Consider the following 144,179-nt stretch of genomic DNA (forward strand, 5'->3'; position numbering starts at 1 on the left):
TTGGAGCATCAGGCCACGCAGGTCTTTGTGTAGCTGGGCCATATCAGCCTGTATTGTGGCTGGAGGCCTGCCAGGAGTTCCTTGAGGACCGCTGTGGTGACCAGGGCCGAGTCTAATGAGGAAGGAGGCGGGCTGGGGGTCGGCAATACAGGTAACTGTTCCTCCACTGCCTCTGTGGAGAAATCCTCAGAGATGTCTGAGCCGTTGTCCATGAAGGCGGCCATCTTGGGATCCATGGCAATGTTAGCCTGTCGCCAAAGATCTCTTATGTTCATGCTCATCCTCGGTTTTTCAGGCTTTGGCTTCTTGACCTTTTGACCCATTGTGTTAGTGCCTGTCTAGGGATCCATTTTAGGTTCCCGTGGCAGTCTTTGGGGTCTCGGAATTTGTCTAAAATTAGCTGTTTAGTGCAGAGCTGTGGCGACATGCAGCCATTCAGGTTCGCTGCTTGGCTCCACCCCCGTTTTATTCATTTTTAACTTCACTGGCCACATCCCCAATAAGTACCTCTTGTATACCCCAAATATACAGCTCTCTTCTAGGCCTCTGTGAAGAGCTACGTAAAACTCAAGCAAAGCTACTGTGCACTTATTCCCAGGGTTCTCATTTATGAACAAAATGAATGAAACTGGTTACACTGTCTATTGCCACCATGCAGATTGCTCCATATTTTCCCATGTGTAGGGCTTCTTTTCACTGATTCGATAATGGTGAAAGTGCTGTTGAAATGTATGAGAAGAGTGAGATTGTGATCGCTTTGACAATATTAACAGCTAGTTGTCAATTATTAACATGTCGATAAATATTGAATTTGAGATAGTAATTCACCCAGGCAACTCCCAAATTTAAAAATAAAACTTGTTCCCTTCTGTGCGGTTACAGAACAGATTCTGTGGGGTCTCCTTGTTCGCAAATCATGTTTAGGCTTGTTTCCAAGCTTGTCCCATTCTAAATATGATAAAAATAAGGCTTGAGTATTAATCTATGGATAGGTATTAATGTCTCTTTTGGATATGATATTGGAAAACGAGGTTTCTTCATTTCAAAAGACTCCTTATCTAAGAGGGAATCAAGATACATGGCAAATGAGAGAGTTAGTTTATACTGAAACCAGACTTCCAGGCCACTTATGTGTGACATCTCACACATGTGTTTGAATCTCTTTTTATTTTTTTATCCTGAGTGCTCTAGTTTTCATAATATATAAGGAAAACGAGGGACTTTTCCTCACATACAGCAGTCAAGCTAACAAAACGTGACAATGGGCGGTGCTTAAAGCAAGGTTCTGTTTCAGTTGCCAATCAAATTTACCTACAATCCATCAGTAAAATCAATCCCACATAAGGGCACACAGCAGACATCATGGGGAGAGGAGAACAAAATGGCTGCAACCAGGTATTGAGAAACAGCACAAGGAAAAAATATAAATATAAATAAAAGCAAATGGCAAGGGTGGCAGGGGGATAATCACTAAAATACAGGGGGCATAAGGAACGGAAAACTGAAATGGTAGAGTCCACTTCCGCTTCCCCACTCCCTGACCATAGGAATGATAAGACCCAGTAAAACTTCCTTTACTTTTCTAAAGCAGGGGTTGTGCTGACATTTTTACAGTGTTTGAAAACTGACAGTTAGTCTCTATAGTTTTATCTGCTTCTGTGCAGTGAAGCAGGAAAGACCATAGAGACTGTCTGTTTTTAAACACTGTCTGACCCAAGGTGCACGTATGTGGCCTATACTAAGGGTAGGGGGAGGTTTTTTTTAAAACATTTTTTTTTTTTTATTTATGTATACTTTAATTTAACACAGAAGCTATTTCCATTCAAAACTTCATCAAATAATTATTATAAAAAATAGTTAGGAGGGGACAGTTATCCTTGAACCAAACAAACTCAATTTTATGCAGTTATTCAACATTTCACTCCCATTAACAAGCTTTCCATAATATGTCAAATTAAGGGGATTGAAATATTGACTGTATACACATACACATCTACTTTAAAAAACAAACTGCGTTTCTGTACATTTTAAAAAGCAGCTCTTGTGTTTTTTTTTTTAAGTCCTATAAACGCTTTAATTCAAGTTGGAGGAATAATTTTGCAGATATTAAGGTGAATAATAGGAATTTCAATTATGTAGCTAGCTATACGCAGTCACTATACATGCCACAAGTCATACACAGCCACAACACACATGTAGCTAGCTATACGCAGTCACTATACATGCCATAAGTCATACACAGTCACAACACACATGTAGCTAGCTATACACAGTCACTATACATGCCACAAGTCATACACAGCCACAACACACATGTAGCTAGCAATACGCAGTCACAATACATGCCACAAGTCATACACAGCTACAACACACATGTAGCTAGCTATACGCAGTCACTATACATGCCATAAGTCATACACAGCCACAACACACATGTAGCTAGCTATACGCAGTCACTATACATGCCACAAGTCATACACAGTCACAACACACATGTAGCTAGCAATACGCAGTCACAATACATGCCACAAGTCATACACAGCTACAACACACATGTAGCTAGCTATACGCAGTCACTATACATGCCACAAGTCATACAGAGCCACAACACACATGTAGCTAGCTATACGCAGTCACAATACATGCCACAAGTCATCCAGAGCCACAACACACATGTAACTAGCTATACGCAGTCACAATACATGCCACAAGTCATACACAGTCACAACACACATGCATGTAGAGCCACAGAACACATGCAGATAGCTATACAGAGCCACAGCACACATACAGCTAGATATACAGAGTCACAACACACATGCAGCTAGCTATATGCAGTCACCAATCATACACAGCCATAACACACATAGCTGAAACACTTACAGCCACCCTACAGCTAAACAAAACATGCAATACCCCTTCACTAACTCAACACAAACAGCATCACCCTCACACACAACCTTTTAACCCTTTCCCCGCGACTGTTCCACAAAGTGGGACATTTTAATTTTCTCATTCCGATCGTATGTCCCACCTGGTGGGACATATGAACAGCATACAAGTTTGACAATGGTACGGCTCACCCAGAGGGACATAACGTTATCGGATAAAGGCGACTTGAAAAAGAAACGCACCCACGAACTGATTTCTATAATAAAAATTTGGAGAATGACACTGAAATTTTATCCAAGTGGATTAAAGGAACGCTCCAAGCACCCTAACTACTAGTGTGCTGTAGTGGTTATTGTGCCAGGAGTCTCCTGGGGCACCTTCAGAGTAAGTCAAACCGTTAAAGAACATTTAAACAACTTTCCTGGTTCCCGCCAGGTATATCTTGCCTAGCTGTTTAACCCCTTAAGGACCAAACTTCTGGAATAAAAGGGAATCATGACATGTCACACATGTCGTGTGTCCTTAAGGGGTTAAAGGCCCCGCCACTAATTTAGGCCTGGCCTTGTAAGGCTGCACTGCTTGACTGACACTTAACCAATGAGCTAGTCCTGCACAATAGGACCTAACTCAGGGGAACTAACAAAAGCTCCAGGACCACGAGAGATACTTGGTGGGACCAGGTAAGTTGTAAATCCGTTCTTAAAGTAATTCTTTGACTAATTACTCTGTTAGGAGCACCACGGCACTCCTTGCACTATAGCTATTACCATATGACTGTAGTGTTTATGGTGCTTAGAGCATTCTTTTAATAAATATTCACCTTATATAAAATAAAAAAATAACAAAGGGGAAGAATTGCAGAGGTGGGTACCCTAATAAAATGTGCTATTTTTACATACAAGGCAGCAATATGTAAATAATACATGCAGATAGAGAGTGTACACTCATTAGTTGGCCAAATCTGTACTTTGAACCCTCTGCTGACAACAGGCCGAGGAGATTTAAAGGGCCATTATTAATTATTATAGGTCTATAAAACACCCTGGAATACACATTTAATGCCTTTAACAGCAAATATGAGTGCGAGTTGTGTGATTAACTGACATGAGGTGAGTTACAAAGCAGTTCTGAAGGGGAGCAGAACCTGAGGGGACTTCATACTTATGTTTTAATACTTGACCTTTGTTGATAAAGTTAATAAGTTAAATTTAGCTGGGTTCAGACAATGGATAACATATAATAATAATTGTAAGAGATCACAGCTGGCATGTCTCTCCCTCCTACCAGGATGTGAGCTGCCTCTCAGGGGAAGCAACCAGTACATGTAATGGAGTGCTAGCTGTCTCTCAATGTGCACAGCCCCTATATGTGATGGAGTGCTAGTTGCCTCTTAGGGGGAGCAATCAGTAACTGTGATGGAGTGCTAGCTGACTCTTTGAGCAGGGTACATGTGATGGAGTGCTAGCTGTCTCTCTAGGCAGGGTACATGTGATGGAATGCTAGCTGTCTCTCTAGGCAGGGTACATGTGATGGAGGGCTAGCTGTCTCTCTAGGCAGGATACATGTGATGGAGTGCTAGCTAGCTGTCTCTCTAGGCAGGATACATGGGATGGAGTGCTAGCTGTCTCTCTAGACAGGATACATGTGATGGAGTGCTAGCTGTCTATCAGTGTGCACAGTCAGTACATGTGATGGAGTGCTAGCTGTCTATCAGTGTGCACAGTCAGTACATGTGATGGAGTGCTAGCTGTCTATCAGTGTGCACAGTCAGTACATGTGATGGAGTGCTAGCTGTCTCTCTAGACAGGATACATGTGATGGAGTGCTAGCTGTCTATCAGTGTGCAGTCAGTACATGTGATGGAGTGCTAGCTGTCTATCAGTGTGCACAGTCAGTACATGTGATGGAGTGCTAGCTGTCTCTCTAGACAGGATACATGTGATGGAGTGCTAGCTGTCTCTCTAGACAGGATACATGTGATGGAGTGCTAGCTGTCTATCAGTGTGCACAGTCAGTACATGTGATGGAGTGCTAGCTGTCTATCAGTGTGCACAGTCAGTACATGTGATGGAGTGCTAGCTGTCTCTCTAGACAGGATACATGTGATGGAGTGCTAGCTGTCTATCAGTGTGCAGTCAGTACATGTGATGGAGTGCTAGCTGTCTATCAGTGTGCACAGTCAGTACATGTGATGGAGTGCTAGCTGTCTCTCTAGACAGGATACATGTGATGGAGTGCTAGCTGTCTTTCAGTGTGCAGTCAGTACATGTGATGGAGTGCTAGCTGTCTATCAGTGTGCAGTCAGTACATGTGATGGAGTGCTAGCTGTCTATCAGTGTGCACAGTCAGTACATGTGATGGAGTGCTAGCTGTCTCTCTAGACAGGATACATGTGATGGAGTGCTAGCTGTCTATCAGTGTGCACAGTCAGTACATGTGATGGAGTGCTAGCTGTCTATCAGTGTGCACAGTCAGTACATGTGATGGAGTGCTAGGAGTAGTTGCTGTGATATGCCAGCACTGCAGCTCAGCATTCCACGAACGCACTAACTCTCCTCGCCGAGCACACAGCGCCTCAAACTCTCGCTTCCAATTGGCTTAAAGCACCGATGACGCACCTGGGCGGTGTCAGAACCTCCCCGTTCCGTCAGTTCCCTCTCTTGCCGCCGTGGGGCAGTGTTGCGCTGGTGAGCGGTAACAGCGCTGTCGGTGTGCGGTTCAGTATTGCAATCACTACTGCCATAGGGAGCACGAGCAGACCCGGGACAGGGAGGGAGTGAGGCAGCCGGGTTTCTCCTCCACCGCTGCCGGACTACCCAGCTACCCGCCCTCGGAATACGTCCTGCTATGCCGTGTCCGGGACCGTGAGCCCCTGGGACTGGCTACCCTCCGACCCTCTAACAGCTTGATCCGAGCTAGTGTCGCAGGGAGCAGCAGCCCGATCACACCCCTGGGTGCTGCTAGGGCTGGGTGTGGGGGGTGAGTGTCAACTAGGGACCCCCCCCTGCTCTGTCAGACCCCCCCCCCCCCCCCCCAGGGCTGCGGGGCGATGAGGCAGCAGAGAGGATGATCAGCCCCTGGCTACACTCCTTCCACCAACACCACTACCACCAAGAGCAGCAGCCCTCCCAGGCGAGGAAACAAGGTAAAAACTGCCCTAAATATACACCTCAGCCTCCTCCAGGCCCAGCAATCTGGCTCTCTCCCCCCCTCTACCCTCTCCCTCTGCCCACAATCACTGCAACCTTAACCAGCTGCAACAGGGTGTCCCTGCCCTGCACCCACTGCTCTTTATTGATTGAGAAAGGGGTTTGCCATACTCTGTACTACCTTTCCAAGTAGTATAGGCTTAGTTTCTTTAATTTTTTTTCTTATTTTGATCCATATTCTTTCTATGGATTGACACAGCACTTCATGTATATATCTGTTAATTTAATTTTGATATGTGAGTGAAGTTTTTATTGGGGAAGTCTGGCTATTGTTTATCTTTATTGCCTTGTGTTATTATTATTACTTTTTTTCATTTTGACCCTTCTCTTAACTGGTTTTTGTCTGTGTACATATCTGTTTCATAAAACTACAATTACACAACCATAAAATTAAAGCGATCATTATATGAAGGCCAGATGCTCCACAATATATTGACTGTGACAGTGTTTGCAGTTGTTTGGATGTTTGTTTTTACCATAAAGTAGAGATTACTAGATTCAGATGCGGAGATTAAAGAAAAGCTTCAAAAAGCCAGATGTTTCTGTTTAATAATTACGAACAAACTCTGCCCAGACAAAATGCATTGGCAAAGTGTGCGTTATAAGAAATGTAAAACAAAAATGGACATGTTGTCCTTCATCACTGGTTTATTTCTGAAATTGTCTTTGGGATTGTGTCCAAGATTGGCTTCGGAGTTTGTGATTATTGTCCCTCAATGATTTTACTTTTTAGGGAACAGTAATATTAAAGGGAAATACATGCCATAGGGATTATTTACTAAACTGGGAACTGTGGCGATCCAATAAGGGAATTGCACATTTTGAGCCGACATTTGCAGAGCAGAATTAAATATTCAAATGCCTGTTTTTCCACTTTGATTATTTTGGCCTAAAATTAGCTATTTCCTGTTTACTTTCCACAGCATTTTCTGTTTAGTAAAACTAAACGTGTAGACTCTCTTCTGAAACATTTTTTTTATTTTTTGTTTTTTTTTAAATTTTTTTTATTTTATTATTTTTTTTTGCCTCCCTGCTGCACAATAAGAAATAATATACGTTTCTGCATTGATTTGTTGTAATCCATCTTTATGGTACTTCACAGTTCGGTTAAAATAATGTGATGTTTAGCCTGGTTTCATGTTAGTGCACATTTGTCATGTGTTTACATTGCTAAAAGTCCAGTCATGGATTCCCACGAGGAGTTGGTTCATTGAGGAAATTTGTAAATATATCATACCATCCCACACCAACAAAGACATTACCTGGCCTCTAATTCCCTGTATCAGCAAAGAGTTTTTTTAATTGTTTTTGTTTGATCCATCTACCACTTACTTATTTGGCACGTTTCTGTTAGCCCTGGAGCGCAGGTGGAATAAGCCATTAATGCTGTTGACTGTTGTTTTTTTTTTTTTTTTTTTTTTTTTTTTGTGTGTTTTTTTGGGTTGAGTCTGTAAACTCCTAATTAGAGTTTGCTTTGCATGACATTTTTGTTTTGGTTCCTTCATAGGCTCCAGTGTTCCTGTGAGTTGTTAACAGCTGGTGTTTCTGAATCCTGTGAAACCGGAGACAGTGAGACTTGGCAGAGGTAGCAGATTGTAGCAGAAAGCGGTGGCAGGGTAGTTGCTGAGCCTTGTGCTTGGTTAGGCATCTGATCAGTATCTGGCGTAATTCTGAATGGCTATTGAAAGTGTTCATAGGCCATAGTTTCACTCAGCTAAATAAAAAAAAAAATAAAAAAAATCTACAACCTGTCTGAGGTTGGAAAATCGTGCTAAAGTTAGGTGTGTAAATGTGTATATTTGTCATTGTCATTTAGTCCACTATGTAATGTAGAGAATTAAAATCCGTAGTTCAACATTTAGGGCGAAACAGCTATTCTATGATTTTATAATGGGAGTTGTGGAATTTTCCAGATTTACAAAAAACAAAAAAAAACAAACCCTAAATCTAAAACATTCAGTTTCAATGCACTGTAGTTTAAAGTCTAGTAAAACCCTGTAACTCTCATTTACATAAGAGTGACTGAAATGTTAAAACGTAATGTTAAGTCTCACGTTGAAGATTCATATGATTGGATTTATCCTAGTTGGTGTTTGATGTATAGTTAATAAATCATGGTTGACCAATCTGCAGGCCTGTCTAGTCTTCGGGTAGACTTAAGCTATTGAAATTTGTAATGTTGGCATTACTGGTAAAAACAAATTGTTTCTTCAGTCTAATAACGTTACAAAACTGCATTTTGGCTATTTTGTTCAACTCCCATAAAGCTTCGCCAGCCTTGGGGTGGGCAGAACTATGTGGGAGTTGTAGTTGAGGAGCAGCTGGGGAAGTACATTTTAACCAATCCTGAATTAGACTCTTCCTTTACTAGTGTATTGAGTTGTGCCAAAGTAGTAAAATATGACTGCTCGGAAACGTACATGTACAAAGGTACATCGATCTGTGACCTAAGTAAGCCTGAAGGCAAACGATATTTCATTTGTGACAGAGACAGCAGCCAACCTTTTCATGCATTGAAAAAACACAAAACAGGGTTATGCATATTACTCATCACATTCAGGATTATGGATCTGCTCAATAAAAAAAAAAAAAAACATCTTAACATATGCTCCCTTTGGGTGGCTGCAGCTGGCTATGTTTGTGTAATTGATCAGTGACAGACACCATGTGCACGCTTCTGCTGAGGCTGTCTCTTAGGCTTGTTGTTTAGAATTGTGTCCGTAAAGGCACCTGCTCTACTTGGTATCTACACCATTGTCCATGTATTCTTTTCATTTATGGATAGGTTGAAATAGAGCTGATTTGGACATTTACAGATTACAATAGAGTATGAAACTCCAGATTATCTATCTATCTAGCTATCTGCATTAGGATGATGTCCCTTAGGGATTGTTGGTTGTAATTGTGAAAGTTTTATTAAATCAGAACTTCACTTGTCTGAAAGTGATATTGCCCTCAATTCTCCTCTCTAGGAAACTACGAAAGTGCATGCTAGGCTTAGTAGTGCAGCAAACGTATAAAGCTCATCGGCATGGCTCTTCTGTTTCTGGGAACCTTGATGCTCCATGGGGCTCAGAGCGCACTTGTGCACCTGCTAACAAATGCTGCACGAGTACATAAGCCCTTGGAAATTTCCACCAAAGTCTTTATGTGCATAAATGTGGCGTTACATTAATATACAGTATGCTGCATGGACTGGCAGTGCCTGGACAGCCAGGCGTACAATGTAAATTTATTAAAAAATGTAGACCCTTTAAAAAAATAAAATAAAAATTCTATATGCACAACCCTTTGTTACCTTTTAGTTACCATAGCTAATGGATTGTTAATTTATATTTGTACTTTTCATGTTTGTTTTTTGTTTTCACTGCACTGAACTAGTATGTGTTTGCATCTATCTACCTCAATTCTTGGATTTTTCACAATATTTTAGCAACAGTACATTTTTGAGATAATATAGGCTGGATAACTCTGTTATAAGGATTACAAAGCCCCTATATAATGTGCAAAATACTTTTAGTCTCTGTTTCCTAAACTTCGAGCACTAAACTACACATCAAAATGGAAAGGGGGAATATACACATGTAGCACAGACATTTTCTAAATATAGTAAGGTTATACCTTGCCATAATGTCCAATATGAAAAGTAGAGAAAACGGAAAAAACTAAGATAATCAGTTGCAGTTATCCAACTGGGAGTCTGCTAAACTCTTATCTCACAGTCCCAATAAAGAATTCTGTTTGCAATTCGTTGTAGACTATCCATTAGAGAGCGAATTTATTCTGTCTAGTCACCCAAGCCAATTGCCGTGGCATGAGAGGAATGATGTTCCCTACATCCGAATTATCATGGGTGGTACAGAGGCAGTCTGATGGATCTGCAATAACCAGAGTTTTAAATAAAGAAGTAGTTTTGATGATCAAAGTGATCTGTTACTGGTTGCCATCTTTTAATAAAGGAACATTCCAAGCCCCATAGCCACAACAGCCTTCTGTAGTGGTTATAGTGCCAGTAATGCCCTGGTGCTCTGTCACAGAAAATTGTCAAACCGTTCTAGCATGGTTTGACAACTTGCATGTGTATGCATGGCCAATGTAAGATTGTGTTCTGATGGATCCCTTAGCAATATTTACAGGGTTATTCACTAAAGTGAGAATTCAATTTTTTCCAGTTTGGCTATTTTGACATTGACATTGAAATTCACAATGAATTCTCACTTTTAGTAAATAAGCCTTTTGGTGCCCCCCGCCCCCTTCCCAGGATTATTTGTTGCACTGATTGCTGCCATTTCTGTGAGTCTCTCTCAACACAAATCCTGCTAGAAAAGGGTTCAAGTTCTAGAAATGTCTTAATATGCACTAACGATAAGATGTCAGCTTTATTTGCATGGGTGAAAAAATTGCAATCATCTGAAGGAGCTGCTCCTGTGGCTGTTTCAGATTTATCCAGTGTGAAGATGCCATCAAATTTAGGTCCTTGACTTGCTTGTATGGCAATAAAGCCATAAACAGCCTCATGAAGAATTAGTCACTGTACTCCACAAATTTCTCACCTTCAGAGAGAGGGCGTAGGAAAGCCCCCATCATTAGATGTGGATGACTCAGAGCAAGCATGTCAGACTCAAAGTCTAGCAAGGGCCAAATAAACAAGGTTTAAGTTTATGTGGGCTGCAAAAAAACCCCTAAACTGAGATTTTCATAGAAACCGTAGGTTCATTTTGATAATTACAATATATAAAAAAAAAAATGCACCCCCCTCTAGCCAACAAGCAGACTCCACTCACATTGCAGCTGCCAGTATGCGAGTCCGGAGCGCGGCCTCTGGTATATCCCAAATGGCGCCGACAACACCCTGTGCCAAAGCGGACCCTCCCGCTACTTCTTGACTCCATGTGGAGGTGGAGCACGTCGACGTTACATTGGAACGTGATGTGGCGTTGCGTGCCTCCGTGCACAGTGTTCCTCCACTGTCCAGCCGCGGCCATTTAACACTGACAGACACTCTTGCACACACTCACATTATTGAAATTATTCCTGGGGTCCAGTGGGGATCTTCTGTCTGGAGATGTCTTTCCTGCTTCTCACTGCTCCCTCGCTCGCAGTTTAGTGATTCCGGGCGCCGGAAAATTACATCATATCCTGGTGCCCGGAATCACTACAGACTGAGCTCCCTCGCTGCATCCACCTTCCCCTCCTCCCCGGCCAGGTAATTTATAGCGAGTAGGCACCTGCAATGTGGGGAAAGCAGGTGCCTACTCTGCTTGGAACACTAGGTATGTACTCACTGCTTGTGGACTGCATGCCGTGAGTTTGACATGCTTGACTCAGAGTATTGTTCTGATCTCCTCAACATTTTAAGTATGGGCTGCTGGGTGTGCTCTAACACTTCTCCTTTAATTCGATCTAAAGCTTCGTGAGTGATTCTCTTTTTGTTTCTTAATTTTGCTTCCGATATTGTGTATTAGTTTTATCAGTAAGGGTGGACAGTGTCTTATGCAAAGATCTACCGGTCACAGCATTTGAGATGATAAAATGGCAGACTGTATACACAATACACTGTTCACAGTATGGATGGATTGGAACAATGACACCACTAACATTTGTAAAGTCCTTGATCTCTGGCAGTATAAGGCACAGGTCCTGTATCTGTATGGCCCTCTAAGATGCATACCAGCTGTTAATTTGCCTAGGGATCTGCCAGCAACTACACGGCCATGGTCAATCTGGAAACGCAGTTACACAAAGCCACGGCTTTATGTTGTACATCGCAAAAGGAGTGTCTTCCTAAAATAAAATGTTTTCAGCCAGCTTTTGAGAAATTTCTGGAAGAGGATTGTGTGTGAATATATATATATATATATATATATATATATATATATATATATATATATATATATTCACTGCACTGTGCAATATGAACCATTTGAACCATTTGATATTAAACTTGCATTTTGATTGGCTGTCTGGTCTTTTCCGTCATTTGGATTCAGCTACTGGTCAGTGACCAGAAAATTCACTCGAGGGATAAATTAATGGCATTTCATCTTCTGCTGGACATTGCATATTTCCTCGGGCAAAAGCGTGAAAATAGGCATGCTTCCACGGTTTATAGTCATATTTGTAAACTTTTTAGATCAGTGGAATTTTTAATTTAATTGTATTTTTGTTGCAGTGCATGAGAGTGGTACAGACAGGCTTGAGGTGCCCCAAGAGCAGTCCTCAGGCTATTTCTCCGCTTTACATGCGGGCATACGAATAACAAGCACAATTCTTTATGTTAGCAGGCTGTCGCTTAGATCATACTGTATGCTAATTAGTTAACGAGACTTACATTTATTGCTATGTCTTGCATTCCTAGCTATGTTATGCACATAAATGACAGATCTAGTAGTTCTTGAAGCTATATCTATGTACTTTTTTTTTTAATTATTATTTTTTTTTTTTAAAGTATACAACATTGCTCAGACCTATGCACAGTAAAAGTACAATGCATGCTTGAGTGGGTCATACATTTATCCTTCAGGTTAAGACATGCATTAATATGTTACGTGTGTGTTTTTTATAAGAGCATAGCTTAAGCCGGTCGGCGTTATATAGGGGGGGGCTGGCATTTTGTCAGTGTCCCTTTGTAGCGAGTTCACTGGGCCCCTGTCAGTCTCTTTCACCCGATACCTTCTTTGCAGAAGTAGAGTAATTCTGGGACTGTGTGGGTGTCATTGAGGGCGTCCTTCCAGCCCCAGGCTGGCATGCTGGCCTGCATCTTCTTTCCACAACCTTGGCTACCGTTGGGGCCCAGGTTACCTCCATTTGTGGGAGTGACGGAGGAGCTGGTCGTTTTCGGTCGCTTGCAGTGCTTTTTCCTCCGCCCGTGTGGGCGATGCTTCTGGACTCTCGACCCGATGGCCTGCAGCCCGGGTGGGCTAGGTGACTTCTGTGTGAGTGGCTTAGGCAGCGTTATGCCCAAGGACTTTCCCCTCTCTCCCCGCCATCTGCGGTTCCGCTCACCCATTGTGGGTCGGGCTGCTGTTTTCTGCCTCAGGAGTGTGTCCCAGAAGCGGGTCAGGATTATCATTGGGTTCTGTTGGGGTTTGTTTTGCGGTGTTGGTGTCAGCATCATACTCGCCATGCGGGTCGCGTTGCCGGCCACCATTTTAGGCATTTCCTGTAAGTGTTTGCAGCTGTGTGTTTTAGTCTTGTGTTGCTGTCTCGGCTGGCCACCGCAGGAGCCAGGCGGGGAAGAGTCGAGCGCATTAAGGGGTCTTTGCTGGGCTTTACCATCCAGGAGAGCGGCCATCTCTCACTGGCTCGGCCGCTGGCAGGCCCCAAGTGCTTTGTACGGGTTCCCGGGTATGTTAAGTCTTGGTTGTGGGTTTGTTCGATGCCCCCAGGTTTCCCCGACTCGTCATGTGCCCTCAGGCTCGGGGACGTGAGTGACTGTTTTGGGGGTTTTACCCCCAGATTAGTCGCTTTTGTGCAGGAGCTGATTCACAGCCCGTCCGATCTGCTTGGCAGTTAAGCTCCGCCCCCCCTCCTCCCACCCCCGAAAATTTTTAATTTAAAGGTTTTTTTTTTTGTTTGTTTTTAAATTTTGTTTTCCACTCTGTAATGTTTGCTGCCTCATCCCGTTTTATAGAAACACTGCTTGGAAAGTTAAGACTTGCCAATAAAGCACATTAAGGTGTGACTTTGCACACTCCATAGAAATGTTTAACTCGTTTTCCTGGCACTATGTAGTCCTTAGGTTCCCCCTCCCCCCTCCCGCTGGGCTGAAGGGGTGAAAACCCATTCAGCCACTTAACTTTCTCCAGCGCCGGGCTCCCTTCGTGCTGGGGAACTCTCCTCCTCCTGCCGACATCAGCGCCAAATTCAAACTGCCCATAGGAAAGCATTACTCAATGCTTTCCTTTGGACGTCAGCGTCTTCTCATTGTGATTTTCACAGTGAGAAACGCGGAAGCGGCCTCTAGTGGCTGTCCGTGAGACAGCCACTAGAGGCTGGATTAACCCTCAATGAAACATACAGTTTCTCTGAATCTGTTTTCAGCTGCAGGGTTAAAACTAGAGGGACCTGGCACCCAGACCACTTCATTAAACTGAAGTGGTCATTTAATGCACCTTAACGCTAGTATGTGAGTTTATTTACAAGATCAGCATGTGTAGTGAAATATGGGCTTTGCAAATTAGGCCAAAACAACTGAGCCAGGAAAAACTGTTAAGGTGGTTTTTTTTTTTCTGTATAGTGAATTCAGCTATATCTCCTTAGCAGTTGTGGTCTAAATTTTGGCTTACCTCTGATAATTCTCTAAAACAAGCATGTCAAACTTTCGGCCCACCTGCCCTGGGGCCACTTTGTGCTGTGGCTGCGACCAGCTGTAAGACAGGAAAGATATTTCCTGTCTGATTCTTGTCTTCCCTCCCTTGGCCTCAAGAGCACAGTGTGTCTGTCTGCAGAGCAGGCAAGCCACTCCCCATTCACATTTGCTCGCAGTGCCAGAGGAGCGTCTGCGCTGCTTGAAAAGAGCAGAGCTGGAACTGGAGGACGGGCATCTTAAGGTAGGGGAATAGGGATTCGTGGGCAGTGTATTAGAATGGGGGAGGGGGCAGTGTGTATTAGGTTGGGTCTGCATGGAGATGCTGGTTGGCCACACATGCACAATAGCCTCCCAATGCTTTCCTATGGGAAAGCATTACATTGGCTGAGATCATCAGTGTGAAGAACACACTCATAAGACTTCAAAATCAAGATAACGTAATGGGTTTTTTTCAGACCCATTACCAAACCTTTCTTAATATGTCAAAGTAGTTGGACTGAAACATTGGTTATATGCAAATGCATGTCTCCTTAAAATAAATTGCTTTTATTCCTTAAAATAAATTGAGTGTGAGGACATCCAGTGTCAGGCAACTTTTTTTTAATACTGTACATTCCTAAATAAACTGCCAAGTTTTTGCTTTTGTGCGCACATGAACTTAAATCTTGTTTATTTAGCCCGTCTTAGCCTTTGTTTGACATGCTTGCTCTAAAACGTTTGGTTTAGTGAATAATGCTTGGTAGGGTGAGGAAGTTACAGGGTTTTAAAAAAAAAAAAAAAATTCCCCACTATCGATGTCAGTTTTGAAAAAAAATAGAGGCCTAACACTGAGTAGTGGTTATGGTGCCTAGAATCACAGGGTGCCATTGCTATGTTGTAGAAGCAGTTTGACATCACTGAAACCTGCCTCAAGTAAGAATGTATCATTTGCATTCTCTCTGTGAACGTTCTCTATCCAATCTGGATGGCAGTGATTGGCGGAGAGTGCTTTATCCAATCTGGATGGCAGTGATTGGCGGAGAGTGCTTTATCCAATCTGGATGGCAGTGATTGGCGGAGAGTGCTTTATCCAATCTGGATGGCAGTGATTGGCGGAGAGTGCTTTATCCAATCTGGATGGCAGTGATTGGCGGAGAGTGCTTTATCCAATCTGGATGGCAGTGATTGGCGGAGAGTGCTTTATCCAATCTGGATGGCAGTGATTGGCGGGGAGTGCTTTATCCAATCTGGATGGCAGTGATTGGCGGGGAGTGCTTTATCCAATCTGGATGGCAGTGATTGGCGGGGAGTGCTTTATCCAATCTGGATGGCAGTGATTGGCGGGGAGTGCTTTATCCTATCTGGATGGCAGTGATTGGCGGGGAGTGCTTTATCCTATCTGGATGGCAGTGATTGGCGGGGAGTGCTTTATCCTATCTGGATGGCAGTGATTGGCGGGGAGTGCTTTATCCTATCTGGATGGCAGTGATTGGCGGGGAGTGCTTTATCCTATCTGGATGGCAGTGATTGGCGGGGAGTGCTTTATCCTATCTGGATGGCAGTGATTGGCGGGGAGTGCTTTATCCTATCTGGATGGCAGTGATTGGCGGGGAGTGCTTTATCCTATCTGGATGGCAGTGATTGGCGGGGAGTGCTTTATCCTATCTGGATGGCAGTGATTGGCGGGGAGTGCTTTATCCTATCTGGATGGCAGTGATTGGCGGGGAGTGCTTTATCCTATCTGGATGGCAGTGATTGGCGGGGAGTGCTTTATCCTATCTGGATGGCAGTGATTGGCGGGGAGTGCTTTATCCTATCTGGATGGCAGTGATTGGCGGGGAGTGCTTTATCCTATCTGGATGGCAGTGATTGGCGGGGAGTGCTTTATCCTATCTGGATGGCAGTGATTGGCGGGGAGTGCTTTATCCAATCTGGATGGCAGTGATTGGCGGGGAGTGCTTTATCCAATCTGGATGGCAGTGATTGGCGGGGAGTGCTTTATCCAATCTGGATGGCAGTGATTGGCGGGGAGTGCTTTATCCAATCTGGATGGCAGTGATTGGCGGGGAGTGCTTTATCCAATCTGGATGGCAGTGATTGGCGGGGAGTGCTTTATCCAATCTGGATGGCAGTGATTGGCGGGGAGTGCTTTATCCAATCTGGATGGCAGTGATTGGCGGGGAGTGCTTTATCCAATCTGGATGGCAGTGATTGGCGGGGAGTGCTTTATCCAATCTGGATGGCAGTGATTGGCGGGGAGTGCTTTATCCAATCTGGATGGCAGTGATTGGCGGGGAGTGCTTTATCCAATCTGGATGGCAGTGATTGGCGGGGAGTGCTTTATCCAATCTGGATGGCCGTGATTGGCGGGGAGTGCTTTATCCAATCTGGATGGCCGTGATTGGCGGGGAGTGCTTTATCCAATCTGGATGGCCGTGATTGGCGGGGAGTGCTTTATCCAATCTGGATGGCCGTGATTGGCGGGGAGTGCTTTATCCAATCTGGATGGCCGTGATTGGCGGGGAGTGCTTTATCCAATCTGGATGGCCGTGATTGGCGGGGAGTGCTTTATCCAATCTGGATGGCCGTGATTGGCGGGGAGTGCTTTATCCAATCTGGATGGCCGTGATTGGCGGGGAGTGCTTTATCCAATCTGGATGGCCGTGATTGGCGGGGAGTGCTTTATCCAATCTGGATGGCCGTGATTGGCGGGGAGTGCTTTATCCAATCTGGATGGCCGTGATTGGCGGGGAGTGCTTTATCCAATCTGGATGGCCGTGATTGGCGGGGAGTGCTTTATCCAATCTGGATGGCCGTGATTGGCGGGGAGTGCTTTATCCAATCTGGATGGCCGTGATTGGCGGGGAGTGCTTTATCCAATCTGGATGGCCGTGATTGGCGGGGAGTGCTTTATCCAATCTGGATGGCCGTGATTGGCGGGGAGTGCTTTATCCAATCTGGATGGCCGTGATTGGCGGGGAGTGCTTTATCCAATCTGGATGGCCGTGATTGGCGGGGAGTGCTTTATCCAATCTGGATGGCCGTGATTGGCGGGGAGTGCTTTATCCAATCTGGATGGCCGTGATTGGCGGGGAGTGCTTTATCCAATCTGGATGGCCGTGATTGGCGGGGAGTGCTTTATCCAATCTGGATGGCCGTGATTGGCGGGGAGTGCTTTATCCAATCTGGATGGCCGTGATTGGCGGGGAGTGCTTTATCCAATCTGGATGGCCGTGATTGGCGGGGAGTGCTTTATCCAATCTGGATGGCCGTGATTGGCGGGGAGTGCTTTATCCAATCTGGATGGCCGTGATTGGCGGGGAGTGCTTTATCCAATCTGGATGGCCGTGATTGGCGGGGAGTGCTTTATCCAATCTGGATGGCCGTGATTGGCGGGGAGTGCTTTATCCAATCTGGATGGCCGTGATTGGCGGGGAGTGCTTTATCCAATCTGGATGGCCGTGATTGGCGGGGAGTGCTTTATCCAATCTGGATGGCCGTGATTGGCGGGGAGTGCTTTATCCAATCTGGATGGCCGTGATCGGCGGGGAGTGCTTTATCCAATCTGGATGGCCGTGATCGGCGGGGAGTGCTTTATCCAATCTGGATGGCCGTGATTGGCGGAGTTCTGCTCTGTCCCAATCTTGGAGCGCTCAGGCAATCTTTCCATCCAGGGATTCAAGAGTACCCACACACTTGAAATTTGTAAAAAAAAATAAATAGTCATATTACCAGCGTGTCTTATTTGTGCAGTGATGTATGTTTTAATGAAAAACAAAAGCACTGGAATGTGTACGTGAAGTTGGTCACTCATTTCTGTAAAACCCAGTCCAATGGCAGTTAAGGAGAGCCTTCAAGCCCTTTTATTTATTGGGTTTGCAAAATGAAAAATTGACATACATTTTGAGGGAATATTTTTTATTTTTTTCCCCAATAATGTAGGGTTGAAGAAAAGTGTTTTGTTACTATAACAATAAATCCTTAATTGGAGTTTACCACAGTGTATTGTATTGTTCTGTGGGGGTTATCACTCCCTGCTTTCTTGTCATACCGCCAATTGTGTCTTTGTGGACTACACTAGGCCTTGCTAAGTAAGCTTGTGTACACCTTGAAAAGTACAGTGGAAAAATGCGATTTGTCATCTTTAACATGTAAATGCGAGAGGGTGGTTTAGGGGTTGCCAATAAAAATGTTCTCCCCTAGAAACATGTGCAATACTGCTCTAAGGCTAACCATAGTGAGAATGTGACTTTCTCCAGTATTCTTGTATTTGTCTTTTGGAAATGGATGCTGAAGGATAAGTTAGTTGCAACATGATTCCCCTGTAATTTTGATTTTTTTTTTTTTAATTTACACATTCGGAGATACTCAGTGTTAGGCGGACATTGGTGAATCCACCGGTATAGTGTTCTAATAGAGTAAACGCAGGCCACACTCCAATAGTAAGGATGGTATTTTAATTAAAGGGTGAACCACCCCACAGAAAGCGAGACGTTTCGGCTCGGCAGAGCCTTAAAGGACCACTCTAGGCACCCAGACCACTTCAGCTTAATGAAGTGGTCTGGGTGCCAGGTCCAGCTAGGGTTAACCCATTTTTTTCTAAACATAGCAGTTTCAGAGAAACTGCTATGTTTATTAATGGGTTAAGCCTTCCCCCTAATCCTCTAGTGGCTGTCTCATTGAAAATCACAGTGAGAGCACGCAAGCGTCCATAGGAAAGCATTGTAAATGCTTTCCTATGCGACCGGCTGAATGCACGCGCAGCTCTTGCCGCGCATGCGCATTCAGCCGATGGGGCGGAACGGAGGCGGAGAGGAGGAGGAGAGCTCCCCGCCCAGCGCTGGAAAAAGGTAAGTTTTAACCCTTTTCCCCTTTCCAGAGCCGGGTGGGGGCACCCTCAGGGCACTCTAGTGCCAGGAAAACGAGTATGCTTTCCTGGCACTAGAGTGGTCCTTTTAATCATACATATGGAAAACAAAGTGCAAATGTGCATATATAACCCCACAACCAATTAATTCATTAATATAAGTAAAAACACATATATCTCAAAGACATACATAATATCAGTAGTAAAACATGACATGGAGTCTGTCAAAGCATGAAGCTGGCTGAATATTAGAATATATGACATGGCATAAGGTAATATGACTTAATGTTAAAGACACAGTGCATCAAAATTAAAGTTCTATTCCAGTAAACCCGTTAATAAAAATGCCATCCTTACTATTGCGTTTACTCTATTGGAGCCCTAATTAATGAGTCATGGAGATCATGCAATACAAATTATAAATTTTTTATAAAATATATTGCTCAGAAGATCTGTCTTGCTACACGTGTGTAGGGTGTGAATTTTTTTTTTCTTGGCCTCGCATTATTTTCAGTAGGGGATCTAAATAGGCATTGGCTGTCAAGATTAGATTGTCATTAAAAGAAATTCTATTTGGTTATAGCAACGAAACAAATTAATCCATGCAGGATTCATTGAATAAGACTCCACAGGTATAAATCCAAGATAAATCTATTCCTTTGGGCGCAGATTAAAATTATTTTGATTAGTTTGTACCAACTGAAACAAATTTGTGCACAACTCTATTATATCTGTATAAAAAAAATCGGGGCATTATTTATTTGTAAAAAAAATTTTTTTTTTTTTTGTGTCACTCAGAAGGAGCCTTTAACCTTTGTTTTTAAATCTATGCCATTTTTATTTTTATTTTTTTATTTTTTCATTGGTTTTTCAGCATTGCAGATTTTCCAACTTTCCCTGTCACTTTTCCGGCAGAAAAAGTGTTCTGTTCAATTTCTGTTTTGCTGCCACTCTAAATTCAGGGGCAGAGGGACACTATAGTACATTATAGTGTTCCTTTAAGTGTATTTAGCTTTGACCTCATTCATGCTGTGTTTTTCTCCCTGTTCAAATCTCCAATGCACTTAAAAAGATACTCCAGGCACAATTTACGAAATAAGACAAGGCAATGCAGAGAGCTTGTGGTGTCATCAGGAACAGAAACTGTGATTGGGCAACATCACATGTACAGGGAAAAAAGGTTACTTTACAAATATCCTAATGCTGAGCGCTCATTGTGCCCAAGGGAAGCACAGGGTTGCTTGACTTTAATAAAAATATATATTAAATGGGCAGTCTAAGTACCATAGCAACTACAGTATGCTCAAACAGTAAGATAATTCCCTGGACTCCTGCACACTGATACCTTCTTCACATATACCTAAAACGGACGATTCCCCTCCACAATATACATGAATTCCATCCAGCTTTCTGTCACTTAAGGTTTTAAAATAGTTTAGTTTTTTTGCTGTGAGGCATGGTATGTTATTCATTATTATGTTGAGTCACCTTTTTTCCACATCTCCTTCTTTTCACGCCTCACATTTAAATGAAAACTGGACTGCTTACATGTAACTTTTTTTTATTTTTTTATATTTATCTAAATTTTACTGTAAATGAATAACTTAATGCTTATCAAGAATGTGACGAATATTGAGTTTAGTCAGGTGATGTAAAAATCTGAACTTTGCTCTAGATACAGAGGAATATTTTCCATTACCTAATATTTTGGGGGTGAATGTAAAATGGAATCCTAAATTGCTTTCAGTGTTCACTCAAGGGTGGTGGTTGTTTATATTTAAAGTGTGTGTTTTTTATATATATATATATATATATATATATATATATATATATATATATATATATATATATATATATATATATATATATATATATATATATATATATATATATATATATATTTTACCTGGAGAGGGGGATGAAAGACATACTTTGTGATCTTTTCTTGTGATATATCACTAAAAGGAAAAGGGTTGAATTAATGTGACTCCCACTAATCTTGGGCAAACCACAGCATATATCTTCCAGTGTTGCCTTAAATATTAATTTAATTATTTTTAATCATGTAACCTAAAACCTAATGTTAGGTAAGTAACTCAATTGTGGATTTTAGTTATTTAGTTTTATGGCTTATGTGTACAAAACCCTTCAATTGCATTATTTTGTTATCTTACACATTTATATGCAAAGATTACACAGCCATTCAGGATCTGTTATTTAAATTACTGAACTGATATAGCCGTGCAGTCTGCTGTATGCCCAATTTAAATGGGAAGGAAACCCACGTAAACTACCTATATGTAAATGTCTTAATAAAAAAGGCCTCCGGTCAGAGTATAGACTCCAAGTGGGATATTTACTATAGAATTTCAGTATAATGGCAAAATTGTGCCCAATTTTAGCAGATCTGTAAAAATGATCCAGCTGGTTTTTGTTTTTGTATTTTTTATTTTTTTAAGACTCCATTTTGCCATCAGGATTTAATTGACTAAAATTCAGCGTTTACTGACTAATCTTGTAAATGTACATAGGAATGTAAAAAAATGTATTAATTGAACTCTAGTTGCTTGAAAGCACAATCATTGTTGTACTGTAACTGGGTAATATATATATATATATATATATATATATATATATAATTTTTTTAAGGAATATCACCAGTACTGTCAGCTGGGAAGTGCAATATACCAGCTTTACAAGTACAGACAGTATTTATGGCACAGCATGCCCTCACACACCCATTATTTTGCCTAAAGGCATGATTATGACATCACAGTTGTAGTTCTTTCTCATAATGCATGTTCTTGTAACACAGGAAATTACATTCTCAAAGTCAGCTGAAAAGGGTCAGTCTCTGGCTATTTTTCTAAATACAATTTTATAAAGTTTTTTTTTTTTTTTACATTGTTTGTTTGTTTTTTGTTGCTCTTTTCACTTTTTAAAAGTGCAGCTTCACCTATGGAATATTTTAATTTTGGAAAAAGTTTTACTCAGTTTTATCACTATTGTTCACACAGTGCCCCTTTTAACTTTATTTTGTTTTTTTCTATTTTGGAGAGTGACAAAGAGATGGTAGCCTTTACTCCACCATAACTACTGTGCTTGGAGTGTTCCTTTAACCAGTCCACTGAATTCTAGTGGTTCCGTTACTTGGATATTGCATCTTTACAAATCCAAACTTCTAATGGAGGCCGTTTGATGACAGGGGTGGACTGACCACTCAAAAGGGCCTTTGGGCCGTGGGTGATCAAGGTTCCATCCCCCCCCCCCCCCCCCCCATCCTGGTACAAGATTATTTTGGCCTCCTACTACTCTTCTTCCACTCCTTCTTTCTGTTGCTTGCACACAGAATGGCTGATTCTCACACCCGCAGAGCCCCCTCAAAATGGCCAGATTTTATTTAAAGGAGTTAATTCAACCAAACAGTGTTTTAATAAACGCTGTTTTTAGATGGAGTAACCCTTGCTGGCGTGCCTCCCCAGCAATTAAGACATAAAGCAAATTTAATTACACACTTCCACTGATTTTACTGATCACTAGCAGCGTCCCCCACATGTGTTTGGAGTCTACTTCTAGGGTTGCATGTGTGGGGATGCTGCTAGTGATGTTGTGTTACATTATGTAATTTACAGGGACCGAGGTGGGCGTGGGGCTGGACAGATTACCAGGTGGGACATAGATGTTGTGGTGGGTGCTGAAAGGCATAGGGGCTTAGGTGGGTACAGGGAGAGGTAGATCCTGGGGTGGGTACAGGGAGGAATGGCAGCTGAGGTGGCTGCAGGGAGACAGGAGGCTGAGGTGGGTGCAGGGGGAGACGTGGTGAGTGCAGGTAGGGCCCTGCAACATATCACTGGAATATGGCAGAAATCATGTTTTTCTAGCTGTGGAGATGACTGTTCTGCCGGGCCCCTGATTGCCTCAGGCCCTCGGTCCATTACCGATCTGCCCGACCTGTCAGTCCGCCCCTGTTTGTTGATGATGTAGTGGTCTCTGGTGTTTCTGGTTGAGAATTTTTTTCTTTTTTTTTCTTTTTTCATTAGTTCAGCTGGGTTTTCCCAGGCTTCTCTGCGCACTCTAGAAAATCCGCTGCATGTTTCAGAGATGTTGAACTTTTTTTGTAGACCATTATTAACCTGTTGGGTACAACACATTGATATTGATGCCAAAAGTTTTTAAAGGCACCATATGATTAAAAATGAAAAACATTTATTTACTAAAGGTTGCATCACATATGCTACACCAGGGCTGTTGTTCATTTTGATTGTCAAGGCAGGTCATCTATACTTACAACCGTTCATTCATGTTTGTTTGTTTGTTTTTTAAGTAATAAAAGGAGAATATTTGTTAAATCTAGAATGAAGTGTGATTATTATTCTTTTTTAAGTCAGACTTATAAACTTTTTTGTTTGTTTTTGTTAAATTACAAATTGAATACTTGCTACAAAATGTATACATATTGAAATACTTATTTATAGACAAATTATCTTTGTCCAGATAATACATTTTTTCCAATTGACCGGAGTTCTGATCAGGACTGTAATGGGGCACGGTGAGTATAATGTACCAGCATTAGTGTTTTTTTGGCATACCCCTTCTGTACGCCTATATGTGCAATACATTTATTTAACAACAGGTTTTCACTCTGTGGCCGAGACCCACATTCTGTATCATTGAAAAGTCTTGAACAAATCTTAATCCCAACAAGCAGTAAAGCCAAGAGTAATTCAAGCGAATGTTTAGTTAATAAACATAAGTATATCTGCTTACTTTTTCCACAGCTTGAGCAGAATACATCAGTGGCAAGTGAGTGCTTCAATGAAATGCTCATGGGGTGTTTAACATTAAAAGAACAAAACAAAAAAAAACACGCTTACTTTAGTGTTTTAGTCTTCGAGCAAAAGGCTGCTACTTAATTGTTTTGTAGCTGCAGCATTTAGAGTTAAACAACTTCCCAATTTAATAACTCTATACTATCAGTTCAGCTACTCTGGCCTTAAATGTGACTTCACTTTGAATTTTCACTTTAGTGAATAACTTTTGTCCGTCTCATGATAAAAGAGCATCTACATTTAGACATACATGTTAATCCTTTGTACATAAAACATGCAGGCTGCATGCACCCTCTGTCGACAGTTACTCACTTCGGCAAGAAACTCTTTAAAGGGGACGCTAAATTGGATCCAACCTCTGAACCCTATGTAGATTTATAAACTAAAAGAGTTCTTACTACAGTCTGTTCTACGCCAGCTGCTGCAGCTAATTAGCTTGGATGCACCCTGATGCTTACAGAGCACCCACCTCCTGCTGTCAGGTGGAGGTAAATTACTTTATTCTTCAGAATTAGTCTTCAGAATAGCAGGGTTTTTTTTTTTTTAAATACTATATGTGAAAACGACAGTTTATTTTGTTGTTTTCTGTGTTTATGTTGATGTTTAGAAAACTGGATGGGGGATCCTGATTCCTTCTGCCCTGAAAAAGGTATAATATTGAGAATAGTAAGTGGAACATTTCTCCATCCCGGACCACTCACACAATTGTATGGTTGTGCTAAAGTGTAAGGCCACAGTAACCAAAGTAGGGGAAAAGTCAGCATTGCTTCTAGTTCAGCTACTTTAGCCTTAAATGAGCACTATAGGGCTAGGGACACAAACCTATATTTCTGACCCTATAGTGTTAAAACCACCATCTAGGCCTCCCCAAATATAGTAAAATCTTACTTGTATTCAAGCCTGAAGCTGCTGGCTCTGCCCCTGTCTGCCTCAGAACAGCAAGCTGCCTGCTGACATCATCAGAAGTGTAGTTCTGAGCCAATCACAGTGCTTCCCCATAGGATTGGCTGAGGCAGATCAGGGGCAGAGCCAGCACAAGTCAAACACAGTCTTGGACAATCAGCATCACCTCATAGAGATGAATTGAATCAATGAATCTCTATGAGGAAAGTTCAGTGTCTGCATGCAGAGGAAGGAGATACTGAATGTTTGGATGCATTTTAGGCAGCCATGACCCAGGAAGGATCTCTTAACATACATCTAAGGAGTGGCCAGTGAAGTTATCACTAGGCTGTAATGTAAACACTAAATTTTCTCTGAAAAGACAGTGTTTACTGCAAAAAGCCTGAAGTGAATGTTTCTACTCAACAGAACAAATGCAATAAGCTGTAGGTGTTTTGGTGACTATAGTGTCCCTTTAAATTCCCAACAATTCAGTGAATAATCCAGTAAATATCATAGGTTCAAATAGATGTTTATTATTAAGCACTCTTTGTCCATCATTTTGATTTCATGTATTGCCCTCGAAGTAAGAGTTAGTTGAGGGAAGAAGGAATTTTACAGGGAAAACATGGCAACACAAATAGCATTTATTTATTCTTCAGTAAAAACTAAAACAATTTTTGCTGAAGTCGTGTGTGTGCACGCGCGCGTGTGTCCATTATGCTTATGTTACGTGTCTAGGGCAACTAAAGAAATATAACTTGGGCCCCGACTGTTAAAATACCTTTTATATGTCCAGAATCTAAATTAGTGTTTAGTAATTAAAACTACCTCTTCCCCTTACGCTAACCTTAAGCGTACAGTAACCCTAAAGCAGCGTTAACCTTTACCTTACATTAACCCGTACTCAGAGTTTCAGTACTGACCTCAGAAGAGGGAATTACGAGCTCACACAGTACCTCTGTACTGGGAGAATGGAGCTGAGATGGAGATCTCACACATGCTGTCCTATCCAGTCACATAGTGATTGGTTCTGGGCAGGTGGCAAAGCCCAGCGCTGATCAGGGGTGGCATGCAGGGAGACACTATCAGGAGTGTGGGTAAGCGGAGAATCACTGCAGCTTAGCACGATCACTCAGCAACGATGTATTAAGGGGGTGTAGGCAGTGCTGCATACAGCTCATCTGTCAGTCTGGTAAGCTAAATGTGGCCCTGGCTGACCCCCTGGGTCTACTTGGTCCTCTCAGAGATTTAACCCATCTCACACCAAAACTGCACTACTACATGCCATCGTAACGGCATTAAGTCCACTATTTTTAGGACAGCATGGAACATCCTATCAATAAGGGGTTACATTGCGCCCCCCTTTCTTGTTATTGTGGAACCATTTAAATTACCAAGAGCCCTGGCAGTTTAAGATTTCCACAAGATCCTCTATCCTTTTAAAGGCTCCTCTCAACCATCTCCTGGATAGGGTGTGGTTGCATTGCAAAATTCCTTGGGTGTGAGCAAGTGTCATGCTTTATAGAATGAAGCAATAAGTAAAATTTAGCCAGGAGAGGGAGTCACTTGTTATTTTGCTATCCTTTAAAGAAACCCTCTGTGCAAAAGCCCAGGAGGTAATGACAAAGCGAGCTTCTAAATTATATTCTATAAACACACTTTTTGTCTACCACAGACTTTGATAACATTGTCTTGAAAAAAAGTCCCTATTGCAGACCGACCGGGTATTTAAAAAAAAAAAGAGTACATTTACACTATGCAGTAGGCCAATGCAGAGAGTGCTTCAGCACGTGCACACCCTGCAAGAGCACATGGTAGATCTACAGATAACAAGACCTCAGCAGAGTTGTATGACCGTTGAGATCTACATATTGGCCACCCCTGCTCAAAAGTTTTTATGCACCGGGGCCCTCTCACATTAGTTCTGCCATTGATCAGGGTTATATACTAAAGTCAGAATTGAAAGTGAATATCAAATTTAAAGGTAAACTATCATGACTTATCTGGCCCTCTGCTCCACTGCCCTCACATCACTCCATCCTTATAGTCCATTGCCAGCGCTATCCGCATTTGCTAGGGAGTTACCATAGCAACAACAGCACATGCACTGTGGTTGCTATTAGCGGAGAGCAGGACAACGTTCTGTGGTAGGTCAGTTCTGCTCTCACTTGCTGTCAATTCCTTTGCATTGAGTGTCTGCTGAGGAATTGAGAATCAGATGGGAGACCAATCTAATTAAAATTTTTTCTTTTTTCTTTTTTTTTCTTTTTCAAATCTATATATTTGCTACCAAACTGCTAGCACAATGTACATATGGGATTTTATGCTCTTTGGAAAGAGACAAAGTTGTTTGTGACTGGTTACCTTTAAGGTACCTTAAGTCGGCTATTTTTTTCAGTTCAGCTACTCTTAAATTTATAATTCACTTTAGTTAAAGGAACACTATAGGGTCAGGAACACAAACATGTATTCCTGACACTATAGTGCTAAACCCACCATTTAGGTGATTTGCCCCCCGCCCACCTACAAAAGGTTAAAACTCACCTTATTTCAAGCGCCGTGCAGGTCTGACGTGCTGGCTCCGCCCCCTTCATGACATCATCAAAATGGACGATTTTTTTTGCCAATCCAATGCTTTCCCATAGGCAAAGTATTGCATTGGCTAAAATCTACACAAGTGCAGGGCCAAATGCCGTTTTGGCCAATCAGGACCTCCTCATAGAGACGTATTGAATCAATGCATCTCTATGAGGAAATTCAGCATCTCCATGCAGAGCGTGGGGACGATGAACGTCACAGCTGCTTTTTCGGCACGTTAAGCTGGTGACTATAGTGTCCCTTTAATAACCCTGTATAGGATTTCTCGCTATTTATTTTTGTCACTATTTGATTGTAATATTTTAACCTAGGATATAAATAACTACATTGTACCTCACTGTAAACGCACATCCTTAAAGGTGTCACTAATGCAGTTAAGTAACTGGCTATATACAATATCACACCGTTAAAATATATGCTAGAACTTTGGGGCTAGTGTTTTATGGCTTTTCTTAGAAGCCCTGCATTTAATAAGGAGCAGAGGTGCACAGGCAGTGGGTGAAAAGCTCCATCTTGAATCCAGGTTTTGGTACGTTTAGAGCCATTGAGAATACTAGAATTGTAATTCTGCTCATTAGCCTAATTTGTATGTAAATAAACAAACTAATAGCAAAATTCAGCTTTTCATGAACCGTTATCTTTTTCTTTATTACATTTACACAAGCTTCATTTAATAGAAGTTAAAACACTCCTCCAAGCACCATAACCACCCTAGCGTGCTAATTATTTGGATACTGCATGACCTGCATTGCCTTTTAAAACTTCAGGGTCACGCCACAGTCCTCGTGGGTCTGATAAACGGGAGTCATTTTAAGTTGATGACGATATAATGTTAATTGACTTGTTGCCTGTTAAAATGATTTAATACGGATTACTATTAATTTGCTTGTTTGAGAATTCTAAAATATATATCCTGGTTTTTAATATTACGTGTGTGTGAGTTTGAATGCATAGCACAATGCATACAACCTCTGGATTATTAGGTTGTAAAAGCAGGTGTGTGTTGCCTTGTTTGACCTCGCACTTTGTTTACTTTCAACAGCTGTCATCTATTAGTGCCCACTTACAATAATGTCACATATAGTTTTCCCCGACCATTAGAGGAAACAGGAAGAAGCTGGGGGTTGTTAAATGAATACAGCAAACAATGGGCCAAGGGACAGCTATGCTACATACATTGCAGGGTTGATGTCACAAATTTACACGTAACCTTTCACCTTCAATGGGAAACGAAAAGTGAAAATAAGGATGTCTTGCTTTAACACAGTGTCGAGGACTTGCACTGTAGTTATAAGGTGGGAAACTATCAAATGAGTACTAATATGGGAGTTTGTGCGAATTTAAATTTATAAGCTCATTTAATCTTACTTGCCTGTTCCCCTTTAGCTAGACCAGTTTAAATAAACACTATAGTGAAAAAGGGATTGCTGTTAAGTCACGACGACTCCACCCCCCACCCCCCCTGGAGATTAAAGGTGATTTTACTCACCTTTTCTCCCACACCATGATGGTCTTACCCGAGGCTGGCTCAGCATCCAAGGCAGAGATGATTGAAGGACCACTATAGGGCCAGGAAAACACTCGGTATTCCTGGCATTACAGGGTCCCCACTCTCAGGGCCCCCTCCTGCTGGACTGAACGGGTTAAAACACTTTCAGCCACTTACCTTTCTCCAGCGCTGGGCTCCCTCTGTGCTGGGGATCTCTCCTCCTCCTGCCGACGTCGGCTCCAAATGCGCATGCGCGGAAAGAGCCGCACAAGCATTCAAACTGCCCATAGGAAAGCATTACTCAATGCTTTCCTATGGATGTCCAGCGTCTTCTCACTGTGATTTTCACAGTGAGAATCGCGGAATCGCCTCTAGTGGCTGTCCGTGAGACAGCCACTAGAGGCTGGATTAACCCTCAATGAAACATAGCAGTTTCTCTGAATCTATGTTTTCAGCTGCAGGCTTAAAACTAGAGGAACCTGGCACCCAGACCACTTCATTGAGCTGAAGTGGTCTTGGTGCCTATAGTGGTCCTTTAATCTTGATGACTTTAGCCAATGCAATGGAGGCTATTGCGAATATGTGGGAAAATGCAGCGCTGTGCCAATCAGCATCTCTTCATAGAGGTGCGTTGAATCAATGCATTTCCATGCAGAGCGTGGAGACGCTGAACGTCAGTCAGGAAGTTGTCGGCGTGACTACCACTAGAGGTATAACTAGCCAGCAGTGTAAACGTCTTAAGCAGGGGTTATGCTATAGAAAACAGAACAACTACATTAAGAAGTTGTGGTTCTGATGACTATAGTGTCCCTTTAAATAAAGTTTATATGTTTACCATCACTGTCGTCTCTAAATCCATTATTAGAGTTAGTGTTGTCACGGAAACTTAATTCACTTCATTTGGGACTATTTGCTTTCCTACGGCTCTGTTTTTTTCCCTTTTTTCTTTAATTGGAATCATTCTTAAACTCTGCCTGCAAGGACTTGCAATTGGGTGAAAGGTAACTCTTTGCAGTTCAGCAAGTGTATATTTTGCATATTGTAAATAAAGTCCGCAGCTTTTGCTATAACATTGTTATGTACTGTTTTGTTTTTTCATTCTTGAGGATTATTCGGCCAATTTTTGAGAAATCGAAAAACTAGATAGAAATGTGTAGGATAAAATGTGTGGTGGTTTATACATTTATTTTACATTTTTATGGTGGAAAAATGGACACTCTGTTGGGGTTTATCAACATAAGAATTTCACCAGGATTAACGTTTTGGTCTTAAGTGGCTTTTGTGAAAAATGTGGCTATGATGGTAGAAGTAGCCTGCTGCTCTTGCCTGGTATGGAGGCAAACTGTTTTGATCTCTTACCTGGGTACTTTTGTACTGAAACGCTACACATACAAAGTCCTTGCACTAGGACCACTTCAAAACACTGGTGATTGATATGTTCCTCTAAAACATATCCATGTATATTGTCCTTGTGCTATTTAGATTTTGGCCTGAATATACCCTTCCCCCCCCCCCCCCCCCTTTTTTTTTTCCTTTCTTTTTTACTGAGCCTTCATCTTTGTGATTTAAACAAATACTATAGTGTTAGGAACACAAACATGTATTCCTGACAGTATAGTGGTAAAATAACTATTTAGGTTTGATCCCCTCTTTTTACATTAAAAACTTTAGTTTCTCAAATTGTTTTAGTGCTGAGCTGGTGTTGCTACGGCTGGCCCCACCTCAAATTTGATGATTTCAGCCAATCCAATGCTTTCATTGGGAGGCTATTGCACATGCACTGCAAAATGCCATGCCGTGCCAGTCAGCATCTCCTAATAGAGAAGCATTGAATCATTGAACATTTCTTGTCTCAATGCAGAGCGTTGAACGTCTGAGGTCTAGGACGCACCTCGAGTGACCACCACTAGAGGTGTCCCTAATCTGTAATTTCCTTGAAAAGGCAGTGTTTACATTAAAAAGTCTGCAGGGACATTCTTTAACCCCTTAAGGACCAAACTTCTGGAATAAAAGGGAATCATGACATGTCACACATGTCATGTGTCCTTAAGGGGTTAAACACCAGACTATATTCACTCATTCTGGTGACTATAGTGTCCCTTTAACAAAAAAACTACTAGGAACTCCAAAACATGTTGTCCATGACCCAGACAAGCAAGGATTAAATGTTGAAGGCATGGAATAAAATAACTCTTTCAAAACAGAAGGCTTAGCATGTGAATAATAGAAAGGATGTAAACGTGCAGTAAGCTAGGTTGAATTAAATAATGATGTTAAGAAACTGGCTTTCAGACCTCAACTCCCATCACATCCAAAAAAGATATACAAGCCTGTTTAATTATGGTTAAAAAGTAATAAAATTAATGATGTTATGGTTATTAATTAAACGTTGCTGGGTTTAAAATCCAGACTGCAATATGTAGGTTAAAATAGCCGAGCTATGACCATGACTCAGTGGATACATTATTCCAAATGATTTCTGTGTAAAACCATGATCTCTAAATGGTTATAGGGGCACCTTTTAATATGTGATATGCCTCAGGGTAGGGAAAATTTTAAATGCACTGTTTCATCTGTAGAACTATGCATTATTATTTTAATATACGCTCTCAAATTCCAGACTTGCCGTTTATTACAGTTTTTAAAATGCCCTGAGGCCTCCAGTAAAGTTTGAAAAGTTCATTTTAGTTCATATTTTCCATTCATTCAGATATCTCTAGTTCTACTGATGGCATAGACTTCTTAAACACGGTGTGTACCTTTTTTTTTTTTTTTTTTTTTTTTTTTTTAAATGAATGGGAAGCTACTGATTGGCCTTGTCAACTGACCGTTGTCTAGGATCTTAGAAAGCAGACAGACCAGGGGCATTGCGATCTGGAGTACATACTCTGGGGTTAAATAGCTTGTGATGGGTTAAACCTCTAAAGGTGAGCCAGCACCATGGACCTCCTGGCACCATAATAACTTTGTTTCGGTAAAGGTCCAATGGTGCCCAAACTGGTCCTTTCAACCTAAAGTGTTCCTCTAACCCGCTTTTTAAGGGATATTATAGGCACTAGTTACTAGGTGTCCCCACTCTCTTCCCCTTTATATTTAATACAATTGTTAAAATCTAATCTAAAACTTACTGTACTTTGAAACCGGCGCAGGGCTGCATGTTTCCATGCCCCGTGTGACATCACTCCCTCTTGCTCCGTGGTCCAATCAAATGCTTTTCAGTGAGAAGCATTTCATTGGACTGTTTTTACTGGCCCATAGTGCATGCACGCGATCTGAGCAAGCGATGGAATAGAGCAAGTGAATGTAAAAAAATAAATAAAATGGAATTCAGCATTGGCGGGTGAAGCGCACAGAGAGTGGTAGAGGAAACAGGCTTCTCCTTGCATATGTGCTGCCAGAGTTCCAGGCTGACACGTGGTCTGGGCACACACGTGTAAATATCTCAGTATGTGCAATGTTTCAAGCTGAAACACTGTACATACAAAATCATACCACCATGACCAATTCTAAAAATATAAGTGGGCATGGTGGTTGAAGCAACCCTTTAAAATTAGCAGTGACAAGGTATTGTTTTTATTCATTTTCTTCTTTTTTTTAAAAAAAAAAGTTTTTTTTTTTTAACTCCCTAAACGTTTTTAAGAGTTAAGCTAATCAAGTATTCATGCAAAAGGAAAGGGTTACAGACAGAAATATTGTGGGGTTTTTTTGCGATGTATAATTTTTATTGTAAGATTTAAAATCAAACAGAAGTTGTTCATGTGCCACAAGCCTTTACGGACTATACATTAGAGGTGAAGATAAATTTCAGTGATTTGTGTAAATTGTTCAACAAAAGTACATTTGCAACCAGATAAAGATTTTATATTTAATAAATAATGTCTGATCGGTAAACACTAAATCGGAACGGATTTTAGTTTAATAGGTTTAATTAAACTAGTTATGCTCATTATGGATTTCTCATTGTATTCCCTCAGCATAGCCTAAAATTATAGAACTTTTTGCGTTACGGATGATCCACAGTGGCTTCAAAAATAAATATTTACAGCTAAAAAAATATTTTCTGACAGAAGCCTGGCCTCCTCTAAGCAAAAGGGAAAATAGAGCTTCCTAACCCTTTTTAGTATTCATGCACATTACCAAATTCAGTCACCAAATTTAGGACTTTTCATAACAAATGTTTTTATTTAGTGTTCATGTTTTTCATTCTGGATCCACGTTTTATTTATTTTTTTAATTCAGCTCTTCTCTGCATCCCATTTTAGAGAGCTTCACTTGATTGCGATATTATTTTATGTTGGAAGATTTCCATTATCTTTGTTTTACGAATAAAATTTGCATTAAATTGCTGTTCTGATTCTTTATAGAAAAACAAATATTATCTCTCTGATGTAGGGATTCTCTGGTCTGTTGGTAGATTTTTCCTTTCTTTTGCCTGGAGGTCTTGTTAGGTGAGCTGGAATAAGTCTTATTTCAGGTACGTTGTCAAGCTGTACAGTGTATGAAGGCAAACTGGGCTTGACGTATTTAGAATGTTGCCTAGGGAGCCAGTATAGAGAACAGACGACAGGTGATGTTAGCTGTGGTTTGCATATAACCTGTGTTCAGCATGCCATAGTAGTCTGTATACAGGATAGGTGTCCTGTCAAGGCTGGCATATTTATAACCATGCTTTAAGCATTGCATAGCAAGTGCAGTAACTTACCTTGTGTCAAAGTCTTGCATAATAATACAATAATTAGCAGGATAGTTGAGTAGGTGTCATGCCAAAGCATGAGTTGGCATCTGATATATGTTATGAGTGGTTTGTGTAAACGTTAGCATAACATTTATTGTAGGCTTTGATCTTACACCAGGCCTAAGCTATAAGACTACTAGATGACCATCACCAGAGCTTAGGGCATAGGGCATTGTAAAAGGTATTGGTGCTTATGCTCTGACTTTGGGGTCTTCAGAGGACAACGTAACTTAAAGGACCACTCTAGGCACCCAGACCACTTCAGCTTAATGAAGTGGTCTGGGTGCCAGGTCCAGCTAGGGTTAACCCATTTTTTTTTTTTATAAACATAGCAGTTTCAGAGAAACTGCTGTGTTTATTAATGGGTTAAGCCTTCCCCCTAATCCTCTAGTGGCTGTCTCATTGACAGCCGCTAGAGGCGCTTGCGTGATTCTCACTGTGAAAATCACAGTGAGAGCACGCAAGCGTCCATAGGAAAGCATTGTAAATGCTTTCCTATGCGACCGGCTGAATGCGCGCGCAGCTCTTGCCGCGCGTGCGCATTCAGCCGACGAGGCGGAGAGGAGGAGTAGAGCTCCCCGCCCAGCGCTGGAAAAAGGTAAGTTTTAACCCTTTTCCCCTTTCCAGAGCTGCGCGGGAGGGGGTCCCTGAGGGTGTTTTCCTGGCACTAGAGTGGTCCTTTAAGAAAATAAGTTATAGGCCAAACTCTCCTGATCCACACAGGGGTCTGCCCACATAGAAACAACCAGGGATATATTTTCTTTTTAACAACTACTTGGAGAACTAATTCTTGTGGAATCTCCCACAAGAATTAAATATATTTATGGGGTAAATATATGTAAGGATCTCTTGTGTTTTCTCCTATTTTATGGACTGTTTTACAATTTATGTGTTTCTGTATGTCATTTATTTCTTTATTTTTCCTTTTTGTCAGATTAAATGTTTACTTAATCAGCTTGTGTCTTTGTTCTCTATGAGCTCATTCTTCTGAGGAAATCTCAGGTAAACCTGTTGCTAAATGGGTTAATTTTATATATCTAATCAATAAATTAAGGTTGTGATACGGTAATTCTACTGTGTTTGTGGGGTAACCTACGACGCCCGGATATAAAGTCTTGATGATGGCAGTAAAGTGTGTACTAGAGTGTTAGTGTAGAAAGGATTGCAGGGGTCTGGTGTCATTAAAGGACCACTCTAGTGCCAGGAAAGCATACTCGTTTTCCTGGCACTAGAGTGCCCTGAGGGTGCCCCCACCCTCAGGGACCCCCTCCCGCCCGGCTCTGGAAAGGGGTAAAAACTTACCTTTTTCCAGCGCTGGGCGGAGAGATCTCCTCCTGCTCTCCTCCTCCGATCCTCCTCTTCTCCTCCCTGTCGGCTGAATGCGCACGCGCGGCAAGAGCTGCGCGCGCATTCAGCCGGTCACATAGGAAAGCATTCACAATGCTTTCCTATGGACGCTGGCGTGCTCTCACTGTGAAAATCACAGTGAGAAGCACGCAAGCGCCTCTAGCGGCTGTCAATGAGACAGCCACTAGAGGACATAGGGGGAAGGCTTAACCCATTCATAAACATAGCAGTTTCTCTGAAACTGCTATGTTTATGAAAAAATGGGTTAACCCTAGAAGGACCTGGCACCCAGACCACTTCATTAAGCTGAAGTGGTCTGGGTGCCTAGAGTGGTCCTTTAACCTTTTCATTTCCACACTCTTCCCACTGTCTCGGCTGGACCAATAGCCCACGTTCGTGACAGTAGGTAATAATTGAGATTAAAAAATATAGTCTCATCTAATGTCTTACAGTGAGAATCAAAGGTCTGGAACGAATTCAGTACCTGTAGCATGCTTAAATAAACCCATCAAGCACAATAGATATTGTTGTGCAGTGGTTATGGTGTCCCACCCGCCAGTGTAAGTAGTAAGTTTGCTAACAGTTTGACTTTTGCCATGGGTATGTCGGGCTCTGGTATCGCCATCCTTTCTAGTCAGGAGCACTCTTCGTTGAGCTAAGCCCTGCACAGTAGGGATTAGCTTTGGAGAGCTAACTAAAGCTCCATAAAGGAGCTTCCGTCTCTCCATGGAGGTCAATTAACGGTATATGGTTGGTTGTTCTAGAATTTCTAAAGTTCATTATATAGACCTTTTTTCACACCAGTAAAGGGTTACTCCAGCCCTATATTTTGAGATTTATTATGGCCCATTGGGCATTTGTTACTTAGTCCACCACCTCTGAGTTTTAGTAGATAAAAATAGTTTAAAAAAAATAAATAGATTAAAACTGTTAACTCAAATACAGCACCTGGCCAAGTTCTCTCCAACCCGTGCCATGTCCTCTTCTGTCACCATGCATCATCAAATGTGGTGTGGGAGTACTGGAGGTATTATTTTAAATGAATGGGAACGGAGGGAGGGCTCAATTTAATAATGTGAAGTGGCGGGAGGGACAGAGTGCCCCACTTTGCATGTGTGCTCACAGCACTGCCTGCAAGTTAGGATGGTGATTCCATCTGTAACCAGCAACAAACTTAACTTTTTGCAAAGAACTAACAGGCCGTCTGGAACAGAGTCACATGTACCTGGTACAAATAGACCGCGGCACAAAGTGTAGAATACTCTGTCTTGGCAGTGTTCCAAGCTGTATATACAGATTAATTGCTCCATGGCCGTTTTTTAACCGTACCAGTCATGGCGGCTGGAGGAGTGACCTTTGATATATTTGTCAAATAAAAATTGATGTTTTGAAAATGTCTGCCAGTGATCATTCTTAATGAGTCTTCTCAGTCTTTTTGTAAACTATATTACCCTTCTGTTCCTGAAGATGTCCATTTTGATTCAGTGGAACTTATTTTAGTTTGAAAAAACATTGCACATCTGTAACAGGGATGTAAAAATGTTTCTTTATTTTATTTTTTAATCTTTTGTCCAAGCGACTAAACCAGTAGCCCAATCTATTTATCCTGGCACACACAATTATTTCAATTTGGGGCCCCTCCTGTAGCATTGGACATTGACAAGGTTATCCACTAAACTCAACTTCTCTAAACAGAAAACATTCTAATTTTCAGCTTTTTGCTTTTATGTTATCATTCTGATTTGCAAAAATTTAGATTTTGGTTAATAACCCTGGGAATATAATTCTGTGTGTGTCTGGTGTGTGCTATGACTTTGGTGCTTGTTGGCTGTTTGTAAAGTGTGGGGATGTGGTGAATACCCCTCTCCCTCTTGGATTTCTGCAGGGAGGGGAGTTATGGTCCAAAGTGGTCCCAGGTGAATGCTTGGATGAGCATTTGGTCTGCACCTCTAACTGGTGCAGACCACAGTAAGTACTCCTTTGCAGTCATGACATTCAAGGAGTCTGAGCACTGCCACCGAGATTCCAAGATCATTGGCAATTATTGTGGTCTGTGCCTACTGGAGGGACAGAATACACTCTGTCCCTCTGCAGTAGCCCTTTTGTTTGCCCTGCGCCCGGAATTCCCCCCCATGGTGTAATACGAAATTAATGGAGATCTGCATTATATGTCTTGACTATTGCTTTGCAGGAACTAAATGTGACCTCCAAGTCAACTTAGACAATTAAATATTAAAGTGGAGTTGCTACTTTTAGGTTTTAACATATTTGTCTTATGACTAGGCAGTTCTTGGCAAATAAGCTAAGCTGCTCTAGTCCGTTCTTTGTATTTCCATCTGCTAGTGCTTGTGATATTAACAAACCTCTTTTTGCACAAGAGATGCCTGAAATATCTAATTGTTCATGCAAGAGAGTTGTAGAGTATCTTCTGTTTTGCACATACCCTCTCCTACCGGCATTATCTTATGATCTTGAGGCATCATTGGAAAAAAGTTCAGTTTCATATAAATTAATATAGTGAAAACCACAAGAAGTAACATTGATCTGCTGGGTTCCATAAGTAGTCTTTGAGCAGATGTCACCGATCTATCTGGTTTTAAGGAAGAAATTTGAGTCATAGCTTTGTGAAAACAAAGAAGTGTTCCAAGCTTAACTTTTTCTCCAAGCTCTCCATTTATGGATATATTTTCACATTTCACCACTTGCCAAGAACTTCAGAAAATGCTTTAAGAATTATGCATCCAAAATAAGCTATTCAGTGTCTGTTGCAGGAAAAATGTGATGACTACAAATCCCTGTTCAATGGTCAGTTTGTGATTTTTCCTTTCCTTTTTATATCTAGTCCTTTCAGTGTCAGCTTATATTAAAAATAAAAATACACACATAAAAATATTTTATGAAACCACAGTATTTCATGTGATTTCCAAATTTGACCTAACTTCAAGCTCTGTGCCACTAGCCAGGTCTAAAAATGATTCCCTGCTGTGTAGCTCCTTATTACTTATCTCAGTTTCATCTTTATTTTCCCTTCAGATTAGAGGCAGTGCTTTACGACTGGGATTTCATCACCTGGAGGGAAAAAACAGGCAGGCAATCTCCAAAACTTTTCAAGGACCTCCCCCCCAATTAACCTTTGGCCTTATAAATTGCTTCCTATCCAAGACATCCCCAGAAATTACAAAAGCCGAATAACCGTACCACTTAGACTATGAACAAATTTGGGGGGGGAAAGTAAGCACTGCCTCTAATCTTCTGGAAAAATAAATTTACGGTAAGTAAAAATTTTTGGTTTTCCCTTCAGATTAGAGGCAGTGCTTTACGACTGGGATCTCCAAAAGCAATCCCTTAGGGCGGTACTCAAGTCTCACTGCAAAAAATCTGCAACTAAAGTTGTATCTTCCAAGATCAACAGACCAAAGTGAGTGAAGAGATCACCTCGTGGCTGTTATGAAATCGAGAGAATGTATAGCAGAAGCCCTCAGGCAACCGATCTGAACATAACTGATCGAAGGAGCTTCAATGGAGATAGGTGTTAGATGAGAAAAAATAACGAATGCAGACCTTTAAGGTAACGTAGACGAGAACTAAACGCCCAGGCAGTGGAATTAGAATTCCAAGACCCTAGAACGCTGTTGGGAAAAGTTAGAAAAATGTTAGATGGAAGATTGAGAAGTATTAAAGAATCCAACTTAACTCCACTTTCTCCTGCTGAAAACAGAAACTTGAAGTCCTTTCCAAAAATATTTTGGCGACTACCCCCAAAGACCTAGACTGAAGACTCAAATCAGCAGAGTAAAAAAAAACCAAAAAAAAAACCCCAAAAAGAAGATCCCCTGCGGAAAAGATTCCCTAAAGATAGGAACTAACCACGAAAGAGCCTAGCAGATACTGGTGATTTGGAGACAAACCTCTGAAAATCAACTGATAACTGAAATTTGACCTTGAGGATCTCTGGCTTTAAACCATCCGCAAAGCCCATCCGAAGAAAAAAAGAAGAGGTTAAAACTTTGAAGCGGGTGCCTGTTTTTCTAAGAACCAATATCTTAAAAAACAACACCTTCCATACTTGGAATAAATCTTGGAACAAGATCCATTTATTGTAAAAAGAAATTGTCAATAATTTCCTGAGACAAAACATTATCCTTCAGTATCTTCTATACATAAACCAGGTCGTCGGCTTGAATTACAACAAATTTGAGAAGCGGTACCCTTGAGAATTCCAGGATGCCTATTTACAGTTAAGGTCCCCAAAGATTCCTCCGGAAAATTTTTGATGAACGGTGAAACAGCTACTCTGGTGGTGCTCTGGTGTGGATTTCATCTACCTATGGATAGTATCTGTGCCCGTGACCATCTAGGGCATTGGGGAGGGAGCCTGTTACCAGCTCCAGATTACTTGAATCCCATGGTGCTGCAAACCTACACTGGAAAGGCCCAGATGAACTTGAAGGCCACTGAGGGGGTGCTGGGCATAATGTTCCTGACTATCACTTTACCTGCAGTGTACCAGAAAGCCTACATAGCCTCATCATGTCTCCCTTTTGTGCTTGGGACCCAACTCGTAGGGTTATCACACAGGCTTTCTTTTTCCACTTAAATGTTAAAATGTTTTTATTTCATTATGGTCATGGAGTGGTCATGCTAACTATTAGCACACTCATTGACTTAATATGCTTTAGTTAGTCAGAGTTTAGTGATAACATATATTCACTTATAACATGTTTTGTATCTTGTCGATAATGGCTTTTGTTCCCACTTTAGATGGATCTGTTTGTTGATAATTCTACCTCCACACTTCTAGTTTTGTAATATCAGCAATTTACTGTATCGCTTTAATGCATGGATGACAAATTGTTCTTGCTAACAGGAACACATGCCCTAATACTGTACTATATGACCTTGTTTTTGTTTATTTAACATATCTGATTTTATTCTACATGGGCAGTTATAACATGTACCTACTGGTAACAGATGTCTTTATGACAACACATTAGCGCCCTCTATTCCTAAGAGGTCATAGCTTGGCACTAATATCTACTGCTCTCACTTTAAAGCTGTTGGTGGTTGTTGGTGTAATCTGGCATATTTGCTTTGTTAATTCTCTGACTGCTTATATTATAAAACAAGAGGCTTTGGGTTTTTTTTTTTGGGTTTTTTTTGTGATGAGGCAGAACCTATGTACCTGTTATAACTACTATTGTAGTATTGGCCTCCCTGGGCTTCTGTACTAAAGCTAGCTTAATCTATATAGAACTTTGAGAATGGTTTGACTTCTTACCAGGGATATGCCAGGCACCGGTACCTGCCGCTCTTGACAGTTGGAATATGTCTGGACTAAGCCTAGATTTTCAGGGTTTAGCTCATTGGTTGAGAATGATCAACTGACACTCTTGATGAATGAGGTAATCCTGCACAAACAAGAGCTTCTGGGTCTCCATACAGGAAGAGGAGAGTTAGGCATGCAGACCCCAGATATGAAATTATTTGCAGTTCTACTACTTACATTAGTGGGGTGTGATGGCACCCCTGGCATCATGAACACAATAGTGTGGTGTGGTGCTTGTAGTACTTGGGACTGTTCCACTTACTTTTATTTTCATAGTCATGTCAAGGGTACCTTTCTCCCTAGTTAGAAATCATTTTTTATTGAGAAATGTTTTATTTTCTGTATAGCAGTGAAAAATCATTATTGTTGTATCTAACATATCAACAATTTTTTGAAGCATTACTGTCTGTGGGCGCCTAATGATAGGCAGACGCTCACTGCCTGTCACTGCTGCTCAAACAAATACTTACACATTTGTGAGAGAGCTGGGCTTTAGTCTGGGGCACGTCATTTAAATTATTCTACAGTGTTAGGAATACAACTTTGTTTGCAGGACTAAGGGGGACATTGACACTACACCCAGACCACTTAATGAGCTGAAGTGGTCTTGGTGCCTATAGTACCCCCTTAAGTGTTTAAGTTAAAAATGGTTTTACCCTTGAAGGTACAAAGGCACCAATGGATTCCAGACACCATAAATACTTAATTTCTATAAGTGGTTTTGGTGTTTGATGTGTGTCATCTCAGTACATAGGTCATAACAAAGTTTGCAATCGTAAACATTTAGTTTCATGCAAGTTCATGAGAATGTGTGTATATCTATGTATTTCCTTTTTGAATTTTAGCATTTTTGTTTCTCTGTATTTCTGATCTGACTTTTATGTCTATTTTCTGGCACCACATTATTTCCATGAACAGAATTGTCTGAGAATCACACCCCAAAGTAAAGTAAAAGGCTTATGCTACAATATTGTAATGCTGGAGAAGAAACCACAAGGTTTGTTCGATTTGCTTATTTATTTCAGACATCATTATCAATCCCATGAGGGGACGGGGGTGGGTGGGAGGATTACCTGATGTGAAGGGAGCAGTATTGAGGATTAAGTGTTGGTAGATTTGTTTTTTAGTATATAATAATTCTTCATTTGATGTGCCCTTCTGCCATTCCAAAAGAAATACAAAATTAGCATGGAGAGAGCCCTTAAAGCGGTGGTTCTGGTTAAACCATTGCAGGATTATGGATTATCCGGCTGCTGCTAGTAATGCATACATGTAGCGGAGAGACGATCTTGCACAGCTATTCTCCACTAGAGATCCCAGTGAGGCTCAGGAACAAGGTGATGTTAAGTCCATAGGCAAGGTTTCCAGCAGGTAAAGTAATACAGCAGTATCCCCATCGCAATCCCAATAACTGGACGACACACAGTTTCAGGAGTAGACTGACAAGCTTTATTCCACAGTTCCTTATAAAGCCCTCTCCCATGCAAGGGAGGAGGTTCTATCACTTAAGACATTATCCAATCTCTAAGTAGTAACCTCCTACAGATCTCCTCCCCTCCTCTAGCATCATAATCCCCTTATTGTGTACACAGTTTTCCCCGAGTTTTGGATGTACCCTAAATACTTGGGGTACATCCACAAATCCAACATCCCCAGATAGCTCTATTCTGGGGGACCAACATACTTAAAAATTAGCCCATTCGGATGAAGCGTTCGTGAGATATGGGGTTCCAAAGATTTGACCGACCGCATGGGTAAAGTATCCGAAAACAGTTCCATGCATTTTGGCCCTGCGGTCGGTCACAAACAAGGGAATGAAAACAGGCGAATTGCCTGTGTTATAGAGCCTGGAGAGGGTTTGAATGAATTCCCTTGTTTATGGGGTTCTTTCTACCGAACGGCGGGTCATTCGGTAGTTTCCATACGAATTTCTGGAAGTATGGAGGTCTCAGCGGTGTTTGCCTAGTCAAGTGTCCGATTTTAGTTCCAGACACTCGACGGCAAAACACCGCTGTTCGGTAGTTTAAGATGGCCGCCGCCACGTGTTTGTTTCCCGAATGGCGGCCACCCAGAGGACAAAGAATACATTACACTGATTGCCAATTACCCGTTTGCAACATTGTTGCAAACTGTAATTGGAGGCACACTTATTCCTGGGTGGTCTGGTTGTTCGGTAGTTTCACTCAATATAATAAATGGAGTGATTCTACCGAACAACTAGAGGAATACAATTCTTTACATACATTTAACTGTCATTATACCCGGATACCATGCTTTCTATACATGTACATACACATTAAACCAGCCATATGACCAAATACACTTATTCTCATACATGTCGTGGGACAGCCCGGTACCAATCCGCTACACTGCTCCCCCTTGCCCACAAGCCGGCATACACAGTCTGATCCAACACGGATCGGCTTGGGGATGTCCGGGGGCTCACGGATCATTTCTCTAAGTCAGTTTGTCTTGACAACCCGTCAGCATTTCCATTCTGCTTACCCGGCCGGTACTGGATATTAAAGTCAAAAGGCTGTAGCGCCAAACTCCAGCGCAGCAGCCTGGCGTTGTCTCCAGCCACCCGGTTCAGCCAGACTAACGGGTTGTGATCCGTGAGCAAGGAAAAGGGCTGTCCATATAAATAGGGTTGTAGCTTCTTTAGGGCCCACACCACAGCCAGGCATTCCTTTTCGATGGCGGCGTAGCTTACTTCTCGAGGTAACAGTTTGCGACTGATGTAAGCCACTGGATGTTCTCCACCATCGGCCCCGACTTGACTCAGTACTGCCCCCAATCCAAACATAGAAGCGTCTGTGTGAACAAGAAAACGTTTAGTTGGATTGGGAGCTGCCAAGACAGGGGCATTTATCAGTGCATTTTTCAATTGTTGGAATGCCTGCTCACACTCCGGGGTCCAGTTTACTTGGCGGGGAAGGTTCTTACGGGTCAGGTCAGTGAGGGGTTTGGCCAGGGCGCTATAATTGGGAACAAACTTCCTGTAATACCCTGCTGTCCCTAGAAACGCTAAAACCTGGGTCTTAGTCCTAGGGGTGGGCCACTGGGCTACAGCCTCTACTTTGGCGGGTTCGGGTTTCTGTTTACCGCACCCTACTCTATGTCCCAGGTATTGTACCTCAGCCATGCCGATACTACACTTGGCCGGCTTCAAGGTCAGACCTGCTTCCCTTATCCTATCTAGTACAGCTCCGATGTGAGCTAAGTGTTCCTGCCACGTATTGCTAAAAATAGCAATATCGTCCAGGTAGGCACATGTATAGTCCTGGAATCCATCTAGGAGTCGATCCACCATCCTTTGGAAGGTGGCTGGGGCGTTTTTCATCCCAAATGGCATGACCTTAAACTGGTACAAGCCAAATGGGGTGACAAAGGCCGACTTCGGGATGGCGTCTGGGGCCAGGGGGATTTGCCAATACCCTTTACACAAGTCAATAGTGGTGAGGTATTGGCCCCTGGCCATTCTGTCCAGTAACTCGTCTATCCGGGGCATCGGATAGGCGTCAGATACAGTCTTCTCGTTCAATCTCCTATAGTCCACGCAGAAGCGGGTCGTACCGTCTCGCTTTGGTACGAGGACTACAGGAGATGCCCAAGGACTGTCTGAGGGTTCAATCACCCCCAGTTGGAGCATTTCGTCGATCTCCTTACGCATGTTTGCCCGCACCGCTTCTGGGATGCGGTAGGGAGTCTGGCGCATGGGTAGTTGCCCTGGGGTCTCGACCCGGTGAGTTGCCAGAGGCGTGTATCCAGGTACATTAGAGAACGTGTCGCGTTTCTCTTCCAATAGTTGCTGTACCTCGATCCGCTCCTGTGGGCTCAGCCGATCTCCCAGCGCAACCTCCCCTAAATCTCCGGACAGCTGCCCATCCCCCAGCAAATCGGGGAGGGGTAAGCTGTCAAACTCTTCCGTGTTAGGGGCACAGATGGCGGTTACCTCCTCAGTACGCTCGTGGTAGGGCTTCAGCATGTTCACATGGAGCATGCGTCGCCCCCCAGTCCCTGTGCAGGGGCCGATAATATAAGTGGTATCGCATCTTTGCTCCACCACCTTATATGGGCCCTGCCAGGCGGCCTGTAACTTATCATGTCGGACAGGTTTTAAAATTAGTACCTTCTGCCCGACCTGAAAGCTACGGTCCCTGGCTCCCCGATCATACCATGTACGCTGGCGTGTCTGGGCCTCCTGAAGGTTTTCCCTTACCGTCTTGGTCAACGCTTCTAGGCGGTCCCGAAAGGCCAACACATATGGTAGGATGGGAGTGCCATCTGTGCTCCGGTCTCCCTCCCAATGCTCTCTAATAAGATCCAATGGGCCTCGGACCCTCCTTCCAAACAATAATTCAAACGGGGAGAACCCTGTGGATTCCTGCGGCACCTCCCGATATGCGAATAGGAGGTGCGGCAGGAATCGTTCCCAGTCCTTGTGGGTTTCTGCGAAGGTTCGGAGCATCTGCTTCAAGGTACCATTGAATCGTTCGCAGAGCCCGTTCGTCTGGGGGTGGTAAGGGGCACTGATAATAGGCTTAATGCCACAGATCCTCCAGAGGTGTTGGGTGAATTCTGCGGTAAACTGGGTACCCTGATCCGAGATAATCTCCCTGGGTAACCCCATCCGGGAGAATATCCGCATGAGGGCATCCGCGACCGTCTCAGCGTGGATGTTGGTCAGAGCCACTGCTTCTGGATACCTGGTGGCATAATCTACGACCGTTAAAATATACCGTTTTCCTGACGGGCTAACTTTATTGAGGGGGCCTATCAGATCCACCGCTATTCGGCTAAAAGGTTCCTCTATTATGGGTAAGGGGTGAAGTTTAGCCTTCCTGCGATCCCCCCTTTTTCCCACTCTCTGGCAGGTATCGCAAGTCGTGCAATATCTGCGTACTTCCTGGCTAATCCCTGGCCAGAAGAAACTCTGGGTTAGTCTGTATCTGGTGCGACTAACCCCTAGATGTCCGGATAGCGGAATATCATGCGCTATCCGGAGTAATTCAGCCCGGTACCGCTGTGGTACCACTAATTGTCTCCTCGCTATCGGGTCTAACCCCGTAATCTGTTTGGTTGTTTCCCTGTACAAAAGTTGTTTATCCCAGATAAACTTCTCTCCCTCCGCCCCGGGGGAACCCGTGCCAACCTTGTCCCTATACACCTGAAGCGTGGGGTCTGTTGCGACTTCAGCTACAAATTCGTTAGGTGGAGCCCAGGGGACACATTCTAGAGGGGGGGTAGGGTTGCTTACCTGGACCTCCGGCAGTGTGTTGTGGTCCTGGGTGCGGGCCTGTTGTCGGGTGACTACAGGGTTGACCTCTCCTGTGGTGGGCGACTGGGGCTCAAAAGCAGAAGTGAGCCTCCCCAGATCATTCCCCAATAAAACCTCCGCCGGTAAATGTGGCATCAACCCCACCTCCACTTCCCCTGCCCCCGCTCCCCAATGTAAATGTACCCTTGCTGTAGGTAGCCGGTACACTGCTCCCCCAGCTACCCGGACGGCAACAGTTTTGTTCAGTTTTGCCTGATCTGAAATCAGGTGGCTCTGTACCAAAGTGATGGTGGCTCCCGAATCTCGTAATCCCCGGACTGCTGTACCATTCAGATATACCGTCTGTCGATGGTGCCGTAGATTATCCACATTGGCCTGGACCGGATCTGCCTCGTGCAGTACCTCCCATTGTTCCACAGTAGTAATGGGGACTGCGGAACCATACGGGGTGGTGACTAGGTCCTGGTAGTGGTGGGCTGCGGCCGCCCTGGGTGGAGGTGGGCCTGGACGAATCCAGGTGGAACGGTCCCGTAGCTGTGGGCATTCCCTTTTATAATGTCCCCACTTCTGGCAGTGATGACAGGGGCCAGCGGTGGGTTGTCGGAACCGGGGCTGTGCAGCGGGTGGTGGTGGTGGTGGTAGCGGTCTCGGTGGAGCTGGGGTGTAGGTGTTTCCCCCGAATGTTTTGAAGGTTGCTTTTGGAGCTGCAGGTTTTTGTGACCTGCGTGCATCCAGGTAGTCATCCGCTTTCCTAGCAGCCTCGGTAAGGGAAGTAGGGTTTCTGTCCCTTACCCATTCCTGGACCTCATTGGTTACTCCCGCATAGAACTGCTCCATCAGCAACATCTGTATTACATCCTCCATAGAACGTGCCTTGCTAGCTTGCACCCACCCGAGCGCTGCCCCCTGTAATCGGCATGCCCACTCTGCGTGCGAGTCCTTCTCTGTTTTCTTTAGATCCCGGAACCTCCGCCGGTATGCCTCGGGTGTTATAGCATACCTGGCGGGTATAATTTCTTTCACTTTATTGTAATTCCTTATTTCGTCATTAGGTACAGTCCGATATGCCTCTGCTGCCCTCCCGGTTAACCTTCCGGCCAAAATAGGTACCCAGTCCTCTGCGTTAATTTTATGCAGTGCACACAGTCTTTCAAAGTCCTGCAGGAAAGCGTCTATATCTTCCTCTGCCTCCACATATGTTTTAAAAGCCTGGTATGGTATTTTAGGCTTACCTTCCTGTGGCACATTAATTGCAGAGCTTTGTTCTGGTGCCTGTGTCCTTAGGATGAATTCTTGTACCTCGGCCATTGTCCTGGTAACAATTTCTGTTGGGGGGTTTTCCCCATAAAAGGATAGCCTGAACTGAACCTGCCTCTGGAATTCCGATCCTTGTGGTGTTCCTCCCGGCTCCCTCTGTGCCGGAACTGAATCGCCCTCCATTCTGTACTCTGCCATGAGTTCTGTAACAAGTACTGCTTTCTTCTTATTGCTGGCTTGTATACCCCTTGCCTCTAGGAGGTCCTTTAGCGTGGAGCGTTTTAGCGCAGAAAAATCAATCTCCATCCGTACTCCATTTACGCTTGTTCCTCTGTGAGTTTGGATCCCAGCGCTGCCAACCAATGTAGCGGAGAGACGATCTTGCACAGCTATTCTCCACTAGAGATCCCAGTGAGGCTCAGGAACAAGGTGATGTTAAGTCCATAGGCAAGGTTTCCAGCAGGTAAAGTAATACAGCAGTATCCCCATCGCAATCCCAATAACTGGACGACACACAGTTTCAGGAGTAGACTGACAAGCTTTATTCCACAGTTCCTTATAAAGCCCTCTCCCATGCAAGGGAGGAGGTTCTATCACTTAAGACATTATCCAATCTCTAAGTAGTAACCTCCTACAGATCTCCTCCCCTCCTCTAGCATCATAATCCCCTTATTGTGTACACAGTTTTCCCCGAGTTTTGGATGTACCCTAAATACTTGGGGTACATCCACAAATCCAACATCCCCAGATAGCTCTATTCTGGGGGACCAACATACTTAAAAATTAGCCCATTCGGATGAAGCGTTCGTGAGATATGGGGTTCCAAAGATTTGACCGACCGCATGGGTAAAGTATCCGAAAACAGTTCCATGCATTTTGGCCCTGCGGTCGGTCACAAACAAGGGAATGAAAACAGGCGAATTGCCTGTGTTATAGAGCCTGGAGAGGGTTTGAATGAATTCCCTTGTTTATGGGGTTCTTTCTACCGAACGGCGGGTCATTCGGTAGTTTCCATACGAATTTCTGGAAGTATGGAGGTCTCAGCGGTGTTTGCCTAGTCAAGTGTCCGATTTTAGTTCCAGACACTCGACGGCAAAACACCGCTGTTCGGTAGTTTAAGATGGCCGCCGCCACGTGTTTGTTTCCCGAATGGCGGCCACCCAGAGGACAAAGAATACATTACACTGATTGCCAATTACCCGTTTGCAACATTGTTGCAAACTGTAATTGGAGGCACACTTATTCCTGGGTGGTCTGGTTGTTCGGTAGTTTCACTCAATATAATAAATGGAGTGATTCTACCGAACAACTAGAGGAATACAATTCTTTACATACATTTAACTGTCATTATACCCGGATACCATGCTTTCTATACATGTACATACACATTAAACCAGCCATATGACCAAATACACTTATTCTCATACATGTCGTGGGACAGCCCGGTACCAATCCGCTACAATACACTTTTCGAAAGTTTGTGTAATTTCTACAGATAAGCTAAACATTTAATTCTCTAGAGTTATGAGAAGTCTACTTGATTTTTAATTGGCATGTGTTCACCTCATCTTGCCTACACTAAAGGGACACTATAGGCACTCAGGCCACTTCAGCTCATTGAAGTGGTCTGGGTACCGTCCCTATTGCACTTTTGATCCTTTGGTCTGGTAACTGACGCTGGACGTCCTCACGCTCTGCATGAGAACATCCAACTTCAGCTATTTCCCCATAGGAAAGCATTAATCGAATGATTTCTTTTATGTGGATGCCTCTAGCGCCCGCTTGTCTGAGGTTGCAGAGCCATGACCCAGCGCCAAGAGACATCGGCGTTGTGATCAGATGAGAAAATAAAGTGTTTAACCCTTTATTTACCGTGATGGGAGGTCGGTGCACAAGGGAGGGAGAAGGCCAGGAATACAGCTTTGTATTCCTGGCACTAAAGTATCCCTTAAGGGCAGGTGGCAGAGTGGCTTATTCTTAGGTTGTGGTGTTTGTGGGGGGGGGGGGGGGGGGTGTGTAGGTGTGACATGTTAGAAGTAAATGCATCATTTGAATTGTGGGCATAGTGATAATTTTCTATAGTGTTAGATGGAATTGTATGATTGCTGTAGTGATTCTAGTGCCTAGAGCCCTCCCAGGTTAAGAAGTCAAATTGTTTGGTTGAGAATGGTTTGACAACTTTCATGGACTCTGCTAGTTTCCTGTACCCTCTTCCTGTGCTCTTGGAAGCATCTGCATTGTGCTAGGCCCGAGAGTGAAGGTGTTGCTTATTGGCTAAGAGCATTTATGACCGTGTTTAGCTCAGTGGAACTAGCGGAAGCCCCTTGAAGAAACTTTAAACTCCACAGGACATAATTACCGGTGCAGGACCTCAGTTATGTAATTAGACCGTTTGCAAACTATTGGACTACTTACTTTTGTTGAGCTTTAGGGTTTATGTAAGGCGGCTCCTCGTTGAGTTATTGACGGGTTTAAGAAATTAGTTCAGTCCTCTGATCGGTGTTGAGCAAGATTTCTCCTTGCCTGGAATTTATTTTTTCTAAGGCATAGACCCTTTTTTTTTTTTCTTCTTCAATGAGTGTGAATTATTTGTGTAGGCTGGGTAATGTGAATTCTGTGCAAATTTTGCTTTGGATGGTAGCATGCACAGCATGGTTCCAGACAGCGAATGGTGGCACCACCCTGCCTGTGTAATCCCTTCAGCCATCCATCCCCATTCATCTCTGGCAAGGGGGAGTTGTTATCTTTTCTATTTGAATTTTTATATTAACTTAACATCGTGGGCAGTATAAGGAAGAGTTCCTCCGACCAAAACATTTTTTTTGGTTAGAGTAACCCTTTAAGAAGTTATCGCCAGACAAAAAAAGTAAATAAGAGGGCATGTCCAAAAACATTGATATGTCTGCTTGGGGGAGATTTTATTTGAAACATGAGGCCATTTCTCTAGGCTAGGTAAATAGTAAAGTATTTAGAGCCATTTTGTAGTGGGCTGATATCGGTGTTGTGGTAACAATTTACAAGTATTGATAATTATGGAGGGGAAATATTTTAACAACTGGGTCACTCGCTTGTGGAGTAGAGGGTGAAAATGGAATGTCTGAAACTCCTCTGGGAATGTATTATGATATCTAAAAGGTTCTACCAAACAGTACCTGATAAATATGTAATTACTGTACAAGCATAATGTCAACATTTTAAATGTGCAAACAATGGAAGTGATAATTAGGATAGTTTTCTTTAATGTCTGATGGATGGAAAAGTAAGTTGGTCCTTGGATTTATAAAATTACATAACTTAACCTGGATTTGTGTTTATTTTATTTTTGGAGGGTCTGCAAAATATTAACTCTTTTTTTACATACTGCACAAAAAATAACTTGCCCATTCGGAATACATTTTGTTTTCCACTTGGTGCATTGTACTACACAGCAGGGCTTTTTAAATAAGTGATTTATGAAACTAAGAATCCTGGCCAGCTTGGATTTAAAATGCAATTTAAGATCTCTAGAGAAGCAGTTGCTAAAATAGACCGGAAAAAGACTTCTTCCATATAAATGTTTTGTGACGTGAAGGAAATGTTTTTGATGAAATTATTTAATCACCTCTACTCATTAGCTTGTTGTTGGGTTTACCATTTGTAGACAACGAATGCAGAACTGTGTTTTTCTTTCTGTTTCTGGTTGGCTTTATATATCTTCATGAACAGAACAGAACAGAAGGGTTTACTCTAAATGGCATTTAGCAATTAAGTCTGGTACAATGCTGCATTATAAACACACCTTTTTATCTTGTACCTGGGTGCTCCACCTTCACTTTGTGTCAGTCATTGTTATAAGCTCTGTCATTTGCATCCTAGCAGTCAAGGAAAACAAACGGAGAAACTGATTAAATTAAACCAGGCTGGACCTGGACTGAAGTGGGCTGTGATATCATTTTCCGAGTATCATTTTCAAAAGAAAAATTGAGCGTCACATAAAAGAAAGTTTGAATAATTAAGTAAGTAATTTTTCAAAGTTTCAATTCAGTGGAGTAGACAGTTATACCTTAGGCCTTCCCAATGCTTTCCTATTGGGATTAGAAGATGCTGGACTTCTTCAAGCAAAGCATGAGGATGTCCAGCGTCATTTCACAGAGTCAGGAAGCGCCTCTCATAGCTCTCTAGGAAAACAACCACTACTCTACTTTTACAAATGATATGCCATGAATGGGGATAATTCTCATTCCTGGGCTGCCATATGGTCTCATGGGAAACTTGGGTCTAAAAGCTAGCTGAGCATCATGGGAAATGTAGTCCAGGAACAATTTATGGTGTTGGGGTTAGCCATCACTGCACTAGACAAAGAAGCATAGAAACCTTCCTTATATGTACCGTAGCTGCTGTGATGAAGACATTGAAAACTACCTGCTGGATGTTTCTGGTCTCTCCTATCAGGTCTCGGTTTTGTTGCGATATTGTCAGTGTAGTCTTGCGTGCTGAGAATTGATTGGCAAGCAAGGGGAGGTGCCATATGTTTAAACAATGTTTTTCATAGTCTTATTTATACCAGTGATAGGCAACTATCTACCTCTACTCTCCGCTACACTACTTTTCCCAGTAAGCACATTATCCCTATTAGCAGAAAGTTTACTACTGAACTTCCAAAGTTTACACCAGGCCTACAATTTGCTTCATTCATAAAAAAAAAACACCAATAGTAATTTGCTTAGGGTAATAAAACCTATACTTTTTTAAATGAAAGAATCCTTCATTTAGTACTACAGAAAGGTTGACCACGTGTTGTATTGGTAATTGGGGATTCCCTTTAAGCCCTGTAAGCTGTTGTTTGTTTTGTTTTCTGTGCATGGTTTCATGGATACTTGATCATTTATTTGAAAGAGTTCCCTAACAAAAAAAAGTCATCTTTCCAGTCAGGCAGTTGTCACCACAGTTAGTTTTCACTCACACATTGAGCCTCCTCATAAGAACAAGCTACCAGGGACATTTTGGGAAGAGCACACAGGTGAATGTAATATTTATTTACTTGCTTTATATAAATGACTGTCTAATGGTTCTGAGCGTACAGCTCTGCACTATGCTTTTAGCACAAATTAGTATATTACTACTTTTCTTTGGATCAATTGAGAACATTTAATTAAATGAGCTGTGTGAGGTAAACACATGAGCGTGATTTCGGATTCCGCATTAAGATTTCCACCAACACCCACTTCTGCTTCAACCCACCCACCACTCATGGAGGTTTCCACATGTGTTTTAGGGGATGAATAGTTATTTATTTATTTTCACTTGCAAAATCATAGGAACACGTCAATAATTTTATTTTTATTTTGTTCAAAATGGAACATTCCCCCCCACCTCCAGCTCTGCTATTTACAGACTGCATGTTTTGCCTCATTTTTCAGTTTGCCTTCAGTTTATTGTAATCAGTGTTTAGTGAATAATCACTACTGTATCTGTCTCTATCAAAGTGAGTCATTGTGAAGTTCAGTTTACCTTATCCCAGGGATAGGCAACCTTCGGCACTCCAGATGTTGTGGACTACATCTGCCATAATGCTCTTACACCCATAATGCTGGCAAAGCATCATGGGAAGTGTAGTCCAAAACATCTGGAGTGCCGAAGGTTTCTTATGCCTGCCCTTTACCTTATGTTAAAACCGGGCTGTCACATTAAGCGTGTCAGGAGTTCTGCTGCCGTCTGGTGTTCTGTCAGAATCCCCTACCCCGTTACTACGATGCTGAATCCTGTGGATCCTGTAAGACCAGTGCATTCATGGAGTAGTTTTTTCTCTCGGGTTGCAGTCCTTTAAAGTGACTTCACTAAAATCTGGCTTTACGGTGCGCGATAGTTTTGGTATCTGCCTCCAATAACTATAACTATGTTTGGTTTTGTCGGCTTTTTCAATTTTTTTTTATTTTATTATAGTTTCCTCTTTTGAAGCAATATATTACTCCAGCTAAGTTTGCTTACCTTGTATTTTAATATGTGTTACTCGTGCAGTGCAGAAGTCGGGAGTTTTCAATTAACTTGTGCTTGGCATTTCAGTTCAAGATAACCTAGAAACTATTTAGATTTTCTTTCTGTACTTTCCATAGCCCAACACTCTTTAGTAAATTCTTTCAGTGTATAAATAATATATATATATATATATATATATATCTGTATTTTTAGTACATTCTATCTATCAATCTCTGATTAATGCCTCTAACAAGTATACAAATACATTTTACCCATTACCTTAGCAGGGGGGCTGCACGTTAAAGACACTCCGGAGTCATTCAGTACTCCTCACTTAACGACCCTTTAGTTCCTACGACTAGGTTGTTAAGTCAATTGGTTGATAAGTGAGGGTCCCTTTACAAGGGCACGAAATCAGACCGACTGTGTGAATATTGAGAACAGTTAGAAAAAGTAAAAACTTATCTTTCTAAAATTGTATATTTTCTGTGCCAGATATTTTCATTTTGTTGCGAAAAATTATTTTGCAGTATTTCATTGCAATAATTATCTGAAGTTGCTGCCCCAAATGCCCCTGTATGCTTTACAATGCTAAGAAGACCAGTGCTGGGAATCCCTCGAATCTGTGTCCGAGGGAATTCCAGGGTGCAGATTCAATTGATTCCCCGCGGTAGAGAGCTGGCCGTATGTCCGAGTAGTCGTGTAGCAGGTAGGTCGTACCTGTAATCTGACTAGCTTAGAAAATGATAACCAACGTAATGAGTTGGTTCTGTGGAAATCCTAATCTGCTGTGAAAATACTTTACTGTTTAAGAGAACATTATCGGATAAGCTGTCTGGATTTGTGTAACAATGGATGATGTCAACAGATTTTATACATGTACTTTTTGTGTTTTATTTCTCACCTTTGGACACAAGCAATTTGTTGCTAATTTATTGGTTCTTTCTCTCACTGTAATTTTTTTTTTTTTTTTTTTTAAAGTTGAATAAACAGATCCCCCCCCCCCCCCAATTATAATATACAATATAACCTATGCCAGTTTGTTCTCTAAAAATAAACATATAAACATATGTTTTAAAGGGTTACTCCAGGCACCATGACCCCCCCCCCCCCCCCCTGCACTGCCCATTTATCGCCCTCCAGCAATTGTCCCCTACCTACTCCTTAAGGCACACCAACAGTTACATATCAATTCAATCATTATAGGCTTTGGGAACCACTGGCCATGTATTGTACTTTGAGCACTCGGAGACCAGAGTAATTTAAGTGGGGGTTGTGGACTTACCATATTTATTGGCGTATAACACGCACTTTTTCTCCCTGAAAATAGGGGGCAAATGATGTGTGCGTGTTATACGCCGATATACATATTTTTCGCTCCATAAGACGCTCTTTTTTTCCCTTCAAAGGTGAGGGGAAATGTCTGTGCGTCTTATGGAGCAAATGTGAAGGTTTACTTACCTGTCTTGAAGCGTGGGCCGGTGTTCAGCACGCACCGCGGTACTGGAACTTCAATTTCAGGTTCCGGTTTCCGGCGCGACTGAAAGGAAGTGCGCACTCAGTGTGCACACTTCCTTTCAGTCCCGCCGGAAACCGGAACCTAAAATTTAAGTTCCTGTACCGCGGTGCGTGCTGTGAAGCCGGCCTACGCTTCAAGACAGGTAAGTAATTATGGGACATGGGGAGGGAAAGTGCACTATGGGACAAAGGGAGGGGGTGAGAACACTATGGGATGAGAGGGGGAACACTATGGGAGGGGGGAAATTTCCTTCTTAAAATGAGGTGCGTGTTATGGGAGGGGGTGGAAAATACTATGGGGGGGGAGAAAACTATGGGATGAGGGGGGGGAACACTATGGGAGGGGGGGAGAATACTATGGGAGGGGGGAAATTTCCTTCTTAAAATGAGGTGCGTGTTATACGCCGATAAATACGGTATTTTCATGTTTGTTTTGCAATGAAAACTGACAGTTTGCCCATGTGTACCTGTTGGGAGGGAACAGGTTAAGTATCTGAGCAGAGATCATTATACAGTAAAGGGAGAAGGGGCTGTTATATTTATTTATAAAATGCCAATATATACAGATGCACTGACAAAACAAACATACTTAATGACAATCAGGTCTATTTGTACAGGAACCAAAGACTTTCAGACTTTAGTGTATGTATGCCTAATATTGTGATACAAACATTCTACCTCGGTGTAATCAGATTGCACAATCTAGAACGAACAGTGTTTTAGGAACCAGACATCTGGTTACCAATATTGCTTTGTTGGTTCCTTATTCTACATCATTCTTGTGGGTAGCAGACCAGATGCAACTCTCCCTGGCTGAGAAAACAAAGCCAGTGCATCTGAAATAGTTTGTCATGTTCAAACGGCAAATATATACGTTGACATCCTTTCAATATTTTCATTCAAGCTGTTTGACAAGTTATTATTTTCCAACCTCCTTTTCTAAAATGTGAAAGGGTGGCAATTGATGTTCATTAGTATTGAGTTAATTATTATTATTTTTTTTTGCAGGTATGAGAAATGAGTGTTGGAAGGAGAAGATTAAAACTAGTGGGACTACTTATGATGATAAATTTCTTTATCTATGTCATCGTTGAAGTATCAAAAAGTGACAGTCAAGATAAAGATTCAAAAGGGCAACTTCTTCTTCCCCATGGCAGGTTCTGGTCAAAGCGCTCACCAAGCAACGCTTATTGGAATCGAGAACAGCAAAAGCTGGATAGACTGTACAATCCAATCTTAAACTTGCTGAACAACACCACAGTTGAAGAAGTTGTAGCCTCCAATACCAGCCTTTTGAATTCCTGTGATAGGGATGCAAGTGTAGAATCTGAAATAAAAGACTTCCAGAACTTGCCTGAACGGTTCAAAGATTTCCTTTATTATTTAAGGTGTAAAAATTACTCTTTGATTTTGGATCAACCTCAAAAATGCAAAGACAAGCCATTCTTGTTGTTGGCCATCAAGTCACTGACCCCACAGTTTGATCGAAGACAAGCCATACGGGAGTCTTGGGGAAAGGAACTTAACATAAATAACATGACTGTTGTTAGAGTGTTTTTACTGGGGGACACACCAGCAGAGGACCACAACCCTGATCTTTCAGGCATGGTGAAGTATGAAAGCGAGTTACATAATGACATTCTCCTTTGGAATTATAAGGATACATTCTTTAATTTGACTCTAAAAGAAGTTCTTTTCCTAAAATGGGTTAGCCATTCGTGTGCCGATGTCCAGTTTATTTTTAAAGGAGATGATGACGTTTTTGTGAACACTCATCAGATCCTGGATTACTTGAAGACTTTATCTACGGACAAAGCCAAAGATTTATTTATAGGGGATGTTATCAAGGATGCTGGTCCACATCGAGACAAGAAGCTTAAATACTACATTCCTGAAACTGTATATGTAGGTTCTTATCCTCCTTATGCGGGGGGTGGAGGTTTTCTGTACTCCGGCCACTTAGCGCTGAGACTTTACAATGTAACTTCTAGGGTTCTATTATATCCCATTGATGATGTATATACTGGAATGTGCCTTGAGAAACTTGGGCTTGCTCCAGAGAAACACAAAGGGTTTAAGACCTTTGATATCGATGAGAAACACAAGAAAAACATTTGTTCCTACTCAACCTTAATGCTGGTACATCCAAGGAAGCCTCAAGAAATGATTAAGATTTGGGCCCAGTTGCAAGACTCTCATTTAAATTGTTAAAAAAAAAAATGTGTAGAGATGTTCTGTGCCTCTTGAAAGATTAATAATATTGCACTGCAGATGTAGCGAGACCTTGTGCAAATAGCACGTTTTCGTTACTCTGACAGGGTTTTCTACTATAGTGTGCATTTTTAGGAATCCAAAGTGAATTTCTAATTTCAGCCAAAATTGATGAACTGAAAACAGATGGCTTAGAGAAAGTTTCCAATGTCCTTATTTTGGCTTAAATTCACTTCGAATTCGTGGCACACTACCGTAAAAAAACCCTGTGAATGTTTCCAAAGATGTCGGGTCTTAGTTTATCTTGAAGCAAACCTGTATTTTATTTTTCTCTTTGTTCCCTTTGTTCTTCCTGAATCCCCTTTCTAGCATTGTTTTTATTAATGTTTATCAAAGCTGTTGGTCCTAAATGATATTCCGAGGAGCAGTTGCATGAACAACTTTGTAAAGCTTTCATCACAGCAGAGGTAGACTTATAAACATATCGCAAAAGGAGAAGTGGGGAAGATTCTAAAATTAGAACCCAATGTAATCATCAGGATTGTAACTTTGGTTTCCATGGTGATTGTGACACTGTTAGAGCTTGTCCTAACTTTTCTATTCGTGACCCTTTTCTAAACCTCTACCGGTATGTCACCGTATCTGCAAAACACATTGCTTGAAAATCTATTTTTATTAACCGATTTTCACATGGTTAAGAGTTCCATTTGTTTAGTGTATTATGCACACATTTGGGTTCAAGCTGCAGTAATCTATAGACCGCATCCTTCCTTATGGGTATCTTTTTCTCTCTCTTCATATTTCCATCAGTCCTTAACTTCACACAATGAAAGAACTGGTCCCTGCATCGTAATGATAGCTTGTAAAGAATTTGTTCATGTCATTTCATCGTCGGATGCTGCTTTCAATTTTTTTTCTTTAAATACAGTTGGTCTGCTGTGTGTTTTACATGTTTGGTGGCATTGTGTGTATTTATTTTAACTCCTCACGTGATGATTCAGTGCTATCGCAAACATTCCTTCACATTTGTGGTGATTGTGATAGTAACTGAACTTACAATACGCATGCTATCCACACAAGTCTTCTAACTGTGGTTTAATATAATAGTAGCATGGTACGTGATCCAGCTCTTTATTCACTAGGGGCCTCTCTTTATTGTAATCATTCAAATATTTAATGGGAGACATAATCCATCATCCCAGTAAATGGCTAGACTGTGCACTTTTATTCACTCTGTACTCTAGTAGTCAATAGACGTGTGACAAATCTTTCAGCTGAGCCAAACGAATCCTATACCTTTCAATCTATGAACGAAGGAATCGATTCATCATGCAAATCTGAACAAGTTGATTTGTTCTTGCATAGATTGGCAGGCTTTTGCTTCTTTCAGTGCAGCTGAAAAGGGTTTGTCCAAAAGTCTAGTTGTCCGTGCAGGACACTGTATAGACAAGCCATTTGGCTGTTGGTTTAAGAGTTTTTATGAATTATCATTTTTGGGTTTTCTAACTGTAATTGTATTATGACACGTTAAATAGAAAATCCTTGTTTTTTCAGTGTTATCACAGCAAAAACATATCACATTCGAGGGAAATGTATGCCCATATTATGAAGTATTTTTAGCATAAATAACAACATATAACAATAAAATAGGCACACTTTAGCAGAAGGTAGTTTACTAGTAGGCGGCTTCATACAACATTGGAATTCTAGATGATAAAGTATGTCATCAGGGGAGTGGGAGGGGGAACACATTTTATAGTATTTGCAACCCCCTCCCTCCCCCCCCCCTTTTTTTTTTTTTTTTTACATTATTTACCTAAATAATGAAGCAACTTTTAGCTGATATATTTAGGACCAGCCTGATATTTTTTTTATTTTTTATTACCAAGTAGGAAACATTTTAGAAGTATGTAATCCAACAGTTAAACTTGAGGATAACAGTAACCTATAGTAGCACTAGATCCTGGACTCTCCTGGTTGTAAAGCCCTAATATATAGCACACATAAGGAGCAAGTATCCCTGTAAAGACCAGAGACTGCCAATGTCCTCATAACATCGCCTGTTCTATAAATTTCTTATTACAAAATGGAATGACCCACTCGAGAAACAAATACAGGTTTATGTGCAGATGCCAAAGCTAAATAAGCAGGTCATTCCATGCTGACATAAGGTATCTTGGAACAAAATAGTAAGATGGCCACACATATCCACCAAAACCTAAATCTACACTGTTTATCATCTAGGCTTTTATCACTTCTTCACAGTGCAAGTAAGTTGAAGGGACACTACAGGCACCCAGACCACTTCATCTCAATGTAGTGGTCTGGGTGCCACGTGGCCCATTTTAACATTGCAGTTCTGCTAGAAAGGCAATAATTTCTTTGCAGGGTTAGCCTGCCTCCAGAGGCTTTCATACTGACAGCCGCTAGAGGTGTTTCCTTGAAACCACAGATTTAAACATGTCAATTGCAGATGATATCATGGAAGCCATTTAAATGGTGCAGCACAATATTTTAGCCTCCCAATACTTCCATATATCTGGATGACCTCAGATGAAGAGACGAAAGGAATTAATTCTCCCCCCCCCCCCCCCCCCACTTTTTTTTTTTTTATTAAATAAAAAACCTTGGCTGGACTGCCCTTTTCACCTATATGGTGACTGGGGCACAATAGTCCTCGGAATACATTTTTATAGTCCTAATGCTACAGTAACCCCTTTATTTATTTTTTTATGGTAGGGGTTACATTCTGTGGACCATATATTTATTCTATTGGGCTCATTGTCAAGTGGAAAAAAAATATATTGTACTACACAAAAATAAAAAATTAATGCCAAATGAACGGGGAACATAAGTCATGCTTTAAATAGTCTGGCCCAAGTCTCTAAAATAAATTTCCTTTTAGCATTTGTACTTCCTGTGAATGTGTCTTGAAATGGATGCCTTAAAGGCACTGAAAGACTGTTTTCATTGATCTGTTGCATGTGTAATTCTGAAGGCAGCCTAAAACTGTTACACGTCAATATATGTAATGGCATACCGAGTGTGTTACGTTGTTACATTGTTACACATTCTTTTTTTTCTTCTAATTTAATTTTGAAAGGAAGATCTCTATTTTTCTATCCAGTGTAAAACATTTAACTTAAAACGTCTTGGCCCCCCTCCATCTCTCTATTTTTCACAGGAAAGTTTTATAAGCTATGAAAGACTGTTATTTTGCTTTCTTTTATTCTTCTTCTTCTTCTTTTTTTTTCTAAAAGAGAATTGTGTTTGTATCTTCCATCTGTGTCGTTTCATTGTTTTTATTAAATTATATGTACAAAAATCTATATAATAACTACTGAAATATAGCTGAGGTGTTTTATTGATCTGATACTTGCACACTGTTTTGACCTAGGCTGTTACCAGTACATATTCAAGCAATTAGACACTATTGCTTTAAAGTATATACGTTATGCCTTCTCACATATTGTTTTGTTTTTTTGCATATTGCTGAATGTTGATGAAGAATATAGTTTTGAAAGCAGTTTATGAAACTTGAACGATTTAGTTTTTTTGTCCTGCTGTCCCGTTCTCCCTTTAAGTAAAATAAATGAATTGAGAAGTTCTCACTTGTCTCTACATAGAAGTGCCTGTATTTTATTTATTGAGATTTAAAACCAAAACCTTTTCCTAACTTTATTGTATATGTAACCTTTTATTTGTTCACACTGTTATTGGTTGCATATATATATTTTTTTAATAAAGCATGCATTCTTAATTGGCTGTAATTTTGAGTTAAATATTGAATAAAGCAGTTTTTTTAAATTTAAACGTGTGTATATATAACTCTGGTTTTCATATGTTACCTTTTTAATTGTGTACCTCTCAGAATATAAACTCACATTTGTATTCCTTTAATATTAGATATTAATTATTTAATATTATTTATATTTTAATTCTGTGTTTGTTTTTTAACAGAAGAACAGAATGCTTGCTTTTATTTGTCTTTTAATTGATATGTAGTATGTTTGGAATGTATTTATTACCTTGTAAAACTTAGATAATGTTGAAAAGAATATGTTGTAGATTTTACTCTTCTGGCATTAGGGCAGATAGCCACTGATTGGCATTGATTTGTATATTTTTTTTTAATTTTTTTTTTAATGAAACATATAAAAGATTTTCATTCCAACCTAGATCTTTAAATCTAATAATGAATTAATAAAACTGGGAAGGTTGCCAGCACCAACAACCCTTCTAGGATACGAAACACTGCCATTGTTTCTTTCACCATTTTTTTTTTTTTTTGATTGCTGCTTTCTTCATATTCAGTCAAACCTAGGTAGATACACTTTTTCCTGGAAGCCCTTCACAATCAGGTATGGAGATTTTTACCTGTGCCTTGGCAATTTAGGATGAAGAAAGCTTGTGAGTTACACAAGACAATTGTTTTGTAATGGCATAAAAGTGTGCTTGGTAAATATTGAACATGGAAACAAACCTTGCAATGGTATGATAGTAAATATATCAAAGTGATTTTCTCTTTCTTAATCTCAACCTTTTGTTGTCATTTGAAAAGTGCAATAAGTCTATTTGGTAAAGCCAGAGCCTTAAATGAAAATGAACAAAATCACATTCCTTTAGCTGGTAGGCTGAATTTTATTTTTAATCTAGCAGATTTTTCTTTTGTGTATTCTTTTATTGCTGTATATACCAGATATCACATGTGCTATCTATCAATTCTCAGCTTTGTGGACCAGTTTAGATACGGAGATCTGCTGAGCCATCCAGGATGCATTTGAGTGCACATGGGTCATTAATGCGGAAAAAGCAAAGGTTGTGTATACCCTGATTTTGGGATAACCGTCTAGCTGGTAGATAAATAACTGCAGCAGGTTTTTCTCTTTGCAAACAAAAATTATATAAATTGAGAAAAAGAGTAGAAAAAAACCAAAGGGAAATGAAAGTGTGAATGTACAAGACTATGATTAAACAATACAATCACTGACTGGCAGATCATAAAGTTAGTAAAGAAGAAGGATGGAATAAATCTCATGGTGGTTTCGACAAGTATGTTTCAGAATAATCTGCGTAAAGGATTTTCATCACTACATGAAAGGGTTAATCAAAGCACCAATAATATGTCAGTGTTTTTGAAGTGGTCATGGTGCAAGTAGCTTTTAGGTGCAGCGTGTCTGTGTGAAATGAGATATTTTGTCTACCTGCTGATGGTGTAACTCCACCTGCAGCAGCATCATTGGCCCACATAGAATGAGAGTTCCAGGGTGGCTAATGTTAGTTCTGTGCGTATTATCTTTGCACAGATCTTCATTCTTTGGCTGAGAGGGCTCAGCTGACATTCTCACCCAAAGACTGAGCAGCAGGATTGGCATCTGGCATTTGCAGCTATGTAGTAGGTCATTGAGCCATCATGGAGTATATGATCATACACTGCATAAGCCTGCCACAACACCATTGTACCCCATCCTAGCAATCCGTGGCGTACACACGACCCATGGGGCCCCGGTGCAAAAATTGATCCCCCCCCCCCCCCCCCGGCCGGGCCCGCAACACATGGCGGCGGGCACCTGGTCGCAGGGCTGCGACCGCAGTATGTACGCCAGTGCATACCGATGCACACATACTTAAAGGACCACTACAGACACCCAGATCACATCAGCTCAATGAAGTGGTCTGGGTGCCAGGTCTCTCTAGTTTTAATCCTGCAGCTGAAAACATAGCAGTTTCAGAGAAATTGCTATGTTTCACAGAGGGTTAATCCAGCCTCTAGTGGCTGTCTCACTGACAGCCGCTAGAAGCGCTTCCGCAATTCTCACTGTGAAAATCACAGTGAGAAGACACTGGACGTCCATAGGAAAGCATTAAGTAATGCTTTCCTATGGGCGGTTTGAATGCCCGCACTGATACCGGAGCCGGAATATGACGTCATATTCCGTCATCAGTACGCGGCGCGCGAGGGTGCTGGGCAGAGAGCACTCATGGGAGAGCGTGCCCACCAGCCAGCCCGATGACACCATGGTCAGCCTTGGGGCGGCCCTGAGGTGGCCAGCTCCTGGGCCCCCCAGAATAAGTGGCTGGACACACTGGCCTGCATACCGGGTCGCAGGGCGGCCGGGCCCCCTTGTGGGCCAGACCCGGTCCACAGCCACGACCCCTGCTACCCCAGTATGTACGCCACTACTAGCAATCTAATGCCTGCTCTTATAAGATTAACCCACCCATTTACTTGGTTCTGGCTCTGCCTCTGGCATCTCCCTCACTACGTATTTAGTAACTCTCCGTAAGATGTGCAGTAGGTGAGCTGTAGTACAAAACATTGTACTTATTGTGAAGCAGCTACTGCTCTAGTAAATGGCAAGAGTCCTATTTGTAAGTATATTATACAGAGTATGGGTGCGTAAAACGAACTTCAATAAATATGCAATTAATCACACAAATGGGGATCTGTTCTAATTCCAGACACTGTCTGTTCTGTACCTGAATAAAATGTAACCAAATAACAGTGTTTGAGATGCAGTGCTCGGACTGATTGAAGATTTGTGTGTTACTCAAAGTCATTGTTGCCACAACAGGGAATTTTGTTTACTGTAATTTTAGAGAGCACACAGTCTATTATATACCTTTTTTTTTTTATAACCTTTTTTATATTTAGACAGCATATATATTCTTTTGAAATATGAGTAAGGTGCTCAGGTATATCCTAGAATTTATTGGGCATGGTGATCTAGAATATATGATCCTGAAAAACAGGTTATCTGCCCTTTGTTATTGTGTGCTTAGACTTGGCCCTCAATATTGAGATTAGAAATCAGGGGATAGGGGGGCAGCCCTAGCTGCCATACTGGGCAGATGCATGGCTGGTGTGCTTCTCATGTAACATGCTTTTAAGCTGTGATTATCCATAAATAACGATACATAATATTTTTTTTTTTTTTTTTGTGGGCAGTGTTCCTGTTATGTCACTAGGTCACCAAACACCTGCTGGCGTGTCTGCTCACATTGATGGAACTCTGGCATTTTGGGATTGCAGCGTAGCGGTGATCCGGCTGGCAGAGACAGCTGACCTCATTGTTTGTACCCCTACGACCGGTGGTGATCATCCTTGTCCACCACAGCATTGCATCTTGATTGACTCCACGATAAAGGGCACCTGTGTTTGGGCATAGGGAGACGTGCAGCTTTACATTGTATTTACGTAAAATGGCAGCAGTCTGCACCGAGAAGGTTCCTGACTGCCTCTCTGACATTCACAACCTCTGAGTGTAGCTTGCTGGGACCAGCTACATTTGATGGAGAAACAAGCAGTCAAAGCTGGAACAAAAAACTTGCGGAAGCTGCCACACTCTCCTCAAAATTGCGACTCGGCAAGAGTTCCTGAAATGGGCCTGCTTGGTCTGTTTTGGAAAATGGGCAGAGCTGGGAGACATCACTCATACCTGTGGTGGCAATGACCCAGGGAGTACCTCCACAAGGCATGGTTGCCAGGACGTGGGCAAAGGAAGCAGCGACGAGTGGGTGCCCCTGGATGTCACTACCTGCCTCGCATCTCCTCTTGGAAACTGAGAGACGGCAGTCGGTACTTAGTGGCTGCCCCACAACACACCATTGTTCAGCTGGGGCTACCTTGTGGCCTCTCCTCTCTCCTCCTGGCTTAAGCAACAAACCTTCTGAGTGGGCATTGGCTGATCGTCACGTACTGCTCCGGGGACTTTAAATATACAATTCAGGATATTTGGCGCCACAATAAAACAACCTGTGTTATGTCACTAGAAAACACTCATACACATAATGTAAATTCTGAATAAAAATAAGGTGATCGCACACAAATGGTAAAAAAAAACGAACAAACAAAAAAAAAAAACGCAGTAAAATGGACAAAGTGGTACCTATTCCTAAAAACATAAAAGCAATATAGCATGGACTGTAAGGAGTGATATATATATTTAGGGTATAGAGAACACTAACAAATTGAAGGGGACTTGCCTTGCTCATCTGCATACTAAAGCAGAGTCCGACCGCATAGCCCACAGTTGGTTCTGCTTTCCTTTTTCAGTCCCCAGAGGACAACTGGCGAGAAGTTCAGTTTAGCTGTGTTTGCCTTTAACATTTTTATTTGTGCTCATCTCTCACAAGCACACAATGTACAGAATGAAACTAACTAATAGAGAAAAAAAAGTCTGTTATTCCCCATAACAAAGAACTACTGTGTTTGACCTGAAAATAAGACTGGCTCTTATATTCTTCCCCCCCCCCAAAAAAAGAAAACCCACTAGGGCTTATTTTCAAAGGTGGTCTTATTTTGGGGGGGGAAGTGTGCTAGAATGCAGGTCTATGTACGGGGGAATTCCCCTGAACATAGACTAATTTAATAGGGCACAGAATCCTGCAAATCTATGGTCAGGGAAACTTTTACGAACATAGATAAGCTTACTCGCAAATGGAATGCCGCGAATCTATGTTTGGGGAAAATTCCCTGACATAGATTAGCGAACAGCTAGGTCTTATTTTCGGGGAATGTCTTATTTTCAGGGAAACATGGTAGCTGTTATTTGTTATACTAATATAGCAATTGAATGCCATACTTGTATACCAAACATAACCACCTTTGGGTAAATGTCTTTCGATCAGTGGACTAGTATTTCATTCTGTATTCACAACCTGCTATAACACACACTAAAAGCTGGGTTAGTGATTTTAAATTTTTCATATTCTCTTAGATATCCAGTTTCCTTAACAGCCATGTTCGAGTTTTTGCACTCCTCAATAACCTTTTATTATATTGGATTAGTTGTTAAGGCATTTTGATAATGCATTCAAAATGGGAATTTTCAAATCCAAGTGCTCCTTTAAGGCATAGCAGAATTGATTTCACCTGATGGATAATTCCACATTTGCAGAGCTCTGTAGGTGAAAATTTTATATAAAGAATAACATGCTTAACGGTACATTATAGTGTTTGGAATACAAATGTGTATTCCTGACACTATAGTGTTAAAAAAAAAAAAAAATAATAATAAAAAAAAAAAAACCCTGTTAGATGTCAGGTCCTCTTTCCCCCCATTAAAAAGGTAATAAATGCCGCTGATGGCTCAACCCCCGCTCCTCCTACTTGGCTGAGATCATAAAAATTTGATTAACACGGTCAGTGCAATGCTTTCCCATAGGAAAGCATTGGGAGGCTATTGTGCATGTGTGGCAAAAACCTGTGCCAATAAACATCTCATAGAGAAGGCAGTCCCCCCCCCCCCCCCCCCCCCCCAATGGTAACTGCATGGCTTGGTGCGCCATGGCCCGGGGTGCAGTGGAGCTGAACTATAATGAACCTTATGTTGTCCCCCACACGCACTGCAATCTTCAGTTCCTAATGTTTCATCTACCAGGAGCCCACCTCAGTCCTGTACTTGGAGTTCTTTTTTTTCCAATTTAATTTATCATAAGATAAAGTAGACCCTACTTAGTATTGTTATAAATTCAAACACAGTCTTTTTCTTTATGAAATGTTCAAATTTTTATTGGGGGGAGGGGAGGGAGATGACCGAGCCACTTTAACCCCTTAAGGACGCATGACATGTGTGACATGTCATGATTCCCTTTTATTCCAGAAGTTTGGTCCTTAAGGGGTTAAAGTGGAATAATCCATGTGCTATAATGCAAAACACATGTTAATGGGGTTTATACGCTCAACAGAGAACCATGGAGAGTTGGTCTTTGCAACTCCTATGCCAAAATAGCCAGTATTGGAAATCATCTAACGCAACCTAATTGTGCCTTGAAATTTACATTTCCTGGTCAATATGACACAATTTCTAGTTTACAGAATAATCATCCTCCTGCTGCCTTGGGTTACAGGCTCATGACTTGTCAAACAATCTGCTTGCTCTCTGCTCACACATTGTATTTCTGTGTAGTATTGCTCCATCAAGCATCTCTAAATACCATGACCTTTCCATAGCATCACAATAATGCTTAACTACAAATATAAAAAAGGACAATACAAAATGAAAGCATTTGCATGAAAAGATATGGCCCAACAAACAAAGAAAAGCATCTGAGTTCAAATCAGATAAAGTAAAAAAAAAAAAAGCATAACATGTAACCCACTGTTAAATTGATTTGTGTACCTTTATTTACCTTCTTATTGTATGTTAAAGGTATACTACAACCTTATTGAGAGGTGGGACATTTCTATGCCCTACTGGATAGTATGGGGACGCTCCCCCTCAATGTGTAGTTAAACCTGAAATCGGTTTTTACTGACCTTAAATCCAGCGCTGGACGAAGCTCTGTGCCCCTCCTGACTTCACAGGGGCCATGTGTGGTCTGATTACAGGCTTCTCATAGACATACCTGTGATTAGTCCTATAGACTGTAAGCTCATTTGAGCAGGGTCCTCTTCAGCCTAATGTTCTTGTAAGTTTTCTTGTAATTGTCCTATTTATTGTTACATCCCCCCTCTCAAAATATTGTAAAGCGCTACGGAATCTGTTGGCGCTATATAAATGATAATAATAATTAGACCAACTGCTGGTTTGGAGAGCATCCGTGCATTAAAAGGTGTGGAGGAGGTTTATTTTTTTAATAACCAATACTGCCCGGTGGGAGGGGAGAGCTAGGTTCCCTTTGCAGGTGCTTTTCACATCTGTTGTCAGCACTATTTATGCACAGAATAGACATTATACCGCTTGGATCAGAGTTCTGGGCTGCCAATGTCACATGTGCTAGCGGTGCAACTTGCCCCAAGCACGTAATTAACATCACTATTAGCTGGAGTCAGCAGTATTAAACATGTAGGAGTAGCTTCCATGGATTTTTTGTGCACACACACATGTACTAGTATTCATGTATTGTTAACACTGCTGCTTAGTAAATAGTCAAAACAAAAAAAAAAAACCAATTCAATCAATCCCCCGCAATGCAATGTTAAGAGTTAGCGCTGTTGATTACGAAGCTGTTAATGACTCAGGTGTGGCACATATATATTCCTGCCTAGTAATTGTGAATCCTCCGCGGTAAGGCTGCCAACTTAAAATTTGACCTTGAATGACTTCACTCCTTATCTCTTCTTTGACCTACGCACAACTTCTTCGTTCTCTCATGACTTTCATTTATTTCCTGTTTAATTTCTGTTGTTACTTTCGTCATTATTGCTGTTGACTTTGTTTTCTCATTGTTATCCCTCCAAACTATTTATATTTTTACGATTTGGCATTGTTCATTCTGCTGCTTTTCTGTATTATTGTCCTGCTTTCTCACATTTATACTATTGACTCCCTTTGCTGCTATGCCTTGTTTAGTTGCCCAATCCCAGCAGAACACGGCTAGAGTGATAGCCATAATACACACTGACAGCTGACCTATGGCCGGCATTCTCCTATTATGGTTGGAAACCTTTAACACACTTCTTACTGCTGATATAGTAAAACTAGTTAACTGCATATACTACCTTAACTATGTTACCGGTTATTCTACATTGCAAGAAATATATATATGTGTATGTATGTGTGTGTGTGTGTATATATATATATATACACACTCTTAGTCCCCTTGCTATGACTACTGCATCCCAGTCCCCACATTTTCTAACTCTTTACACTATAGGTTTTTAAAACGGTACATTGAACCATCACTACTTCACATAGAGGTCTTTCAAATTTAAAGTTATCTGCACAATAGAGATCTTTTTCTTTTTTTAAAATTATTTGCTGTTCCCAACTAGGCATTTTATTGTATATACACATCATTAGATGTGCTCCACTCTATAGATTGGCGGTAGTTTGTCCTTCCAACACTCTTGTTTTTGTATGCATGTATCATAAGCTACAAATACATATTGGCAATATAAAAATATGTCATAAATATGATAGATATAACCTGAGGAGCGTGGAAAATAGTTTCCTTAGTCGTAACTAAACATTTTTAAAAGCCTGTCTCTTCCCAGGATTGTAAATATATTTTTAAATATCACCAGATTTGACTTGTCAACCTCCATCCTCCCCTGACCTCAATCCTATTGAGAACCTTTGGAGCATCCTCAAGCAAAAGATCTATGAGGGTGGGAGGCCGTTTACATCCAAACAGCAGCTCTGGGAGGCTATTCTGACATCTTGCAAACAAATCCAAGCAGAAACTGTCCAAAAACTCACAAGTTCAATGGATGCAAGACTTGTGAAGCTGCTATCAAATGAGGAGTCCTATGTTAAAATGTAACGTGACCTGTTAAAATGTTTAAAAAGATAAAATGTTGTTATAAGTTTGATTGAAATAGCTTTTGATTTCAGTAAGTATGCTGCAAACACAACAAAAGACCATTTTCAGTTCTTTACAACCTATAAAGTGTTTTGAAACTTACTGTGCGTAATAATTTGGAACAGTGCGTTGCAATTTTTTTATGTTTAAAAAAATACTGTTATCATTAGGAGGTTTGTTCAATAAAATTTGAATTGTACTCTTAATAGTTGATAATATGAGAATTATGCTGACTGTTATTTACATCAATTATTTAGGTAAATTAGAAAAATATAATTTGCATAATAATTTGGAACAGGGTGTATATTTAACAAATATGTATTAGGGAGGTGTGAAAAAGAAAATTAAATCTAGAAATCTGTACCTCTTTATCGGTTAGGCTTTTTGTGCAGTCATACTGTATTTTGTTGAAATGAACTAGCCACCAATCCATGATCTCTCAGATATCCTAAAAATGTAGCCAAGAAATTCTAGCGTGACCAGGTAAACTTGTTCTACATAATGTTGCATATACAACAATGCTTCGCTGGATCCACTAATTAGTGACTGGTTACGTCTATAGAAACCGTCTATGACCCAGGAAGCACCTCTAGAGGCTGTCTGAGTGACTGTCAATAGAGGTGTTACTAGACACCAATGTAAACACTACCTATTATCTGAAAATACGGTGTTTACATTGAAAACCGTGCAGGGAGTAGGGACAGGCTATAGGACTTCAAAAAAACTACATAAGCTGTATTGGTTCTGGTAACTATAGTGTCCCTTTAAGAATTGTATTTTTGACATTGAAAACCCTGGCTACTAACTTTTTTTTCAGCACGCAGAATAGTATAACAACTAGGACTAAGGATAACGTTTAAACGTACCTTAGAATGACCGGACTTAACGTATGGGAGAGTAGTCAAAATACTTGCCGAGGTCAGGGACACATAATGTGACACTGATGAGGAAAGTCAGAAGTCAAGAATACCTGAAATCAGGAAGTCAAAACAAAGCCAAAGTCAAATACCAGAAAAAACACAAGCAGGAACACACTCTCGGATAACCAGCTAGTGGAAACCATGACAGGGCACTCACCAAAAGGTAATTTAGGTTTAAATAACCCTCTTGAGGCTGTAATTGGTTATCTCTGGCCTCTCACCCGAAAACGTGCGTGAGCGCGCGTGTCTATGATGTGACGTCGCACGCACATTGGCGCCATCTTTGATGTTGGCGAAGGCGAGTTTACTATTAAAACCGGAACTGCAGCGGCTGGCGTCTCTAGGAACGTCATACTCGCTGGGGACCGGAACGGAAGGATGTCGGGCAGCGGTTTGCTGCGACCAGGGTACGTTTTCAATATCTCTGTCGCTTAGTTCCTGTGCTGCCATGCTGTCAGAAGAACGGGGAGCCCTGACACCCCTGCACACAGACACTGCCCCCCTTACCCACACACTGCATATCTCTCACCCACACACAACACCCTACAAACACACACACACACACCACCTCACAGACACACATAGCAAATAAAAAAGGACATCCTTAAAAAAAAAAACCCTCCTTTCTTAAAAAAACTAAAACAAAATCACACTTGCCCTTTAAAATTGGGCACTGTGGTACTGGTGGGCAGTAAGGAAATTTTACCATCAACAAAGATACAAAAGTGGGCGGTAGGTATTAAAAGGTTGACTACCCCTGATTGAAAACCATTAATAGTGCCACCCTTCAATCTATATTGATATGCATTTTCACTTTAGAATTAAACAAAATGTTCTTTTGTATTCAGCACTGAAGCAATGTGATTTATTAAACCTACTCTGACTTACCCAAGGGCATGTCCTGATCCCATTTTGCATGCATTATTTTGACTTTGTAACCCTATGCGGTTAGGGGAGGCAAGATAATTGCAACAAAAATATTAAAGAAAGCTGGCTTTGTAAAATGAATATGAATCAACTGAATGTAAGGGGACAGAACCGATTCATTATCGCACGGATGCACATTACACAGCAGTTTCTGTGAAATGTAACCATAACAAAAGGTATGACATTGAAAGCTCAAGGAATATGCCCTTGTAGGGAATGTGTTGATGTGAGGCCTGTCATTTGTTCTGTGTACCTAGGAAGAAAACATAAAAGGTTGTTTAATGGAATCTTTTGAAACAATTTGTTGCTTAAAGGGTTTCTCCAACTCTTTTGATATACACATAAAAGTACCGTGCTACCTATGGAAAAACAGGTTCCCTGAAATAAAACACCTGGTTTACAATTCCCACAAGTTCATACACTCTTATACACGCAAAGAGAAAATGGGGAGGGGGAAAAAAACAAGGAAAAAACTCATAGGGTTTGTAACGGATCGCCTGGCACCCCGACTGGGTACCTCCGTTGAAGGATGCTCCTAGTGTTTCCTGAGGACTCCAAGCACTCTGGCAGACACCACAATCACCGAATCTGAGAAGCAGATAAATCCTCTCAAGCCTCTGAATGCTGTAGACAGTTGAATAGGAACCATACGAATAGGTTTGCACTCCTAGCAGTCAAACTGAAACGACATGCAATAAATCCTCCCCCAAGAATGAGACGACACTTCACTTTGAGGGTTAAAACAGGAACTCACACTGCCGCTGGGGAGGAAGGACGGCACCTTCGGCTCCCTGGAACTCACACTGCCGCTGGAGAAGAAGGACGACACCCTCTGCTCTCTGGGACTCACACTGCCGCTGGGGAGGAAGGACGACACCTTCAGCTCCCTGGAACTCACACTGCCGCTGGAGAGGAAGGACGACACCTTCTGCTCTCTGGGACTCACACTGCCGCTGGGGAGGAAGGACGGCACCTTCGGCTCCCTGGAACTCACGCTGCCACTGGGGAGGAAGGACGGCACCTTCGGCTCCCTGGAACTCACACTGCCGCTGGAGAAGAAGGACGACACCCTCTGCTCTCTGGGACTCACACTGCCGCTGGGGAGGAAGGATGGCACCTTCGGCTCCCTGAAACTCACACTGCCGCTGGAGAGGAAGGACGACACCTTCTGCTCTCTTGCACTCACACTGCCACTGGAGAGGAAGGACGACACCTTCAGCTCCCTGGAATTCACACTGCCGCTGGAGAGGAAGGACGACACCTTCTGCTCTCTGGGACTCACACTGCCGCTGGGGAGGAAGGATGGCACCTTCTGCTCTCTGGGGTACACACTGCCGCTAGGGATGAAGGACGGCACCTTCGGCTCCCTGGGATGCTGGTTGCTGCAGGGACGAGGGACCGACAATCTCCTCTCCCTGGGACGCTGGTTGCTGCAGGGACGAGGGATCGATAATCTCCTCTCCCTGGGATGCTGGTTGCTGCAGGGACGAGGGATCGATAATCTCCTCTCCCTGGGATGCTGGTTGCTGCAGCAATTCCCATGCCGCTCGATTCTCCTCATCCAACTTGCGCACGGTGGCCAGGAGCGTCTCTACCGAAATATTTGGGCCGTACCTGGTTAACCGCCTCTCTACCTCCTTCCTGTAAGCGTCGCCCTCAAAGCGATAAGTCATGTTTGCTGTGACGGATGCTCCTAGTGCTTTCCGAGGTCTCCAAGCACTCTGCCTGACACCATAACCACTGCAGACCCCACGAACTGCCGCAGCTTGGTTGGGGTCTCGCCGACTCCACCCACTCTGGACCCAAGACCAGGGTCCAGCTTCCAGTAGGTGGACCTCTCCGAATTCCAGAGAGCAGGAACAGGAACAAGCTCTTAGCAGAGCTCAGTGATTATAGCAATCCCCAGAGTGTAGTTCTCCAATCCCCCAAACATGAGCCGAAACTTCATGAAGGTACAAGATGATTTGAGGTGCTGGCACACCCAGTCTGGTTTTTATTACAATCTTTGCCAATACAGGACCGCTTACAGGGAGGTATAAAACAACCAATAACATCTCAGTTACAACCCACAGATTCCCTCCCCTTATCCTGGGAGGTAACCCAATTACATATACAGTTAAAACATACTTTTTACCCAACTTTCATAACTCTAAAACCATACATCCAATCTCCATAAAAATACATATTCACAATCAATCAATTCAGGGGAACAACATATTAAAAAATGCACGAATCAGACCAGTGGTTCAAAAGTTAAGGGAAAGTCCTTTGTGACCAAATGAAGCATGGCTTTTCTGCCCAAAACAAGTTCCACAGAGTCTCTATCCTGGAGATAATTGGGAAGTAATCCAATTATCTCCAAGGACAGAGGCAAAACTCCATTAACCACATGGCAGACAAAGGACAATAAAAGACATAAAAATACATACTGTTACATTTATCACATAGAACCTACACATTTACAATTTACCGAACACATAATAGCATACATAATATTGAAGACAGCCTGAATGCAATCTGCTACACAATCTTAAAGGGACATTGTTCCTAAAAGTCATAATATGTCCATGGATGTTTTTTAAAGGGCCAGCAGCAGCACCATACAAAACCAATATGCCAAAATGTTGCACCTGAAGGGCCAAATCTCCCAGAGACCATAGTCAACAGGTAAGAGGCTGGCAATCAGGCTCCTCCAGCAGCCAGGGGTAAAGGACATCTTGTCACCAATAAACCCAGTGACAAAAGGCATTTCGTCACAGGGTCATAGTGATAAAACAAGTTAATTTATTAAAGGGACACTATAGTCACCAAAACAACTACAGCTTAATGTAGTTCTTCTGGTGAGTATAATTATTGCCTTCAGACATTTTCATGCAAACACTGCCTTTTTAGAGAAAAGGCAGTGTTTACATTGTCCCCTAGGGACACCTCCAAGTGGTCACTCCTCAGATGGCCACTGGAGGTGCTTCCTGGGGCAGCACTGCTGTTCAGCGTCTCCATGCTCAGCAGTAAGACGCTGAATTCTCCTCATAGAGATGCATTGATGATGATGTACGTTTTGATGATGTCTGCACAGTGGCAGATCGGGGGTAGGGCCAGTTTTATTACCTTTTAAGGAGGACGAGGGGAAGGGAGGCAAGATACCTAAATGGTGGTTTTAACGCTGTAGTGTCGGGAATACATGTTTGTTTTTCTGGCCATATAGCGTTCCTTTAAATCAAACAATGAGAAGTAAGGGTGAATGATTATATTCGCTTACATATTTACCAGCATATCATTTCTATAAGGTAGTAACTAATGCAGTCCCTTCTGTCCGGCGTCCCGGAGGATCCTGGGTTGTATTGGTATAAAGGGCTTTCTTTTAAAGTTCCTCCAAATTCCAGTCTCTCAGATCATGTTTTGTAAGATTCTCCACTCCTAGCAACTTTGTCCACTGCTATTGGCATTATTATTTCAGCCCCCCTTCCCCGAAAAAAAGGAGCAATTCAAAATAGGGTTTTACTTGTTTTTATACAGTACTGGGCAAAGCTCCAGTACTGCTTTGCACGTCGACATCTGATATCACTGAAGCCAGGCCGAGGTCCAATCAAAGGCTTTTCAAAGAGAAGGATCTGAACCCACAAGGGGAAGGGCACATAGAGGGAGAGAAAAGAGGATAAGGGAGGGTGGGTTGGGAAAAAAAAGTATCAGTAGAGGATATGGGTGGGAGGTTGGAAGGCTATGGATATTAGGTAGCCCAGAAAAGAAATTGCCAATATCAAGCTGAAACCCTGCACATCCAGGCTTCTATCACTATGACCTCTTCTAAAAGCTGAAGTGGTCATTGTGGCTGGAGTAACCATTTAAAACCGATCTGGAATGTCTACCAATACCGGTTATCTTTTCACTATCCCATGTGAAAGCTGAAGGGTAAACTGAATTAAATATTTGAAGCCCAAAGTACACTTACCTCTGGAGCACTTTGGGCTTCAAATATTTTGTCACTTTCTTCCATACTTCCATGATTTCCACGTGGGATTCCAGGAAATTGACCTTCTATTCCATCTTTACATAATCATTTGGATTTGCTCCCAAACACATTAGTTATTTTGTTATTTTGTCAAAGAAGCCTCAGAACTACAACACTGAAAATGGGAGGTGGGGGAATAATGTGATACCAACCCCCTTCCCCCTTCATTACTACTCATCATAATTAAGGAATCTCCAGGCACTCCATCAGAATGAAGTTGTTTTGGTGCCGGGGGTCCCTGGCACCAGCGTTTCTTTCCGGGTTAAACCGTTCACGTAATACAATTTTATGGTGCCTTGTAGTGTTCCTTTAAAGCTTATTTATTCTATTATCAACGGCTTGCCGCTAATTGTGGAGAAACAAACACTGACAAATTCGGCAATAAATTAAACACGCTAAATTATGCTTTGCCAAAATTGGATAACTAAAACTTCCCATTGCTATTACGTTTGAGATGAACTTAGCCTCTTTCTATTCAACACACATTACAATGTTTGTTGAGGAGACAGTTAATCGTAAATGTATGACCTTTACAAACGATAATCGGCACGGCACTAAAGAGTTCTATGTAATCTGTATTTTAAAGTCTCATAAAAAACTTAACAATAGGTAAACACACCATGACAATGTATCAATATATGGAAAGAAATATAGTAAGAAAACAGGTCACAGATAACTAAATAGAATTTCTACATTTAACAGTGGTTATAAATCCTTAGCAGCAGATGGATAATGCACTTTAGTTATGTAGAGCAGATGTTGCACAGAGGTCGGTAAGCGGAACTTAGAAGAAAGAAAAAAAAATGAACGTTGATGAGAAAAGGTTACGAGGGAGGTCAGGGCAGGATAGCACAATACAAAGTCAGTGTACCCCCAAAGAGCAAGACTCAATATGTAATGCCAACACAAAGTTCTTAGGTCATATTACTGCTCAGTTTAACTTTGTATTTTGTGACTCAGTTTTGAAACTCAAAGATATATAAAAAAAAAAAAGAATCGTTCTTGGTCAGGCTGCAGGCAATTTTAATGGTGAAATGCTTGAATTGATAGTACAAACAGGTTATATGAGAGGGTACCTGTCATTTGTCTTTACACCATAAAATCATCTTTAATGCGTCAACTGTTTATTTTTATTTTTTGTAAAGTGATGGTTATATGAAACATTTTGCAAATGGCATCACAATCCAGTCCAGGCAAGGTAAACCAAGGGCAAACATTGCACATGCAGAAAAAATAAAATAAAAGAAAATTTGTCTTATCTGTGTTCTAATGCCAGAGCTTATAATAATGAGTTTATGGGGCACCAACCCATAGCAATGCCCTCTGCAAACCTTATTGTTGCTGTCACAACATGGAGATCAGTAAGCCTTTTGCTTTGGCATGGATACATAGGACAATTCTAAAGAAAAAGCCACCATTAAGCAACTGCATCATGTGTTATGAAAACTGGTGAATAAACTCTAGGACACACAAAAGTCCCTATAGACTGTTAGCTTGTTTGAGCAGGGTCCTCTTCAACCTATCGTTCCTGTAAGTTTTCTTGTGATTGTCCTATTTATAGTTAAATCCCCCCTGTCATAATATTGTAAAGCGCTACGGAACCTGTTAGCGCTATATAAATGGCAATAATAATAATAAATAGAGGTTTGTCTTTAGTGTATCACCAGTAGAACAAAAAAAAAAGTACATACAGAAAGTAAATTATTAAACATATATATTGTGTGACAGAAGCTCCTGGACCTATACCATGGTCTTTTGGAGAGGCTTAAAAGGTCAGCCTCATGCCCACAGACTATGGCCCTGGTCCCAAGAGCCCCTAAAAGAGGCTTGTGATGGTAGCAATTGATATACAAACCATTCAATGTGGCTTGATTTCTCTGCATCACTGTCATGTTTCTGAGCAGGTCAGAGAGGAGACTTATGCCGGGGTTGACTTCCGGTAGTTTATTGGAGTTAGTAGACATGGTTTAGACAAAGGTAACAAAAAGAATAACAGAAGAACACAACATGAAAAGATAATTAACTGCTACAATTTGGCCGCTTGTCAGCTAGATTTATCACATCTGCAGGATTTGGCCAAGACTACGCTTATATGTGCAGAGCCGTCGCAAGGCTCCTCAACGCAGATGGATGTTTCTGCTTCTTTTTTTTTTACTTGGCAGTTGACTGTGGCCCCGTCATCTTTAGCAGACCCAACAATCTCACTCTGTTTCTTTATCTGCTGCTAACCATCAGACACCCTTTGAGGCTGACGTGTGGTACTTCTTTGTGAGATTGTCGGGGCAAGAGTTCTGCCAAGATGAGTGCACATATGAAAATTGAATATTTAAAAAAAGAATAACCTAAAGTAAACCTAAAGTAATCTTTTAACATATTAGAACTACATGGGAAAAAATAAAATACTTTCCTTTTAATTATTAATAATTGCACAGAGTATTGTATTTGATGTATATATATATATCCTATGTAAGCACTTTACTTGGAGCTTTTATCGATATTATGTAAAGAGTTACTGCTGCTGTTTATTTATTTATTTTTTTGTTTTACCACAAAATAGTGATATAGAAAGCATGGATATTTGTAATAGTTAATGCTAGTTTTATACAAATATAACAACATGATTTTTAGAGCCGATACCGATAATCTGTTAAGTTTCAGGCCTATAGCTGATAACTTACTGTAACGGAGCTCCCTGTACCCCAGCTGGGTACCTCCGCCACGGACTGCTTCCTAGTTGGAACAGGGGACAAACCACAGCACTTCTGCCCACAGTCGTCGTGACTTGACTGGGGCCCTGGAACCGCTCCTTCCTGGAGCCAAATGGGGAATAGCTCTAGTCCTTACAAGGACTTTCCCAGTTGAATCCCCTGCAAGCTGGAACAGCAGACACAGGAGTAAATCTTCTTTCTCTCCAATAACAGGACGACACGCAGTTTTGGAGTGTAAGCTGGAATAGATTTATTTTTATTTTTTTATTATTTATTTATTTATTATTTTTGTATTTTTGCAGTGCATAATGACATTACAAACACGCTTGAGGTGGCCCAACAGCATTCCTCATGCTATACATCCCGAGGAACATTCGGGGTATTGAGAAAAACATGCACAATTTTGTATTATTAATTCAGGCTAACATTATACATCTAGTGTGGTGGAATCTCGGTAAAAATAAATTTAGTAGGCCGAGATTACCACGTGGCATGTGTACGTGCATATGCTGACGTATCGATCAGTTGGTTGCACGTGGCAAGATACGATCAGTAGTGTACGGAGCATGTGCGAGAATACAGGATGTAGTATTGTGATGTAATTCCAGTAAAATACAAGTTTAGCAGGCTAAGATTGCCACAAGGCATATGTATGTATATGTGTTTGTAGTATCAGTTGGTTAATTACACGTAGCTAAGATACTGTCATCACTGTACTGACCAGGTGCAGGAATGTAAGAACTGGAATTACGCGTCCCTCTCCTTTGTATCAGATGAGCCACGTGGTTAGACCGGATGGATGAGTTTAGACTCTATTTATTAAATAGGTTAAGGGTATGTGTGGGTGTAGTTAATTGTGGGAGGAGCTACAGTGCTATATAAGGAATGTACTCTATGTATTCAGTACTCAGACTTTGCTGTATTTTGGTGACGCTAGTCCCTCTGAGTCCCGATCGGTGATCCAATAAAGAATCTCTTCCTTCCTGAAGAAACCTGTGTCCATCTCTCTGTGCTTGGCTTCCGTCAGTTTCTCCGGTATCATTTGGTGCATTGGCCGGGAAGCTCATCGTTCAACGGTAGCTGAGAGGCAGAGGCGTGAGACGGTCTATCTTTGCCCACGTTCTCTACGGCTGCACCCCTGAACTTCTGCGTGGACCTCCCTTCGTCTCGGCGCCACTGGTCTGTTGTCCAGGAGATCATCGGCCTCTACGTGAGAAGTGCTGGGGTGTCCCCGTCGATGAGTGTGAACTCAGGTTCAGGAACGAGGAGGTAAGATAACTGCTGTTTTAGACGGCAGGACCCGCTAGGGGTATACCGATTGTGCGGTAGGCCCAAAGGGGTTTTTGAATCTGTATCTGCCCCCTCTGTCGGAGGGAAGGAGCGAAGGCGCACCGCTCGATCGAACGCTCTTTAGTCAGACCGTTTGATTTGGTTAGTCAGGCGGGGTCCAGGTGTAAGATAGCCCTAGCCGGACACCGGTGTCTTGTCTAGACTAGCGTTCTAGGGTGTATATTACGTTCGCTAGGTCGGAGGGACCGGGAGACTAAGCGGCGCCTGTGTAAATTCGGTTCGCTAGTTCTCATCCTATCTGGGCTAAGTGGGAAGGCGTGTAAATTTGGAACCCACTAGACTTTTGATAGTACGACTAAGAGGCGCCTGTGTAAATTCGGTTCTCTAGCTCGTTGTATAGTGCGACTAAGAGGCGCCTGTGTAAATTCGGTTCTCTAGCTCGCTATATATGTGGTGATTGGGCAGTGTGGCTAACCAAAACGGGTGTATATAGTTTTAGGTAGTCCATTCAAGGTACTGGCCAATAGTTTAGTTGGGAATTGTAAATGTGTTAAACGATTGTTTTAGTAAAGTGTATATCTTGTTAGATAGCGCGAGCTCAGCCGTCTAGCGAGAGTGTTGATAGTGTGTTGCTGTATTATAGTGCACGGTACCATAACCCTGTATATTTACTGACATTGTATAATAAGTACTAATCATTGTCGTCCATTGCATGTTTAACACCATAACCACTAATAATTGTATTGTGACCTTAACTTGTGCTTTGACCTATGCTAACCGTACTGTAACCGCTATTTGTAAAAGACGATGTTACTGGGTGTGTTATAGACGGGTAATTCGTATATAGAGAATTATAGCGTGGGTGACTGTGTAGTTACGCCAAAGGGCATAATATTGATTATATAGTGACTGGTGTAGCAGCTGTGTGTGTACGGGAATTCCCTGAGTGTTTATTGTTATTGTGTACGTTTCACTTGGTAACCGTACCACGTGGTGCTGTTGCCAGAGGAAACGGGTGTGACTGTTGAATAGTACGCGTGTATAGTAATCGTTGTCGACGACGTTCCACTGTTAAATATGGGCGCGTCGCAGTCAACGATTCCGGATCCCTTAGGATGTATGGTTAAGAATTTTAAAAAGGGATTCAAAGTTTGTGATTTTGGGGTTAAGATGTCCCCTGTACGTTTGGTCACTTTGTGCACTAGGGAGTGGCCTACTTTGGTTGCGGCATGGCCGCCACGTGGCAGTTTGGATCCAACTCTGGTACAGCGCTTACACGTGGCTGTATCAGGTAGGCCTGAACTTTACGGCCAGTTTCCTTATATTGATTGTTGGAGACAGGCCGTAAATGACTCGCCAAAATGGCTCCGGACATGCCACGAGGAGCAGTGTCGCCTCATGGTAGCTAGGACTTGCTCGTCCACTAGGACTGGTGTTAGGCCCATTTTGGACACGCCCCCTGAGTCCGAGATCCCTTTGCCGCCCCCTTACTTTCCGGTAAGAGGAAGTGACGCAAATACAGGAAGTCCTGTAACCCTTCCCTCATTACCCTCATCCACTTCCGCTTCCTCCTCCAGTACAGGATCCACCCCCCCTCGTACTAAATCTCCCCTTCCGGAACCAGAACCCACCCCCATTAGAAACGAATATCCTGATTTGGCGCCACTTCAGACTTCCGGTCAAGCTTCATCTAGCTCGGCCCGAAGTGTTCTATTCACTACCTTTTCCCAAAACCAACCTCCCACATCCCCATACCCTATATCTCCCCGACCGGAACCCATGACTGACGCTTCCCTACGTAGCCCCATCCAAACCCGACAGTTGACTGGTGCCCAACAATTAAAGCACTATCAGATGCCTCTTCGCTTAAATCCCGGGTCAGCTTATATCGATGCCGCAGGTCAAATGGCACACGCTGACCCTGTCTTCGTATATGTCCCTTTCACCACTACCGACCTTTTAAACTGGAAGACCCACAATTCCTCGTATACTGAGAAACCACAAGCCATGACTGATCTGTTCACCTCAATAGTACAGACGCATAATCCGACATGGGCTGATTGCCAGCAGTTACTAATGACTTTATTTAACAATGAGGAAAGGACAAGAATAAATCAAGCAGCCATTAAAGCATTAGAAGATAGAGCCCGTGCTTTGAATCAAGCTAATCCAGCAGCATGGGCCGCAACACATTATCCCAACACTGATCCCGATTGGAACGTAAATGGTGCTGATATGGTTCAACTCAGAGCCTATAGAGACGCTATAATTGCTGGCATGAAAGCCGGAGGAAAGAAAGCCATTAACATGTCGAAGACAGTTGAGGTGATCCAGAAAAGCGATGAAGCGCCCAGTGTCTTTTATGACCGATTATTGGAGGCGTACCGCTTGTACACCCCCTTTAATCCGGAAGACGCAGATAATTCCCGAATGGTTAACTCCGCCTTTGTCAGCCAAGCATACGGAGATATTAAGCGCAAGCTACAAAAGTTAGAAGGGTTTGCAGGTATGTCCATCACCCAACTAATGGAGGTAGCAAATAAGGTTTATATGAATAGGGAAACAGAAAGCAAGAAAGAGGAGGAGCGCAAGATGCGTAAAAAGGCTGATATGCTAGCGGTAGCGATCGCAGGCGTAGATAAACGGGGCCCAGATAGAGGCAATAATAGATGGAGTAGGGAGCCTTTGAGTAGGGATCAGTGTGCGTATTGCAAGGAAGAAGGGCATTGGAGGAACGAATGTCCGCAAAGAGAGCAGTACGAGAGAGACCAACCCAGGGCAGGCTACGGAAACTTTAGAGGCAGAGCGAGAGGTAGAGGAGGCCCCGGAGGGAGTAATGGTTATAGAGGGAGTAATGGGAACAGAGGAAGTGTTAGGGAAGACAGGTATATTCCAGCAGCGCAAAGGTCCCGCGATAGAGAAGGTAGGGACTTTGTAGGATTGGCTGACACGGTCATGGAGGACTATTGATACCGACCGGGCTCCATCCCCCTTGGTCGAGCGGAGCCTATGGTCGATGTATCAATAGGGGGAAAAAGGAGTGCGTTCATGATCGACACTGGTGCTGAACATTCAGTGGTGACTAATCTAGTTGCTCCTCCATCTGGAAGGACTATTACTGTGATAGGAGCAACTGGAAGAAGTGCTGAAAGACCGGTTCTTAAAAGTCGACTCTGTACATTGGGAGGCCACGTAGTAAAACACCAATTCCTTTATATGCCTGAATGTCCAGTCCAATTGCTGGGACGTGATATGCTATCCAAATTACAAGCGCAGATTACGTTCCTACCAGATGGAACAACATCTTTAAAGTTTAATGGACCTTCAGGTATTATGACTTTATCCGTACCAAAGGAAGAAGAGTGGCGACTTTATACAGTGTTGACTAGCCAAAACCCTAGGAGTGATGAGACATTGTTTAACATACCAGGAGTTTGGGCAGAGAACAACCCACCAGGACTGGCCCGCAATATTCCACCAATAAAAATTGAACTGAAACATGGGGTTTATCCAGTGAGCCTAAGACAATATCACATTCCGCAGAAGGCTAAGAAGAACATCCAATCCTATCTGGATAAGTTCATACGGTATGGTATCCTAAAATTCTGTACTTCCCCCTGGAACACCCCATTGCTGCCTGTTCAAAAGCCCGGCACAGATGAGTATCGACCTGTGCAGGACTTAAGAGCAGTCAATGATGCGGTTGTTAGCATACATCCAGTTGTACCCAATCCATATAACCTGCTTGCTTTAATTCCGGGCGGGGCTACTTACTTCACAGTCTTAGATCTCAAAGATGCCTTCTTTTGCCTCCGAATTGCCGCAGAAAGTCAATGTATTTTCGCTTTCCAATGGGAGAACGCTGTAACGGGCTCAAAACGCCAAATGACTTGGACAAGACTGCCCCAAGGGTTTAAAAATTCACCTACCCTATTTGGTTCAGCCCTAAGTCAAGATCTATTGGATTTCGAGTCCATCCCAGGAGAGTGTGTATTGTTACAGTATGTAGATGACTTGTTGATAGCAGCAGTTACAAAAGAAATCTGTCAGCAAGCAACGCACGATCTACTACACATTCTCTGGAAGGCAGGATACAAGGTGTCTAGAAAGAAGGCTCAGTTGTGTTTGCCAACTGTCAAGTATCTAGGATTCCATATCTCTGAAGGTCAAAGAATTATGGGGCCAGAGAGAAAAGAAGCTGTCTGCCAAATACCAATACCCAAGAATAGAAGACAAGTGCGAGAATTCTTGGGGGCAGCAGGCTTCTGTAGGATATGGATTCCCAGTTATGCGATACTAGCAAAACCTCTGTACGCAGCTATCAAAGGTACAGAGCACGACCCCTTCCTATGGACCCAAGAACAGCAAACGGCATTTGAAGATGTGAAGAAGGCTTTGATGAGTGCCCCAGCATTAGGTCTACCTGATCACACACGACCATTCTACTTATATGTACACGAGCAAAGAAGAATGGCTGTGGGAGTATTGACACAGTACTTGGGATCATGGCAAAGACCTGTTGCCTACATGTCTAAGCAACTGGATGCAGTGGCCAGCGGACTTCCACCTTGTCTAAGAGCCGTAGCTGCAGCCGCCCTGCTAGTAGCTGAAGCCGATAAACTCACTCTGGGTCAAGAACTTTATGTACGAGTCCCACATGCAGTACAGACGTTGTTGGATTACAAAGGAAATCATTGGTTTAGTAACAGCCGTATGACCAAGTATCAAGCAATGTTGTGTGAAAACCCAAGAGTGCATTTAGAGACTGTAAACACCTTAAATCCAGCTACCCTTTTGCCGCAACCTACTGAAAGTCAACATGATTGTTTGGAAGTAATGGATGAAGTATTTTCAAGTAGACCAGATCTTCGTGATTTTCCCATCCAGAACCCCGATGTTCAATATTACACCGACGGCAGTAGTTATGTGAAAGAAGGGATCCGCTATGCAGGATATGCAGTGACAACAATAGACAAGGTGATAGAAGCTCGGCCACTGGCGAAAGGAACATCAGCACAAAAGGCAGAATTAATAGCACTAACACGAGCGTTACAATTGGCTGAAGGTTTAAGAGTAAATATCTATACGGACTCTAAGTATGCGTTTTTAACCACTCATGCCCACGGAGCTTTGTATAAAGAAAGAGGACTACTGAATTCAGAAGGCAAAGAAATCAAGTACGCAGCTGAAATCCTACAACTATTGGAAGCAGTGTGGGAGCCGAAAGAAGTCGGTATCATACATTGTCGAGCGCATCTGAGAGGAGATGGTGATGTAACCAAGGGAAATCGGATGGCAGATAGTGCAGCTAAGCGTGCTGCTGAATCAGGAAGACAGGAGTATGTGGGGCATATAGCTGCTCTTATACCAACTCCACTGTCCCAATGGACTCCAGTTTATACAGCTCAAGAAGAGGAGTGGTTAAAGACTGAACCGGGAAAGTATTTGGAGAACAAGTGGTATCAGCTAGAAGATGGAAGAATAGTTATACCAGCATCACTAGCAGTAGAAATTGTCCAAAACTATCACAACGGGACACATTCTGGGAGAGACAGTACTGAAGAATCTCTTAGAAAACATTTCTACATACCAAGATTGTCCAACTTGACTCAGGCCATTGTACGCAGATGTGTAACGTGTGCTAAGAATAATGCAAGACAAGGACCAGTAAAGCCACCAGGAGTTCAGTTTATGGGGGGACTCCCCATGTCCGATCTACAAATAGACTTTACAGTGATGCCTAAGTCGGGTGGACATCGTTACCTGCTGGTAATTGTGTGCACCTATTCAGGCTGGGTAGAAGCATGTCCTACTCGTACAGAGAAAGCAGGAGAAGTTGTGAGATTCCTGCTACGAGAAATAATACCCCGATATGGACTACCCTGTTCTATAGGATCGGACAATGGTCCAGCTTTTGTTCACCAGTGCCTACAACAACTGACTCATATGCTTGGTATAAAGTGGAGGCTTCATACTGCATATAGACCCCAGAGTTCTGGTAAGGTAGAGAGAATGAATAGAACTATAAAGAACCAGTTGGCTAAAATGTGTCAGGAAACCCAACTTAAGTGGAACGTTCTCTTACCCATAGCTTTATTGCGAATCCGCAGTACCCCTACCAGAAGGATGGGCCTCTCTCCTTTTGAAATCATGTATGGGCGACCACCTCCCGTACTTGGTAACTTAAGGGGGGACTTGAGTCAGTTGGGAGAAGGAATTACCCGGCAGCAGGTTGTAGAGTTGGGTAAGACTATGGAGGAGGTACAGAAATGGGTACAAGATAGATTACCTGTGAATATTTATCCCCCTGTTCATAGTTATCATCCAGGAGATCAAGTGTGGATTAAAGAGTGGAATAATGTACCGTTAGGGCCCAAGTGGAGAGGTCCTTATGTTGTTCTTTTGTCTACCCCTACAGCGATAAAAGTAGCAGAAGTGACTCCGTGGATACATCACTCCAGGGTTAAACCAGCAGCAGTCGATTCTTGGCAAATTACAGCAGATCCAGAGAATCCCTGCAAGATCCGGTTAAAACGCACTACTCAGTCGGAGTAACGAGGAATTATTGTGGATTACAAATTTTATTGTTACAGGTGTGAGTGAGAAGGCCATAATAAAGCCTGTCCGCTTACCATCACATAGTGTATAAGCCAGGAAAGTCTCGAAGGGACACCTGTGAAGATGAGCAGAACTCCATTCCCTGCAGCCCTCACATCCTGGAAGCTGAGGTTCCATCGCACGGACGAAGACTGAGGATGACGGCGAAAGATGTGCTTTTGATAGTGTTTATTTATATGTGTTTTTATATTCAGGAAGGTAGAGGTACCGACACTCCTAGCTGTGAGGTATGCATTAAGACTACGAGAACAGGTAACCATATTTCCCAAACCCTAATCTGGCATTCACAATACGAGTGTAAAGGAGATGTATCGAGATGTAGATACTTAAATATAGAATATAGTGTGTGCCATTTAGGAGTAGGAGAACCTAAGTGCTTCAGTCCAGAGTATCAACCTCGTACAATTTGGTTGACTCTCAGGAATGGAGATCCTCAGGGGACCCTAATTAATAAGACGGTGTTAGAATCCGTACATTCTTCGGGTGTTCTGCTATTTGATGCATGTAAGGCGATATCAAGTGGTAGAAAACCGTGGAATGTATGTGGGGATCTTAAATGGGAGAGGACGTATGGGTCTAACGATAAATATATTTGTCCCAGTAGCAAAAATAAATATGTAAGTCCTAGATGCCCAAATAGAGATTATAACTTTTGTCCATATTGGTCTTGTGTGGGGTGGGCGACTTGGGGACAGACAGTAGATAAAGACATGATAGTGACTAAGTTGCCTACCAATCCATACTGTAAGTCTATGGAATGCAATCCAGTCCATATTCTTATAAATAACCCCGACAAGTTCTTAGATAAATATGGTAATTTATTTGGGTTTCAAATATACGGGACGGGTTTAGACCCTGGGACAATATTATTTATAGGGATAGAGACTGATACGGTATCCTCCCAGACTCATCAAGTATACCATTCCTTTTACGAAGAGATGAGTATAGATAGTATAGAGATGAGCTAGATCAGCATTGATCTAGCTGAAAGTATTGCCGGTAGTCTTAATGTTACCAACTGCTATGTGTGTGGAGGTACTAACATGGGAGACCAATGGCCTTGGGAAGCAAAGGAGGTAATGTCCGGTTCTGAGGCAGTTGACCAACTAATATCTACACAAGCCGATTATCATTTGAGTGTTAGAGGTAAATCTGAGTGGAGATTAAAGACCTCCATCATAGGTTATGTTTGCATAGCAAGGAAAGGAATAATGTATAATACTTCTGTAGGAGAATTAACTTGTCTAGGGCAAAAAGCTTATGATGATGATACAAAGAATACAACTTGGTGGTCGGCTTCAAATGTCTCAGAACCATCTAACCCGTTTGCTAGATATGCCAATTTAAAGGATGTGTGGTTTGATCTATCCATCACATCTACTTGGAGAGCCCCAGCAAATTTGTACTGGATCTGTGGTAAGAAAGCCTATTCGGAGCTGCCACAGGACTGGGAAGGGGCATGTGTGTTGGGTATGCTCAAACCATCCTTCTTCTTGTTACCAATTGAAACAGGTGAGACTTTAGGTGTTAAAGTGTATGATGTGAATCATAGGAAGAAAAGGGGACCCTTAGAGATAGGCACCTGGGAAGATAATGAATGGCCTCCCCAGCGTATTATAGATTACTATGGGCCAGCCACGTGGGCTGAGGATGGTACCTTTGGTTATAGAACCCCAATTTATATGCTCAACCGTATTATAAGATTACAGGCGGTGGTTGAGATTATCACAAATGAGACATCACAAGCGCTCAATCTTCTAGCGAAGCATAACACCAGGATGAGGACAGCAGTCTACCAAAATAGATTAGCCTTGGATTACCTTTTGGCAGTAGAGGGAGGTGTATGTGGGAAGTTTAACCTAAGTAATTGCTGTCTTCAAATAGATGACGAAGGGCAAGCAATAGCTGAGCTTACTAGCCATATGGTTAAACTAGCGCATGTGCCTACTCAGGTATGGAAAGGGTACAATCCAAGTAGTTGGTTTGGTAGCTGGTATGAGTGGTTTGGAGGGCTTAAGGCAGTGGTAGGTGGAGTCCTACTGATTTTACTGTTGTGTCTACTCCTACCGTGTCTTATACCCTTAGTAGTTAGGTCTGTGCAAAGCCTGATAGGAAGTATAGCAGAGAGGAAGGCTGCTGCACAGATAATGGCCATATATAAGTATAAGGCTTTAGATCAGGGAGAAACTATGCAGGAAGATGAGTGTTGAAAAGATTCACATCATAAGAAAAGTCTGGTCTGGTTCATGGTAACCTGAGGTATATGCAAACCAAGGTTAAGTGATGCCTCAAGTAATTGTGAAATATCAGAGGCATCAAAGGGGGGAATGTGATGTAATTCCAGTAAAATACAAGTTTAGCAGGCTAAGATTGCCACAAGGCATATGTATGTATATGTGTTTGTAGTATCAGTTGGTTAATTACACGTAGCTAAGATACTGTCATCACTGTACTGACCAGGTGCAGGAATGTAAGAACTGGAATTACGCGTCCCTCTCCTTTGTATCAGATGAGCCACGTGGTTAGACCGGATGGATGAGTTTAGACTCTATTTATTAAATAGGTTAAGGGTATGTGTGGGTGTAGTTAATTGTGGGAGGAGCTACAGTGCTATATAAGGAATGTACTCTATGTATTCAGTACTCAGACTTTGCTGTATTTTGGTGACGCTAGTCCCTCTGAGTCCCGATCGGTGATCCAATAAAGAATCTCTTCCTTCCTGAAGAAACCTGTGTCCATCTCTCTGTGCTTGGCTTCCGTCAGTTTCTCCGGTATCAGTATTCCCCTCCTCCATTGTGCTGGACAGGCCATGCGGTCAAGCAGGAAGTTAATTCTTATTTGTATTGATTGGTCAAGAGAATGTGCGGGTGGAGCTTAATATGGGAGGAGTTATATGCCTATATAAGGAGCCTGCATTATTGTCCGGGGCTCAGAACTTGCTGTATTTTGGTGACATTAGTCCCTCTGAGTCCCGATTGGTGAACCGAATAAAGAATCTCTTCCTTCCTGAAGAAACCTGTGTCCATCTCTCTGTGCTTGGCTTCTGTCAGTTTCTCCGGTATCACTAGGTTGGCTGATTGATATACTAAAGTTATGAAGCAGAATATAGACATGTTAATAGCAGTAAGATGCGTTGCCAAGTGTGTATGGCAAGAACCCTAGGTTGAGTGTGTATGTCTAAACATTGATTTATGGTAGCTCGTCACTAAGAGTAGTGTCTTTACATACAGTTAGGCTAGCAATTCTAGTGTAGTATCATATAGTCAGGCTTCTGGCTCTTACGTACTGTTGCTAAACAAAATCATAACTGATATAGGATTAAACATAGACATATTTAAGACAACGATTGGAACCACTGAGGTCAGCCCCCCGTACCTCCCTTATGTTACGTATGTTGTAAGATTATTGCTAAGATCATGTAAAATAAACATAAGAATAAGCATATCTCTCAAACATGTCGCTTGGGTAGTGTTGCGCCAGGTAAATGATGTCGGTCAGCATGTGATCCAGCCTGTCACATGTAGGGGTTCATTTCATCGATCATCCAATCCCTTTAGGCGGTGGGGTTGGTGTTGGATGAGGAGTTAGTACGCAGCCCATATCAGTGTGACAGTTCCGGGCTTCCCTCCAGCCCCGAGCAGTAAGGAGAGCTAGAACCCGTATTCCTCAGACCTGGAGACACTCTGGTACCAAGTCTTTCCCCTGTTTGGGGTGGCTGGAGTATTTGGTAGTAGTTGCCCGCTTCCTGCGGGAAAACTTTAGCCTGCGTGGTCGGTGCCTTGAGGCAATGCCTCGGAGTGCTCTCAACCCAGGTAGGGTAATTGCAGGGTGGGTCGTCGCTTGCGGTGTAGTTTTTCCCTGAGGGAGTCCGTTCTGCCTTCTCTCTTGCGGGTGAGATGGGTGGGCTTTGGTTCTTTCCTGCAGTTTGCGCCAAAAGGCTTGAAAGATGTCGTCCAACCGCTGCATAATGGGTGGGATGGCACTGTGCGGTGACTGCCCTTGTGGGCCATGGCCCCCTGTGGTAGTTTGGAGTCCATCCACCATTTTGGAGGGTCGCGGCAGGTTAGAGGCAACCGAAGAGCAGCAGGGGGTAGGTGGTATGCAACACACCACTAGTTTGGCTGACCCCCCCCCTTGGGGACCGGGATGACTCCCGCCGGTCCAAGGGGGGGGGCTAGGACATGTGTGCAACCCCACTGTAAGGTGCAGAGTGGGAAGATCGGCCACCTCTTCCCAGCTCCCTCCACAGCAGGCTGCGGCCAGGATTCGGGTTCCTGGTGGAGTTATGAGCCGATCGACGGTTCTATTTGCTCGTCCGGAGATCCCTGACTCAGGTGTTGCTCATGTGGCAGTTAGTGTGGCTTGTGAACTGGGTTAAGTCGTCCCGAAACAGCCAAAATCTCAGGAGCTTCTGTGCAACACGTCTGAGCTGCATGAAGGTCAGGCTCCGTCTGGAATAGATTTTAATGGTGCCACACTGGCCTTTTATGACAATCTCCAAGCAAGGTGTATGCCCACATGGACCTTGTTGGGGACAGGGACACAAACTTACAAACCAATAATAACACATTTACAATGTAAGGCAATCCCACACATGACACACAAACCCTCCCCTCTGCATGGGAGATAATTGGATCAGTAACTGTACTAATTCTAATCCAATTATCTCCAAGCACAGAAAAAAAAACATTTCTAAAAAGTCCCAAAAGTCCCCCAAAACACATGATATCCCCACAAATGTTACATCCCATGATAGCCCTGATCTGGTTGACCAACGTGTCAGAAAATCACCCAGATCAGTTCAGGGGTTCATGAATTTCCAGGAAGTTATAATTTTGATCGACATGCATGTGGTACTATGCCCAAAATAGTTCCATGAAATCAGTGCTAACGGTCGGTCAAGTTTGGTTTTACATGTTTCCCTGCAGGGCCCATAGTCTGTGGGCAGGAGGCTGGCAAGCAGGCTCCTCCAGGAGCACATGGCAAACTCACTTGGAGAGGGGAGTTTGTCACACCAATGATCAACACAATACTTTCTATTTCCCAGCAGTCATTTTTCTTCTCTCCATCAATATTCCATTTTGCTTTATCTTGGTTTGAAACAAGCAGTGTATACAGAGTAAGCATGTTCTGGCAATCAGCCGTCTCTGCGAGGACTAGTATTAAGAATAGTGCTGCAGAGGTGCTGCATTGGGGGCACAGTATATTTAGCAAAATATATCACTTCACTTTCTGTTGGTCTGTTGGGAGCTGATGGCGCTAACTGAGTCAGTGTCACTTACTGTGAAGGCTAGTGAAATATAAAGATGGTGGGGCACTGCTTCCTCTTAGATGTAAGGTGCTACCCACTTAAAACCCACTCCACTGCCAAAATAAAAAATACATTAGTTAGTAGCCCCACTGAGCTAACCAAACCAGGAAGTAACAGGACCAATTATCTGCTGCATTGGAGGGGGTTGTGGAGGGGGGGTTACAAAGTGGATTCATAAAAGTGCCAATTTGTATTGAAATCTGCACTTTTTGTAAAAAAAATAAAAGAGGACACAAGAGTCACACATAAACGAATTTTGAAAACGTGAAAAGTGATTTAGGGGTCTTGAGTGCCCCCTTAACTCCATTTACCCATCCTTTCACCTAATGAAATGCCCTGCTGTGTTCGAAATAATAAATCTATAGAAAGAAAAAGTGAGCGCTCCTTAAAAAATTATGTTTACAATTTTTTTCCCCATGTATACATTTTTATTGAAGTATGGCTATGCATATGCAGTGCAAAACACAACTGGTGAGGGTTATCCTTGTTTCCACCAGTAAAGATGTCTTATGATTACCATCCTGAGCCTGGTGGGGGTTATCCTGGGTTCCACCAGTAAAGATGTTTTATGATTACCATCCTGGGCCTGGTGGGGGTTATCCTGGTTTCCACCAGTAAAGATGTCTTATGATTACCATCCTGGGCCTGGTGGGGGTTATCCTGGTTTCCACCAGTAAAGATGTCTTATGATTACCATCCTGAGCCTGGTGGGGCTTATCCTGGGTTCCACCAGTAAAGATGTTTTATGATTACCATCCTGGGCCTGGTGGGGGTTATCCTGGTGTCCACCAGTAAAGATGTTTTATGATTACCATCCTGGGCCTGGTGGGGGTTATCCTGGTTTCCACCAGTAAAGATGTCTGTTGATTACCATCCTGGGCCTGGTGGAGGTAACCCTGGTTTCCACCAGTAAACATGTCTTATGATTACCATCCTGGGCCGCTGATCCATCTTTACCACAGATACCAGTGGAGAAGACATTGCGGAGGCAGACAAAGCCTTTCTGTCGGCATTCAATGATATTTGCACAAGATTTTGGTGAAGACATGGTGAGCGGGACTCCAACTTACCTTATCTGATGTGAAGCTGGCTCCTGGTGGCGCTTCAGCCTTTTGTTCCCTACCTAGTTTGGGAACCAAAAGAGGAACTAACCCCAAACACCATCCACAACCTGGGCAGGTTCTTTGCTATATTGAATTATCTCACGACTAAGACCTGGGCATTTGGTATGGTAAGGTCAGTTGGCATTGTGTGTTGGTTTCCGTTATATCTTAGAGCTGGAGTTGTGTGGTTGGGGAGCATTGCTGTGCTTATTATACTGGTTCTTGTTGAGTCCACCACCTCCTACAGTACTATTGTACAAACAAAGCCTAGGTATTGGCTGCCTTTTTAGAGGTCTTCTGCCTGGAATTGACCATTTTGCTGATACACCTGTATATTTTGTTGCATTTTGTCTTTACTTTTGTATTTTTCTGACCATTAAGTATATTCCTTCATGTTTTTACTTGGTGGTTTAATTACCAGTGCTTATCATACTGATGTAGATTAATTTAGAAATAAACAAATATGTTTAAATGTCTATCTGTTCCTGTCCAAATCTGAGATGATTAAATTGCGTATACGCAGAAGTAAGCTCACACTGACACATGGAGTTCAGGTTAAAAGCACTTCAGAAAATTTAATGCAATCTGACTGGAAAACAGTTATGCAGATCTTTTTAAAGGCAAAATGACATCATCATTGAATATCAGATAATAACAAATAAACATCATTAATTGGAATAAATGTTATGTGACTATATCAGTGTCCACCCATCAATATTATTAATTGGATCAAAAACTAAGTGGTTAGCTTCGTGTCCACCCACCAAGAGGTGGTATTATTTTGGACACGGGTGGGGACAAGGGGGTCTTGAGCGTCATTTTACACGGTCGGTGATGTCAGATCTCGTGGTCAGGTGCAAGGTCTCTTATGAATAGAACATTTCATTACTACAGTGTTCTCATGGCCTTCAATTTATACTATGTTGCGAGTTAGGGGAAATTCAGCAGTTCCTGGGTTAGTCATATCTTTATGGAAAAATACAGTCTTTGTCTATTGTGTTAGATGTGCTGAGCAATTCTGTCATGTAATGTAGTTTTCATATGGAGAAGTCAGGTTATGAGGACAAAATGGAGGATTGAAGAAGTCAGGTTAGGAGGACAAAATGGAGGATTTGTCACAGCATCAGGTTAAAATGGAGTTAGTGCAATAATTCAATACAAGTACAATAAAGATTTTTTAATAATTCTACATCAGTCCCCCCTATGAAATGTTAAATTCTAAGAGATAAAAACTTTATTGGTTAGTTTCAGAGGACAGGTTAGCCCAAAGGCACAAAACCCTATGAAGTAACGGTTCTTAAAGTCTTCTTAGTTCTTCAGAGGGACATCATAAATAGACGAGCTTACATTACCATATGGACCTGTGTTATCTGGAATATAGGCACAACAAGTCATGGTGACAGGTAAACGTTGTTGGTTGCAATAGATATAATAAATGCAAATCAAAATATTATTATAATTATTAGCAGTGTCGATTGGGAAAATGGACTCAAACCTTCCTTTTACTGCAAAATCATCTGGTACCCCCCTTGGCACACCTATGGCATCAATATATATATATATATATGTCAAACTCTCCCTTTAGAGGGGTGCTCCTTTTTATGTTCTGAAGCATGAATGTGGTGTGTCAAGAGTACCTTGTCATGTATTATGTGTATGGACATAATAACCTTGCCTAGGGCGCATTTGCTTATGCATTGTAGTATTAAACCTGTCCCACGCTACACCAGCGTAGGTGGACTCGGATCATTTAGTCAATATTAATATCACCACAAACTCAGGATGGGCAAATAATCCTGAGGGAGCTTGGCGTTTGGATCGCTTTAGCTTCACGAGGTCTCCTTTTGGGGTCCTCGGCTTTCCATCGATGGCAAGTGGTCAGGCATTATTATGGCCATCAAACACCTACTTGTTGGTATCTTTTTTTCTTTAGAGTCAAAAGTGTGTCAAAATCAACAAATGTTACTTCTCATGTTGCAGAGAGAGAGAGAGTCTTGAATCTGGAACAATGAATCCACTGAGTGATCTCTGCAACTTTCACAATGCACTATTGGGTATATGGTCTTGGTTGTCACATTGATGACCGGCTAGGCTTCTGGCCATCCTGACAAAATGTCTATTATAACTAGTGCATATTTGACCCAGTAGCTCTTTGTCACCTGGATTCTTGAAAGGGATATTGAGAGTTAGCTAGGTGCTTAGGAGTATTTAGAGATCAAAGAGTTCATGGGGGTCTTGGATAGGTATAAAGTTCCATGGGCTCACTGCCCAGTACATGTTTTTGGGTAAACAGAGCTTGAGAGCGTTGGAGTACAGCCCGTCTTCAAGGGTTGCCCCTTTCTGTTTTTCCAGCTTTGTATTTCTTCAGGGTCAGTAGCTGTTTGTCATTCTTTCAGAAGCTTGAGATCTGTAGGTAGGATCTACATGGTGAGTATAGAAGTTTCTTTAGCGGATACCATTCTGTCCACTTCCCTTGGTGCACTTGTGGCTTGGTTGGCAGCTTTTAGTCAGCTGAGTGGTGCTTCTTATCTTCCAGATTGATCCAAAATAATGTGCTGCACCCAGGGCATATCTTGAGTCAGTGTAGATATTGGCATGTCTTCCTTCAGGCATTTTGTATGCCACTGAGAAGGCTGTCAATTCAGCGTCTTGAGCAGATGTGAGTGAGGAAAGTGAAGGTGCTTGACGTACCTGATCTTCTGTAGCAACAGCAAATCCAGTATGGTACCTTTCCTCATTATCCGCAAACAGAGTGGAGTCAGGATCTGGTAAAGCTACTGCATGCTCTGTTGAAAGGTGTCTTGTTTCTTCTTTCATCTGTTCAAAGCAACCATGAGGAGCAGTAGAAGAGGTTTCCTCACCTATTTCTGTGTGAGATTGGGGGGTATTTGTCTTTCTATTTACAGTTCTCTCGCTGACCCCCCTCTGTAGAGAGTTGCAAATTGATTGTTAGTGTTTCATGTGTTCCTTTCATGAGATTTCTGGGGGCTTAGTGAAGAAAAAACATGAGGGACAGCCACCTCCCTTACAGGTGTCTTACTTCCATGGGAATCTGGGTCAGGACCGCACTATTTCCTTGAGAGTGCCCAAAACAGTTCTTTCATGTCTGAATAATTTTAATTTTTCGTTAGTGTGGTATTCCCCCCTGGGAAGTGGCGGAAGAGTGGCCAGAGCAACCTTTCTTCAAAATATAATGTTGTCAGGTAGAGGCAGAGTTGTCTATGAGCGGAGGAAATTGGTAAGGAATAAGAAGGGAGGAAGCATATAAAGGATATAGATATGGTGGTGGGGAGATGGAAGAATGAGTAGTGGATAGAGTGAGAGGGAAGAAGGTGGAGTAGGAGGAGGAGAAGGCGGAGTAGAGGGAGGAGTAGGAGGAGGAGAAGGAGGAATAGAGGAGAAGTAGGAGGAGAGAGGAGAAGGTGGAGTAGAAGGGAGGAGTAGGAGGAGGAGAAGGAGAAATAGAGGGAGGAGTAGGAAGAGGAGGGAGGAGTAAGAGCAGGAGGAAGGGGTAGGGGGGGGTAGAGGAGAAGGAGGAGGAAAGAGGAGAAGGTGGAGTAGAGGAAGGAGTAGGAGGAGAAAGTGGAGTAGAGGGAGGAGTAGGAAGAGGAGGGAGGAGTAAGAGCAGGAAGAAGGAGTAGGAGGAGGAGAAGGTGGAGTAGAGGGAGGGGCAGTAGGGGAAAGTGGGGGACTGTAGATGAAGGGGAGGGATCGGTGGGAGGAATAAGCGGGGGTGGGCAGGTAAGGGAGCAGACAGGTGATGTAGCAATGGAGGATACATCAGAAATCAAGACTAGGTAGAAATGCAATGGAGGCTGCAAATAGCCCATGTACAACAACTATTAACTGGCCCTATGCTTTCCCTAGAGAAAAATAATAAAAGGCTAACATGCTCATCTTGTCTCCACAAGCCTCGAACGTTTCACTCCCATGGGTGGCCCATGATGGCTTGCCCACCACTTCTCCACACGGGGTCTTGTGCCCGCGGAGACAGACGCTATCCCTGACTCTCGTTCTTAATTTAATAATTTATATCTAACATCTCAAAATGTAATTTCTACTTATATCACAAATATACATTATCACAATTTTTATGTCTCGCAAATGGGATAAAATTTATTCTACTCTTCACTGATAATGTATATTTAAAACATACAAAATAGACAAATAACATTGCCTTCTGCAAAATAGATGGAAAAGATAATGGAGATTTTGTTAAGCTTATAAATGGCTATACATTAATTCACATTTCTTGTTCTCCAGTTTCTGGCTGTTAATGTCAATGTACAATGTAATAGAGCAGCAGGGAATGCTAGCAGAATGCTTGGTTGCATAGGGAGAGGTATTAGCAGTAGGAAGAGGGAAGTGCAGAGTACTGGATACAGTACTGGAGACCATATCTTCAGAAGGATATGGATACCTTAGAGAGAGTTCAAAGAAGGGCTATTAAACTGGTTCATGGATTGCAGGGTAAAATTCACCAGGAAAGGTGAAAGGATCTTGACAGGTATAGCTTGGTGAAAAGACGAGACAGGGGAAATATGATAAAAGCATTTTAAATACATAAAGGGAAACAACACAGTAAAAGTGGAGACTATATTTAAAAGAAGGAAAACTACCATAACAAGAGGACATAGTCTCAAAAATAGAGGGACAAAGGTTTAAAAATAATATCAGGAAGCATTACATTACTGAGAGGGTAGTGGATACATGGAATAGCCTTCCAACTGTAGTGGTAGAGGTTAACTCAGTAGAAGTGTTTAAGCATGCGTGGGATAGGCATAAGGCTAAGCACTTGCTGCTAGTAACAGATCTTAGAATTAATACACTATAATGCCCAAAGTCTCAATTCCTATGCATATGCAATAATAAAATATCTGGGCTTACAACAAAAATTATGTTAGTCAGTCTTTAAACTTGGCTTATTCACTTGTTAATAGTTATGCTTATAATGTTAACTGGTCAAGAAATCTTTGTTTATTAGAAACTTTTTATAGTAAATGTTCTTTAAGATAACCCCTCTTCCAGCATGTTATCAATTTTTTATTTTTTTTTTACAAAGTTCAAACACACTTGTTCACAGACACTTTTCCTGATATAGGGAAACTAATAGTAGGATAATTTTAGTAATTGTAACTTTTTGTTCATAATATATGGGAATTAAGGAAGACAGCATGTCTTAGGATAGGATGAGCGTGGTAGAAGTAGATCTCGTCAGCCTTGGATGGCCAGAATTGACACGATATATGGGCGGATATGACTTCACTAAGGGCAGAGTGAGGGCAGGAGCCAGGACTGACGTGTCTCTTTAAGGACAACCTTCTTTTGTTCTAGGGGCCATTTTCTTTTAGGGCATTTCAGCTGACAAATGAAAGCATTATACATTTAACAGCCCGTGAAGCTTTGCGCCAAATTGATGTAGATTAATTTAGAAATAAACAAATATGTTTAAATGTCTATCTGTTCCTGTCCAAATCTGAGATGATTAAATTGCGTATACGCAGAAGTAAGCTCACACTGACACATGGAGTTCAGGTTAAAAGCACTTCAGAAAATTTAATGCAATCTTTTCAACTAGATCACACGCGCTAGCCAGTCCTTATTGGGCTTTCCTAACCTTGTTCCATTCCCCTCCTATACAGGCATCCCAGATATAGGGGAAAGAAGATTAAACAGATTATCTACAATGGTCAGCTGCCACTCAGAAAGGGTGGGTCCCTCCAAGTGCATCTTCCCAAAACGCAGACTAGTCACTAATTCCGTGTACCCGAGGTGGTAGCCACGGATTGGAGTGGGGTGAGAAGTGTGTGACCAATCACTTCTCTCACAAGAGAAATAGTAGAGGATAGTGTAATAGTATAGGAAGTGTAGAAAAGATAAAAAGGTAAGGAAAATCCTTAGAGACAGACACAGGAGTTCATGAGACTCCTCATTAAACAAACAAGACAACAATACAGTTGAAATACAGTGCATGCATTACAGTTCAAATAAAATCAACAGTAATTCCTTTCCTTTACTCGTGTGCTTACTCCAAAGTCACCTCCCTCAACCTCGTAGTGTCTCCACTACCTGCGGCCGCGGAAAACAACTGACACCGGTCCGAGTTCCGCCAGCCTCCCTCGTCACAGCAGCCCACTAATAGTGTCTGCGCTACCCTCACCCTCGTAGTGCCCCTATAAAAACCCACTTACAGGTCTCACTACCACGTGGCGATGAAGACAGCAATGCCTGCCCGAATTCATCCACCAAATATGCTAAAAATTGGAATGGCTCCAGCTCAGCGCTCAAAGTTGGAGGGTACCACCACTCTGCAAGCAGAGTTACGTGCACAGAGAAGCTAGCTAGGCTATCAAAGTGACACAAGAAGGATCCCCAGGAAACTATGAGTCTACACAATCTCCACAGATCCAACACACCTCTTTTTCCATACAGCCCCAGCCACGAGGCTCCTAAAAGAGTAAAACAGGCAAAGAAGACCCCCAGGAACACATCCACAGGTCAACCCCCCTTTTTCCCTACAACCACAGCACCGTGGTTCCTAAAAGGAGTAAAACAGGCAACAGAAGACCCAGGCAAATCCCCTCAGGTCCACCCCCCTTTATCCCAAAAGGGGTAAAATACAAACAGATAGACAGACAAACTGAAGACCCAGGCAAGTCCCCTCAGGTCCACCCCCCTTTATCCCCAAAAGGGGAAAACAAGCAAAACAGAGAACCCCAGGCAAATCCCCTGCAGGTCCACCCCCCTTTATCTCAAAATGGGGAAACAGGCAAACAATTCAAACATACCCAGGCAACAGATAGACTAAATGCAGGTAAACAAGTGAGTAACGAGACACCGGGCAAGATATTACCTGTCTTTGATGTCTTCCCGGGAAGCAGTCACAGACACGTGGACGGGTCAATCAAAGGGGCCGGAACATACCGGTGGCTCTGCAGAAGTCTCTACCGTGTACCTGGAGGTGATCAATCTCCTTTCCTTCCCCCAGGATTCCCCCGTCCAACAGCATCTTCCTTAGGACGGCTCACCGGCCAGACATAGCCCGATGCCCCACGTTGGAAAGCGCCAAATTGATGTAGATTAATTTAGAAATAAACAAATATGTTTAAATGTCTATCTGTTCCTGTCCAAATCTGAGATGATTAAATTGCGTATACGCAGAAGTAAGCTCACACTGACACATGGAGTTCAGGTTAAAAGCACTTCAGAAAATTTAATGCAATCTGACTGGAAAACAGTTATGCAGATCTTTTTAAAGGCAAAATGACATCATCATTGAATATCAGATAATAACAAATAAACATCATTAATTGGATTAAATGTTATGTGACTATATCAGTGTCCACCCATCAATATTATTAATTGGATCAAAAACTAAGTGGTTAGCTTCGTGTCCACCCACCAAGAGGTGGTATTATTTTGGACACGGGTGGGGACAAGGGGGTCTTGAGCGTCATTTTACACGGTCGGTGATGTCAGATCTCGTGGTCAGGTGCAAGGTCTCTTATGAATAGAACATTTCATTACTACAGTGTTCTCATGGCCTTCAATTTATACTATGTTGCGAGTTAGGGGAAATTCAGCAGTTCCTGGGTTAGTCATATCTTTATGGAAAAATACAGTCTTTGTCTATTGTGTTAGATGTGCTGAGCAATTCTGTCATGTAATGTAGTTTTCATATGGAGAAGTCAGGTTATGAGGACAAAATGGAGGATTGAAGAAGTCAGGTTAGGAGGACAAAATGGAGGATTTGTCACAGCATCAGGTTAAAATGGAGTTAGTGCAATAATTCAATACAAGTACAATAAAGATTTTTTAATAATTCTACATCAATACTGACCATGTATTGCATCATCTCACAACTGTCTTAAAATAATGAGTGTCCAGACTGTCTATTGTAGTCTGTACATGTATTTTAATGCAATTTGACTTGCCTTTTATATTGGTCTCATTGTATTTTGACCTACTTGTAAGTTATGATTACCACTCAATAAAAACAGCTGCCTGACTTGCTGCCACTGGAAATGGTCAGTGTATACAATGGTCAGCAAATGTCAGGTTTAAATCTCAGCCGTGGAATGGTTAGGTTAGTATGGTTATTTGCACGATTCCGGTCAAATAGAAAAAAGTGGTGGCAAATGTTATATTAAGTCTAAGGGGGTTTATTCACTAAACAGTAAAATATAGTGACTTGAAAGCCAAATTATGAAATTTAGGCTAATTTAGTCACATTTACTATAGTTGAAATTCAGAATTTTTGCAAATAAGCTCTTTTAACTATGTCGCAATTTATGTTTTCATTCCCTCTTTAGTCAATAATCCTCATTGTCTCAAAGTAGTTTTTCTACAGCTCCCACATCTACAAGATTTTTTCGTCACATTTTCTTTGACTATGACTAGATCCAAAGAGCAGTTTTTGAAATAGTCTGAGTCTTCAGTAGTCCACCCACGAAATACATAATATGATAAGACACAGCTGCCAGCATTGTCATCTTTTTTTCAATGTTTTTTCCTCGAGGCAAAATGCTTAAAAGTGCCATTTCTGGTGTCATATAATTATAGTTGGTTTCTGAATAGAGAAATAATACTGGAAAGTCCCAAAGGCAGTGAAATAAGTTAGCAGATGGGGCAATCAAGACATGGGTTGAATTTGGTGGGTCTTGGTCTCACGAGATGATGATGAGATAAGATACATAGTGCATAATGCATAAACGCTTTGTACGCTATGGTGTCGCTACAGGGGGGCAATTTGAGAACAAGAAACTGGGCAGAAAAGGCACCTGCCTATTTCCACTTCAGGCGCCTACTCTGCCAAAATATCTCTGTGTCCGATCTCGGGGAAGAGGGGGAGAGACAGTGAAAGAGACAGATAGATCCCTTATTTGGTGTCTTTAAATATGTCAACTCTACATATGAATAACAAATAAATGAGTTATCTACTAAACAATGGGACTCCAAACTCTGGCCCTCCAGATGCTGCTGAACTACAATACCCATGAATCTTTGAATGAAATAGATAGCCAGATAATTGTAAGTGTTGTAGTTAAGCAACATCTGGAGGGTTACATTTTGCAGAACCCTGTATTAAATAACTGAAATATCAAAATAAGAAAATAACGTTTTAAATTTTGTTCTTTCATCTGTTTACTAGATAATTCTCTAAATTGGTACCTTTATGTGGAATTCCATATTTAGGATATACAATTAGGGTGCTGTTTAGCAGATTGGTCCCTTATTTGGTGTCCTTAAAAATGCCAATCCAGCATGAAGATAGCAAATAGGGGAGTTATCTGCTAAACAAAGATCAAAATTAAGAGGTGCCAGTCAGCCCAGAACAAGAATTCCAAGTGGCTTGTGTGAATTCTGTGCAAATTTGTTGTCTGACACCAGTATGCACAGCATGCTGGCATCAGACAGACAATGGCAGCACATTACCTGACCCCCTAGTTCAAATTATTAGTGTCCCCTCTTGGTTTTGACTTTGGTATCTTATGTGTATACATTGTTCAAAGAGTCAGTATTATTTGTAAGTCATTTCTCACAAGAGATAACATATTGAATAGAAAATAAAACTACAGAAGTATTCGATATTTGAGCTACATCTTGTGATAAGATATTGGGTTGTTACAGAATATTGAGTAAATTATGTGATAGACTGAAATTATTGATCTAAAGGGATACCATTCCAGCTCATTGAAGTGGTCTGGGTTTTTAAACTCAGGACAAAATTTTGAATCTATTTAGCAGCTTTTTTCATTAGCTTTTATAAAAGATTTTTCACGCAAAAGTAAAAAAAACATGTTTTTTTCCAATTTTTCACAATTTTTTTTTTTTTTTAAAGTAAATTATATGACATGATACAAATAATGGTATGTAAATAAAGCCATTTTTGTCCTGAAAAAAACAATATATAACTTGTATGGGAACAGTAAATGAGAGAAAGGAAAATTACAGCTAAACACCACAAAAGTAGTAAAAGAGCCCTGGTCCTTAACGTACAACATGGCCAAAACAGGCCGGTCCTTAAGGGGTTTAAATGCCCTTTTCTTATTTTTAATCTCTTGTTTTACTTCTCTGCTAAGCCACATTGGTTTAAATTTGTTTCTTTTATATTTATCACCCAATGGTACATACTGAGAATTGTACCTTTCTAATATTTGTTGGAATAGTTTCTATTTATCCTCAGTGTTTTTTACACTAAGGAGTTTATGCCAGTCGATGTGTTGTAGAGCTGCCCTATTCTTATTGAAATTGGCTTTTTAAAAAGTATTTGTTTTAGTATCCCCACATGCTCTTGCTTTTTAGAGTTTATTTAAAAAAATTACCATATTGTGATCACTATTTCCCAAATGCTCCCCTACTTGAATGTTGGTCAAAAGATCAACATTGTTTGTTATAACGAGATCCAGCTAAGCATCCTTTCTAGTTGGTGCATATACCAGTTGTGACATGAAGATGTCATTTAATACATTCAAAAACTTGATTCCCCTTGCGGAAGTACTAGTTATAACATATCCCAACCAATAATTGATTTTCCTTCGTTTGCCCCAAGCAGACGTTTGCCCCAATCTACCCATGAACCTCGTCACACTCCACATGCCTAAGATTTGACTTTAACTCATGGTTGACATACAAACATACCCCACCATCCTTCTTGTTTTTCCTATCCTTCCTAAATAACGTGTACCCATTGAAGTTAACTTTCCAGTCATGTGTCTCACCTGCTGGTCTATCCTCTGTCTGTACTCCCACATCTGATGCTTGCCTCCAAGACTTCTCCAGGGCTGCACATTTCTGTGGAACTCCCTTCCCTTCTCCAATAGACTTTCACCCAGTCTACACTCCTTCAAAAAATATTTGAAAACATACTTCATTTAAACTGTTAGCAGATTTTCATGCTAGTCGCAATAGCTCCAGGGGAACTAACTAATAATGGGCAAAAAAAACACCAAAACCAGCCTGGAACCCCCTGGGAGTGTGAGATACCTGGGTCCTGGAGTGTCCTGGTGAAGCTGGAGAACCTAAGAACGGGTGGACCGGGTCCTGGTGAGAGGCTCCGGGGCTGGGGAGACTGAGACCTGACCGGGAGGGGAGTGGGGCGGACGGCCGCTGCCTCGCTCTCCGCCCCTGTATTGACTGAAAACAGCACCAACTACGGGGTCCCCGGCCATGTTCACCCCCCCTCTGGGCTGGTGGGGGTTATCCCGGCCTCCATCGGGCAGGCAACAACCTGGCAGAGCTTTTTGGGTGACTCAGCGCTGACAGCCACCACGCGGCCCTGAAAAAATGGCGGACGGAGATGCACCTAGGCTGCTGACCGAAGAAGAAGGCGCGCTGAGAAAGCACCAGCGGCACATGGCCCGAGCCACGACCACCCAGGATATTTATATGCACGTCGGGGCAGCAGCGGAGACCTGCCGTTCTGCCGACTACCCACACCGCAAGCAGACCCACCCAGCGCCTATCTAACCTGAGCACGCCTCACCAGAGCTCCCTATAATGCACACCGCGGACCAACACAGAGGCAGTGCCCAAACGACTACCCCATTACAGCGGGGCCCACACCTGATCACTGCGACCTGTAAAGCGTCATACTCATACCCGCGTACCAGCAGGGAAAGAAAATCCATAGAGATCCGCAGACACTCTGACCTGCAGTGGGTCCCAAGAACGCAAAGGACACAGAGGTGTTCTACGAGGACTAATTAAATGCCGGAAAAAAGGACACTGCTTACCATCATCCCTGATGCCAAAACTGACAGGTACCCCAGCTCCTTACGACAGACAGCACCTAAAGCAGAAGCTACTGGACCAGTTGCTGATAGCCGTAACAACAGGGACCCTGGCTGTGGGTACAACCAAACAGACATGTCCACCACTGGTGCTATAACCGAGGCTACAGTTAGGGATGGTCTTGATGCCCTAGTGTAGATAACAACCTAACAAGCGAAAACCTGCCTGGTGGTATAATATCTCCCTATTTGAATAATCACCTTAAGATAAGCAATTGTCCCATATAATCATAAGCCTGTATAACTGCAAATTATTCACTTGCCTAATGAAACCTAGGTCTTAAGCAAACCTAGAATGAACGTCTTGAAACATTAGCCTGAATAACCACTCACCCCCCCCCCCCCCCCCCCCCCGCGTCAAGTTTCTCTTGTATACAAGCTGATCACTAGCATTGTGCAGGGTAGCCACGTAACTACAATGTAAAAGCGAGTTTAAAAAAATTAAAAATGTGCATTTCTTTTATGTGACATGGCACTGTACAACTGCATGTATATCTTGGTTGGCTCTGCTGTCGTGGCACTGTGAACCGTATTGTATTTTCTCTGCACTAAAAAATAAAGAAGAATAATAAAAAAAAATTATGGATGTGCCCAAGCCTACTTTTTTGTTCCACTGGATTTGTCTGGGCTGCGGCCCTCCCTGTTTTGAAGCACCATAGTTAGAGTACTCCCTGAAAAAGTGTGTGTGCAAGGTCCTCAGAAAATTCTATATGTCAGGATTACAGTGTGATCCAGCACGTAGAATTGTGTAACACTGAGGACTGATAGGTAACGTATACCGGACCTTAGAATGGTCGGACTAATGTACCAAAGAATAGTCAGGAATAGCCGAGGTCAAGGGATTCACAAAGAGACACAGGGATGCCAGAAAACAGGCAAGTCAAAAACAATGCCAAAGTCAAATAACCAGAATTACCAGAATCAATAATGCGCTCTCGGACAACCACAAGGGAAACCACGACAGGACACTGAGCAGGATGAGAACTGCAGATAAGAAAAAGATTGCTCATAGTAGTCATCCGATTAAATATAGTGGTAATACACAATACCGGAGCTGCCGCCACACACATTATTCTTCTCTGTCTTTAGGTGTCCAGGTGGAACAAGTCTGGTTGTGTTCACTTTAGAGAGGGTAGAAGATGTTCCTTTTTAGAACCTTCATCTGGTGAATCACAATAATATACAAAGGCCCTAATTATGATATACTTTCAGTCATTCCGCAGCAGAGCAGAGAGAGCTTTTCCATTTTCCTCACATTAGACTACTAATATGATAGAGCTAGTGGGTGCAGTGTCTGGCCCTTTGAGTTTGGAAGTGGTTGTGTCCTTCTGAGACACCTATTGTGATTTCATTGTATGTGGCTTCTATCTGGAAGGAATGACTCTTTAATGTTGTATTGTGAGCGGCATGCTGCTACTTATTAGAATGTTGAGAGGATGACTGAGAAAAAATAGCAACTAACTGCACAATATGTGTAAAGCACCTTACATAAAACACCAGATTCTTCTTCATTTACACCAAATTACCGTGGATTCGTATGTAAACGATCGCTACAGATGTTGCCTGGCTTCCTTGTTCACTTAGTTTTAATTCAAACCAATGGCTGGTTTTCTTTAAAAAAAAAAAAAAAATCTACAATGGGAATGTATAAGGCTACACAGTGTTTGGTCTTAGACATGCAAGTACAAAACATGCAAATTCTTTCGATGAGCTAAACAAATCCAGTAGGAAAACTCTACTGATCTAAATAAACTTGTCACAAGAACATCACAGAACTCAGACACAGACAAATATAGAAACAGTACTTTGAAACACAAACTTTGGTTACAGCAGCTGAGTCTGGCCACCTATAGTGTAAATACATCTCTTCCTAGCCAGGTCCTCTACCGGTCCTTCTACCCGTGCTTCCATAAAAAAATACATTACCACCACTTCGTAATGCAAACATTGGAAAAGCAACATATTGGCTATGATCTGTGTAGAGAGAACCAGAGAGCTCTGACCCTTAATCTATAGTGAACTCTATAAAACATCATGGTCATCCAGCATTAAATGTGCATTATTGGGAGTTGTAGTTCATTGTAGAATGTGTGCCAGAGACCATTGGCATTCACCCAATCTGGATTACATTTCTCTCCATGCTCACCCAGTGAGCATGATGAGCATGATAAGATTTACAATTATATCTCCATGGTACTAAGCAGGATAGACCACAGGAAATTGACTGTAAGTATAGAACATTAAGCAGCTGATTTGGTATAAATGTATCAATAAACTGTCAGAGGTCATCAAACTGTCATCAATAAACTGTCAGAGGTCCCTGTGATGCAAAGTTAACAGGGTTTCGTACATGATATACTCTTTCCCCTACAAACCCTTTTGCAAAGGCATAATTTTTGACACACTAAAGGTTAGATGTCAGGTGTCCCCTGGTGACTTTATTAGGCCACCTACAAAGGGCAGGATTTTGGCAGGAGTCTATGAAACCCCCAAACTATTTATGATCTTTGTGTACTAGAGCAGAACTTCAGAAGGGATTGATCATATCCAAATATATAATGCTGCACAGGGCTTCCTCTGAAGGATTTGAACCTTCATACATCTATCTTTGGGGGCGAGCGTTGGAGAATGGGCAGACACCTGGGAGGCCATGTTTAAAGTGTCAATCTGCATACTGATACAATATAAAAGATACTAATGAAATGGTTTACTACCCCAGGATACCCCAGATGACTGTTGCTGTTTAAGTAACTAACATAGGTCATGTGTCCACATGTGGTGGACATGTTCAAAAGTAGTCCAATACTGGACAGAAGTCAGAGGTTTACTAGCTGAGTTGTTCCATCAACATATAGATCTAGATCCATGGACCTTAATGTTGTTGAAGCTTATTGAGGAGTTCAGCTTTCATCAGCAAAAGTTCTTCAAAATAATCAATTTGGTGGCCTATACAGTTTGGCGGCAGCTTGGTTTCAAGATTATCCTCCCTCGTGAAATTAGTTATAGCAAAGATTAAAGGCAACAAATTAATGGATGAATTGAATGCCATGGCTCAAAATACTATTTCATCATTCCATAGAATGTGGGATTCTTGGTCTGTATATACAGACACTCCTCACTTACAGGCCAGGTTCCATTCCTACGACCCGGTCGTAGAACAAATTGGTTGGTAAGTGAGGAGTTAAGGGACTCCCTGAGCTGCTGCATTCTTCTATGTTGGAGGAAATGTCCCTGAACATAGACAAACGCAACAGAGCAGGGAATCCCTCTAATCTATGTTCGGGGAAATTTGCCCGAACATAGATTTAAGGGATTCACTGCTCTGGTGCGCATGTTTGTGCTCAGGGACATTTCCCCCAACATAGATGAACGCACAAGAGCAGGGAATCCCTCTAATTTCCACGATGGCTCGCACTTACCACCCCACAAAAGAGCTGGTCGTAAGTGCGAGCCGTCGTAAAGCAGGTAGGTCTCAAAATGAGGACCACCTGTACAGTCATGGGAAAAAGAAAGTACACCCTCTTTGAATTCTATGGTTTTACATATCAGAACATTATATTAATCATCTGTTCCAAGCAGGTCTTAAAAGTAGGTAAATACAACCTCAGATGAACAACACATGACATATTACACCTTGTCATGATTTATTCTTGGTTATTTTCACGTGGGCTATTTGCCCATTTTCCTGGGTAAAATCTAAAACCACGCCCATGGCCAGAAAGTGTAGATGTTCATGTACACTCTACATTTCTCTGTGACACTCCTAATCTATAAATGCCTATTTTGTGTATTTATCTGGTCATGCTGTAATAAAGATTTAAAAAAAGAAAAAAATTAAAAAGGGGGAGTGGTGTTTCAATGGTATAATCACACAATGCTCTCCTATGTAGGACTGCAAGGTTATTAGTGTTTGCATATAGTGTGACAGTGTTCTGCGCATAGTAAGCAATTGTCCTTTCAAGCCTCGTGGTACTACTGTATCAAATTTTTTATCTAATACTTCCTTTTTTCATATACTACTGTTTCTGTCACAGGCACTTCCAGTCTAAGTTAAGAAATGTGATCACAATCTGTATTTTTTTTTTTTTACATTTTTTTTTGTTGTGTATTGCTACAATCACAAAAAATATATATAATATAATAAGTACATGCATATATATGAAGGGTAAGGAGTCCATTTGCGTTCCGACCATAAAGCATGGCTGTTATACTCCACCCCCTCCTTTTCATTTTTTTTAGATTTTGATTGATTTAAGAAATATTTGTCAAAGATCATAACTTAGTAATGTTCTATATATGTATCACTATCTTCTCCATTGCAACTGCTGGCAATTACCTCAGCACTCTTAGCTCAGGTGTGGTATATCTCAGCTAGATGGGGGCAATGTAAAATGTAAAGCATACACAATACATACAGTGTGTATCCTGGTTTTGTGCTGCCCTAGGCAGGACAAAAGTCGGGCATCCCCCTCCCCCGCCCCACCTCCCTGCGCCACCCCCACCCAACCTTTCCCCCCGCCCCGCCTTCTAAATACACACACACACATTCACTGACAGATACGCATACACTAACAGAAACACACACTCACTAACAGACACACACACACACTAACACACACACACTAACACACACACACACACACTAACAAACAGACACACACACACTAACAGACACACACACACACACACACTCACACACTGACACACACACACACTAACATACACACACACTAACAGACACACACACACTAACAGACACACACATTAACAGACACACACACACTAACAGACACACACATTAACAGACACACACACTAACAGACACACACACACTAACAGACACACACACATTCACACACTGACACACACACATTCACACACTAACAGACACACACACTAACAGACACACACACGCACTCACACACTAACAGACACACACACACACACTAACAGACACACACACTAACAGACACACACACACACTAACAGACACACACACACTCACTCACATTAACACTTCTTTACTTTAACCCCCCCAGCCTCCTTACCTTTGGGAATGCTGGGGGGGGGGTCATCTTTCTCCCTGGTGGTCCAGTGGCTGCTGGGCGGTCGGGAGGCGCTGGCGGGCGGCTGGTGAGGGAGCATTTCCTCTGAGCACTCTGCTCAGCTGCCTCACGCGCCGCTGGGAGACGGAATATGACGTCATATTCCGGCTCCCAGCCTCACTCTGCGGCGCACGAGAGAGCTGAGCAGACAGCTCAGAGGACGTGCTCCCTCGCCAGCCGCCCGCCAGCGCCGCCCGACCGCCCAGAAGCCCACCAGCATGTCTATTAGCTGCATTTGGGGGCGGCTTTTTTTGCCGCCCCCTGGAAAATGCCGCCCAAGGCAAAAAGCCTTGTTTGCTTTGCGGCTAAAACGTCCCTGAATACATACAATAGTTTTACTTAGCGACCATTGGAAATAATCCCTTCCCTGTCATTCTTCTGTGAAGTCCTTGCTTAGGTAAAACATGTCTGACATTCTGGATAACAAGCTCTGAACTTCTTCAAAGTTGTTACATCGTGTCAGCAAGCATTCATGCATAGAACAACTATGGCCTAGACTCGTAGTGATAGAGTAGCTTTGTTATGGGCAAATGCAAATATTACAAGTTTTAGAATGAAATGTTGTATTTATTAAACTGTGTACTTTGTCTTTAAGAGATATTGCAAGGGGGGGCGGCGCCTGACTTCCGGTGCGGATGGCTACTTTCTGTTAGAGCTCCGTACCGGCAGGCTTTCAAAGCATCAATAAAAGCAAGTATACCCGACAAAATCAATCCCCACTCGGCCCACAACATCCCCACAACGGCCCCGGACCGACCTGACATGGGAGGGGGTAGAAAATCCAAACATGGCGCGGAGGTGGCGCCGATATTCCGCGCCCGCAGGGGCGCACCCAGGGACCCATCACCAAAAGATCAGGCATTCCCTTTTCCCCATGCTCGCAACCCCGCACAGGGCCCCTTAGAGAATGTGACTCTCAGTGTATATAAAGCTAATCTGTATTAAGGTACATTCAAGCTGTTGATGTTATGCATGCCAAGTTTTAACTGTTTTAACTGTTATGTGTTTTATTCTATGTGACGCTCCCTCCCCTCTGGACTTAGCAAGGGCTACATGGAAGACAGGACCCACAGACACACGAAGGGCAACACGGACAGCTAACCCAATCGACGACTCTAGGATGCTGTACCAACTACACCACGACCTAACAGCACTGACCTACGACGATTATGCCTTCGCACGAGGTGAGACACCACAAACCTGACGGAACCACCAGTGACACGGACCGACCAATACACATCAAGGTATACACACCACCAGCCTCTATGCCTGCCGGCGACTCTGCTAGAGAGACCGCCAACCCCTGACGACATAACACCACCCGGGTGAGAATACCCACGGAGCAGTTAGACGCTCACCCCCATTCACTACTGGCCACACTATAAGCCCAGTAGCTCATCCCCCCTGACTTTTCGTCTACACTTTCCCGACTTCACCGTTCCTTCCCCCCTGCCTTTCCCCCCCCCCTCCCTTCTTCCCTCTCCGGGAATAGAGTGCTAGAACCCCCCCCCCCACTTCTCTCTCCCTCTCCCCCTCCCTCAGCCTTGCAGCCTTGGACCGCCCCGGCGCGGGCCCCAAGTCCACTCACTCTCCCCACCCAGCTACCGCTCAGGAGCACAACTAGAACGCAAAGGGCCTGAACTCACCCACCAAACGACACAGCATACTCAGATGGGCACACAAACAAAACATAGACATCCTACTTATTCAGGAAACCCATTTCACAACCCAACGAATCTTTCCCTTAACTAATAGATACTACACGAAAAGTTATATGGCTCCCTCCCCGGACTCCAAAATCAAAGGAGTGGCCATTCTACTAAAAGCCAATTGCCCCCTCTCTGATATAGTATGCAACAGGGACCCGCAGGGACACTACGTCACGATACAAGGTCTATGCCTTCTCCTCAGTTTACGCACCTACGACACCAGATACGTCATTTTGGCAACAATTAACAACACACTTCAACACCTACTCTAGTGCACGCCTCATCATAGGAGGAGACTGCATTGCAGTCCATACCCCGGCCATTGACAGGACGCACCCCCATACCATCGCAGAACGACGCTCTATTCTACCAATTCTTAACATCACAAAACCTGATCGACATCTGGAGAGCGCAACACCCAACGACCAGAGATTATACATTTTACTCCCACCCGCACGGAACGTATTCCCGCATAGACCACATCCTCGTGACCCCTAACCTGGTGCCCCAGGTCACCAAATCAGAAATAGGTTCCATATCATGGTCAGACCATGCAGAGATTGCTATCACCCTGACCCTACCGACCATCCACAAACACTGGATGTGGAGACTAAACCCACTCTTCTTACATGACGACCTAATCAAAGACAAAATCACAAAGGAGTTAAAAGACTACTTCGACCTCAACACACGGGCAGACACCGCACCCGCGACTATATGGTCCGCACACAAAACGGTCATCACGGGCACCCTCATCAGCTTAACGTCACATAAGAAAAAACACTCACAACAGCAAATCACCGACGCGATGACGGAGCTCCGTCACCTAGAAACTCTACACAAAAAGAACCCACACCCCACCACACTAACCAAACTGACAGCACTTCGGGATTTACTCAAAAGCCTTACACAAAAAGACACCGCTAAAGCCTTGATGTGGCTGAAACGCACATTCTACGAAAAAGGGAACAAGGCGGACACAATGTTGGCCCGCCGCCTCAAGCAACGAATCGAAGCCAAACGGATCTCAGCTATACGCACCACAGAAGGAGACACAAGCAATTGCCCTACACGCATAGGTAGTATCTTCCAAGAGTACTACACTGACCTCTACAACCACACCCGACACTCCCAGACTAACTTAGACTCCCTACATACCCGTATAGATAAATTCCTGAATAACGCATCCCTACCCACGATGACCCAGGAGGCTAAGGCAAGAAGTGACGGGGCAAGAAGTGACGGTGGAAGAGATGGCGTTAGCCCTCGGCTCCTTCAAGCCCAACAAGAGCCCAGGCCCAGATGGCTACTCGGCCTTATATTATAAGGAATTTAGCCCACTGCTACTTCGCCACCTGTGCAGGGTATTCAACGCCACACTACGGGGAGAAACCCTCCCACCGGACATGACTGGCGCGAATATCTGCCTCCTGCCCAAGCCCGGGAAGGACCACCTAGAGCCCTCTCACTACAGGCCGATATCTCTACTCAACGTAGACCTTAAACTCATGACTAAGGTCATGGCAAATAGACTGAACCCGTACCTGGGATCCCTCGTCCACCCTGACCAGGTGGGATTCATCCCCCATAGACAGGCCGCAGACAACACCCGACGAGCAGTGGACCTCATATGGCTCGCTAACCACAGACAAATCCCAACTGCATTAATATCACTTGACGCCGAAAAGGCCTTTGACCGCCTAACATGGGCTTTCTTGCACCGCACCCTAACGCACATAGGATTACCGCCGGAATTCACCTTTTTCTTGCAAGCGGTATACCACGACCCTCAAGGAGCGCTCCTACTACCCCACATACCTCCCCCGCGCTTTCCCATCACCAACGGCACGCGTCAGGGATGCCCTTTGTCCCCCCTGCTGTTTGCCCTCTCCCTGGAGCCCTTACTCCAGGCGGTGCGAGCCAGCGGGGAGGTGGAGGGGATCACGGTAAGGGGGAGACATTTAAGATCTCGGCGTACGCCGATGATATCCTCCTGACTCTAACCAACCCGGAACACTCCCTAGGGCCCTTCCTAACCATAGTACAGGAATACTCCGACATCTCGGGCTATAAGCTCAATTTAAACAAATCTGAACTCCTCCCTGTACAGCTAAACTCCGCGAGCCTAGAAAAGATACAACAAACATTCCCAATCAGGATATGCCATTTGGCTATTTCCTACCTCGGGATCCAATTACCAGCTGACGTCTCCTCCCTATATGCCAAGAACTACACCCCTATACTCCTTAAAGCACACGTAGACCTCACCAAATGGAAGCCCCTGGGGATATCGTGGATGGGGCGCGTGACTTAAAATGAATCTCCTCCCTAGGTTCCTCTACCTTTTTCAAACCCTCCCCATCCCACTACATAAACCAGACTTCAAATTCCTCCAATCGGCTATTGACACGTTCATATGGAACGGACGTAGGCCAAGGGTGCGAAGGAGCACACTATACGTGCCCAAGAAAACGGGAGGCCTGGGCCTACCGAACTTCTTGCACTACCATACGGCGGCACACCTAGCCCAGATCCAGCAATGGCATATCCCGCCTGGAAAGAAAAGATGGGTGGACCTAGAACACCTGATCTTTGGACGAGACCATCCGTCCCTGTACATGTGGACACCCAGACCTCATAGACCCCTACCACCACCGACGGCTCCCGCGATCAACCACGCACTGGACATGTGGGATAAGACGAAGGACAAATATGACCTCTCCTCTTTCCTATCCCCGATGACCCCCATCTGGAGGAACAAACTGTTTCCCCCAGTTCTCACACCCAAACACTTTGCCAACTTTGAGCAAAGAGATATCTCCAGAATAGGACACCTCTATCAGGGCACCGAAACCATCCAATTCGCAGACATTCCAGAATCCTCTTCCCTAACAACATTCGACCATTTCAGGTACATCCAACTGCGTAGCTTCGCGGCTACACCGAGTATCAAGCAAGCGGGGACGGCCCCGCCCACCAAATTCGAACGCGAATGCTCGACCCGCCCAAACAGGCCAAATATCAGACCTTTACATGACCATCGCCAACCACCCCACACAACGCTCCCTCCCATACATTTCAGCGTGGGAGAGAGACCTAGGCCCACCAACTGAATCAACGGACTGGTCCGACATCTGCGAGGCAATAGCCTCAGTGTCCATATGCGTAACACACTCAGAGCAAGCATATAAAATGCTGTTTCGGTGGTACCTCACACCACAACGCCTGGCCTCCATGCACCAGACACCATCTAACACATGCTAGAAACAATGCGGGGAGACGGGGACATTCCTACACTGCTGGTGGACGTGCCCAAAACTCAGCCCGCTGTGGCAAAGCGCCGCCCAATTAATCACCAAACTGTTACATAAACCGTGCCCGGTGGACCCTTGGGCCCTGTTGCTATCCAAACCCATAGACCCATTCACGAGATCAGAAAACAAACTAATAGCCAGAATCGCACTGGCTACCCGCAGAGCCATCGCGGAACTCTGGTCCACGCCCCGTAGCCCACCGCAAGACATGATCACAAGAAAAATAATAGACACGCCTAAACAATTCCACAAAATATGGGACCCATGGCTAGAGGGGGACACGACCACCCCCTGGTGACATGCACACACAGACAGGGTAACAATCAACATCATGATTGAAAACTGACCCACTAACACATTATCACACCACAGGCTCGCAACAACACTCATACTCAACATCGCACACCCTTGGCCCTCCCCGGGCTCGGGCGGGGGAGCACGGCGCCCCGGGTGGCCCGCAGGCTACACCCCCTTCCTATACCCCAACCCACCCAAATACAGCCACCCGCAGGGACATCGGCCAACCCGCCTAACCCCACCATCCTCACAATCCTTCACACAACCAGACGCAAAGCACACCCACGGAACAGGGAGACGCACGGATGACCGCTATACCGACACATGCACTACCGAACCCACCATGAGAGGACCATTGCTGAGGCCCTACAGATAGAACATGACAGAGACCACACGAAGCCCTCCACACAAGACGGGAGGTCAACAGACCCGACATTAGGATCTACTACTGGCCTACCCTCAATACGAGTCCCCAACACCCGCACCACTCACCGCCAACTCGGCGAACAACCGAGCATACCCAAGGACGCAACTCTGAACAAACCATCCCCAACAGATATGACAGACAAGACCCAACAACGTCCCTGACGGGACAAGGAGCTCTAACCCCGGCTGGACCCACGATCCGACCAGACCCCCACCCTCCCTGACCTAAATGGCAACCTTCCACCACGACGACACTGGTATGCACAAATTCTAGCCCACAACCGAGCAAGAGAGAAAGAATTGATTCCTGAATGCTAATCAATGTCGATATACCACTGTATACCATTGTACTACTATACTCTTATGTGTACCCTGCGATGGTACAAATCTGTACAGATGCAAATGTCATAACCCCACCCCAACCCTCCCCCTCTTTTCTTTTCTGTACCCCCTCTCCCGAATATTGATATGTTTATTTACATGAAAATCCGATAAATAAAGAATGATAAAAAAAAAAGATATATTGCAAATTGACAAGGTGTTAGAATGGAACATATTGTTTTTCATAGATGTTTCTTTAAGCAATAACCTCAGTGCAAAATATGTTTACGCCATTTTGTCCCAGACGAATTACAATAACAATAATGCATAAACAATCTTCAAGGCTATACTATGACTCTTTCAGTACACAATATACTGTGGTAACCCCAAGTTAATGGAACTTCCACAAATCCGGGAATCTCCCACGACTGTGCACTTACGTCTTAGTATAAACAACAGATAAGCTATTCAGACTTTGGGAAGCCATCTTGTCCCAAGTTGATGGAAGTTCCCCAGGTCCGGGAGTTTCCCCATGACGTGTGCACTTGCTTTTAGTTATGGCCTTGTATCTTTGCCAATTTAAGGGAGGTCCTACATTGATTTAAAGTAGACAAGTTACTTTTTTATATATGGACTATGGTGATCCTAAAATGAAGACACCTAAGAGAAACAGAGGAGAGACTTGGAGACAGACGCTGCTCCATCTTAAAATGACTGAGAGGCTGACATGATGACATGTTCAGAAGGGTATGTTAATCTATTAATGATATTTGCAAGCATTTAATTTCATCTTATAAACTCTGCTATAATGGATTTTTTTTTTTTAATTCTTTATTTTTCTTGTGCATTCAGTTACAACATGCTTGCAGCGCCACGACAGCGTGAACAAGCTTTTCAATGGTCTACAATGTCATGGCAGGATAAACAGCACATTTTAAATTTTTCAATATAACAGGCTTAGTACACATGAATATCATTTTTATAGCTAGTCTATGCTTGCTTAATTAAGTAGTTATGGTATAAACGGTGAGGTAAAGGCTTATGCAAGATATCATCAAGTGCAGATTTCTCTACACTGATTAATTAAATGTGACCACCAGGGGGCAGCGAGTTGCTGGGCTAATCGGATAGTCATGTGGGCTCAGTCATTGTTAAGCTGATTTCTGTGCGGATCCCAGTAGCTGTGCTGTATCGGCTGGCATCCTGGCTGTAGTCAAGTCCCTTATGTTCCACGATGATTTCTTAAAAGCTTAGGTACTTGTTGGCCAGGAGTGTGTTCTTATGTGACTGCTGGCATCAGCCTCAGATGTAGAAAAAAGCCTCCAGTTTAGGCAGGGTCATTGTCCCGCTGTAGTCCCGCAGATCCGCGGATAAGAGTGTAAGATGTAGCCTCAGGAGTTGCACATATGTGCCGAGCCCTTCAAATCCGTTCTCCGGCTTATAGTGGAAACGGCGGCCATCTTGGATATTGCCACTCAGTCCCTGTTGCTTGTTTCACCGCCCGGATTGCCACTGCTTCCCCAATGGGGTCCGGGATAACCCCCCCGGCCCACAGGGGGGGGAGAACGGGGCCCTCAATAGGCGCATAAGAGGTCCCACCGGACTAAGCGCGGGAGACCGGCCACTTCTCCCGCCAGAGCCTCACGGCAGGCCGCAATCTCATCCGCCCAGCCGTCAGCCTCGCCGGTAGGACGGGGCCGACAGCTCCTCTGAGAGTTGTTGCTCGGCTTCCCTCTGCCTTCTAACAGCTGTTGGGTGTTTTTTTGGGGGGGAAATAAGGTACTTTTGGGCTGGATGTTGTTGTTTCATCGTGGAGCCGAGGTGCCCCACGTCCATCCAGCTCTGCGGTCAGGCCCCGCCCCCCTCTATAATGGATTTTATATGTCTATATTTATATTTTTATATAATAAATATCTAAAAGACAAAACTATTGCTTCCAAGACAATCCTTATTTTATATTGTATTCTCAATTATTTATATATGTAAATAGAGGATCTCTTACTAACTATATAAAATTATGGCTAAGATATCTGTATGGTTAGCCCTACTAAGCTCTATGCTTTAAGACATTATAGTGGTAAATAAGGGAACCGCCAGCGGTTACAGCTTAGGAGTTAGGCCTCTGTGTTTTCATTGCAAAGAAAGACCTTTTTTCTATAGATTGTGCTAGACGAGCACTGGTGTTTGTTTACTGCCCACTACAGCTGATCACTCTAATTCTCCCCATCAGTTTAACAGTATATTGGGCAGCTAGAGATGATTATACTGCCTGGCACATTGTTTCTTGCAGGCCTCCCAACTTCCAGTCCAGTCCAGTTTTTGCGGGACAGTCAGGACTTTTCACTTCTGTTCCGCCATATTGACTTTGTTCCCTGGAGAACTGTCCCCTTCAAGTATAATGCAAGTTCTAGGCTTAGAACCCTGACAGGCAGCCTAGTCTACATTTACGCTAGGCTGACCTGTCAATTTTACAGATGGACCCGACCCCTTTCCACACTAAGACCATAATTGGTCTGTACCCTTTTACTCCTCCCACCAGGGTCTCACTTCATTAGGGAGGTATATATCAGTGAGAGGTGCCGAGTTACAGTAAGGAATCCCCAACATCTTTTCATTATTCATAATGGTAAGTGACACGCATACGTGTTCAGACATTACATATACCGGTAAAGGCTGTGTGTACGTGTTTGTATGATTAAGTATGCATGGAATGGGTTATGTTATTGCTATGTTAAATTATATTTGGATGGATAACTAAATATTGGAAAAGCAGAAAAAATAGCTAGTAAGGATTAAAGAAATTAGTGGACCAACCATTAGCACTTATCGTAATGTGGTTTAGTGACTATGGAGATGAATTAAGTTTTCCGTTCACTAAATTTCACTGTTTAGTAAATAAACCCTTAAAGGACAACTGTCGGCAAATATTACATTCACGTTTTCTAAAAGTGTGACATATAATGAAACTTAACAGGACACTATAGTCACCAAAACAACTTTAGCTTAATAAAGCAGGTTTGGTGTATATATCATGCCTCTGAAGTTTTACTGCTCAATTCAGTGCCATTTAGGAGTTAAATCACATTTGTTTCTGTTTATGCAGCGATAGCCACACCTCCCCTGGCTGTGGCTGACACGCCTGCATAAAAACCAAATGGTTTCACTTTCAATCAGATGTAATTTACTTTAAAAGGTTTTTTTTTATGTATTCTAAATTGAACTTTAATCACACACAAGAGGCTCTTCCTGTAGCCCACGGAGCAACGCAGGGGGGGAGTGGGCCTTGACAGGGCCAGAAATTTGGCAGGTGAACTGGAGTTCAGGGGGTGGGCCTAGCTAGTGTGGGGAGGAGAGGGTTAGTTTAAATAGCGGCCATTTTAGGTTGAGGCCATCTTAATCTGAGCTGCCCTTACCTGTGAATTGTTACAGGTCAGAGTAGCTCTTCTTCTTTGTCTTTTACTGCAGGTCATGGCGTCCGCCGAAGAAATCATGGCTGGAGTCCGATCGTTGGTGCAGGAGAGAGGCTTCGGATGGTTACAGGAGCAGCTGGGGGTTCCGAGCACGTCTGCTCCCCCCGTCGGTGCGGCGGAGAAGAGGCCTGTCAGGCGGGCGAGACCGCCCCAGCGGCTCAGTCCGGGTGCGGTGCCGGCGGCGCGGAGGAAGAAGAGCCCTGCGGTCAGGGAGCGTGAGGTGGCTGGTGGGTCTGGAAGCCGGGGAGGCTCGGAACGGCGGCCGGTGCTGCATGGTCGTCACGTTGCCGGTCAGGTGCGACGGAAGGCCGGGAAGGGGCCTCTAACCCAGAGCGCCCTCTGCCGTCGGGCGGAAGAAAGGACACCCCTGGATGTTGCTGGTGCCCAGGGCAAGGAGGCTGAGCAGAGGATCGGAGGAGGAGCAGTGCTGGTGTCCCAGCGTCCCGGTGAGTCGCCCCCTGGGGGCAACACTGAGGGGCAGGGGGGTGTCAGGGGATCGGGGAGGACCATGACAGCGGGCTCACATGGAGGTGGTGGGGTCCAGGCGGGCAGCTCGACAAGCAAGTCAGCCCTGTCAGGGGTTAGGTCCTCAGCAGTGGATTCCGGGGAGGAAGGGAGCCAGAGGAGTGGGAGTGTGCCCCAGCCCAGCGGCAGGTCAGAGGTGCAGAGGGACTACAGCCAGGAGCGGAGTGTTGGAAGGGGAGTAAGGGAGATGGTGACCGGGAAGGACAGCGCGAGGCGGGATAGTCGGAGCCAGAGGAGGGGCCATGCAGACGGGGACCCCCAGGGGTGTGATGCGCGGGAGGCCTTCTCAGGTCGCTCCCAGGTTCAACGGCGCAGGGCAAGACCCACGAAGAGGGCAGATAGAGCCACGCCAAGCAGCGGGAGGGATGGATATGGCAGTTCAGGACGATTTTCGGAGCCAGGCAGGTCCAAGGACAGGAGTAATTCGAGGAGTAGGGATAGAAGGAGGAGGTCCACCACTAGGGACGGATGGAGGAGGTACCGGCGCAGCGAGTCAGGGTCGAAAGACAGTGTTGTTTCCAGACGGAGTAGGACTAGGAGCGACCGTGGGTCCCAGGCCAAGCGGGGGACGGGGTCTGGTCGTGACGGGACAGGAGACAGATGTGACGGACGGGTGAGGCTCAATATGAACAGACTACCCAGGTCACCTTCTCATTACAGGTCACGAAGTGTGTCGCCTACAAGATTGGATCGCAGCAGGGCGGGCAGGAAACGGCGTCCCCTGGACGCTTCGGAGCCAGTCGAGGCGGCCGAAAGGACGGTACCCCCGCGGCCATCCGAGGTCCGGGGAGTGGGTGGTGAGTTGACATCTACACCTCATTCTGGGAGTTTGTTAGGATGCTTACAATCACTTTTGGGGTCATGGTCGGGGGAGGCTGGGTCCCCTGGGCACTTCGGGAAGGTGTGGGCAGCGGATAGCGACTTGGGTGTGGGAGGGGGTCCCGTGGCGACAACGGCGGGGGGCGCGAGAGGGGGCGCCGCGGATGCGGATACTGGGAAGGTCGACTGTGCGGGTGCTCTGGAGGACCGCGGTGATATTTCGGAGGCAGCTAGACAGAATGTACACGTGTCCTTCGCAGGACCGTTGGGCTGTCATTTGAAGGCTGAAGTTAAGGAGAGGATAGGAAAAGGGGAATTTGTCGAAATATTTTCTCTTCTTCCCTTAGAGGAGTTTTTAGATTTAAAGGAGGAAGACAAGAAGGACGCAAAAAAGGAGGAAGAGGAGAAACGGCGTAAGTATCGAAAAATACCTAAGACATTCGGTAACTGGCTGCGTGCCTTCTGTATACTGGCGAGCGTGATCGGGGAAAAGAACCCGGAACGGTGCTCACAGCTTTTTTGCTATCTGGACGGCATTGGGGATGCATACAGGACCTACGGGGGACTCGCTTGGTGGAGATATGATGAGCAGTTTAGGCAGCGCCTAGCGGCGAATCCGGCCATGCGGTGGGACCAGATGGACCTGCCTTTGTGGATGAGGTTGATGATGGCCCAAAAGAGTGCCCCCTTTCTCGGGACAGCCGGCGCGGGCCCTAGTGGTGGCGCGTCGGCGGGACAGAAGAAGGGGTTGTGCTGGCTCTTCAACGAGGGGCAGTGCAAGTGGGGAGCGTCTTGTAGATTCAAACATGAGTGCTCCGGCTGTGGCGGCAATCATGGCCTCTCCAGATGCTTCAAGAAAGGGAAAGCTGGCACTGGAGGGGGGGGCCCTGGCGCGGCAGCCCCTGTTTCTGCGGCGGGGGGCATCTCCGGTGAAGGTAGACGCGATGTTGCCGTGGCTAAGGCAATACGCTAACCGGGAAGTCGCCAGTTTTTTGTGGGAGGGGTTCACGAACGGTTTTGTGATTCCGTTCCAGGACAGGGGTCCGGGTGTGCTTTGCGGGAATCTCAAATCGGTGCTGGATCATCCGGGGGTGGTTAGGGAGAAGTTGCAGAAGGAGGTGAGTTTGGGGAGGATGGCAGGCCCGTTCGCGGCTTCGCCCATGCCGGGTTTGAGGGTGTCACCGCTAGGAGTGGTCCCTAAGAAGGATGTGGGTAAGTTCCGTTTGATACATCACTTATCGTACCCGGCTGGGGCGTCGGTGAATGATGATATCGACGCGACCTTGTGCTCTGTCTCCTATACATCATTTGACAATGCTGTTGAGTTGGTGCGGAGGGCGGGGCGCGGGGCATTGATGGCTAAGGTGGATGTGGAGGCGGCGTTTAGATTGCTTCCCATTCACCCGGATTGTCATCATTTACTTGGTTGCTACTTCGACGGGGAGTTTTTTGTGGATCTCTGTTTGCCTATGGGTTGCGCTATATCTTGCGCATACTTTGAAAAGTTCAGCACGTTCCTGGAGTGGGTGGTCCGGAAGGAGTCGGCCGGGGGTGCGGTGGTACACTACCTGGACGACTTCTTGTGTGTCGGCCCGGCAGGGACGGGGCGTTGTGGGCAGATACTGAAAGTGTTCCAGTGGGTAGCACATAAGTTTGGGGTGCCGTTGGCGGCAGATAAAACGGTGGGACCGGTAACGTGCCTCAGTTTCCTAGGGCTGGAAATTGACTCGGTGCGTGGGGAGTGCAGGTTGCCGCTTGACAAACTGCACGCCCTGCGGGAATCGGTGGATGCGGTGGCAAAGGCGAGGAAAGTGACGTTGAGGGGTTTGCAGTCGTTGATAGGGAGCCTTAACTTCGCTTGTCGGGTGATTCCCATGGGGAGAGTTTTTTGCCGGCTGCTGGCTCACGCAACGAGCGGGGTGAAGCGGCCGTCGCACTACGTGAGAGTTTCAGCTGAGATGAGGGCTGACTTAAAGGTGTGGGCGCGCTTTCTGCGGGATTTTAATGGTCGGGTGTTTTTCCGGGTTCCGGTGGGGTCCTCGGAGGATGTGAGACTGTTCACGGACGCTTCGGGTAGCGTAGGGTTTGGGGCCTTTTTTCGCGGGTCGGTGGTGCGCGGAGGAGTGGCCGGTGGCTTGGAGGTCGAGCCCGCTGATTAGGAACCTGGCATTCCTGGAGTTCTTTCCAGTGGTGGTGGCGGTGACGCTGTGGGGTGGGGACCTTGCTAACAAGAAAGTAGTATTTTATTCGGATAATATGGCAGTGGTGCAGGCCATTAATGGCTTGTCTGCGTCCTCGTTGCCGGTTGTTGATTGCTAAGACAGTTGGTGTTGTTATGCATGTCATTTAACATTGTGTTCAGGGCTAAGCATATTCCGGGTTTGGAAAACGTTGTGGCTGACGCGTTGTCTCGTTTTCAGTGGGATCGTTTTCGGGAGGCGGCACCGGAGGCGTAGGACTCGGGACACGCTTGCCCGGAGGAGATGTGGCAGCTCGCGACATCCTGCTTGGGGAGTACATAAAACATTCGCTGGCCCCGGGCACATGGTCTTCTTACGCTAAGGTTTGGCGGGTTTGGGATGAGACGGTGCTTCTGTTAGGCTCGGATGTCTCCGCATCTAGCCGGTTGGATGTATTGTTATGGATTCTGTGCCGTTTGTTTGCTGAGCATTCCTCCCCCTCCATGGTGGATAGGCACCTCGCGGCCCTGGCGTTTCTCTTTAAATTCAATGGTTGGGTGGATGTGACAAAACATTTCCTGGTAAGACAAGCGGTGCGGGGCTTTCGGAAAGGTAAGAAGGTTCGGGATGAGAGGAGGCCGGTTTCATTTCAGGTTCTACAAGGTTTGGTGGAGCGGTTACCGGACATATGTTTTTCAGGGCACGAGGTGGCTCTGTTTTCAACGGCGTTTGTATGGGCCTTTTTCGGGGCTTTTAGGATTGGGGAATTGGTCAGTGCAAGCAAGGCGGGTGATGGGGGACTGAGATTGGAGGACATAGCGGTGTGTTCGGACAGGGTGCGGATACGGTTGGCCCGTTCCAAGACGGATGTCTTTGGGAAAGGTTGTGCGGTTACACTGGGTGCGTTGCCGGGATCGGGTGTGTGCCCTGTGGCCTGCGGGGCCAGGTTCCTGGAGTTAAGGCCGGAAGTCAAGGGTTGCTTCTTAGTGCATGCGGATGGTTCAGCGCTGTCGCGCTTCCAATTTACTAAGATTTTTCGGTTGGGGTTAAAGGGGATGGGGTTAGACCCCTTACAATTCGGAACGCACTCCTTCCGCATTGGGGCGGCCACGGAAGCCGCACGGCTGGGTTTGGGGAACGAGCGGATCAAGCGTATCGGTCGTTGGGAATCGATGCGGTTTCGATCGTATGTACGCCCAGACAGGTTGGTGTGAACATAACAATGTGGGGGCGCAGCTGGGCTGCTGGGGTGATACTTACTGTTGTTTTTGTCTCTCCTAGGTTGGACGGCATGGATAATTGGTCATTCTTACGTCTATTGGGCTCAGAAGAGAGCTGCAGTTCGAAAGAATGGGATACAGCTGGGCTTTCCTTTGGAGCAAGTGGAGATATACTGGTTTGGGTATCGGGGCTTCGACTGGCGGAGCGTCAGTGGGGAACTTTTTCGCAAGGTGATGGGTCGGGCATTGCCAGACGTGGTGGTGATCCACGGCGGGGGTAATGACCTGGGTCTGGTGCCGCTGCGCGGCTTGGTAAGGCAAATGAAGCGGGATGTGGATCGGCTGCGGGACCTGGTCCCTGGCGTGACAGTGGTGTGGTCGGAGATGGTGCCTCGGTGCAGGTGGAGACACGCCAGGGACACGGCCGCGGTAGCACGATCCAGGGGTAAGATCAATAAGATCATGGCTAGTTTTGTTCGGAGAGTGGGGGGCGTAGTGGTACGGCACAGGGAACTGGAGGAGATGTTACCTGGTTACTTTAGGTCGGACGGTGTGCACCTTTCTGATGTAGGTTGCGACTTATTCAACTTAGGCTTGCAAGAGGGGATTGCGCAGGCCCTATTTATGTGTGGTGGGGGTCGCACATGAGCTTAAGGGGTCAAGTCATGTGCTGTGGCGGAAATAGGGCTCGGGTAAACTGGCTATTTGGGGGTTATGAATGTGTTATGCCAAGTTCTAGGCTGGAGTAGGACGGAAGTTAAAGTGTTTGGTAGGTTCTAGCCCGGAGGTGGCGACGAACCTAGGGGTGTAGGGGTGTCTGGGTACACCCCTGCAGGTAAACAAATGTTGGGGGCCTCTTTGGTAGGCCAGGTATTATTCGTTATGTATCAATTGTTATGTTTGTATTGTTTTGGTAGGGTCATTGTCGGGGGTATTTGGGATCGAGAGGAACGGAGTTATTACTGTTGACAATGACCCTAAATTGTTCATTTAAATAATTTTATAATTAATAAAGCTGTGGACGTTGTACTCCAACAGAATAAGCGGTGTCTGTGTTTTATTTATAATTTTGCACATGCCGAATAACGTCTGTGCACATGTCATGTAGCCCACGGAGCAACGCAGGGGGGGAGTGGGCCTTGACAGGGCCAGAAAGTTGGCAGGTGAACTGGAGTTCAGGGGGTGGGCCTAGCTAGTGTGGGGAGGAGAGGGTTAGTTTAAATAGCGGCCATTTTAGGTTGAGGCCATCTTAATCTGAGCTGCCCTTACCTGTGAATTGTCCCTCCCACCCTCCCTTTGTGTTATGTTTTGGGGTAGTTCCCGTTTGGTCACAGCGGCGGGAAATAGGGCTCGGGTAAACTGGCTATTTGGGGGTTATGAATGTGTTATGCCAAGTTCTAGGCTGGAGTAGGACGGAAGTTAAAGTGTTTGGTAGGTTCTAGCCCGGAGGTGGCGACGAACCTAGGGGTGTAGGGGTGTCTGGGTACACCCCTGCAGGTAAACAAATGTTGGGGGCCTCTTTGGTAGGCCAGGTATTATTCGTTATGTATCAATTGTTATGTTTGTATTGTTTTGGTAGGGTCATTGTCGGGGGTATTTGGGATCGAGAGGAACGGAGTTATTACTGTTGACAATGACCCTAAATTGTTAATTGAAATAATTTTATAATTAATAAAGCTGTGGACGTTGTACTCCAACAGAATAAGCGGTGTCTGTGTTTTATTTATAATTTTGCACATGCCGAATAACGTCTGTGCACATGTCAAGGGTTTGCAAGCTATTAAGAGAGCAGGAGAAAAGAAATTCTAAATTTAACAGAATTTGAAATAAAGACAGTATAAACGATAGGTGACTCTTTACAGGAAGTGTTTAGGAAGGCTGTGCAAATCATATGGAGGGAGGTGTGACTAGGGCTTTACAAACAAGGTGATTTAACTCATAAATGGCAGAGAATAGACCAGTGAGACTGCAGGAGCATGACTGCTTCATTAAGCTGAGGTTGTTTTGGTAACTAACCCTTTAATGGTTTTTTTTCCAATGTCTTTTATTTTTGCATTAAAGTTGGGAAGCAGTTGGTCAGATTACAATATAATCTGATCTAACATAGCTGCTCTCCTCCAAATTTTCAAAAAATCATACTTTTAGTAATAAAGTTTAATAAATAATTTAAAAAAAAAAAAAAGGAGTGAAAATAATAACAATTTTTAAGTGTCTGATATTAGACTGGGGGTTAAATAATAGTCTTTGGATTTATTTTTAAAACCATTGAATACTGCAACTGCATACTTGTCTTTACAATTGATATTTCATTATCAGAATTATTAGTTACTCAACACCAACAAATTAAATTCTAGAAAACATGTTATGGGACACAAGTTATGGAAACTATTTCGAAATGAAGATATTTGCTGAGAACAAACCTTGGTTTTCACCTCTGCTGGAATCCTCATAATCTCCGCTCTAATCTGCGGAATTCTACATAATGCACAGCGGCTCTTTCATTTAAATCCTTAAGAATGCTGTAGTTGCAGTGAAAAGGTATTTGTTTCCTTCCTGATTTCATCTTTTCTGTGTGTTTGGCAAACTGAAAACGTTTTAGATATTCATACAACAATGTCATATATGAAGATATAATAGAACCCAAGTAAATACAAAATCAGTTTTTAATAATATTATTTATTTAAGGAATAAAGTGTGTGAAAGTGCCCTTTTAAAGTAAACCTGTTGTTGAAATGTAACTGTAAATTTAGGTTGCCTTCCCCCTCCCTCCCCCCTCTTATCCCACTTATCACCTTTACCCTCCTTATTATGTCAGCAAGGAGTCAGATAGGGGGTGGAGTTAAATATTTTACTATTAAGGTCTGTTATATGTGCTAGTGTAGCATTTTTATAGCCACATGAAAAACCACACGGCTGAAAACGTAGCTGCTAAGATAGGATGGAGTAGTGTTTTATGCTTGGCGGGCGATTAGGGTTGTGTTGAAGTTAGGGACACTTTGAATTAGGAGAGTTTGTCCCGTGAATCTCATCCAGAAAAGGCTCCAAATTATGGGAGCCATCTACTTAAGAGCACCCTATAGCGAATAACGGACGTCCAAAATTTTCCGAAATCTTCCGATCACTTTCAGGTCATTCCGAATTGATATTTAATGAATTTGGACTAGACACATTTTGTAATTACCAAAACGAAAGAAAAACTATTTTTTTCCGCATGCACATGTCTACTGAACAGCAAGTTTTTTTAACGGAACATTTTTTACTTTTTACTTTTTTTTTTCAATCTTTATTTTTGCAGTGCGTGAGTAACATAAACAAGCTTGTATCGCCACAACAGCATGTACAAGCTAAAACAGTAATACAGTATTATGACATGCAAGAATGGCATTATTTATTTGTTAGTAAATGCAGGTTACGTATTATAATTATTATTGCCATTTATATAGCGCCAACAGATTCCGTAGCGCTTATGTATGTACTTATGCCTTAAGTTATAGCCTGTACTAGTTAGGTAAAAACGAGGTGAAAATAAGACATGAAAAGCGTGTCTTAGAGCTAGCATACTCTTAGATAAATTTTTTTCACACTAAACATACATAAAGGCTAAAGGCTGAATATTCTGCAGGTTTCGGCAAGACATATATGTAGCAGGCTTAAAAGTTGTAAACCACTAGCCTTTTTGGGCGCGTCTACATCAAGCTAGGCATGTTAAGAAATAGACCATTGGACTAAAAAAAGAGAAAAATCATACTTTTCTAGTGAAACAAAAGCAGAATATACATTTATGGAATTGCTGGTAACGTTCAGGAGGCAACATGTTTCTGACTGTTTAGAGCTGCCTGTGAGTAAGTCCCGGTGTGCACGCTGTGGTACCGTCCAGGAGTGTGTTTATGCGCTCATCCTATGCCCACGATCGGGAAGCTGCCAGCAGGTTGGTTTAGGGGCCGCATCCAATTTTGGCCACTCCGCCGGCCCCAGGCCTTCTCAAGGGCCCTTGTGCACTTACCACCGCTCCGGTCACTTTCAGCACCGCAAGCGAGGTTCCGGGCGGTTGTGTGATGGAAAAGTCCCGTCCGGGCATGTGGGGTACGCAGTAGGGTGTTTCCTTTTCGGGCACTCAGCTCAGGAAGGCAGATGTGAGCCTCGGATTTTGTGGGCCGCCTTCTCCGCTTCGCTGGTCTCAGTTTCCCGGGCGTCGTGTGCAGTCTTTTCTTCCCACCAGCCACTCCAGGTGGTTTTTCTGGCGGTGAGTAATGCGGTTGTGTAGGGTATAGCGGCTCCCTCTGGGCCTGTGCCCCTTTGTTCTGCATTCTCTGCCAGAAGTTTGCGAGGAGGTCGTCAAGGCGCTGCTCGAGTGTCTGCAGTCGGTTCAGTGTGTCTGCAGCTGGTGCAGTAGCCACCATTTTGAAACAGATTGCGCCCCTCTATGTCTTTGCTTTAAGACGATGTGCTTGTCAGGGATGAAGCTTGGCTGTGGTGATGGTGTCGGGATAACCCCCACTGGCAGGGGGGGAGCGGGGACCCGTATAACGTCAGCTTGTTCCGGTCGGAGAGGCAGTAGGGAGATCGGCCACTTCTCCCAGGCTCTCACCTCGAGGAAGGCCTTAGTGGCGTTCAGGGCCGGACTGGGAAAAAAATTCGTCCCGGGCATTTTTCAATCACAGCGGCCCCCTGAGAAAGGGGCGGGGCCAGAGAGGGTATGTTTTGTCATCACTAATGACAAGCACACCCCCTCTCAAAGTGAGCATATTAGTGCAATGCGCAGAGCCCCGCTGAGGAGCTCTAGCATTAGAAAAAGGCCCTGTATTTGTTCTGCACAGTGCAAGCAAATTTAATAACAAGCTTGCGCTGTGTTTGCTTTTAACTTGTCTCTGGTGTCTCCATAAGTGGGATACCAGAGTACAAAAGGGTCAGAAAAGCGTATGGTGCATGTGTTTGGAGCCTGCTTGTGGGATTGCGTGTGTGTTGAGTAAGTTGATTGTGGTGTGGTATTGTGTAAATAGGTAAATTTAATTCGTGTTTGTGGTGTAATATATGGGGCTAGGGGCTGTAGCGAGTGTTTATAGGGGGCATAGTGTGTATAGGGGATGTAGCGAGTGTGTGCATACGGGCTGTAGTGTGTGTAGGGGTTGTAAAGAGTGTGTGTTTAGAGAATGTAGTATGTGTTTGCTTACAAAGAATGTAGTGTGTGCATAGGGGATCCAGAGTTTGTATGTCAGGAATGAAGTGTGTGTAGGTGGTGCAGTGTGTGTAGGGGATCTTGTGTGTAAAGGACCCAGAGTGTATATAGGAGATTGTGTGTGTGTGTTTGTATAGAGGATTCAGAGTGTAAATAGGGTAAGGGATCTAGCATGCATCTGGAGCGTAATGTGTGTAGTGGTGCTGTAGTATATAATATTGTAAAGCGCTACAGAATCTGTTGGTGCTATATAAATGGCAATAATAATAATATTATGCATGCTGCACCCTTCACACATACGCACAGCACATCCAACACACTGCACCCTTCACACATACAATACGTCCAAACACATATATATATATATTTGGACGTATTGTATGTGTGAAGGGCGCAGTGTGTTGGGTGTGCTGTGTGTGTGTGTGTGAGGATTGTAGTGTGTGTGTAAGAGGGGTGCTGTGTGTGTGTGAGGGTGTTCTTATCTACTGTCACATTCTATGTTTCTATTTTTTTGTCTGTTAACTTACTGAGTGTTATTTTAGATATTATACATACGTGTGTGTGTTGTATATGTGTGAGAGTGTGCTGTGTGTGAGTGTGTTGTGTGACTAAAGGTGATGTGTGTGTCTGAGGGTGCTGTGTGAGTGAAGGTGCTGTGTGTGTCTGAGGGTGCTGTGTGTGTGTCTGAGGTTGCTGGGTGTGTCTGAGGGTGCTGTGTGTGTGTGTGTCTGAGGGTGCTGTGTGTGTGTGTGTCTCTGAGGGTGCTGTGTGTGTCTGAGGGTGCTGTGTGTGTCTGAGGGTGCTGTGTGTGTGTCTGAGGGTGCTGTGTGTGTGTGTGTGCGTGTCTGAGGGTGCTGTGTGTGTGTCTGAGGGTGCTGTGTGTGTGTGTGTGTGTGTGTCTGAGGGTGATGTGTGTGTCTGAGGGTGCTGTGTGTGTCTGAGGGTGCTGTGTGTATCTGAGGGAGCTGTGTGTGTCTGAGGGTGCTGTGTGTGTGTCTGAGGGTGCGTCTGAGGGTGCTGTGTGTATCTGAGGGTGCTGTGTGTGTCTGAGGGTGCTGTGTGTGTCTGAGGGTGCTGTGTGTGTGTGTGTCTGAGGGTGCTGTGTGTGTCTGAGGGTGCTGTGTGTATCTGAGGGTGCTGTGTGTATCTGAGGGTGCTGTTTGTGTGTGTCTGAGGGTGCTGTGTGTATCTGAGGGTGCTGTGTGTATCTGAGGGTGCTGTGTGTGTGTCTGATGGTGCTGTGTGTGCTGTCTGTGTCTGATGGTGCTGTGTGTGCTGTCTGTGTCTGATGGTGATGTTAGTATGAGTGTGCTGTGTGTGAGTGCTCTTAGTGTGTGTGTGTGTATATAGCACAATTATTGAATAAATGTGTTTTTTTTTATTATTATTATTATTATTTATAAAAACTAAAATTATGTATCCCACCCCCTCCCTTCTTACCTTTAGCCTGGGAGGGGGTGGGAAGCCGGGTTTCCATAGGGGGGTGCCTGGTGTCATGGAGGGTGCCGTTCTGCCTGATCCCTGGTGGTCCAGTGGTGATCTCGCCAGATCTAAGACCTCGTGAGAGGACCCGGCGGAGCTGCTGGCTAGAGCTCCGCTGGTCCTCTCCTCCCTTCCTCCACAGCCGGCGGGCGCCTGTAACAGTGCCTGTGGGCCGGTGAGGGAGATCTTTGATCTCCCCACCGGCCCATGGAGGCACACAGCAGGGCCGGCGCTCGGATAGCGCTGGCCCTGAAGGGGCCGGCAGGGGAGATCCTGTGATCTCCCCTGCCGGCCTCGGCCCCACGGCCATCGCGGCCCACCGGGCATTTGCCCGGTATGCCCGATGGCCAGTCCGGGCCTGGTGGCGTTGTGGGCTCAATCTGCTTGTCGGACGCCTGGAAACCCTTGTGCTGTAGCAGAGTAGCTTGCAGGTAGGTATCAGCGCAAATTTAGCAGTTTATTTGCTTTCAAAATCCTGTTTTTAGGCGATAATTGTCATCTTTTGTACAGTGCCCACACTGCATGCAACCTTTCAGTTTGGCAGCCAGGCCCCGCCCCCCTACTTTTTACTTTTATTGTTAAATATTAATCTTTATTGATTGATTTATGGGAAGACTAATTATTTAAAACCTGAGCAGCAACTAAATTAGCTTTACTGAGAAAGGTGTGTACAGATAATTGTGCAATAAATAATAATAATAATCTCTTAATAATTTCTTCTATTGTTTAAAGAAACACTACATGGTTAAAAATAAATATATTCATCTGTAACCTTCACATGTTCATTTCAATAATCTTTACTTAGTATTAGTAAATTCGGCTGAAAGACCAATTAGGTCTTTCAGCCTTTTGGCAGATAGCTCCCTAATTCCGTGGGAATTAGGACGTTTTCTACTAAGCGGCTGAAAGATGCAATCGGAGTTTCATTCATTAGAATGAAATTCCGATACAAACAAAGTCCCGAATTGCGTCCTAACATGAATGGAGATGAAATTCGGTAGTTTCGCCGGCGTTCTGTTTAAGTGACAGGACGTTCGGCAATACTGACATGAAGCATCGCAAGATCACGGATCAAAGGTGAGAACTGTGGGAAAATTGCTTTAATCACCAGAAACGGAGCACACTTTGCTCCTCTGCTGGTCAAAGCTGATCAAGCGTAGTAAACCTCCATAAGACAAAGTAGTCCCTGCTTTGTCTTATGTTTTAAAGAAAACTAGAGCAGACAGGAAGAAATAAAGAACAGATCCTGAGAGAGGGAGAGAAGAGGAATCGATTAAAGAAAGGTAAGTTCGGCATGACAGTGCCGCTTTAAGTTTTTTTTTTTTTTAAATGTGGACAGTGCTCCACATGTATATACAATTAGAGAAAAAGCATAGAGTTTGAAAGTTTTATAACTAAAGACATGTTTTATATTAACCGCTTGACGACCGATGACGGTTCAGGACCGTCATCGGAAACATCCCCTTGGGGACCGATGACGGTCCTGAACAGTCATAACGGTCTGGGGGTACTTACCTGATCGCCGTCGGTCCCTCTAGCGGCGATCAGTGCTCCTCCCTGTTCAGGCAGTCTCCCGGCAGCAGATCAGGACCCCGCGGCCACGTGATCACTCGATCACATGACCGCAATAGGTGCCTGTGTATCTGCCTGCAGGGGGACTGTCTGTGCTGACAGGCAGTCTCCCTGCAAGTGGAAAATCCTAAAATAAAGTTAAAAATAAAGCAATATGATATATATATATATATATATATATATATATATATATATACACATGTATTATATCTATATATAATATATGTATATATCATATATATATATATATAATGTCATACTAAGTGTATTTTTATATTTATATATACGTATATTCATATAAAAATATACTTATATTTAAATTACACACATATATATACAATATATATAATAACTATATATAGTGTATATATATATATATATTATTATACAATACAAATAATATGTTAATAAAAATAAATAAAAAAAGTAAAAAAAAAAAGTAAAAAAATTATATATATATATATACCGTATTTATCGGCGTATAACACACACTTTTTCTCCCTGAAAATAGAGGGGAAATGATGGGTGCGTGTTATACGCCGATAACACATATTTACTTACCTGTCTTGAAGCTTGGGCCGGTGTTCAGCGCACACCACAGTACTGGAACTTCAATTTCAGGTTCCGGTTTCCGTTGGGACTGAAAGGAAGTGTGCACACTATTGTGTGCACACTTCCTTTCAGTCCCGCCGGAAACCGGAACCTGAAATTGAAGTTCCAGTACCGCGGTGCGCGCTGTGAAGCCGGCCCACGCTTCAAGACAGGTAAGTAAATATGGGACAAGAGGGAAAGTGCACTAGGGGACACTATGGGAGGGGGGACACTATGGGAGGGGGGACACTATGGGAGTGGGGGGGGAACTATGGGAGGGGGGGGAGACACTATGGGAGGGGGGGAAGAATACTATGGAAAGGGGGGGAACAATACTATGGAAGGGGGAACACTATGGGATGAGGGGGGGAACACTATGGGACGAGGGGGGGAACACTATGGGAGGGGGTGGAAAATACTATGGGGGGGAGAATACTATGGAAAGGGGGGGAACACTATGGGAGGGGGTGGAGAATACTATGGGACGGGGTGGAGAATACTATGGAAAGGGGGGGGGACACTATGGGATGAGGGGGGGGGAATACTATGGGAAGGGGGGACATTTCCTGGAATTTCCTTCTGAAAATGAGGTGCGTGTTACACGCCGGTGCGTGTTATACGCCGATAAATACGGTACATATGTTATTTTATTCTCACAGTATTTTGATATTAATATATATATATTTATAGTAAAATACACTTAGATTGTAATGATATATATATCTATGTATAAATAAATAAATAAATTAATAAAAATAATACGAAATATACATATGTCCATATACATAATTACATAAATAATTTCATAAATATACACGTAGACGTCAAATATATAAATATGTATATATATTAAAATTCTACGTGCATATTTATGTGATATTTTTACCTAATTAAGTAATTTTAATGATTTTCATTTGCTAGCACTGTGTTTAACCCTGTAACTTTCTATGACACCCTAAAACCTGTACATGGGGATACTGTTTTACTCGGGAGACTTCGCTGAACACAAATATTAGTGTTTCAAAACAGTAAAACATATCACAGCGATGATATTGTCAGTGAAAGTGAAGTGTTTTGCATTTTTCACACACAAAAGGCACTTTCACTGAGGATATTATTGCTGTGATACATTTTACTGTTCTGATACAATAATATTTGTGTTCAGCGAAGTCTTCTGAGTTTAACAGTACCCCACATGTAGAGGTTTTATAGTGTTTCTGAAAGTTACAGGGTCAAATATAAGGCTTGATTTTACTTTTTTTTTTTTTATTGAAATTTGTCAGATTGGTTAGGTTGCCTTTGAGAGCGTATGGTAGCCCAGGAATGAGAATTACCCCCATGATGGCATACCATTTGCAAAAGAAGACAACCCAAGGTATTGCAAATGGGGTATGCTCAGCCTTTTTTAGTAGCCACTTAGTCACAAACACTGGCCAAAGTTAGCGCTTTTTGCATTTTTAACAGACAAACATATATAAATGCTAACTTTGGCCAGTGTTTGTTACTAGGTGGCTACTAAAAAAGACTGGACATACCCCATATTGAATACCCTGGGTTGTCTACTTTAAAAAAATATGTACATGTGAGGTGTGATTCGGGGATTTATGACAGATAACGGTGTTACAATGTCACTATTGATACATTTAAAATATATATATATATTGAAACAGCAATTTCCTACTTGTATTTATATGTCTATAACTTGCAAAAAAAAAAAAGCAATACAGCATGTAAACACTGGATGTTTTTAAACGTGGGACAAAACTTTTAATCTATTTAGCAGTTTTTTTCATTAGCTTTTGTAGATAAGTAAAATAATTTTCAAGTAAAAGTCCAAAAACATGTCTTTTTCAATTTTTCACCATATTTTATTATTTTTTAAAAATAAAATATATGACATGATACAAATAATGGTATGTAAAGAAAGCCCTTCTTGTCCTGAAAAAAACAATATGTAACTTGTATGGGAACAGTAAACGAGAGAGCAGAAAATTACAGCTAAACACAAACACCACAAAAGTGTCAATACTGCTCTGGTCCTTAACGTATAACATGGCAAAAACAGGCCGGTCCTTAAGGGGTTAAACATTTTATTAATTGTTAGAGTAATTTTGTATTATCTATTTATTACTATGTGGTTGTGGGATGAAGTATGCAGGGAGAACTGCTAGAGCCTTGCATGAAAGACTAGCAGAACATTTATACAAAATTAGGAAGAAAAGTTTGAAACACTGTAACACATTAAGTATAGACAATGTATAGTCACACACATTATGCATGTATGGGCAGTGACACACATAATCAGTAATACACACACAAACACACACACACACACACACACACTTTAATACACAGTTTCAGTACATAATCACATTAGCTATACTCATAGGTATCAACGTTTTCTGTTGGATAAAGGCTCGGATAAGTAGCGCGCGGTAAACAACATTAATTTATCCTTCATTTTATTCATAAGATTCTTATAATACACAAAAACCTTACATAACATTTTACCCCCAACAACCAAACCACAAGCAGATGCAAACCCTGTGGAATGAATGCCTCTATCCAAGAGTTCAATATTCTTAAAAAGTGGTCAGTGTGTGGGCTATTATTATAATATAATGGAGGAGTACCTCGCTTTATCCTAACCCCCACCAACGGGCAGTGGGTCGATGTTCAAATAAAATATGCAAGAGGGGTTGGACATGCCATTGTTGTACTCCTCACCCTGGGTGGCCAGGGGTCCTCAAAGCCCCTAGTCATCCGCCCCTTTAAAATATGCTAACTTTTACTACCCCCTCAACCTAACAATAGTGAGTGGGGCAATAAAACGAATACCTGTAAAATACAAAATGCATACTTACCAAAAAATCTTATTTTCTTCAGCCCCAAAAATGGCCAAAATAAATCCATAGTAGGCAACACAACTATTGATGTCCAAAAGTGAGCCACGTTGGGACTAGAACCCTCTGTTATATTACAGGTCCGATCCCCACGGGATAGGTCCTTTCTAGCGAATGATCAACTCTGGCAGCCCAGTTGCTATTTTTTTATCACAATGAGAAGACTCTCACTGTCTAGTAAATATACCCCACCCAGGGCATGGTAGGTAGGAGCATAAGGGAGGTTTAAAACCTCCCTTATAGTAATGTGACCTAATATTAACATTGACCCTATAAGCATTTTTACTTTAATGTGACTACCTGGCTAGTGCTTCTAGTGGGCAAATAGTACTTAAAATTATCATTCATTTGAGAAAACAGGTGAACTATAATTTGTGAGTGTGCATATTTATAAAACGATGCTTTATGAATATTCCGAATCCTATATTTTGAATATGCTTGTGATGTAAAAATATTGTTCCTAATCCAGACACCATATGCATTCGGCAGATTGCTACAGATCTTGTCAGACTGACAAGATTCCGACCAGATTTGGCTTTAATAAATATAGGGATTTTCATTTCTGTCTGAATTTGGTCATTTTCAACTGGATTTAGTCCATCCAGTGTCTAGTGAAATGCCTTGTTTGATGCCGCGCCATCTGTTGGCTACAGCTTGGTTGTGTACAGGGATTCTATGATTTCTGTATGTTGTGAAATTCATAATGAATGCTCTGGGACTTGGATTTTATTTGCTTCTCCTGACTCTCCCCTGTGTGACAGTTCCCTTTATGTTTATGTTAAATGAACTATTTTGAGTCCCCCACAATAAGTTAAATGAAGCATTAAAAAAGGGCTGTCATAGTTTATAAATAGAGAAATCATCCAGTTCATTTTGGAATATTGTTCAATTGTGTTCCTTACCAGAAGCCCAATGACAAAGTCAAAGGTTCTGCATGATTAAGGCTTTTTAAACCAAAATATTGTATTATTGGTGGTTCCACAAGAAACGTATCCTCTAATGCTATAATGTGTTGCCCACCTATCTTTGTTTGTATGTGTGAGCGGAATACAAGACCCTTGGTTTGAAGCACTGATAGCCAAGAGGAAGCCTTTTAGGGGTTTCATTCGAGTGTGTAGTGAATTCTACTTTTTCAGAGTCTAAGAGTGTATCTGCTGGCTGCACTGTTCCGTTGTATTTGTGAACAGCTACAGAATTGTAAGGCTTGAAGGCACAGAGCTAGGCCTGCGAGTTGCAGTATTGGGAGGTAGCACAGGCAGAAGATTCGATACCTGCCCGTAAAAAGGAGAGGACAGAGGGATTGATTCCTGCCTGGAAGACAGGTGGGGTTGGAGAAAAAGTGATGGACAGCATTGCTGAACAGGTCAGGCTCCTATGTCGGGGAGCAGTCACCCCCTGATCCCGTTACACAGGGTGTCCAGGACACTGTCCGTTTGAAAGTATATATATATATATATTTTATTTATTTAGAATATTTAAAACAAAGGAAACAGAGCCCTGTGGAAGAGTCAAAAGAAACTACCACAGAGTGCATGTTGGTTGCTGGGTAATAAAGGGCATAACCCAAGACAAATATTAGCGGATCAAGCCTCAAAAGAGAAAGCACGATGCCAGTAGCATTACCCACAGTAGAATTTAACCCACTTTCCATTAAATAATAGGAAATAAAATATAATAAACTAAATAATGAAAATACAATACAAAGCCACTTCACCGATTCCCAATCAGGGACAACGAACAAAAATGTGTGACACAAAGTGAGCAATGCGGTTACACTCAAAACCGAATAGCCTTCCAGACACCAACACTGCGTCAGACAGATGGACATCCACTCCAGGGCACTAATATACCGGATGTAATTTAGATAATCTCTCCGTATTTTGTCAGCAGTCGAACAGGATGAATGCCTTGTAGTAGTTGTTCTCTGTGCTGATTACCCTATAGATTGACTTTAATAGCGAGCGCAACAGCGATCTCGGCAATAATATAGGAGCTGCCTCGAAGCACCTGATAGGGTGCACTTCTTGTCAGGATTACTAGTTGATCCAGCACGTAGAACTGTATCACACCTAGGACTAAAAGGTAACGTCTTACTGGGCCTTAGAATGGCCAGACTTAACGTACCACAGAATAGTCAGAATACTTGCCGAGATCGGGGACACGGAATGAGACACAACGATGAGGAAAAGCCAAAGTCAAAAAACAGACATAAACGCTCAGAAACACACTCTCAGACAAGTACTAAGGGAAACCACAACAGGGCAATGAGGGGAAGTAAAAATGCATTTAAATAAGCCTTTTACAAATCTGATTGGCCGAAATCGGCCTTTGACCCCAGAACGTGCGCGCGTGTCTCCCGCGTGACGTCACACACACGCCAACGTCGTCATTACTGTGGGCGGACATGGGGCTATAATTTGGCGTGGATTCGCAGCGGCCGGTGTCCACCAGCATGTTGCAGGAGTCAGGTACACTGACGGATGGCAGCTGAGCGCAGACACCACAAGGTGAGGATGAATATGTTACACTTCTTAGCACAGGATTGTTAGTGACCTCTGTTACCATTTAGGAGCTGCCTTGAAGCAGTCTATAGCAGTTCGTGTCAGGTTTGACTGTATTACTAATTTTACTTGCTTAGGCTACCCATTGGAGGGAGTGTTTTATAGATTAAGTCTAGTTTCTCTTGTTCTATTGAGTATCCTTAGAATATCTCTCATTCAAAAACTTGATCTTTGGACATTATACAGTGGGGGTTATTTATTGCTACTAATGCTCTATCTCTCGACTGTAAGCCATATTTGGGAGTGAATCATTTAATTCAAGCATTTGTAATTTCTAGTTGATAACTGGGAAATCCACAATATTCTAATTTATCTTCATACCTTAATAGTGGCATTTGACTTGACTAGTCTTCTTTACTGCTAGTCTCCCAGTTAAAGAATTTTGGAACCTGGAATTGGTTGCAGTTTAACCCCCCAGGTATTATTGAATTCAGTATACTGATCACTCTTTTTTTTTTTTCATTTTTTTATTCTTTATTTTTGCAGGTGCGTATAACACGTGAACCAAGTAACATATGCATAACATGGTACAGTGTTGACAGTGGACATGACAACGATTTACACCTATTTTTAAATTATACATAATTTAGACTTCGGTTTAGCGAGGTTGATATACAGTACCTTATATGTAAGTGTAGACCATAGCAGCAATCCGAGACCAATAACAAACATAAACAGATTAGAAAGCATTTGACCTGGGTCATGCAGGTGTTATGTGAAGAAGATGTGTCAGCCTATTTGCCTACTAGTATAAAGATTCTATGTGGAGATTTACTCCGAGAGGCCTATCTGGGGGAGGGAGTGTGTTGGAAACTGCTCCTTGAAACGGTGCTTTGCTTAGGTTTTGCTGAGTCCTGCCGAGGACATATAACCAGTGTAGGTCACTTCTACGGTGGCGAAGAGTGTGCATAAAAACATTTACGATTAAAAACAAATCTAAACTAAAACAATCTTATAGACTAGTCAATTGGTAACGTAAAGTTGGAACATCTGCTATGAAAGCCCTGCATGATGGGGAATTACTGGAGAGACTTCGCTGAACACAAATATTAGTGTTTCAAAACAGTAAAACATATCACAGCGATGATATTGTCAGTGAAAGTGACGTTATTTGCATTGTTCACACACAAAAGGCACTTTAACTGATAGTATCATTGTTGTGATATGTTTTACAGTTTTGAAACACTAATATTTGTGTTCAGTGAAGTCTCCCAAGTATAACAGTACCCCTCATGTACAGGTTTTATAGTGTTTTTGAAAGTTACAGAGTCACATATAAGGCTTGATTTTCCATTTTTTTCACATTGAAATTTGCCAGATTGATTATGTTGCCTTTGAGAGCGTATGGTAGCTCAGGAATGAGAATTACCCCCATGATGGCATACCATTTGTAAAAGAAGACAACCCAAGGTATTGCAAATGGGGTATGTTCAGTCTTTTTAGTAGTCACAAACACTGGCCAAAGTTAGCGTTCATAATAGTTTTTTTGCATTTTTAATACACAAACAAATATAAATGCTAACTTTAGCCAGTGCTTGTGACTAAGTGGCTACTAAAAAAGGCTGGACATACCCCATATTGAATACCCTGGGTTGTCTACATTAAAAACATATGTACATGTGAGGTGTGATTCAGAGATTTATGACACATAACAGTGTTACAATTTTAAAAAGATATATTTTGAAAAGCAATGTCCTATAACTTGCAAAAAAAGCTAAGAACATGTTAACATTGGGTATTTCTAGACTCAGGACAACATTTTGAAACTATTTAGCATGGGTGTTTTTTGGCAGTTGTAGATGTGTAACAGATTTTGGGGGTCAAAGTTGGAAAAAGTTACTTTTTTTTTTTCCCCCATCATATTTTATATATTTTGTTATAGTAAATTATATGATATAATGAAAATAATGTGATGTTTAGAAAGACCATTTAACCCCTTAAGGACACGTGACATGTGTGACATATCATGATTCCCTTTTATTCCAGAAGTTTGTCGAGAAAAACTGTATATAATATGTGTGGGTACAGTAAATGAGTAAGAGGAAAATTACAGCTAAACACAAACACTGCAGAAATGTAAAAACAGCCCTGGTCCTTAACGGTAAGAAAATTAAAAACGGTCTGATCACTAAGGGGTTAAAGATTTCCATTTTCTGGCTATTGTGATCTTTACTGCCGGCAAAATATGTTCGACTAAATCGTATTCCGCTTTGGACATTTTTGGGAGATTTAAATGTAGTAGATATGTTTCAGGTTTCAGTGGTAGTTTAATCTTACTAACATCTGGGATTTTTCCTTTAACTACCCCCAAAACCTCAAAATCGTCTCAAACTTCCACCACAAATGTAATAAGTCACATTTATGTGACTCACATCTCCAGCACCTGTCAGTGCACCAGTGAAATTTTCATTTAGTCCGAATGAATTCGGGGACCTAGTGTCCGCCCCAGGTCCCCACCCGCTGGTCATGGGTGGGGACCATTAACCCATAGTCACCCCCATCCCCAATAATTAAATCCTAATTACCCCCTCACCCTAAAAATAGTGTGTGGGGGGGTGGGACTAACACCCTGTAAAATAAAATTTCATACTTACCATTAGATGTCTTCTTTTCTTTCTTCAGCCCCCAAAAAGGCCAAATAAAATTCCATAATTGTCCCGTCTCAACTGTTAGAATAAAAAAGACCCGAGCACATAAAAAAAAAGAACATGCCGAAAAAAGAGAAACTTTGACGCCAAAAAAAAGAATCCATCTTCACTCAGCGAGGGCACTGCGCAGACTGAGCTCCGCAGGGCGGGAAAAGGCTTATAAAGCCTTCTCACGCCCTGCAATTTGACTCAGAGCACTCTGATTGGTTGATTCCAAGCCAACCAATCACAGTCCTCTGACAGGTAAGTCTCTACATTTACCTGTCACAGCACTCTGTTTGGTTGGCTTGGAATCCAACCAATCAGAGTGCTCTGAGTCATTTTACACAGCGTGGGAAAAGGGGAAACAGCTGTTTAGGTGACATGCCCCTACTCGCGGCATGCATTATTTGGAACTCAATAGCAGGTGAAAAAACTAATTGGATTCTGTTACTTTAAAAATATATATTTTATTTAAATAAAGATCTTTAACCTTGGCAGTCTTCTGCAACAATAATGTTTTAATAATAATAATGCATGACGAATGGAAATCTTGGTTAAGTATAACTTCACAAGACAAATAGTAATTAATTGCAAATGAAAATTAAGGAATGCTTAATTAGCAGCAAGCAGTAAAGTCCATTAACCTTCAATATAAAGTTGACAGAGCAGGTGATTCCTGTAATACAACGTAACAGTCTTTTAACTTGAAGAAATAAACTTGATAACTTAACATATACATATATACATTCCTTTCCCCCCTTTACTCTTTATTCTCTTCCTCCCTCCTTTCTCCTTTGGTCTACTTAATGTTTTTCTACTGAAGACATGTATAGAGGTTCTGGGGGGGACAAGAATACTTCTCTCTTCCCCTCAAATTGCAGGTTAAGCCGTGTTGGCAACCCCCAAGCATATTATGTTGTTTGTTCTTAGAATTGAGGTATACTGTGAAAATCTCTGGTGGGCTCTTCGGGGATGGATCGATAGATCTGGGAAAATCTTTAAGTGCTTATATTCTGATTCAACCAGTGATTTATCTCGCATAGCACTCACTTTAGATCTTGTGTTTAAATGACTGTAGGCAGATCATTATGTCTCTGGGTAGATGGTCCGGGGTTTTCATAGGTTTGGGAACCCTGTGAAAACGCTCCATTGAGTTTATCAGTTTTTCAGGTTGTATGCCTTAAAAAAAAATAAATTTCTTTATGTATGCTTCCAGGTCGTTTTGTAAAATTTGTTCTGGGACTCCTCTCAGTCGGATGTTGTTTCGTCTTGACCGGCCCTCTAATTTTGCGATTTTTCTTTGCAGTTCTTCAACCTTTCCTTCCAAGGTTTTTATATTTTCTGTTTGGGCCCCAATTTGATTATACATGTTCTCTGTTTGATTTTCAATATTTTTAATTCTCTCTCCTAAGGAGATTATTTCACTTTTTATTTATACTGTGCTTCCTTGTAGCTCTTCTTTAAATTTTTCTAATTGTACATCAAGGCAGCTTTTAAGAAATTTAGGCGAGAGTTCTACTGATTATTGCTTTGTTTTGTAAGGTGGGGTTGGAGGAAAAGTGATGGACAGCGTTGCTGAACAGGTTAGGATCAGAAGTCGGGGTGCAGTTTATTGGTCATAGTTATACTTGAGTATCTGATTCCAGACAATTTCCAGCAAGTGGTCTTGAAGGTTTGGATCCTACTGAAGCTAAATCTCTAAACCAATTAAACCAGCACTGGTTGTGTTTTCCTACAGTGTGTTGCACCAAGTGAATAACCACCAAACTATTTAATCATTCTATATTTCAAATTATAATACTGGTAAACCACCATGACTAAATGTTGTAATTCTCAACGCATTGTCTTCATTAAACTTACAAACTGTACTATGGTAGTGTTTTGATCTGGAGCATGTGAATACATGTTATAAATCCCTTATAATAATTTAATCTGACTGGTTCATGAAGACTGGTTTATTTCTCAATTTTTTTTAAAAAGTCAAGATATTTTCTCTGAAGCATATTTGGTAATATTTTCAAAGTATAAGTGTTTCATTCTTCTTAAGAACTATAAGTATTTTGAATGAAACACTCCATTACTATAGAATTCGGCAGTTGTTCAGTTTGGTGAGTACACTTCACAAAATGCACGAGTTTTGGGGAGTGCAGAATTAAACACAGATTCTGAAGTGCCAATAGTCAGACGTTAATATTTAATCAAGTCATCAAGTCTCAGCCATAAACCTTTGAGTCTATACTTGGAATAGCATCTATTAGATTGCCTCATTAGTTCTTAATCTGCAGTAGTGAAATGAAGTGTCAATGTTTGCTTGCATTCCAACTTCAGAAGAGAAGAAAGTGGTCTTGATCTTCGAAACTCAAGATTAAGAAGTATTCTTGTTTTATACTATTTGTCTCTGGTGTTGCTGGACAGAAAGTCGTAGGAATTACAGTCTAAAGCAGTTTGAAGTCAGGTACCCACTAATCTTAAATGTCCTTTTTTCCTAACCCCCCCAATGCCATAATCCTTGTACCCCTCTACTCTAACCCAATTCCTCCTAAAACAATCCCCCAATTCTAAACATCGATAATCATCTAAACCTTATGTCCGCTATAAACCCTAAGCCCAGAAAACTTGTATTTACAAATGGCATCATTATTGGCTCTGTAGGGACACTTCCCTTTTTCTAAAATAGCGCCATCAGCATCACTCAATCCGTACCATTTACACCTTGCAGTGTTGAGAGCAGTTTTTCAAATACATATTGTAGAGGGAAGATACTTTTTGATCCAGAATCTTACTCAGTTTGTTCCCTCTAATCTTTAGTTCCAGAAACTACATTTTCAATTGACATTAGGTAATGAACTGCACACAAATCACATCGGAACTGAGTTGAAAATTATGTTTCAAAAGTTTAGCTCATAGTTCCCCGTATCACTCGGTGTTAGACATTGAAAACTTGTTGATGCTGCTGCTAAATGAATTTGTGCTGTGTTGAAAGGTAGTGGGTTAAACTACATCTGCTAATTATCAATTGAATGAGTTATGTTTTAGTTTTTTTTCTAAATAAACATTTGAAAGTACAAATAAATATTGAATAATAAAACAGTTAAGATTTAATTTTATTCTAACAGAACATGCTAAGAACCAGAGGCCATTGTAAGGTATAACCATGAACAATTTATCTTTATGTGCTTTCTTGGTGTGGAAGATTCTGATTCCAAGTCCGCAAATAATGCTATTGCCAACTCCATGAGGGATCTGTAAGATCTCGATATCAAGACTGGATTCAGCGCAGGAGTTTGGAGAGAAAACAACTGACACCAATTGAGTCAATGGGAGTTGATGTAATCAATGTAATTTTAAATGTCCTAGTATCCTTAGCACAGAGCAAACATGTCTGATGATGCACGTATGCTACACTTTCTGAGGAACGCTCACTGATGTACACAAAATGGGGACACTAGGGAACAAAACTGGAACTGTCCCGCTAGATTTGGAAGATCTGCATGACCTCTAGTAACCATGGGATGCCTAATGCATTGTCTCCTCACCTTGTGTGTGCTTTGTTTTAATGATATTTCTAATGTATTTTTAGGTATGAAGGGGAGAGTTTGGGCAGCTGAGGGCTCCATTTACCGTTGGTAACTGCATCTGTTACTCTGTTGTTAGCCTTGGGCTAGTAAACCTATAAGGAACACATAAGGAAGTCCATAACAGGAAGTTAGGATGATCCATAAACATAGTCAGCAAGTTAAAGCCGAGGTCACAAACCAACAATGAACTTGGAAAGAAAGGGTGATCTGTAACGGTGGCCGAGGTCAGAAGCCAATGATGAAGGAGAGTAACTGGACAGGTTACTTAGTGCACTCACAAACTAAGCAGGGAGACTCAATAATCAACCAACAGGAAAATCAGACACCACTGCTTAAAACATGAGTAAGAGAAGTGGAAATCAAGCATTAGAATAAAGCATTAGACTAAAAGGTAGACTCTAACATCACTGAGTAAGGCAGCTGCACCACTGCTTTCCATTGGGTATTTACGGGTCCAAGGCCCACCACGCATTTGAGCATTACCAGAGTGATAAAAAAACAAGTGAACAAATAAATAATCAGCTTTAAATGTATACCTGCCATTTTTAATGAGACACAGACCTGGATGTGTATCTGTCCAGCGACACAGAAAAAAAGGGGATTTTAGGTGATTTGTTGGACATTAGAAAGAACATGCTGTAGACCGTAGCTGCCAAAAATCTCAGCAGGGATAGCTGATTTAAT

General features: G+C 42.9%; 1 protein-coding gene across 2 annotated transcripts; it reads left to right on the plus strand.

Annotated features, from left to right (window-relative positions):
• The first annotated feature begins 5,907 nt into the window (after positions 1-5,907).
• On the plus strand, positions 5,908-91,973 carry B3GNT2 (UDP-GlcNAc:betaGal beta-1,3-N-acetylglucosaminyltransferase 2). Of its 2 annotated transcripts, XR_010086631.1 has the most exons (3): positions 5,908-6,037; positions 55,487-57,640; positions 91,963-91,973. XR_010086631.1 is itself a non-coding variant. In XM_063443754.1 (2 exons), the coding sequence occupies exon 2, from the start codon at positions 55,496-55,498 to the stop codon at positions 56,687-56,689; it is 1,194 nt and encodes a 397-aa protein (XP_063299824.1). In that variant the 5' UTR covers positions 5,908-6,037; positions 55,487-55,495; the 3' UTR covers positions 56,690-58,248. The 2 variants fall into 2 exon arrangements, 1 of the variants encoding a protein (XP_063299824.1); XM_063443754.1 differs by lacking the exon at positions 91,963-91,973 and having other exon boundaries at positions 55,487-58,248.
• Positions 91,974-144,179: the final 52,206 nt, after the last annotated feature.

This window comes from Pelobates fuscus, chromosome 2, assembly GCF_036172605.1.
Source record: "Pelobates fuscus isolate aPelFus1 chromosome 2, aPelFus1.pri, whole genome shotgun sequence".
NCBI classification, from domain to species: Eukaryota; Metazoa; Chordata; class Amphibia; order Anura; family Pelobatidae; genus Pelobates; species Pelobates fuscus.

Bases quoted from the DNA above. Each gene is read 5' to 3' on its own strand.
- B3GNT2 (XM_063443754.1), top strand. From the start codon at position 55,496: ATGAGTGTTGGAAGGAGAAGATTAAAACTAGTGGGACTACTTATGATG.